The sequence below is a fragment of the Mauremys mutica genome, chromosome 11 (genome assembly GCF_020497125.1).
Source record: "Mauremys mutica isolate MM-2020 ecotype Southern chromosome 11, ASM2049712v1, whole genome shotgun sequence".
Classification (NCBI taxonomy): domain Eukaryota; kingdom Metazoa; phylum Chordata; order Testudines; family Geoemydidae; genus Mauremys; species Mauremys mutica.
In genome coordinates, this window is record NC_059082.1 from 65,470,416 (window position 1) to 65,614,594 (window position 144,179).

General features: G+C 42.3%; 1 protein-coding gene across 2 annotated transcripts; it reads left to right on the top strand.

Moving 5' to 3' along the window:
- Positions 1–17,415: 17,415 nt before the first annotated feature.
- On the top strand, positions 17,416–99,898 carry LOC123343644. Of its 2 annotated transcripts, none has more exons than XM_044978868.1 (4): positions 17,416–17,485; positions 40,637–40,874; positions 41,704–41,913; positions 99,332–99,898. In XM_044978868.1, the coding sequence occupies exons 2-4, from the start codon at positions 40,802–40,804 to the stop codon at positions 99,682–99,684; spliced, it is 636 nt and encodes a 211-aa protein (XP_044834803.1). In that variant the 5' UTR covers positions 17,416–17,485; positions 40,637–40,801; the 3' UTR covers positions 99,685–99,898. The 2 variants fall into 2 exon arrangements, 1 of the variants encoding a protein (XP_044834803.1); XR_006572300.1 differs by lacking the exon at positions 99,332–99,898 and adding an exon at positions 49,536–50,097.
- The last annotated feature ends 44,281 nt before the right edge of the window (positions 99,899–144,179 follow it).

Consider the following 144,179-nt stretch of genomic DNA (forward strand, 5'->3'; position numbering starts at 1 on the left):
TACTCATGTTGAGTAATGCCTTACTCTGCAAGTGGTGCATTTGATTTGAATGGGATCATACTACTCAACAAGAATAAGGGTGGCTGACTCACCCTTGAAGAGAGTGCTCCGATAGCCAGTACAGAATGCATGAAATCACTCAGGGATATTCCTCTTTTTGTGAAAATGTAGCTATATGGCCCTCATAAGTACCTGGATAGAGAGAAAAAAGGGAAGAAGCAGGCATGCCCGGAGGCAAATCTATGTAAAGATTGATGGTTCTGCTGCAGTGGGCTGTTTGTCATAAGGGGAGCTGTGTGTGAATGTATGTAAAGGGAACCCTCAGCAGTGAGGCAAAGTTTTATAGCTAGCACAGTTTCCTTACAAAGTGTGACTTTCTTTAGAAGCAAGGTGAACTGAGGTAGGAATAAAGTTTTTTTTATTTTAAATTTCACTTCAGGTATAAATGTGAGTTTTTGAAAAGAATTAGACACCAAGGTTTTGAATTTTTATACTAGTCTCTTCTGGTGCCCTCTTTGTGCATTCATATTGTTATAAAAGAGCACTGTTTTCTATTGCTTGCCTTTCAGATTTTTCATTAAAACGCATTGCTAGCAGAGACATCCTGTGGGCATAAATAATGACTTTTTAAAAAAATAATATTCCTATATAAATAGATTTTTAATGCTAACAAGCAGAAATTCAACTGTTTTGTGTATTTGTTTTTAGCCAAACATACATGTTACCCTATCCATTGCATTGATCAGGTTGGGTGCAAAAGATGTTTCGCGCCCTAGGTGAAACTTCCACCTTGCGCCCCCCCCCCCCCCGAGCCCTGTGGCAGCTCCCTGCTCCCCCTCCGCCCTGAGGTGCCCCCACGGCAGCTCCCCCCAGCCCCAGGAGCCATGTGGCAGCTCCCCGCCCCAGCTCACCACTGCTCCGCCTCCTCCCCGAGCATGCCGTCGCCGCTCCACTTCTCCCGTCTCCCAGGCTTGTGGCACCAATCAGTTTGGCACCACAAGCCTGGGAGGGAGAGAAGCAGAGCGGGGCAGCGTGCTCAGGGGAGGAGGCGGAGCAGAGGTGAGCGAGGGCAGGGAGCGGTTCCCCTGTCACACACCCCCTTACTTGCTGCAGGCGGCCATCCCCACGCCCCCCAGCCCCAGGTCCCTCCGCCTAAATGCCAATGACAACTGGGGTGGCCGAAGATCTGGTCACCACCGAAGGGCCCGAAATGCCACCCCACGAATGCTAGCGCCCTAGGCGACTGCCTAGGTCGCCTAATGGGTTGCACGGCCCTGGCATTGATTAGTGCTACCAATAGCTACCAATACATCACATTTGTACAATTCTAAATTCTTATCTTGGAAATTTTCTTTGCTAGAGTGTTCCAAGACAAAATCAGTTATGATGTTTATATGATGATAGCCAAACAACTGGAATGTTTATGATTATGAGCAAACCATTCCTTCCAAAGGAAAAGGCAACATTCTTGGGGCATGAAGATTCAAAACAGCTGTGAAAACTCTTCAAAGGCGAGGTTTGCTATGAGTAGAGCCCCCCTCCTAAACTGCATTGATCTCAGTATTGCTGTTGAGTCTGTCTCTTGATTTTGGTACAGTAAGTTTAAAGTAAATGTGCTTCACTCAATATATTTTTGTCTTTTGTAATTGCAGAACAAATTGCAAGCATGAAAAGCTCTTGTACAGCTGTGTATATATAGTGTGCAAAACAAATACTGGGAAATGTACATTTGTTGTTTTTAACCAAGGTAAAATGGGAACTCAGGAATCAGGATTGTAAAACTGAGCAGGAAATAATATTGTAACTTAACCCCACAATTGCTGTAGGTAGCAAGCTGAGCAGTTCCTTTTTTTTTTAAATATATTTCACATACAATTAAATAGTGTATTCTTTTTCTAAATCTGTTACAGGAACTCTAGCATAATGCTGTGAGTTTTACTTAGGTACTTGGTTTGAATACAATATCTGCGTAATGAATTCATTGGTAATATTGTTCCAATTCATGAATGCTGAAATGAAATACCAGATCTGGACACCCTGCAAGGGGAAGAGGACATGTGTAACAGTGTGCTAGGAGCCTAGAGCTACTCCAGCACTCTGCTCACAAAGGTACTAGCTCTTTGTCCCCCAGTGGATTCAGTTAGTGGGATAGATGCTCATTGCTCTTAACCTCCTGCTGAATTAAGCCAATCAGCCCACCAGGTGGGAACAGTTAGACAGGAGGGAAAGGAGGGATTGGGGAGGGAAGCTGGTCTGGGCCAAGAGATACAGGATGGTGAGATTTTGCCCTCTCCCTCCCCAGAGAGTGGGCTAAGGGGGAAGTTTACTTCCCCTTGTGCATTGCTGCACAAGGCTATATAGGTGGAAGGGACTTAATAAATAACACACTGGTGCTTAGAAACTCCAAAGTGTCATGCCTATGTGTGGTGGTCCAAGGGGTGCAGAAGGTAGTTACAGGTTGAGAGATGTCAGCTTATATGTGAATTTCAAATTCTGGAGTTTCAATCTGCATATGTGAAGCTGAATAACTTTGTAGTTTGGATACAACTCTAATTCAACTTGATTCTAGGGCTTACATTTAACTTGATTTGATAAATTCTTCTGTTGAGGGGGCTAGATGAAACTGGAAAATTAAAAACAATAGCAATTGAATCCTTGATTAAGCTGATTTTTAAAAACATCTCAATAGCTGAGAGGCCAAAATTCTAGGTTAAGAATACCTAGAACCACAGTAGTGTTCAGAAACTGTACTTAGGATGGGATCCCATTGTGAATGGAACTGCACGAACACATATGGGGACATGGATTTTGCCCCAGAAATCTTACAATCTAAGAAATAGCAACATAGATGATTAGACCACAGTACTTTGGAGATGGATACACTGAATATCATTCAGTCTACTGTGTTGGGCACATTCCAGTTAAGACTGTAAGGCCAAGATTTTCAAAACTTACTTGTGATGTTTGGATGTCCATCTTGAGGGGGAAAAAGGGGCATGACTTTCCAAGGGTAGGTGCTCCAGTGTGTCAAGTTGGACACCTAAAATCACTTTTCAAATGGGGAAAAAAGGAGGAAGAATTCTGCTGTGCTCTGGTTGAAGTGAAATGAGGGATGGACATGTAAATATTATTGTAACGTTAAATTTTACATTAAGAATATTTGAGAAATTAAAATAAAATTGATGCATCACTCTGTACTTATTTATATGCCACAGCATTTATATAATGTGTCTGGGAATGCTCATTGACATTATCAAGATGCCACACACCATAAACCAGGGGTAGGCAACCTATGGCACACATGCGAAAGGCAGCACGTGAGCTGATTTTCAGTGGCACTCACACTGCCCAGTTCCGGGCCACTGGTCTGGGGGGGGTCTGCATTTTAATTTAATTTTTAAATGAAGCTTCTTAAACATTTACTTTACATACAACAATAGTTTAGTTATATATTATAGACTTATAAAAGAGACCTTCTAAAAATGTTAAAATGTGTTTACTGGCACATGAAACCTTAAACTAGAATGAATAAATGAAGACTCTGCACACCACTTCTGAAAGGTTGCCAACCCCTGCCATAAACTATCTAACAAGAGGCCTGATACTTGCATAAATTTTATTCTTTTTAAACTGATTCTACTTTAAATGTCCTGTTGTGACAGAAATCTTTACCACATTAACCTAAAGAGAACCTACAGAGGGGTTTAAAAGGAAATATGCATAAGTTTACAAAACTGGAAGTTGCTCTTTTTTTCTTTTCTTACTATGAACTGAAATATATAGGCACTTACAGCCAAAGTATTTGGCTTGGGAAAAAATGAAACAGGAATGCTACTGCCTACTGAATATGTACTTGTAAATTGTGTCACTGTAGATCAGTATTTTCACTGGGATCTGGTCTAGACTGTGGGCCAGATTCTCTGCTGGCCTAATGTCAGTGGAGTTGTGCCAGAGGAGAATTTGGCACAGCAATTCTACCATTTATCGTTACATTATCAGCAGTGGAGATTAGCAAAAGCTCTGCAGCTAACAGCCCCTTGGTTCAATGGGAGGGAAAGCTGGCAGGGTGATTGAGCAGCCGTTGAATATACCACTTGCTTCTGCCAGAGGCTGCCAACCTTCAGGGCCTATCTGTTCTCCCAGACCTTCAAGGAGGGAGGTGGGCTTGGAGAGTAAGGTGGCTAAGACCAGTAGTGTTTAAACATGAACAAGCAATTGTTTTGAACAAGGAAAGAGCGTGATGCAAGGGATGTGGTTTAATTAGGCTACAACTTCATGAACTTAACTCATCTAGGAACTTCCAGCAATAACTAGTACAGTGCCGATCATCATCCCTTCCTGTACCAGACATGAAGAACCCCAGCACCATTCCCTAGCCTTCCAGTTCCTCTTTATAAGAGAGCCAATCCCCCTATGGAACGAGTACCTGCATTGGACACCTGTCACAAGTGGTGACAGCAGGGAGCTTGGCTCCCCTCCCTCTCACTCCCAGTCCTGTTCCCAGATAGCTAACTGTCAGCCAAAAATGTATCCACTCCCCCATCAGAAGGATATACTCCATCGTCCTGAATGATCCAGGTACCAAATAAGATATTTTTGGCGGGTTAATACTGACTCTCCCCTTTCCAAATGCTTCATGTCTTCTGGCCTTGTCAGCCCACAGAAGTCTGGCAGCTCCCTGCCATATCCATCACTGCAGCATTTCAGAACCATTTTACAGTCACTCCTGGTGAAAGGTCTTGGATCTGTCCTAAATCTCTCTTGTGTCCTGATGACTAAGTCAACTCACTAACAAAATCCCAGGGGATTTCATCCAGGTGTACAATAATTTCAGGCGTCTGCTTCCCAGCTGCTAAAGAGTATAAGATGAACATCAGCTGGTCCCTGAACATCTTTTGCCATTCCAACTCAGATTTGCATCACCATGGAGGCCCAGCTGTGAATCACCAGGGGAACTGGCTGCTTACGTGTGGGCCCAATGCATGTAGATCCAAACATCATTCCTTCACTCCTCAATCCATACCAGTTCACAGCTACCCCGCCACTGAGGCCCAGCAGTGAACTTCCAGGGGAACCAGCCACCTGCCTGCTGGACAAATGCACACTATTATGCCTGCACGTCCAGTTACTGGATTCTGTGACCTGTTCATGTGATTCTGAAGAAAGGAATAAGTAGGAAGAGTTTAGCACATAAACCACTGATTCATCAGTGGGGCCAGTGAAAGTGAGTGAGGGTGGGGGAGAGTGAGTGCTGGAGGGAGTGGGGGTGGAGTGAGTGGAAGGTGGTGCCGCAGGGAAGGGGCAGGGCCTCGGGGAAGGCGTGGGGCAAGAGCGTTTGGTTGGCAACCCTACCACCATCCCTTCCCGACTCCTGAGGGGAGTGGGCATTAAAGGAGCCCCTACCTACCTGCTTTGAGATTGCCGGGGTTGTAGTGTGTGAGGAAAGATTTGAATATGTTCTTTGGTATAAATGTACCTATAGAGATTTATAGGCACTTTGTTTAAAAACTTAAATAAATAAAATGAATTATTCATTCATACTGTTCAGCTTAAAGGTTTGGGATCTCCTATATATTTGATCTCGTGCTTCTTCTTTGCTGCTCCTTAGATGCTCCAGGATTTTTAGAAGTCATTAGGGAAGAGGCCCTGCTGTGTGCTCCAGGTAGTGAATTTGCATTATTCTTGAGCAAACTATTCTCTGAGCTCATCTAGTGTCTCCCCACCCCCATCTCCTTTTTCCTCTTCTGTTTTTTTTTTCTGCTATACCTTTGTCTTGGCCCTCAGAAATGAAAGGAGTATACAGGGTTATTAGCATTTACATGCAGTCACAAGGGTGTTTTGCCTGGATAAGGGATTGGATCCAGTGTGTCCTTTCTCAATCAGTGTAATGTAATGCTGTTCAAATGAGCTGATTCACAACTCACTTGACAAAATACTTAGGCCCCAATCCTGCATGCAGCTCTGCCTGGGTGTGTAAATAATATTTACAGAGAGCACTGATGGAATTGGGGCCCTAAAGGCGTCTCGTGGGACACACATCATTTCTGCTGATACAGTGTTCTATTTTGTGCATTTTTAGAGTATTTGTATTTTATTGGAAGGGTCATGCCTATGAAAATAGACATTTTCCTTGCTTAGGGGCTTATTGACTCCTACTTAATGTCACAGTTCTCTGTTTTGTATTCCTGAGTGTTCATTTTTATTGCATGATAAATGATTATTTATTGGACCTAGTTGAGATTGCCAGACTCCTGCCTCCTTATGATCCTTGTTTCAAACCTAAATTTATTTATCAGTTCAAGTTTCCTTATCTCTTTCTCTGTAGTGATGCTGTGGACTCATGCTTCACTAGCCTCAACTTATTGTTATGGCTAAGTATATGATAGTCAAGTTGACTTACGGTATGTAATTAGTGAGGCAGGCTGAGACACATCATTCAAACGATTGTCAGGCAAAGTATTCACACAGAACCCCTGGAGCTATCCCACGTGTTAGGAGCTTGATGCCGTTTCCTGTGGAGCCAGATGGTAAATTGTACGCAATCCATAGTTACGGTCCATGTACAATGAATGAATATGCTTGTGCTGAACAGAACATTCCACAGGCTGCATTACAGCCTACATCCCTTCACTTTTGCTGTATTTTATTCCAAATTTTATTTAAGCTACTACATAGTGATCATCATTACAACCTCCCTCTGATGTCATTAGAGTGCAAATAAGTCAAGACCCATGTTCACATCAAGCATCATATACTTAGTACTTTGTTAAAGCAAGGAAGCAGTTAAAGCTGGGCAACAATTGAACTGTGAATTTGTCAGCTGCTGCAGTTACTCTGAAGATATCAGGCTGTCACTGTTGGGGCGGATATATGGCTACAAGTATATTGCAGGTTGTCTTGACTTATAATAAGTGATGTGCCCCTGGCATGACTGACAGCAGCATGAGTAAGGCTGATGAACCATTTGGGTGGTGACATTCTGACATTCCCCTGAGCAAATGCAACAAGAACAGCTGCAGTGGTGCTTCCCAATGGTAAATAAAATCTACAAAGTGTAAGAGAAATAAAGAGAACCCCAACGAGGCACTGAATAGTTCGAAATCATTTTAAACATTAAAATCCCCACACAATTTCACTTCAAAATTGCTGAAGACCTAGCCCCTGCCATGTGTCAGCTAAGATCCATGTGTAGGATATAATTCTCCCCCTTCTGCCCCCCCTCCCGTTTTTCTTCCTTTGGGCTCAACCTCTCATTTCAATTTAGTTTCCTTTCCTAATTTCTTCCCCTACTCATAGATTTTCTCTCTGACTCCACATGGAGCTATGAAATGACGTTCAGGGCTGGACCAGCTAATGAAAATAGCATCCCACTGCTCTTGCTGCCCCTGAAAGCCAGTGAGCAGATTCTCAAGCTGGGGCAGCCCACATAACAGCCATATCCTTGAGTCACATTCCACATCTTTCTTCAGTGTGGGTTTATTAAGCAAAAGAATATACAAACGGCTCTAAATAATACCAAATGCTTAGGGACAGGGACCTTTCCAGCTTTCCACTGCTGGGGAGAGGGAGGGCATAGCCTACTCTTTTGGTAGCCCTTCCTTGCTACTGTGGAGAGCCCCACCCCTGGGTCCTTCTCTGATTTTTTGGTCTCCCTATATGGATAATCTTTATTTATAGCAGGCACTGCTTGCAGCCTATAGTCACATGATACCTGTTGTGCTCCCCGAATGCAGTCCCTCAATCTTAAAGGGCCAACCCTTGGAACACACTGTAGGAATACATGCATGCACTCCAGAACCTGGGCCCTCTTACATTTCCCAAGTGCTTTTGGACCCATTCTAAATTCCCCTGAAGCCTTGAAAAGACTCGCATTGACGTCAGTGGATTTTGTATTGGCCCTGAGTGCCCAAGCATCTTTTTAATAGATTTTTAAGGCTAGAAGGGCATGTGGTGGTCTAGTCTGACCTCCCGCATACCACAGGTTATGGACTTCCCCCCCCCAGTGATTCCTGCATTGAGTACAACAATTTGTGGTTGCATCCCTTTTTTAGAAAGACATTCATCTGCTATGGTGATCAGCCGCAGACCATGTGGGAAAATAGCTGCACTAGTGAACCCATCCCGACAATACTTCACATCTTCATACCAGTCCAGTGACCTTAAATAGAAGAGACTATCTTTAGAACGGCCAAATAGAAAATGAAAAGGTACAGGGGAGGTAATGATTCAAAGTCCCAATTATATGATCACGTAGCATTTCCTGCAGAACTCCTTATTTATCACAGGAAAAGAGAAAATTCAGAAGTGCTATTGTACTACATGACGCTCTTTCTTTCTTTCACTGAAGATGTCTTTTATGTTATATAAGACCATTTGAATCCTCTGAACAAATCTCTAAAAATCCTAATAAAAAATTGTAATACAGTGTAGCTCAGGCTGGGATCTGACACATTCAGGAGAGGAAAAAGTGATATTAAAATAGATTTAGTACTGAGTGGGAGCTAATCTTGATATCAGATGACATTAATAATATAACAGAATTCGCTGTGCAAGTTGGCTTCAGTGGAGCTCAGCTTTCTAATTGAAACCTTCCAAGAAAATTGCACCAAGTCATCAAGGTGGTTATTTTAAACCACTGGAAACAAATCAAGGCACTGAGCAAATATCAGTGTACAGGCATCCAAAGTGGTATATTAGATTAAGCTGTTTAAATGAATGTTGACTTGTGCTTGTTTAAAAATCCTGAGGTTCTATTTTAGTACGTTTAGGATAGGGCAGGTAAAACTATGAGTTAGAGCAGAGCTGTAACTACACATTTTAGTGCCTGGGTGAGCAGGCATGTTTACGCCCTCTGCAGTTTTTTCATGGCATTTCTCCACCCCATTTTTCCATCCCCATGGCTTTGTGCCCTGGGCAGCTGTTCCACTTGCCCCGCCCTGGTTACAGCCCTGAGCTAGAGTATCATCGCAGCAAGTCCTTCTTTTACTTCCTCAGTGCTGACAGTGGACGGTTCTCCTTGGGGGGAAAGGGAATAATGATTACTTGGTATAGATATTAAAAATATATGCTGCATCCATTTTATTACATTCTAGCATCTTTTAATCAAAGCCTCTAGTCTATATCCTGCTGCCCATTGGCAGGATGGGTAGCAACCATCTACTTTATTTCAGATACAGTGGCCAGAGAACATTTTTAAAATATGTTAAAGGCAGCTAGACAGAGAATGGGGATCAATTATTCTCTGTGTTCACCACAGATAGGACAAGAAGTAATGGGCGTAATCTGCAGGAAGAGAGATTCAGATTAGATATTAGGAAAAACATTTTGACTACAAGGATATTTAAGCACTGGAATAGGCTTTCAAGGGAGGCTGAGGAAACTCCATCTTTGGAGATTTTAAAGAACAAGTTAGACAAAAACTCATCAAGGAAGGTCCATCCTTAGTGCAGGGGGCTGGACTAGATGACCTTTTAAGGTCCTTTCCAGCCCTGTCTTTCTGAGATTCTATGAGATGAGCTGGAGATGTTGTTGTTAAAGTCTGATCATTTGCAGCAGACATTTTGGATCCATTTCTGAAAAAGATGAAACCCCCCAGGATTCTTTGTAAACTGTTTTCAGTTGAAACGTTGTATTTTGCTTCTGCTCAATGGATGTTAATTCAATGGAAAAGCAGCCCATGGAGTGGCTCAGTCAGTGTAGTGAAGCAAAGATGAAAGGCAGGATTTCACAAGACTGTCTAAAACCTGAACTTTGCCTGGTAGAAGTTTGAAGTGATGGTACTGCTAACACTTACCTATGTAAAAATCTTTAAGACTGCTAATACCTCCTACCCCCCCCCCCAAAAAAAGTGGTATTGCAGAAAGACTAGTGCACCTTCACTTGGTGATGACTGTTTTGTCCATCATCATTACTCATCTAACTTTCACCTTCTCATTCAGAAACACGCAGAGCCGTCACAGTGAAGCACTCTGGGATAGCTCCCTGAGGCCAATACCATCGATTTGTGTCTGCACTATCCCAAATTCAACCAGCAAAGTCAATTTTAGCGCTTCTCCCCTTGTCGGGGAGGAGTACAGAAGTCTATTTTAAGAGCTCTTTAGGTCGACGGAATGGGGTTGGTTGTGTGGACGCATTCATTTTTAAATTGACCTAATGCGGCTAAATTCAACCTAACCCCGTAGTGTAGACCAGGTCATGGTCTAAATATACTTAATCCTACCTCAGTGCAGTGAGATGGACTAGATGCCCTCTTGAGGTCCCTTTCAGCCTACATCTGTATGATTCTATGGTTATAGTGCGGAAAATTACCAGTGTAAAGTTACCCTTGTTTTCTTATGGTTATTTTGTCCAAATATTTATAGGGCTTGTATATTAGAATTTTCTCTATTCTTAAATTTTAAACAGAAAACATTAGAAAGAATAGTATATTTATCTTCAGGCATTAATTGTCTTTCCCAAAGTTATGCCCTGAGGTCTAGATGAAGAAAAGAGATTTAATTCCAACTAAACAACTGAAACCACAAATAGAATATTCTTCCTTTATCCTCTAAGTGGATGCCACAAATATTTACCCACCTCAGGGTTGGCGCAAGTATAGAACCTTGTGATAGCCCATTGTTTATGATACAGAATGAGCTGATCTTACTACCCAGGTACCCCCAGAGGCATCTGTTACTCAGCATGGTCCACAGCAGGCAAAGTGTTTGGTAGCAAGGTATAATTTTAGTAAATTTCAGCATCATGCCCTTAATCCATACAATATCGTATGCAGATGACAGGTCAACAAATATTGTGCCAGTGTTTTAGGGTTTTTTTTAGCCAGCTTCAATGTGAGTTGTGAGTGCCAACACTTGGTCACAACAACTATGTTTTGGCCAGAAGCCTGCCTGTTCGACAGGGATAATTGGCTCAGTAAAAGGGCATATTCTTTTGAGAATGATACATTCAAGAAGTTTATAGGTCGTACATAGTAGAGAAATTGGCCTATAGCATTCCAGGGGGCTTTCCAGGCTTTGGAATGGCAATTATCATTGCTTCACGCCATATTTTGGGGATCTGTACTGTCCTTAAGGTAGCGGAGTACAATGTTGCTAGCCATTGGAGTTCTACGGGGATGAGCTGGTGGAGGAATTCTGGTGGAATACCTTCAAGGCTTGTAGCCTTCCCTTTTATCATCTCAGCAAGTCCTTCTTTTACTTCCTCAGTGCTGACAGTGGAAGGTTCTCCTTGGGGAAACTGATCCAAGTGTTCGGTAGAGTTGTTGATACACTTCTCTTCTTATGTGTTTATCAAGTGACCCTTTTGTGTTCTCCACCAGTTTGGATGGATTTTTGGTGGCCATTACTCTGTGGGATTAGTGGCCCCAAGATGTTGTAGTAGTGTCCAGGCTCGTCAACTTCAATGTGTAAAATCAAGGTTTTGCACACAATCAAACCAGCACTGGTGTCTTGCTGTGTCCAGGGAGTGTAGCAAGGCTTTTGCAGTATGAGAGTTTCTGGTCTGATTGTATTGCTGCAGCAACTCCTGCATCTCTCTCATCCAGCAGGGAGAGTGCTTTTTCTGGAAACCTCGGGGAATGTTTTTCTTTCCTGCTACTTTCAGGCACCCTGCGAACCGTTAATAGCATTCCAGTCTCGCTGGAATCCTTGCAACAGTTATCTCAGCTGTCTGTTTGTAGGTATCCCAATCAGCTTTAGCAAAATTCCATTGTGGTACCTGTTTCAGAAAGAACACAGGAATTTTGATGCCCACGTAGATCATTATAGGCCTGTGTTGGCTGTTTTGGAAATGCTGATAGTAATTCATGTGTTACGATGAGTGTGTTACCACTTTGGTCTTCAGACGTGAATGTTAGGTCTGGGTTGTATCCACGTTGCCAGTGGCTTGAATGGAATGTTGATTGTTTTAGTTCGTAAATTAGTTGTAAGTCTCGTGCTGATATCCAGTCCATGAGATCTTTGCCATCGGTTTCATTTGTTTTATAGCCCCACATAGTGTGGTGACTAAAATTACCTGCATAGATGCATGGAATAGGAAGTGGAGCAGAGGTGAGCTGGGGGGGAGTGGTTCCTCTGCCCCCCCGGTTACTTCCTGCGGCTCTCCCTGTGCCCCCCAACCGCTGCAGCTCCGCTCAGGGCTGGCTCCTGGCTTTTTGCGCCCCAAGCGCAAAAAAAAAGGAGCTGGAGTGCCACCCCTTGGAAAGTGCCACCCCAAGCACATGTTTGGAGTGCTGGTGCCTAGAGCCGGTCCTGACCCCAGGTCAATGGATACTTTTGATCTTACCCCAAAGACAATGCAGTAGTGAATTTCTGTAGTAAACTAACTAAAGATTTATTAGCTAAGAAAAAGAAATGTGAGTTATTCAGAGGTTGAAGCAGATAAAATACATTGCAAGTGAATCAGAGTTTTTAAATCCAAATGGTAGCAGAGGTTTAGTAATCTGCTGGTTTTCCATAAGTCTCTCAGGGAAACCCAAACAGCTTTGGGGATCTCTTTTGTGTATCTGGAATGCCCCCTGAAAGTGTCTAAACAGCTGAGATACAGGCTTGCTCCCAGGGTTCATTCTTATAGCGGTCTTCCCTGGAAAGCAGTCTGGCATATGTTCCCATCACCATATAGGTCCATAGATTTCCCATTGTTGATCGCAGTGGTCCGTACTTTGACATTAGCATGCTTCTCATTTACAGTTCTAAGGCTTCAATCCTGGTTAATGGGCAATGCAATTACAGAGACATACGTAATGCATTTAGTTTCAGTCAGGCAGACAATCTTTCATTAGTTTTCCTGGACAATGTGATAGCCAGAAACAATCCTTCATTAGTTTTCATGCAGTTTTACACATTAAATAAATTCTCACCTAAATGCTAATACATCCTTTGATCTAGGATTAATTATCAGGATACACATCATGTAAATCAACAAGTTACGGATGAGTGAAGACAATACCATCAACATTTTATTTTGATCTGTATTAACAAGTGAATTGGTTTGAACACATTATGACCTTTTATCATGTGATGAATGTCAAAGAAAATTGATCTGTGGCTTTAGCCTGAGCTGCTCTTGAAATTGCATTAAGCAACCTGACAAAATCTGTCACATGTGGGTCATTCTTTCTATCATCCTTTTCCTATGGGTGGAATTGTGTATATATAGTATAGTGTTTTGGTAATGTTTTTGTCTTGGGTTGGAATATACACTCTCTTTTTAAAATATAGCTTGGGGGTGGGATGTAGGTTTACAGTTAATTCTTCCTCAAGGATAGAACAAATGTGCTTTCCCTCTAATGTTATGGGCCACTTGTTGGGAACTTTGATCAAACTGCTGTTGAAAGGACTGGGAAAGTGATTTCCATACTTTAAAGACAGAAAAACATTTCATTTCTGTTAACGCACTTGATTTGCTGTACGGGAGGCTCCAAGATTCAAAGGTGGTAGAGTCTTGTGTCCTTGCTCTCTGATATGCTTCCTTTTGAGTGCATTGCTTCATTGTCTGTCTTCTGTAATTTCTTGTACTATTCAAGGCCTGACCTTTCCTATGCCCTCTCTAATGTAGAATGGATTGCAATGGAAATAAGAGAGTGAGATGATAATTGGTGCCACGAATCCTTCTGCTAAAGTTTTATGAATACTGCATTTTTGCTTATAATCTCTTCACTAGAGAAGTGTGCTGCTATCTTTGTCTGCTTGTTTGCCTACCAGTAAGAGTTATCACTGTACTTTGTGTATAATTAAGAGAACAAATTTAAAAAAAACAAAACAGACTGGGACCATTCCGTGAAGGACAGCAAACAAATTGATTAGTGCCCTTGGTAAAGGTTAATCTCACTCTTGTAAATTTTGCTTTCTCTCTGTATGTATGTTTGTATAGAGCTTCTTTCAGAGGTGCTGAGCACCTACAACCCCAGCTGATGTCAATGGGAGCTGCAGGTTCTCAGCCGCTCTAGACATCAGATCCATAGTGCATGGTATACCTGGAGTTTTACAGCCAGCAGATATTTACTTCTTGCACAGCTCTAGTGAAATTGATAGTGTTTCAAGGGCCACTGTTAGGACTTAGGGGCAATCAGTAAGGTTATTCTTATAATTCACTGATTTCTATCTTGCCTTTCCCCTACTAATCCTCTTCCCTATATGGCATCTTTCCCTATTCCTGAATTTAGAACATACATATTGATCAGTTCTGTTTATTTTTAAGCCCCACACTTCAAAAAACTAGACGTTACTCAGCAAACTGTCTGTCAATGCTTTCCGAGAGCAATAGACAATAGTCCCATGTTAAGTCTTTCGCAGCCGCACATTATTGGTTTCTCACATCTTTCACAGGATCCAAAAGAGAGCAGAGGGCACTACTATTTTAATTAAATACAAAAGTTTGTATCATTAATGTTAGAATCTTAAGGTCCCCAAAGTCAGGAAATGCAGTGTGAACAGTCTCATCATATTAATCGTAATTTATCCACATTGCACATAGAGGGCTCAAACTTGATCTTGCATACCCAGCCACATCAGTCCCATTGAAACAAACTGGAACTGTGTAAGCAGATCTGAGAACAGAAATAGACATGTACTTAAACAGCGCTAGCCTTCAGTGATATTCCATACTTTATGTACAATGTTTGAGTTAAGGTTGTTTCCAGACTTTTATATTTAAAATTTCAATATTGAGCCAGATCTTACCCAAAAACATGGGGAGGAACTTTCATAGTTTTTTATTCCAAGTTCCTTGTGAGAGGCATCATTTGCCTCTTTGCAGAAGAAGCAGGGCTAAAGCCCTGCAAGCACATAAGTAGAGCTGAGCAAAATTTAAATTTATGTCCCATGAGACATTCCAATATGTCAATGTTTGTTTATGTTCCAAATCAGGATGAAATGTTGAAATGTATCTTTCTTTTGTGGAACAAATTATTTAAAAAAAAATTCAACTCAAAGGTGAAATGTTTTGTTTCCCCAAATCAAAATCAAAATGTTTCATTTTGCTGCTTTTATCTTTGTTTTCTTATTGTGGTGCATTATCTCATTGGAGTTTTAATTCAGGAGCCTGATGCCCCCATTCACCCCTAAGAGCCAGGTTGCCTGGCTAGACTACATCTCCCATGATGCACTTGTAGTCATGTGACTTCCATGAGACACTATACAGGTTTGATCAGAATGGAGTCAATTTGGTCCCTCTTGTATAAGGGAAGATGTAGTCTTCCAGAGAGCTCAGCCCATAGGGGAGAATAGGGGCTGAGGAAGGGGGAGGGGAAAGAGAGATGGAGAAACAGACACAAACTACAACTCCTATAAGGCACTGTGCCATAATAGGGAAATGCAACTTAATATTGAGTTGAATAGAAATGAAATTTGTCAGGTGAGTTCAACAAACTGAAATATTCCAGGTCAGGTCAAACTGACTTGAAATAAAATATTTTGTTTAGATTTTCCCAATAGAAAATTGAAAAACATTAACAAAGGTGAAATTTTCCTGTGGCAGATTTTGATTTCACAGAAACTGAATTTTCTGTCAATAATTTGATAGAAAATTCATAACAAGCTCTACCCATAAGAGCTGTGTGAAATGATAGGACAATCTGTGCTTAAGCCTATAGGTTTCCTGTAAGACCGCCTGCTGCTCCCTCCAGTTCTTTGTTATTTATAACCTGGGCTGGAGACTGGTATTCAGTGAGATTTAGCTTGCACAGTTTAGACATTTGAGTTGTGTCCTAATCTTTTCACATCAGAAAGTGTTTATTTTCCCCATCTTTGCATAACTCAAAAATGGGAGGAATTTATTAAACCCGGACCTGAATTCAGTCCTTAGTCATTAATTAAGTAGTCATTAATTATTTGTTTAATTGAGCAAGTATACCAATTCATCATTCAGAATAATTTGAGTGTTTTATGTGAACATATTACAACTAGTGTATTTGCTTGCAAATGTTTTGCTGTGTGCTTTGATAACCTGCTGGTCAATATTTAAGCTGTTGGGTTTCTTTAGTCACATGATATTATTTCTGTTTCCCTCTATGGATGACTGTAGCCTGTAAAAATGGGAGATGGGCTTGAATAGGTCACACTGTTGAATGTGAGTGTTCACCAGATATTTATGTGAACAAAATGAGTTGTCAAAGAAAAGTAACTGAGAAAGGCAGTAAACATGATCCAAGAAATGTTAACAGAATTTTTCCACCATTTGCCCATAGATGGATCACCAGGAGTTAAATTCTCTTTTCCAGTCTTCTGATTCTTTCAAGCCTGCATGACCTGTGCTGTAGAAAACAGCAGGTCAGGTGAGGTTGGAATAGAACATTATTTGCACTGCCCTTGTTTTACTTAGAAATGTGACTTCCTGGTTAATTCCTAAAGTCTCTAGAAAACAGGTGTGTTTTAGCACAATGCTGAAGGGTTCTACTGTATCTATGGCAACCCTGGTCTCAGACCATTTTTATTTTATCTAAAGAAATAGGCTGGCTTCCTGAAGATAAGTAAATTGTTGTTCTGAGCTGTTAAAGAGCTCTGGTAATAAAAATACTACTGAATACCACTAATGATTTTGCATGAAATAACAAATTATATTTCTGCAAATCATTATTTGCCAGACTAATTATAGATTTTTTTTTATAGAGAAACACAAGAAAGAGCATGAAATTGGACCTCATTACCTATTCCAATCATTATTTCTGGCATTCTTCTTTTGTTAATCGTGTCCACATACTCTATTGTCTGACCACTGAAATAATGAGCGGGCATTAAAATTTGTAAATTAGATCCAGTGTGTTAATGTTCCCAAACAGAATAATACATCTAAATAATATAGCTTCTTTAAAGGAGAAAGTGAATTTTGAAGACAGTTTTTTATTTGAAATAAACACTTTTTTCTTTATCTGCATTTGTATTTATTTCCTTCCCCTTAGTCGTCTTTGATTTCTTCTCTGTATCCATATCCCCAATGCTCCCATGTTTAATGATGGGAAGAAATGGCTCATTTAAGTCTTCTCAAACTTAGAGGCATTCAAAAGGGGCACAACAAGCATCTTGTTATCTGGTGCATACAGCTGGATTGGACTCCTTTCCAAAGCTATTGCCACAAATGCCTTTAAAAGCGGATATTGGAGGTAAGGGTACGTGCAGAGAAGGTGGGTGAAAGAAGAGACAGAGCGGCTTGCTTTCCTTAAATGCCCCACATTTTGAAATATTGTTTGACTGACACTGTTTACCACACAAGTGATGAACAAAGTCTACCTCACCATCCTAGTGATGAAATCTCATTGTTAATTTTTCCTGTTTCCTGGACTTCTAGGTATTGATATGTATCCATATCAGCACTCCCAGAGATAGTAATAAAAAGGACACCTATACATAGCAGACTGATGCAACAATACAATTCAAGATGAATAGAATTCTCATCCCACTTATTAGAATCACACTTACCAAGGCTCGCTACTCAAAGGTTTGTATGCGGTGTTGAGGTAGCCATGTTGATCTCAGGATATTGGAGAGAAAAGGTGAGTGAGGGGACCTGAAGAAGAGCTATGTGTAAGCTTGAAAGCTAGTCTCATCAACAGAAGCTGGTCCAATGAAAGGTATTACCTCACCCACCTTGTCTATTCAAAGGTTTGTTTTTCTCCCTCAGAAAGGAGGAAATGCCAAGCTATAAAGATCAGCCTGTTTAAAATGGGGTCTTTTGGTCTTACATCATCATCCTAAGTAAAGAATATACACTATGGAATAACCAGATAGATTAGCTCATATATCCAGGTAACTTACTGGTATGAAAAGAATATATGAATTGGGCAAATAGACCAAATATTTAAGTTCCTTTTTGTTTCTTTAGTGGAGACTCATCTGTATTACACATGCTCTTCTAAACGTCGCACCTTAACAATGATTCTTCAGAGTTCTAACTCCGAACTGCCTCTCCTTTGTTTTATGCTTTAAAATGCAATGTATGTGGAGCAGCGGGGAGAAGGAAGGAAGGTAAATTCACTTCTTTCAGTGATTGGCTGCCCCTAGTTTGACAAGGTCTCTGAAGGTTTCCCAGTTACTGAGAATTAGTCTGTAAAATGGAGCAGGAAGAAGATGAACAAATTTGCACTCGTTTGATGAGCACTGTAAACTAAATCATCTCATTGCACTTGTCAGCACTTAGCATTTAGGAAAAAACTGTGTGACCGCATGCACATAGAAATTGATAATCCAGTTCAGTCAACTCTTCATGAAGGCTTCCACAAAAACATATGAGACTAAGAACATGATTCATTATTAACATTGTATGCAGTTTTCCAAGTTAGCAGGCAGCACGTTTGCATTGACAATTACTTTTTTTTTGCCTTTATTGAATCCTGAACAACATACTGAACTTTTTTTTTTTTTTCCAAGTATCAAAGGGGTAGCCGTGTTAGTCTGGTTCTGTAGAAGCAACAAAGAATCCTGTGGCACCTTATAGACTAACAGACGTTTTGCAGCATGAGCTTTCGTGGGTGAATACCCACTAGGGTGACCAGATCACCCAGGTCAAATATCGGGACGCGGGGGGGCGGGGCGGGGGCAGAGGGGGAAAAAATGGCGGCAGAGCAAAAAAAAAAAAAAATCCCCCACCCCCGATTCCTCCTCCCTCCGCAAGCGCTGGAGGGAGGCCCGGGAGACTCAGGGGAGCACGGGGCTGGGGTGAGTGTGAGTCCAGCCTGGCCCCGAGCAGGCAGGACTCAGGCGCGGTATCTGGAGGGAGAGTACGGGGTGGCCTGCAGGGCCAGGCAGCGGCTGTTCTCCCCACCTGGGCAGCAGGACTCGGGAGCAGCCGCTGCTGCAGCTCCCACTGCCGCGGGGGGAGGAAGCGGCCGCTGGCCAAGCTCGGCAGCTGCGGCTCTGGCGCCCACGAACCCCCTGAGCCCGGGCCTGCTGCGGGGACCCAGCGCGCATGCTGCGCATACCCAGCCCCTGGCCACTCGCGTCTGGGCTGGCTGCCCAGCTGGCGCAATCCTGCGGGCGGCCTCAGAGTGGGGGCAGCAGGCCCCAGCCCCCCGCATCCCGCTCGGGTCCTGCAGGGGAACGAACGGGACTGGGCTGCCGATGCCTCCGCCACGGGATTGCACCAGCTGGGCAGCCAGCCCAGATGCGACTGGCCAGGGGCTGAGCGCAGTGTGCGCGCTGCCCCGCAGCGGGCCCGGGCACCAAAGCCGCAGCCGCCGAGCGCCACGTGCTTGGCCACTTCCTCCCCCCGCAGCAGTGGGAGCTCCCGAGTCCCCTGCCCAGGTGGGGAGAACAGCCGCCACCTAGCCCCACGGGCCGCCCCCCTACTCTCCCTCCAGGTACCGCGCCCGAGTCCTGCCTGCTCGGGGCCAGGCCAGACTCACACTCACCCCGGCCCCGCACTCCCCTGAGTCTCCTGGGCATGGCATGCTTGGAAAGAGGCGGGGATTTGGGGAGGGAGACAATGGGGCAGTGAGGGGGCGGGGATGGGGGCGAGGATTTGGGGAAGGATCCAATGGGGGAAGGAGGGGGCGGAGTCGGGGCAGGGGAGGGCGCGAGCCCTTCGGGCTCCGGAGCCTTTGCTTGTTTGTCCAGTGTCCCGACCTAACATTGGTCGGGACGCGGGACAAACAAGCAAATATCGGGACAGTCCCGATAAAATCAGGACGTCTGGTCACCCTAATACCCACTTCTTCGGATGCAAGCAGTGGAAATTTCCAGGGGCAGGTGTATATATAAGCAAGCAAGAAGCAAGCTAGAGATAACGAGGTTAGATCAATCAGGGAGGATGAGGCCCTGTTCCAGCAGCTGAGGTGTGAAAACCAAGGGAGGAGAAACTGGTTTTGTAATTGGCAAGCCATTCACAGTCTTTGTTTAGTCCTGAGCTGATGGTGTTAAATTTGCAGATGAACTGGAGCTCAGCAGTTTCTCTTTGAAGTCTGGTCCTAAAGTTTTCTTGCTGTAGGATGGCCACCTTAAAATCTGCTATTGTGTGGCCAGGGAGGCTGAAGTGTTCTCCTACAGGTTTTTGTATATTGCCATTCCTAATGTCTGATTTGTGTCCATTTATCCTTTTCCTTAGAGACTGTCCAGTTTGGCCGATGTACATAGCAGAGGGGCATTGCTGGCATATGATGGCATATATTACATTGGTGGACGTGCAGGTGAATGAACAGGTGATGGTGTGGCTGATCTGGTTAGGTCCTGTGATGGTGTTGCTGGTGTAGATATGTGGGCAGAGTTGGCATCGAGGTTTGTTGCATGGGTTGGTTCCTGAGCTAGAGTTACTATGGTGCGGTGTGCAGTTGCTGGTGAGAATATGCTTCAGGTTGGCAGGTTGTCTGTGGGCGAGGACTGGCCTGCCACCCAAGGCCTGTGAAACTGTGGGATCATTGTCCAGGATGGGTTGTAGATCCCTGATGATGCGTTGGAGGGGTTTGAGCTGGGGACTGTATGTGATGGTCAGTGGAGTCCTGTTGTCCTGTTCTCTACTCAGACCCTATGTTCCCAGCAGTTCTCTAGCAGTTTATGAAGTCTTTCAAATTTATTTGAAGTAGTTAAAAAAAAAACAGTCCTGTCAAAACAAACCTCAGGCTCTTTAGAATGGAGTTGAGATGAAAGGGGTGTCTGAAAGTTTGGTAGATTTAAATCAAGACTTGGCCAAACTCAAGAATGAGGAAAGGTCTCTTTTTTATAGAATCCTTTTGTACTTTCTTGTTTCTCATAAAATAAATAAACTCCTCTGCTTTGTGACTGAAGCTCAGTTAAAACCTACTGAATCAGATGCAAAGAGTGTTAAAGAAAGAGTACAATCAGGCAAACTCTGTCACTTTCATCTTACATTTTTATTATATGATTGTGAATTATGCTCTTTTGCGTTTAAAGTTAAATATAGAACAGCTAGTGGAGTCGTAAAGTTAGGTGTTCATTAAAATATTACCTGTGCTGACAAGTGGGTCAGTTTTAAAAAAAAATATCCTTCTGAGTATATACTACTTTGTTATAACTGTGGTTTCTTTTATTGATGAGCTATATTACTTAATTTGATGAAAAAACATGTTATAATAAATTCAATTGGAAAGAAATATTTACCATATGGGAAAGATGAATCCATTGTGTTTTTTTTAATGATAGTAACTGCACTTAATATTATGTATTGTAAAATTTACTAAATGGTCCAATATACATAGATATGTCCATGCTATATATTTTCAGAAGTTGTACTGTTTATATAGAATGACCAACGTAATAAAGGCAAGATAAACCATATGAGAGACAGCAATGTTTTATTCATGGTACAAAATCATACATTTGTATCTGTGATTATCCTTTCAATCATCATTGATGAAATATGGGACGTGTCCCATATTGACTTTTATGGCACACTGAGCCATAGGAGATGTTTCTTAAAATAAGCAACTTTAAAATAAGGGTCACCTTATATATGCAGATAGCTTGCAATTATTTTTACCATAGCATCCACTTTTCTACTGCCCTATCTTATGACAGACTAATTTTTTAAACATTGTCGTTTAGCTGCTGGCATGCAATTAAAGGCAATCTTAATTTCATTGTTCAAGAAAGTGACATGCTGGAGCAAAAGGTCACCATGAAAGGGCTTTGAGAGGAGATACTGTATGGAAGCATTCAGCATGAAAAAATATCAGTCTTGCTAATGTACATGTTTTTTCCTCTGAAATGTATTTAGTATCTGAGAGCAACTGAAATTTAAGTAGTGATTTTTTGAGGGGGAGAGGATAAAGAATGAGAAAAAATCTTGAACATACAAATGGTCTGGGCTAGTGTTGACTCTGGTGACATGCTAGTTTGCAAATCTGGAGAACATAATGCATCGGAGAAGCATAAAATCAAGGAAATGTTTTAACCTAATTAAATTTTTTCCTTACGAAAAAGCATTCAACTAACTTCTTTAGTTCCTTCTTTCTGCTCATGTATATTGGCGCTCCCAGCAGAAGGAGCAGGTAAGCAGAAACAGATGCCAATTAATTTGGTACAAGGACAGCTCTACAACCTGAATAGAGTGGTCCACTGATATTAATTTACTGCTTTTTGAAGTCTTTAGGAAAATGACTTTAATATAGAGCATTATTTCAGTTATTTAAGTATAGTCATTTAATTAGTAAGCTCTCTTATGGAACACCCCACTTTATGCTGTCGAAACTTAATACCATGTTCCTTACTGTGAATTTAATCTATTGCCTGGTCCACTGGTCAGTTATTACACATCATGCTTTGAAAGGTTTGCTACTAGAAAAGATTAATATTTTGCTCACTTCAGAACATCTGTACATCTGACTGTAATTGAAGCTCTCAAACAGCATTTATCATTTCATTTATATCCTGATGTGTGATCCTTTGGCTACATCAATGAGAAAGAGAAAAGAAAAAAAAAAGCAAGCTATTCTCCTTGACAGGGATTCTTGGTCCTCCTGGGGTTGTTTTGTTTTGTTTGTTTGTTTTTTCAGCCACAGAGTGTATGCAAGTTTGGCTGCTTTAGAGTTGAAAAGTCATGGAAAGACTTTTCATAGTGACTAGGGCCGACGAGTTTTAATAGAGAACGTCTGTTTAATCAAGAAGGCTTGATTCAGGCTGTATGTATTCACATGCACCTTGCAAAATTAATTACTGTATGTCATAGTGGACTTTACAAGATTGGTAGAAGTATTCATATTTTAAGCTGGAATCCACTTCATTCTTGCTGCTTCTTAGGCTCGGAATGGTCTCCCTTATAATACACACATTCCCTGAAGGCTCACCTTGTTAATCCACCATAGAGACAAATGCCACAAGTGCACACAACTGACAACATTCATACAGCTTTTGAGCTTGGGCACCTAGGGTGTTATGGATTGTGACAGGAACTTTATGTAATATGCTGTGCTGAACACAGTGTTTACTTTTCTTTAGGTAGTAATAACCTTTCTAAGTGTGGAGGGATTTTGTTTTATATTTGGTGAATGCGGCTATTAGACATAGAAACACATGCAGTTATGTCATTTTATAGGTACCATAAGGGATTTGGTACTTTTTTGTTGTTTGGTTTTTACTAGCCAATGGACACCCAGCCTTTTCTGCTCATAAATACCTAATGTTTAGTATAGGACTTAAGCCTGACACCCCTTCTTTGCTGCTCCAGAGAGTCCTGATGGTCAATCTGGTGTCACTGTTGGGGAAAGGGGAGAGTTCAGAATGCTTGGAGCTCTACACAAAGGACCTCATTCCCTGAGTGCCACAGAAGTATGTTCTGCAGGACTCTCTGGTGTCCCAGCACATGTGGAGTGGGGGTTAATGGGCGTGACAGGTGTTCCATAATTACACAATTGCCAGTTATTATTTCTTAGTAGTGGTTACAACACCTGCTGGAGCTACTGCTCTGCAGGGTATGTGGGGGGGAATTTCTGCATCATACCCTTGTGGCTTTCACCTGTGCACTGCTCAGTTACTAAGGCTTTGTTGCAGGAAGACAGGTTTAGCCCAGAAAGTGTATGTAAGTATAACCTGAGAGCAAATGCACAATAGGTGAAATCTCTAGTGCTATGGGGTGTATTGAATATTGTGTCCATGGGTAGCATTCCCTTGAGTCAGTCCTCACCCATGTCAATGGGCGTTCTGCACACAAACTGAAGCACAGTCTAGTTCTCAGTGAGTAGTTGGCCATGCAGAAAATAACAAAGTAAGGTATGAATGAGTGAAAGCACAGGAGAAGTACTTGTGTTGCTTAGAGATGTGTGTGGCTCAAACAACTTTGAACTTTGGAGATGCTGGAACCTGAACCCAAATATGGCAGTTTGGAACCATTTCAGATAGTATTAGACATGTTGTATAACCTCAGTTTGCTGAATAAGAGTTAATCACCGTCTTAACATGCAGGACTGTTTCTTGTCTTAATTTGTAGAGTTGTTATAAATTACATAAGAACGGCCATACTGGGTCAGATCAAAGGTCCATCTAGCCCAGTATCCTGTCTACTGACAGCGGCCAATGCCAGGTGCCCCAGAGGAGTGAACCTAACAGGTAATGGTCAAGTGATCTCTCTTTCTCCTGCCATCCATCTCCAGCCTTTGACAAACAGAGTCTAGGGACACCATTCCTTACCCCATCCTGGCTAATAGCCATTAATGGACTTAACCTCCATGAATTTATCCAGTTCTCTTTTAAATGCTGTTATAGTCCTAGCCTTGACAACCTCCTCAGGTAAGGTGTTTCACAAGTTGACTGTGCGCTGTGTGAAGAACAACTTCCTTATATTTGTTTTAAACCTGCTGCCTATTAATTTCATTTGGTGACCTCCAGTTCTTGTATTATGGGAATAAGTAAATAACTTTTTTCTTATCTACTTTCTCTACATCGCTCATGATTTTATATACCTCTATCATATCCCCCCTTAGTCTCCTCTTTTCCAAGCTGAAAAGTCCTAGCCTCTGTAATCTCTCCTCATTTGGGACCCATTCCAAACCCCTAATCATTTTAGTTGCCCTTCTCTGAACCTTTTCTAGTGCTAGTATAAATTGATGCGAGCATCTTGACGGCTTTATTCTTAAACATAGAAAATGGATCTATGGTTAAATTAAACAAAGTAAACTGCTCAATGCTAGAGAGCTGACAGTGAAAAATATAGCAAGCTGCTTTATTGAATCAGTGACTGTAATAGCTGTGGATACTGGTGACTGATTCACTTTAAAATGCAATGAATGCTTCTGAGGAGAATATTCTGAGTTGCTATATCACTGGTGGGCAGAATGTATGGAATGTATAGGCTATGACTACACTTCAAACTCTACAGCAGCACAGCTGCAGCATTTCAGTGTACAAACTTAGGCCTGGTCTACACTGATGAAGTGGGTACATGCATCCGACGAAGTGGGTATTCACCCACGAAAGCTCATACTCCAATACATCTGTTAGTCTATAAGGTGCCACAGGACTCTTTGCTGCTACTACAGAGTTAGGTCGACATAAGACAACTTATGTCAACCTATATATGTAAATGTCTACATTAAATTTTTGCTCCTGCTGACGTAACTGCCCCGCTTCACCAATTTAATAACTCCACCTCCACAAGAGGCATAGAGTCAATGTTGAAGTAGTTAGGTTGACACAGCGTAGACAATGTATTTCTTATGTTGACTGTTACTGGCTTACAAAAGCCATCCTACAATGCCCCACCATGACAGAACAATTGATACAAGCGCTCCTGCTGAGAACATGCACCGCCGACACAAGGAGGAAAGAGTCTAGACATGCACAAGTAATGTAATTACTGTGGTGCCTGTATGCCGACATAAGTTAGGTCGACTTAATTCCCTTACTCATTCCCTTACTACAGCGACAGGGAAGGATTTTCCTGTCACTGTAGTAAATCCATCTCCCAGAGAGGCAGTAGCTAGGCCAACAGAAGAATTCTTTCATCAATCTAGTGTTGTCTACACAGGCACTTAAGTCAGCTTAATTATGTGCTCAGAGATGTGGATATTTCACGCCCCCAGCGACATAGTTGGCTTGATCTAATCTTTTAGTACAGACCAGCTCATAGTGTATATTACAATAAGAATACATTCTTCTCTAATGGAAAAGAAGTTAGAATCTAATTGTAATATGACTGGTCTTTCCACACATGTATATGCCCCAATAAACAGAGCAAACGTCCCACTGCCAGCCACCAAAAAAAGGAATATTTCATGGCTCTGACATCAAAGCCAAGATATGTGTTTTTCTTCACGCTTCAGAAAAATCACATTACAACTTTCTTAGCATGTGAATAACTGTGGTCAATGGGAGCTGAGGGAGCGGTGCTGTCAGAGAGGGGCAGTGCGGAGAGCCACGTGCCCTCCAGCCCCTCCCCAGGAGTCACAGGGGCATGTTGGCTCCTTCCAGGAGTGGTGTGGGGCTGGGACAGGCAGGGAGCTTGCCTTAGCCTCATTGCACAGCCGACTGGGAGCTGCCCAAAGTAAGTGCCTCCCGGTGGGAAGCTGCACCCCAACCCCCAGCCTCGAGCCCCCTCCCAGAGCCAGCACCCCATACCCTCTCCTGCACCCCAACACTCTGCTCTAGCCCAGAGCCCCCTCCTGCACCCCGACTCCCTCCAAGAACCTTCAGCCCAGAACCCCCTCCCACATTGCAAACCCCTTGTCCCCAGAGCCTGCACCCACTCCTGAACCCCAACCCCATGCCCCAGCCCAGTGAAAGGGAGTGAGGGATGGGAGGAGCAAGTGACAGAGAGAGGGGGGATGGAGTGAGTGCGGCGGGGTAGATCCTGGGTTGCCCTTAAATTCAAAAAGTTATCTTGGGTGTAAAAAGGTTGGAGACCACTGGTCTAGATAATGTTTAATCTTGTCATGAATGCAGGGGACTGGACTAGATGACCTCTTGAGATCCCTTTCAGTCTTGCAATTCTATGATTTTATGCTTCTTGCCTTGGTATCTAATAATCTAGTGCTACTATAAAACAAATGATTAGCAATAATATTAAACAATACTATCATTTTATTTGTTCGGCTTCCTCCTGGGCTCACTCTCCAGGGTCTCTGGTACTAGCTTTGACGTACAACAGGGTTCTTGGGCCAATAAATAGTTATAATTGATTCTCTTATCTTATTAGTGTCATTCCTCCTACAGCCCAGACTCTATCACCAAGCAGTCTTCCTATCTTACACTCTACTGGGCTAAAACTGGCTCTCCCTACACTATCTTAACTCCATTCCTATCCCTTTTTAAAAAATCAAAAACACAACAAGCCTCTGAATTCTTTACTATTAGCTATGGTATATTTGCCCCTGAGAGAGTCATCCCCTATATCTCACCTGTGCATCCAGGAACATCTCCGTCCTTTGGGTAATCAGAGGTTTAGATTAATTATGCTAATCAGCCACTCCAGGCTGGCACAATTAACCAGAGCATGCAATACCTTTGGAAATCTGTACAGGATCTTCCTTTCCTGCTGAGTTTAATTTCACAATCCAGTGCAATAATTTAAAAATAAAGCCAAAAAACCAAAACCACACTGTTTGCTTTTTCATTTTGTACAGTAGATTACACTAAGCCTCCAAAAAAGCCCATGGGGGGAGAGGAGGCAGCATAACCCCTGAATCAAAATGCCCTTCTACTTGCTGTTTCATTTTTGCTGTGAGGTGATATACAACGTTATAGAATATATGTTTATATCCCACCATGAAACATTTAGCTGGAGCGCCATGTTCGGTTCTGGCGGCCTCAACACAGGAAAGGCGTCAAGACGATCTACAGAATGGCTAGTAGAGTGGCAGTGTTAACATTCGATATGAGAGACTGTAAAGTTTAGAAGACTGTGAATAAAAAAGGTATAGGGAACTTGATGGAGGTGTTCAACGTTAGAAAGAATTGGTGAAGACTGACCATACCCACCCTCATAATGTGAGAGCAAAAGGATGCTCTGTGAAATTGCCTGCCTTTTACAGCCTTCTCATTGTTTGTTAATATTGGGTCCCTGTACACTCAAAGGAAAAAGGGACATAGATGCACTCTCCATTTTACTTCACATTGGTTTGTTTGTTTTTTAATTTACTCTAATCACCAAATAAATCTTTAGTATATGTGCTATTTTGATCAGTCTAAGATGGCGACACTATGATGAATTGCATTTGCTGGGACATTGTTTACATTCTCACTGTTGAGGCAACATCACAATCACTTCTTAGAGTAAAAAAGCACTAACAAAATAGACAACTTCATTTATTTACTTTTACTAACATTGCAAGGCACTAGATAAAGATTTAGTGTTACAGGAGATTCAGAGCTGGGAACTCCAGGGGTGAAATCCTGGTCCTGTTGAAATCAATGGGAGTTTGGCTACTGACTTCAATGAGATAATGATTTATCTTCTGAATGTTACATCCAAGTTTTGATACTGATTTCCTCTGTGGCTTCAGCCAAGTCCCTTAGATCGGGGGTGCAGGTGGGAATGTGTGTGTGTGGGGATGTGTGTGCAGGAGCTCCCATTTAGTGCTCAGGGTGGGGGTGGGGATGTGTGGGGTGCAAGAGTCAGGGCAGGGGGTGTGGCGGGGGCTGGTTATGTAGGCAGGTGAAGGGTCAGGATGGGGGGCTGGGTGTGTGTGTGGGGGGCTTCAGGGGTCAGGGCAGAGGGCTGGGGTGCTCACAGCAGGGGACTGGAGGGGATATGACCCATCCCCACCTCTTCTCTGCCTCCTCCGCAGAACAGTAAGCACGCTTTGGGTCCACTCCCCCTTCCCCTCCCCCTCCCCCTTCCCCTTCCCCTTGCAAGGGCGATCAGCTGATCGGCAGCAGGGAGAGGGAGTGGGAGGGGAAGGAGCAGGAAAGTACCACGCTGGGGGAAGAAGCGGGGGATGGGGGAGCTTGGCTGCTGGCAAGACCAAGCTTCTGCCTCCTGTCCTGGGGGTGGGCTGAGTGGGCCCGGGACCCTGGCAGGTAGCAGCATGCCATTAAAAATCTGTTCACGTGCCATAGGTTGCCGACCCCTGAGCTAAGGTGTTAAGTGCAGCAAAATGTCATCAGAAGCATACAACCATAAAAAAAAATGTTTATTTTCCATTTATTTAAACCATTCACACCTCTTTTGCAGATGGCTCCAGAATTAAACCTAATAGGAAAGGGGACGGAGGACAATGCTCTCTGTTTCCTTAGACAAAGCGAACTGGTCCCAGTACACACTGTCATACCTGATGTTGTAGGATTAGGCTATAAAATGGTCAATCAATAGACAGATCCCATGCCCATATTAAAGGTATGTAAGATTTGAAATGGAATCTCCCAATCCACTTCATAAAATGCGTTTCCAATGGCCATCAACACAAGGAAAGGAGAAATGAGATTTATATGAAAAATGTGCCTCAACTTAAAGGAACATTGTTAACAAAAAAAGTGTAATAAATAAATTGATTTTACTTCAGGATACATATTCTCCTCAAGAATAGGGCAAAATTCTCTTCATTTCAAACTGTAGCTATCTTATTGGCAATGCCCATTCTTCCCTTGCTCCACATGTGGAGATTCCATTGATACCAGAATGAATTTTTGCATGTGGACTAGATACAGAATATACTGTTGAGCTCTGTATTTAGATAAAACAGCCCCAGTATGAATTGGAAAAGAAGCATTTTACCCATCATTTGAAGAGGAAAGCCCAAGGTCTTAGTTATGATGTTTATATCATTCTTGATGGATACTGCTAATGTAAAGTACATTACATTATGCCCTTTCAGAAAATTTCCGTGTTGCCTTTCACAGCAACTCCTTCCCTTCAATAGATTTCAAACTTATATGGATATTCTTAAAATATCATTTAGTTTTGAATATCACATATTTGTAGTGATATTAGAGGTTCTAGCATTATTCCCGATTTTTAGCATACAGAATATTTCTGAAACCTGTAATATCACTGAGAATGAACATTTTAAATACAACTACTGTATGAAATACACAGATTGCCCCATTTAACATAAATCATTGTTTTGTTTTTTTAATAAAATATATGGGCCAAATTTTCTTGTCAGTTATTTCTGTACAACCCCAATTAAGTCAACAGGGTTGCACAGGTGTAACTGAGAGCATAATTTAGTCTTCTGCTTTTGCTTCCCATCTTTATTTTATGAAGACTATTAATATTCTGCTCATAATTTTCTGTTATTTCTCGTATCTCTGGAGTTGCTGATTTTTCATTTTATATGGTTTTCTATTTAATTTAGTGATATCCTATATTAAAATGGGAAATAGGAAACAAAAGAGGTCAAATTTTGATTTAGAGTGCCAATGAGACATCTTTAAAACTCCTTTAAAGAGTTAACTCAAGCTTTATTAGTACTTCTGCTTTTCCTAGCATAGGTTGACATTTTTAGCATCATCCCTGATTTTCAATGTTACAGAGCAGAGAATTATGAGTCAGATTACTTCGTGTGTCGGGTTATAAACATGAGCCATGAATCCCTGAAATCCTTTGTTGTTTTAGGCAGAATACATTAAACTCTCCCCATTTAGGGTTTAGTCATCCTCTTCATAAGACTTTTGATAAATGAGGTCATTAAAATTAATACAATATTAAAAACTGGTCTCAATAATTATAATGTTTCAACACTATTTCTTCCTAGATTAAACTTTCTATTTGTTTTATCTTTCCATCCAAGAACTTTAACAAACCTTATTTATAGCAGCCCTGAAGCTTTGCAGCTGGTTATAGCCTAAGGCAACCACAATATTCTTGTCTAAACCCTTTATAAAGTAGGTTTAAATTACATAGCATCTTTCTATGGAGAAGTTTCAACATTCTCCATTTTATTCCACACCTTATATTTAAATATGTTGATTGTCTTTTAGTAATCATATTTTTAAAATGTTGTTTCAGTCCTTCCTAATCCTACCAGGTAATTTGTTTGATACTCATTAGCTTTTGCATTAACATATATTCCCACCTACCCATTAACTGAGTCGTTGTATATTGACATGTACTGTGGTGAGGGGTTTTCATGTAAGTAGAGGCAAAAAAAATCTTGCTTATAATAAAACAGATGAAATTTATGGAAAGGGCTTTCTCTAAAAGGTAGTGTAATAAGATGGAAAAGTCTTTTAACCATAATGAGAACGACTGTGAAGCAGCCAAATGAGATCACCATCCCATATGATCCAACCCAGGTTGTGTATTCTGGTACAGGACTTCAAAAGCTTATTCCCACAGACACTAATGCATATGCTTCATTAGTGGACCCATTATGAGAGGTTAAGCATGCACGTAAGTGTTTGCTGGATTGGGATTGTGGTTAGTCCTGTGTAGAAAGCAACTCAGAATAGATGTCTATATGATTGCATTAATACTGAGTCCAAGTGCCATCATTGAAAAGCTCTCTGAAACTTGAGGCACCACAAACTTTTTATTAGCAGAACAAAAATAGAAACAAATTATAACCAAGTCTATACTCTTGCATTGGCACTCTCACTGAAGGACTGTCCAGATATGTGGACTCTCTACTCAGACCCTATGGCACCAGCACTCCCAGCTATCTCCGTGACACCACTGATTTCCTGAGGAAAACTACAGTGCATTGGTGACCTTCCAGAAAACACCATCCTAGCCACCATGGATGTGGAGGCTCTGAACACAAACATCCCACACACAGATGGAATACAAGCTGTCAGGAACAGTATCCCTGATGATGACACAGTACAACTGATTGCTGAGCTCTGTGACTTTATCCTCATGCACAATTATTTCAAATTTGGTGACAATATATACTTCCAGACCAGTGGCACTGTTATGGCCATCTGCATGGCCCCACAATATGCCAACATTTTTATGGCTGACCTGGAACAACGCTTCCTCAGCTCTCCTCCACTCACGTCCCTTCACTACCTACGCTACATTGATGACATCTTCATCATCTGGACCCATGGGAAGGAGACTCTGGAAGAATTCCACCATGATTTCAACAGCTTCCACCCCACCATCAACCTCAGCCTGGAATAATGTATATGGGCGGTCCACTTCCTAAACACCACGGTACAAATAAGTGACAGTCACATTAACACCACCCTATACCAAAAACCCACTGACTGCTATGCCTACCTTCATGCCTCCAGCTTCCATCCCAGACACACCACACGATCCATCGTCTACAGCCAAGCACTGAGGTATAACCGCATTTGCTCCAACCCCTCAGCCAGAGACCAACACCTACAAGATCTTCACCAAACATTCTCAAAATTATGATACCCACACGAGGAAATAAGGAAACAAATCAACAGAGCCAGATGTGTACCCAGAAGCCTCCTGCTGCAAGACAAGCCCAAGAAAGAAACCAACAGAACTCCACTGGCCATCACCTACAGTCCTCAGCTAAAACCTCTCCAACGCACAGGGATGGCTCCAGGCCACAGCACACCAAGCGCGTGCTTGGGACGGCATGCCGTGGGGGGCGCTCTGCCGGGAGGGCAGCAGGCGGCTCTGGTGGACCTCCCGCAGGCGTGCCTGCGGAGGGTCCGCTGGTCCCGCGGCTCTGGTGGACCTCTCGCAGGCGTCCCTGTGGAGGGTCCGCTGGTCCTGCGGCTCTGGTGGAGCATCCGCAGGCACACCTGTGGGAGGTCCACCGGAGCCGCGGGACCAGCGACCGGCAGAGCGCCCCCTGCGGCGTGCCGCCGTGCTTGGGGCGGCGAAATGGCTAGAGCCGTCCCTGCCAACGCATCATCAGTGATCCACAATCCATCCTGGAAAATGATCCCTCACTTTCACAGGCCTTGGGAGGCAGGCCAGTCCTCTCCCACAGACAACCCACCAACCTTAAGCATATTCTCATCAGCAACCACACACTGCACCATAGTAGCTCTAACTCAGGAACCAAACAATGCAACAAACCTCAGTGCCAACTCTGCCCACATATTTACACCAGCGACACCATCACAGGACCTAACCAGATCAGCCACAACATCACCAGTTCATTCACCTGCACGTCCACCAATGTAATATACGCCATCATATGCCAGCAATGCCCCTCTGCTATGTACATCGGCCAAACTGGACAATCCCTACGTAAAAGGATAAATGGACACAAGTCAGATATTAGGAATGGCAATATACAAAAACCTGTAGCAGAACACTTCAATCTCCCTGGACACACAATAGTAGATTTAAAGGTAGCCATCCTACAGCAAAAAAACTTCAGGACCAGACTCCAAAGAGAAACTGCTGAACTTCAGTTCATTTGCAAATTTGACACCATCAGCTCAGGATTAAACAAAGACTGTGAATGGCTAGCCAACTACAAAAGCAGTTTCTCCTCTCTAGGTGTTCATACCTCAACTATTAGAAGAGGGCCTCATCCTCCCTGATTGAACTAACCTCACTATCTCTAGCCTGATTCTTGCCTGCATATTTATACCTGCCTCTGGAAATTTCTACCACATCCGTCTGACAAAGTGGGTATTCACCCACGAAAGCTTATGCTCCAATACTTCTGTTAGTTTATAAGGTGCCACAGGACTCTTTGTCGCTTTTTATAAGTCTAGACTGTTCTTTTAAATCTCTACCACAGGCAGTGGTACAGAGTGAGCTTCTCTACACTAGTTTACCAAATGTTTTAAGACAACATAGATCCACTTTGGGATGAAGAATTAACTTTCTTTTAACTTGCTGCTTCCCTGTTTGTGATAGCTCCTATAATCCTCCTCTCAGCAGAGACCCAATAAACTCCTCTCATGGGCAGCACAAGCTGAAACATGCTGTGAGCTAATTACCTTACATGTGGTATTTCAGAAATTACTGGTACCTAATCTTCGTAAAGCTAATCACTCAGAAAAGACGGCACCCAGCAAATAAACACCACAAGCCTTTATTCTAGAAACAATTAGGAATGACCCTAATCCTATTTAAAAAAATTTGGAGTGCTTTCAAAAACGGAACAGTGTGCGACTGCCTTCACTAATTCTGTAAAGTCCTTGTTTTGTTACTGACGATCCTTTTTGATCCATTTTTGTTTTTCCCTTCTGATCCCCTAAAGCTTGAGTTTTCAAATGCCTTTATAAATCTAAAAAGGTAATGTCAGCTGCATCCAATTTATCAGATACCGCTGGCTTTTAAGTCTGGTCTTTTGAATTTCTTATAAATTTCAAAAAGTTAATTTAAATATTTCAATTCACGCATTCTTTAGTTTTAGAGAGAGTGATAACATTTTCTCTTTCATTTTGAATCTCTCCTCCCTCTCCTTTACTTACGCCCTAAATCTGCTGAAATAGTATTTTAGAAATGATACCACTTCAAACAGTCTAAGTTCTAGTGGATACTGCTTGAGCTGCTTATTATCACAGAAGAAAGCAAAGAGTCTAGATTTTTAGTATAATCACAATACTTTGCAATTATACAGCACCTTTTTTCTTCAAAGCACTTTGCAACATTAATTGAGATCACTTAAATCTGAACTGAATGTGTTGTTTTAGGAATAATTGTGACCTCACTTGACAGTCTATGTAGTTCCAGATGTAAATGTATTTTTAGTAGATATGGGACAAATCACCATAATCTGAATGCCCCCCACTTTAGAAAAGGTTGGCTCCATACACAGACACACAAACTGCAGATCACGCTGACCATTAATTAACATAAATACATCCCAACCCAAAGTTGAATAAAGGAGTGCTCTCTCTTCATTAAAGCAGGTGGCCTATCGCCTGATTCCTGTCCCACACCAGTTTTACACTGACTTTACTGGCGTTACCGTTGATTTACACCAGTATAAGTAAGAGGAGAACTGGCCCTTGAAGTCAGGACTCCAGTTCTATTCTTGACTCTACCATTGACTAGCTCCGTGAACTTGGACAAGTCATATATACTAAAGTTTGTGGAGCCATAAATGCATAGCACCATGTAAATCAGACCACTAATTCAGTTGCCTAATCATAAAAGTGTTAACCTTAAGGCTTAATTACCGCTTGTAAAGTGCTTGAGATCCTACAATGCGTAATGCTACTATAGACCAAAGTAGTTCTTCCATATTTAAGGTTCCAACCAGGTTTCATTTATTTCTGATATTCTTCCCCCTTTCTCCAAAGTAACAAACATTTTAACATATGGTCTTCCAAACTGGTAGGTTAGGTCTGGGGCCATGGTAGAATTTTTCCACCAAAGTTGATGTGAATTGGATGAAGGGTTCATGACCAATGACACCCTAAACTTAGATGGGTTCACCAGAGTTCATGGTCTTCTAACATCCCCCACCCCCTAACACACACACATAATTATTATCCATTACAAAAGGGGTGAAATTAAATGAAGAGGTAAGAAAGAACCTAGTTTACAGGACTCGTCTAACTGAAATCTAGTAGACTGCACCAAAGATTACTGGATCATAATCAAATTGGAAAAGCCAAATTGCATCGCAGGCCTTGACATGCTCAATACAGGGCTGCAAATGATTGCAGGATTCTTAGCTTTCATTGAAACAACAACAAAAAATCGATTTTGAGCAACCAGACACCAGGGCGATTAGAAAAGCACAGCAAGGTGCGCTGCACATCAGAGAGGCTTTGAAAAACAGTTTCATTACTGGCCAGACTTCAGTGTGACAGTTGTGTGTGTAAAAATACCTATTTTAGGATGCATCTCCCGCTGACATTAACGTTGTTCACACTGGCCCATTTGTGGGTGAAACTTATGCTGGTCAGGGGTGTGTTTTTTCACACCCATGAATGACAAAAGTTACTGACAGAAAGGTGCTAGTGTGGACAAAGCCCAACAGATGATAAAGAAAATGAAGCTTCAAACAATGGATAATAACATTAAATTATTGTATAGCACTTTTAATCTGCAGATCTCAAAGCACTTTACAAAAGGCAGTGAGTGTTATCATAATTTTAGATAGGGAAATTAAGGCAGAGATAGATGAAATTTTGTCTTATTTGATACAGTAGGTCAGAGATGAGACTAGAACCCAGCATTTTTTCTACTCTATTGCACTGCAGCTACACTATGATTTGGATAGGTTGTCTGGAAATACAAGGTGTTTAGTCACTTACCCTCCTTGAGTTTTAATTTTTTCTTAATATATGATGACATACAGTATGTTGGGGCCAGAGAAGAAAACTGAGAGTCAGGAAGCCTCTTCTCAGCTCTACTATGTACTCACTGTGTGACAGAAAAACCAGTTGACCTCCTTATTCTTCAGGGCACTTATCTTTAAACTATAGAAAAGAATGCCTGCCTCGTGGAGTATTGTAAAACTTCGGTAATTAATATTTTAAAGGGCAAAGTGGAAAGTAAAAGTGTACCTAATAGCTAACCTAAATCTCCCATGCTGCAGATTAAGCCCGTTACTTCTTATCCTGCAGTGGACACTGAGAACAATTTATCCCCATCCTCTTTATAGCAGCCCTTCACATATTTTAAAACTATTAGGTGCCTGGTGTGTTCTTTTCTCAAGACTAAACATGCCCAGGTTGTTGTTTTTTTTAACATTTCCTTGTAGATCAGGTTTTCTAAATCTTTTATCATTTTTGTTCCTTCTCCTCTGGATTGTCTCCAATTTGTCCACAGCTTTCTTAAAGTATGGTGCCCAAAACTGGACACAATATTCCAGCAAAGGCAAAGGCCTCACCAGTGCTGATTAGAGCAGTACAGTTACCTCTTGTGGCTTTCATACAACAGTGCTGTTAATGCACCCCAGAATGATATTAGCCTTTTTCACAGCTGCATCACATTGTTGACTCGTATTCAGTTTCTGAGCCATTATAACCTTCAGATCCTTTTCAGCAGTACTATCACCTGGCCAGCTATTTCCCATTATGTAGTTGTGCATTTGACTTTTCCTTCCTAAGTGTAATACTTAGCACTTGTATTTATTGAATTTCATCTTGTTGATTTCAGACTAATTCTCCAATTTATGAAGGTCATGTTGAATTCTGATCATGTCCTCCAAAGTGCTTGCAGCTCCTCTTAACTTGGTCCCAGCTTATAAGCAAATTCTCCATTCCATTATCCAAGTCATTAATGAATAGTACTGGACCCAGGACAGACAACTGTGGGATCCCACTAGATACATCCTCCTATTTTGACAGCGAACCATTGATAACTACTCTTTATTATAGTCTTTCAACCAGTTTTGCAACCACCTTCTAGTAGTTTCATCTAGACCACATTTCCACAGTCTGTTCATGAGAATGTCAAAAACCTTACTAAAATCAAGATATCACATCTATATCTTCCCCCGTCTATTGGCCAGTATCCCTGTCAAAGAAGGAAATTAGGCTGGGTTAGCATGATAGAATATGTCTAACTTATCCAAATATTCTTTAACTTGTTCTTTCCCTATCCTGTCTTGTATTCTTTCCCCCTTTTTAATATTAATCATGTTAAGTATCTGGTCACCGTTATTCTTTTCAGTGAAGACTAAAGCAAAATAAGCAATCAGCACCTTTAGGCTTGTTGATGCCATCAGTTATTAGTCTTCCTTTCCTGCTAAGTAGTTGACCTACAGTTTCCTTTGTCTTTTTTTTTTTTGCTTCTAATGTACTTATAAAATCTCTTATTGAATCATAGAATTGTAGAATGGTGTGGGGGGGACCTTGAGAGGGCATCTAGTCCAGCCCCCTGCACTCATGGCAGGACTAAGTATTATCTAGACCATTCCTGACAGGTGTTTGTCTAACCTGCTCTTAAAAATCTCCAATTATGGAGATTCCACAACCTCCCTAGGGAATTTATATCAGTGCTTAACCATCCTGACAGTTAGGAAGTTTTTCCTAATGTCCTACCTAAACCGCCCTTGCTGCAATTTAAGCCCATTGCTTCTTGTCCTATTCTCAGAGGTTAAGCAGAACAATTTTTCTCCCTCCTCTTTATAACAACTTTTTATGTGTTTGAAAACTGTTATCATGTTCCCCCTCAGTCTTTGCCTTTTACATCCCCCTTTGTGTCTTAGCCTTTCTGATTTTGTGCCTATATGCTTGTACTATTCTTTTGTACTCCTCCTTAGCAATTACCCCATGTTTCCACTTTTTTGTAGGATTCCTTTTTGATTTTCAGATCATTAAACAGCTCCTGATGGAGCCATATTGGTCTCTTACTATTCTTCCTATCTTTCCTGTGCATTAGGATAGTTTGCTATTGTGCTTTTAATATTGTCTCTTTGAGAAACTACCAGTTCTCAACTCCCTTTTCCCTTAGATTTTCTTCCCATGAGATCTTACCTACAAGTTCTCAGAGTTTGTTAAAATCTGCTTTTTTGAAGTCCATTGTCTTTATTGTGATGCTCTCACTCCTTCCTTTCTGTAGAATAATGGCATTTATCATTTCATGATCGCTTTCACCCAGATTGCCTTCTACCATGAGACATGAGATTTGCAACCAATTCTTCCCTATTAGTCAGAATCAAGTCTAAAATGGCTGCTACCCTGATTACTTCCTACCAGTGGTGCTGGAAAAATTTATACAGTGAGGGTGCTGATAGCCATTGAACCAAATTGTAAACCCTGTATACGATGGAAGCCACTTCAAGCCAGGGGATGCTGCATCATCCCCAGCACTCCTAGTCCCAGCACCTATGCTTCCTCCATCTTCTGAAACAAGAAGTTGTTTCCAATACCTTCCAAGAGCTTATTGGACTTCTTGTGTTTTGCTGTACTACTTTTCCAATAGATGTATGGGTAGTTAAAGTCCTCTATTAGTACCAGATGTTGTGTTTCAGGTATTTGTATTTGTTCTAGAAATGCCTCATTCACCTTCTCCTGATTTGGTAGACTTCTACCATCACTCCTGATTTTTTCTCATTTTATCTTCACCCAGAGACTTTCAACTCCTTCTGGACTTCAGAACAAGTATATATTTTTGATGTACAATGCAACACCACCTCCCTTTGTATCCTGCCTGTCTTCCTGAACAATCTATAGCCCTCTATATTCCAGTCAGGAGATTTATCCCAACAAATCTCTGTGATGCCAATTAAGTCATAATTTAGCTTATGTACTATTACTTGTTTATTCCCAAAACTCTTGCATTTATGAATAGACATCTAAGATGATGAGGAGATTCCCCCACTGTTTTCCCTCTGTTGCTCCGATGATGCTGTAGTGATTTTTCCATTCTTCCCCTCTCTCCAAAACATCTAGCCCTCTATTAGTCATTTTTTTTTATACCTACCTGTGGGCTTTTGTCACCTGCCCCTTTTAACATCGTTTAAAGGCCTCCTCACTAGATAAGCAAGTTGGAGTGCAAACATACTCTTCCCTTTCTTGGGCAGGTGGACCAGTTTTCTTCCCAGCAGTCCTCCTTCCCAGAGTAGCATCCTATGGTCAAAGAAGCCAAAGCCCTCCCTTTATAACAGGTGACAAGCTAAAACTTGCATTTATGCAACATTTCTAGTTACTCTGGACCTTTTAATATTACTAGAGGTAAAACCTTAATTGGTTTTCCTGTTATCTGTTAACACTAGACATTTCTGAGACACCTCATCATGAAAAGACTATTTAGGTCACTTCATAAACAGCAGAGCAGATTTGTCTTTTGAACAATTTTTTTTTTACTTTTAGAAAGGAAAGACCATTTTAAAATACTGTCATCCAATTGGCTAAAATGAATGACACTTGCTTGTCTAGTCAGAATTAGCACCCTGAAGACAGATATCACAATGCAGTGTTCCCACCAAAACACCCTAATAGTGGTATGAACTGCAGTAATTCTTATCCTACATGCTCTAAATTAAATTTTGCTGTGGATCAACAGACCAAAACTCCGCCCCCCCTTTTAAAAAATCCATTAAAGGAATAAATGAGATTGATAGTATGAGAATGATTTTTAGTCTGATAAGAAAGCACTTTAAAATAAAATGCAATGCAGGGCAACAGTATTTTTGCAGAATTATATCATGGGTCACAGAGATTCTCTTATCTCACAGCAATCTCATTTTAAATAGTCTGGCAGCATCTGACTTTTATTCACTCCTTGAGATACTGCAGAGTTTATACTGCCAGATGGAGCCATGTAAATTATTCTATCCAATACTGGAAACACCTCAGGTAGGTGAAGCAGAGGCTGCTGGGTAAGGGCCAGAAACCTCTCCCCAAGACCACTTGGCCTAGGAGGAAGGGGTGATGGTCTCTTACAGCCTAGAGTTCCTGCAGGAAATAAGAGCAACAGAGCAGGAGTATGGTGCATGGGCCAAAGAGCAACTGGCCCACTCCAGGGAAATGGGAGTTGGGCCCACAAGTGCAGAGCATCCAAATGGAGTTTCTAGCTCCTTGTATGCTGTGGTTGAATCACTGGGGGAGTCTGCAAGAGCACAGACTTTGTTAGCTGGACCAACAGTCAATTCCTACCCAGAACCAAAACTTGTATCCTTTACCTAACATGGCACCCACTCTTGAGTCCACCTAAGGCTCTGGGGGTGGCACTGCCACCTTCCTGTAGATTGCTGGCCTGTCTACCCACCCCATAAAGGATTAAACACTACATCAAGAGTCTCTTTAGACCCTTTCTGCAGGAGGCAGTTTATTATTCAAACACAGAACTGCCATGGTAACATAAACAAAGCTATTCCACGAGGTTGCAGGGACCCAGAAGACTTTCCCCTTGCATCTCTTCTCCTACCCCTGCTCCAAGTCCTGCCACAGGCACCAACTTGCGTCCATAGCATCTCTCTCCCCTCTGACCCTTTCAGCTTTTATAGGAATCACTTGACTCCTTCCCAGCTGGGTCTGATAATTCCCTCTTCCAGGCCCAAATGCCTATTCTTAAAGGGACTCTGCCTCTGAACAGGACTGTCCATTAAAGGTACAGACCACCCTGTTACATTCTCAGTAGCCTTTCCCACTTGTAGAGATGAAACCTTCCCACAGCCCATCACCTCCACAAAGTATGTGTGGCCACACCAGAAGTAGGGGAGAACCTACAGCTGTCTCTGTTTTTCCTCCAAGACATAGTCATTCACAACTGGGTACCTGGGGAGACCTTGCAGTGCACCACTAGGGGGACAGTCAGAAAATCATGATGTTACAAATGAGCTCCCCTCACCTATCAGTAAACCTTATAATTTAAACTTACATCTGTGCAGTCCTCCCTCTGCCGCATACATGTTGATTGTTTTTTGCAGTCCAACACTTTGCAATATCAGTAGAGAATAGTGTTTTGTTCCTTCACACCTTTGCTTGTATCTTCTTGAATTTAACCTACTTTCCTCCCTCACCAGGTATCTTTGTCACATCCCCACAAGCAGCATTTGCAGCATGAGTAGGAATGCAGCCTACTGCTCATACATGAAGATATGGCCTCTGCGTGGCCTGACTTTTCAGTGCTGAAACTACTGATGTGCTCCAGCCTATAGTTCAAAGGCCTCAGTAAAGTACCTAACCTCATGGATATGCCAACAATACCCCCAAAGATGTGTGTTCTACTCCCTCGTGACAGGACCATCTTTCCTCTTTCAGGTGCATTTTTGAAATTCCATGGTCCCATAAATTCACCCTACCTGCCAAATAGCTTTTTATTTAGGTGTCTCTAGCTATGAAAATTTCAGTCTTAAAGTCAAACATAATGTGTACAGAATATTTTATAGATAAATACTTTTGCACTGGCTTATGCAATGCCATCCTTAATTCTCTCTCTCTCTTTCAATACAGATACAATGGTGTGGATAATTTGCCAGAGATTAAATTTAATCCAGCTGTTCTGAAATTTTTCATTTATTTTTGAAGATTAATATATTTTGTACTAGCACCCAATCTCATGAATATGGAGATTGTGAAACCAAATCTTGCCAAAACCTCCCATTCTACTGCAAGAATAGTTCTCAAGTAAATCAGGTTTCCTCTTGAATTTACAGTAACCTGTAATTTACACAAGACATTGACATTTCCCTTAAAGGCTTGGGCTCTCCCATTGTTTTGCATTTTCTGAACTATGTAAAAAAAATAGAGGTTTATTTCTCACTTTGCAAATAAAATAAAATGGTTTGTCAATACGTGAATTCATTTAGGACAAGGAATTGCCAAATAAGTTAGACCTGGTACACTGGTGAAGTGCCATAGTTTTATTTTAGATTTGTACAAATGGCAAGATATGGTGTTTATCCGTATTCTCTATATGCCCTTGGCAGAACTTAAAATACATCACAATTACTATGCTAAATGCGCAGCAATGCAATTCAATATAAACCACCACCAGAAAGCCAGGCAATTTAAAATATCAATTCCTCTTCCTCTTTCACCACTTCCCTATCCTTACTCTTCTAACTTGGCCCTCTCTCCACAATTTCAGGTGTTGGTGAAAAAGTGCTTTGGAGACTGGAGATCATCAGATTCAGGCTGTTTGGAACTGAATGGGATGAAATTCCAAAACTGCAGGTCCCTTCCAGAGAGGGTTGTATCAGCAGACCCTTCATATTTACAACAGTGTTGTCTTGCTGGAGCACCTTTGCTGATCTGCTCTGTGGTAATATGGGACAAAGAGAGAGATGGTCTCTTTTGGGTAGGTAGATAATTGCATCTTATTGTGAGGACTGGTGGCAATATGCAAATATTTTGTTCTCTGGCTTTGCAACAGTTGTTAACTAACAAACACTTCCCAGGAGAAAGAAGAATCCAATTTCATTGGGAATGATCATGTTTGTGTAAGGGGACTGTCCCCTTACTAACATTCAGTGCAGGTGTTTTGGTTGGCTAGCTCCCACTACTAAAAGAAAGGGGAAGGGTCAATGAGAAATCAGGACCCTGAGACTGACAGTCCCCAGGAACAATGGGACGAGGCTAATGCTCCAGGTCAGCCTGATTGACAGAGTGGGAAAGCTAATCAAGGAATCAGGAGGCCAGGGTGGGTCCCATCCTCCCTGTGAGTTGGAATTGCCTAGGTCAGATAAAGTGGGGCCGAGCTAAGGAGAGAGCAGGGGTCCAAGCTGAGCTGGGAGCAGAGCTGCAGCAACCAGAGCCAGAGGGGCCAGAAAAGCAGCCCAGGTAGCTGGAGGCAGAGCAGCAGCAGCCGTTCTGAGGCAGAGTGGAGCTGGAACTGGAGCTGGGTGCAGTGAACAGCTGGGCAGAGCGAGGGGAACCCTGGGCAGTGAGCCCAGCACAGGGGGACGCCTCAGTCAAGAGGCCCTGCAGGCCAGACTTGGAGGGGGATTGTAACCCTGACAGGGCGGGGGCGACACTGGGAAAAAGGGTCCTGCCACTTAGAGCCTGAGAGCATGTGGCCACCGCCAGAGCAAGTGTCCAACCCACAGCATCCCTGAAGCACAGCCAAAGCCTGAGAAGGAGGCCTGGGACCTACAGGGAACAGACTGTGAACTGCCCTGACGTTCCAGAGACACCATTTGTAGTGTTCCCTGCCACAGAGCGGGGTGATGTGTTTTCCTTTAACCTTTCCCATTTTTCCTTATTCCTTTTTAAACTAATTGCTGACTAAATAAATTGTATTTGCTTTAAATCATATGTAATGATCAGTGGGTCAGAGAGGTGCCCAGTGCAGAGAGAGTACCCCGGAATGGGGACACCCTAGCCCCTGTCCTAGGTGACCACAGCAGGGTTGGGGGTCGAGCCCCCCAGGAATCCTGGGCCCAGCCTTGTTGGAGTTACAAGGACTCTGCCAGACAGGAGAGAGCAAGGGGAGTCCTTGAGGACAGGGAGGCCTCTGGGTAAAGGAAGTGGGAACGAGGACTCAGATCCTTCCGCTAGACCATTTCCCCAGGGTAGTGCATAAGCCAGGAAAGTTCCCCACAATAGCGGGACCATTCCCTCGCTTACGTTTGGTAAGTCATCCTATAGTTTTACTACAGCAGAGTCCTGTGGCATCTTATAGACTAACAGACGAATTGGAGCATGAGCTTTCGTGGGTGAATACATCCGACGAAGTGGGTATTCACCCATGAAAGCTCATGCTCCAATATGTCTGTTAGTCTATAAGGTGCCACAGGACTCTTTGCTGCTTTTACAGATCCAGACTAACACATCTACCCCTCTGATACTTATAGTTTTACTGTGTCCATGAACTGGCTGAGCCCACCCTGTATGATCAGAAGAGTCAGTTAAGCTGAAGGCAATTTTACCTAATTTCTGAGAGCGAAGGCTTGATTTAGCCCTTGCTGGCAAAGGGAAGTGTAAATTTCATCTTCCTGTGCCATTGGGATTTTCTCCATCTCAGGAGAGATTTGCACCATCCCTCTCCTTCCCAGGCACTGCTATGGGAAGAGGATACTAAGTTGTAATTGAGACTACTTAGGAGCTGTACCAGAAGGCTACATGCAATGTTCTGACTAGAGCTGAGTGAGTGATTGATTTTTCAGTTGAGTGGCTGAATTGAAAAAAAAAAAAGGTTTTTTTTCCAAACCCAAATGTAATATTTTGGGTTTTCTTGTTAATATGTAAAACCAAACCATTTTTTGTTTGTGTCGAACTAAACATTGTGAATGTGGATTCAAAATGACATTTTCCAAATGTTTGTTTTCGGGTTTTGTTTTTTTTTTGCCAAAACTGTTCACCAAATTCAGCCCAAATTCAGTGCCCTGAAAAATGCATTTTTGTCCAGTAATAAGTTTGCAAAAGAAAATAGGCCCAGCTCTAGTTCTGACTTAACTCATGGCCAGCTATTATGTCCATGCCCCCTCCCCTAGCCAGAACTGCCTGCTTTTGGAGCTGCTTCTTCTAGGCCCACCATTACAGACAGGGAATTCCAGCTGTGCAAAAAAAAGCTACTGTCTTTTCTCTCAACATGCCATTTACCCTGAGTTCAGGGGCAGATACCAAAACACTCCTGGGCCAAATCTGGCCTAGAAACTGCATTTGAACAGAGTTCTCTGATCCTACTAGAAAAAAAAATCAAGAAAACATTTTTCCTATGCCCGAGTCTCTGTGACTCTGGTAGGCAATGGCTGGTACATAATTTCTTCTCTTCCTTTGCAATTTCCCCAGTTCCTGGGAAGTGTCTCTGTTTTATCATTTGGACTCTTGTAATTATATCCCACTTTTAAAGGGAGAAATTAGGAGTTAAATAAAGACACAAAAGTTTAGTTAGTCATCACTGTTAGAGCTTATTCCAAAGCAATAATGCAATAGCAGACTCTTACTTCAAGCTCACTTATTTCCTGTTTTCCCTTCACTCTTGATTTTTACAGTGGAAAATTCTCAAAAGTCCTTAAATGATTTAGAAGCCTAAGTCCCATTTTCAAATGTACCTTAGCTTAACTGATTTGGTGCTTTTGAAAAATGGACTTAGGTGGCTTTGAGAATGTTTTACACCATGTCTAGTTCTTTTTTCCCAAACGTGAGATAACCAGTGATTCTCTTTTCAGGTGTAACACTTTTTTTTGTCATTGGTGCCTTAAACCAGCATATGATAGATTGCCAAGAATATTTATAAATATATTTCGCCAAAACAATGGATTCTCAACTACAGAGAACTCGTTTTAAAATACTGTGTTTTCTGTTTACCATAGTCATTCTCTCATGTCCTACCCTGGATCCCTGTAATTTTACAGTGGAAACAGCAGCATGTCATGTCACTTAATGAAAGGGTTTAAAAAGATCTCAGTAGCATATGTCATATGCACAGCAGTTATCAAGTTCTTCCAACAAACATGAAGCAGATCAGTGGATTAGAATTGACTATTGGGTTATTGCTATAAATTTGCTCTTTTCTAATTTCTGAGTACACTCTAATTGCTACTATTGTACTGTAAATAGATTATAGATGTCAAAATGTAATTTACAGGGCCATTCTTTCATTATTAATGCTTTATACTATATTTCCAATGGCCTAATCTTATAATTTAGCTTATATATGTCATGTTCTTGTTGTTTGTTACTCTAAAATATCCAGAAGTGTTCTAGATGCTTTATGATACAGATGAAAAAACTTGCTGTCTTCTCCAAAGAGCTTTAAGACTCATTTAAGATATAACCCAAAAGAGGTATGAAAGGAAGGAGTAGGGACAGGAGGAATGAGTGAGGTATGGTGAAGGTTGCAGCAATGAGATCACACAATAACTCAAGTGAAAAGCACATTATGGGAGAACAATATTGTTATGTTATTAACAATAAAAATATAATTATCAGCTCACGTACAGGTAGCATGTGAAAAGTGAATTTTTAGAAGGGAAATGAATGAGAAGTGATCAGTCGCATGGTGGAGCAGATCTGGGAGGGCATGTAGGGTGGGATTCGTAAGGGGGACTTAAGTGCCGAACGGCTACTTCAAATGCCTAACTACAACATTTAAGGGCCACTAGCATTCACAAAACCCCTGCTCAGTTGCCACCTAACCCTGTAGGTGCCTACATTCCAGTACTAAAGCCCCCCCTCCCAGGGAATTTCAGTGGCTGGGCATGTGCTCAGCCACCTGAGACCTGAGACTGCCCATCAGGCAGCTGAGCTCCAAGCTCTCCTGCCTGAGCCCCAGCAGAGTTCAGACTAGACATTCTCCTGCTTATCATGCCTTTTTAGTCCCAATGCAGTAGTCCCAATCCTTAGAGCACACCTAAACCCACACAAAATATGATGATGGTGGTGCCAGCGCTGCTCCCTCCTCCCCTGCCCCCAGATTCCTTATCCCAGTGGTTAGAGCACTCACTAAGGATATGGGAGATCCTGGGTTCAAATCCTCCCTCTGCTGATGTGGCATAGGGATCCCCAGTCCTGGGTTTACAGTAGCACCATGGAGCCGGGCCCATGCTCATAAGGGGCCCCGGCCTGCTCCGCTTGCACTGAGCCCCAAGACCCCACTGGCTCCCCCCACCTACCACTTGCTCCTCTCGGCCTGCCCGCCAGGTAGCTGAGGTCATCTCTCTGCCCCCTGGCTGAATCCCAATTCACCTCTCTTCCCCCTGGCTGGAGTCCAATACACCTCTAGCTCCAGGCAGTCTCTGCTTAGTCCAAACCCATCTCCTTGTTTTTTTTCCTACTGGCAAGCTTAGGTGGGTCCCCCCTCATCATGCTGGCTTTTCTGAATCCTGTTTTTAGGCCTCTAACACACCCCATGCATTGTACAGGGAGCTGGGGCACCTAAATCAGGGTTGTGAATTCCACTGGGCAGCAAGACTCCTAAAGTTAAGCTGAGCCTTGCAGCATCAAAGTCCTCCTTATGCATCCCATTCTCAAAGCATGGAGGCCGGTATGGAGAAAGTCAGAGAGAGCAATGTGCGGGTTGGAGTAATACAAAGATTTGTATGTCAGAGACACCAGAGAGGAGGAAATCTGATCAGAGATGATCCAGGGATAAACTGTCGTGTTCACTGTCTGGAGTGAGAAAAAAGATCTGGACTTTTGAAACGTGTCCGAGGAAATGGTGACATTTAGACATTAGTTCAGCAAAGTACTCAAGCATATGTCACGTCCATCCAAAATACTAAAGCACATGCTTAAAATAAACATATGCTTACATGCTTTGTTGAATAGGGATGAGCTTAAGTTTGTGAATTGGCTCTCCAGCCATAGCCTGAATTAATGGGGAGATGAGTAGCAAGGATTCTAAGATCATCCCCAGATTATGAGCCTTGCCGACAGTGGTGGTCTCAGCAATAAGAGAGGATGGGCTTGAAAGGCTAGAGAGGGTTTAGTAGGAAAAACATAGAGCTCAGTTTTTAGCTGTGTGTTTGTTGGTGGTAAGATACCTGATGCAATGGGGTAGATTACCTTTGGGCTGGAGAACATGTGGCCAAGCCAACCCTGATTACAGAACAAGCTCCACGAGGGGAATTAGGCAATTACCTATAAAGAGCCGGAAGTAGCTGCAGGAAGTGGGAAGCTTAGGAGGCTATATTGAGGGGAATGGGAGTTTCATTAAATCTTTGCATCTGCTTAGAATCGATCAATGTCCAGAAGACTGTTCTGAAAAACAATGCACGATTCTGGTAGCCACTCAGTCACAATAATGGGATATCTTCAAGGAAAAGGCACTAATTTCCAATTGACAAATTTCTAATATTAAGCTTTATCCTTAAACTCAAATCTCTCTCTTACTTCACTGGTTCTTGTTGATAAAATCCAGTCAGCCTGGAGGGGATTTATAATTCTGGTAATTGCACCAGATGATTAGTACCTACAGAAGCAATCACTTACAGTACATCACCTGCAGATTGATGAACAATTTATTATCAAGAGCTTAATTGCTTGTAATATATAATACATCCTTGTAGTAGAGAGACACATAGCTAGCTAACTTGTACACATTTATAAATATATGCCATTTAAATTAGGAAAGAGTGAATGTTACGGGTTCAGTGCAGATAAGACTCTGCAGAGCTGGCAGTTAGAGTACTTCTACAAATTCTATCTGATCCCCTTTGGTCTAGAATCAGGCTGTACAGCTCATGAAATTGGGTTTTCTCACAAGACTTTTAGAAGTCCTGGTCTTCAGCCTAAAATACCATTAACATTGTATTCCTCCATTGTCAGTGCTTGTTTAACCCAAGAAGTAGAAATTAAATATGTGAATATATATAAATGTTTAGACCTGGAAGAAGATATGCCAGATTTGTTTCAGCTAGAATTTGGAGTGAAGATTGGTTTAGATTGATTCTTACTTGAACTTAATCAGCTGATGACCTGTTACCCTTAGGGGCCATGTCTCTCCTTCCTAAGCCGGGGTTTGTGGGACCTGGGCTTATGGACTTGAGCATCCACAGTGCATTGTGTAAACCTGGGTTTACAATTGCTGGACCCAGGTCTCACAGCTGTGCTAACGTGTCCATGCTACACTACACAGACCTAACTCTGGTCTGCAGCTTTACCTGTGTCCACACTGCAAAATGAACAGGGCTTGGACCTGAGTCACAGTGGGACTTGGTGTCTGACCCACGCCCCCCAGTGGGGTCTTAGGATCTTGGTCTGAGTGCTTGTTGACTCAAATCAGAATGATGGAAGTGGGGCCTCAGTTCAAACCTAAGTCAGAGCTCAGGCTTAGTGTGCTGTGTAGACATATCCTGATAGGCTCTTACCAGAAAGACAGAAATGGCCACTTCCTCAGGTGAGAGGATAGGTGCCAAAAAGATACCTGCAGTCTATTATGCATGGAGGAAAAAACAAGTGGGCAAGGTCACAGGCAAGATGAAAGGCGCTGTCCTGACAGCTTTGCAAATTGAAACTCTCTCTTTAGTTATAAAAGAAGCACAGTATAGGCGGTGATAGTGCAAGATACCCAACAAATGTAAAGCTCAGTCATGCATCATTGTATTGTTGGCCTTTTTGCCAAGACTGCTGGTGAAGGTGACAATTGTGATGGTTTTGGTGATTTTGGACACCTGTTCATTGGAAATTGAACTAAGGCTGCCAAACTCATTTCTCATGAGCCATTATGAGACAGTAACAATTTGGGGTTGTTGCTAATCTGGTCTGGGTTAGAATTGGAATTTGTTATTTTATCTGGATAGGTTTGCTAGTCTCTATTTAAACTCGTTGCTTTAGTGTCTTTCAAAGCACTGAAGATGGATCCAGCAAAATATCTTTAAAACAGTTGTAATATTTGTGCTTTAAATTTAGGGCCCAGCTGCCAGGTTCACCCAAACCACACTTGGTATAGGGCTCATGGAGGAAAGAGAAAGGTAGCAGTAAAGTACACTGTTTTACAATATCCAAAGGCTGCTTCAAATTTTTCTAGCTAGAACAGAAGGTGTGATGGTAGCATGGATATGCATACTTCAATCTAGTGTTAACCTATTTAGCACAGGTAACAATAGTAATGAAGACCTGGGGGCATGGACTTCAGTGTGGGTAGCAATCCAATTATGTATCCAGTGGGTTCTTACTAATACGGCTAGCTTGTTCTGCCACATCTTCCTGTACTAGCTAGATTAAAATTATTATGGGGATGCCTACCTGCACTACAGTCACACTTTCATTTGCTGTATAGATATATCCTCAAAGACATTCTGCATCCCCTGTGCACCACCAGAATCGTGCAAAGAGGATGGAGACAGGGGCCCAGACAATACCTCTTAAACTATTTGCTGTGGAGTGATCTATTTGTTCAGTGAATTTGCATGCTTTGCTAAGTACTGTTTGGGATATACTTAGAATGGACATGAAAACCAAACTGGGTGCAAACTTTGTTTCTGCATGAAAAGGTAGATAATGAAACAATGGAAAATTTCCCCTTTCCTCTTTTAGAACTGAGTGTACAAGCACCTCCCATTTCCAAATGCAGCATTTCAGTGCTGGCAGTGGAGAGTCTGCACAAGAGGACTTTGTACGCCCTGCACATCTCAGTGAAGCTCCCCACCCCCCACAGTGACTCAGTGCACCATAATAATTGAGGGGAGAGTGAGGGTATTTTGGGTATTTCACAATGGATCAGGTCTTGTGAGGTTCCAAGAGCAGACAGCAACTTACTCAGACAATGATGACTGATTGAGGGAGCACAGCAATTCACAGAGGATTCTCACCAGCCTCAAGGATTGGACCTATAATATTAATCCACTATGGCCAAACTCTGTGTTGGAGGGGGGGAAAAAAGGCCACCAGATCTCTACTACCAGCATGGCAGTGGCTGGCCACAGGCCAGCTATGTAGGTTGAAAACCCTGAAGCAAAAGGGAATTAGGATTCCTTCCCTCTGCCCTGCTGATTTCAGCTTATGCAGGTTTAGCTCCATTTTTGCAGAGTTGTCCCTTTCAAGTTACAGCACAAATTCTCTTATGGAGAAAGCACCACATCATATTACAGCAAGATATGCATAGCTGCCATTTTAGAGTGGGCCTCCAATAAATAATAAACTATTATTCTCAAACGTGTCTGCTGGTATTTCTTCTCTGCAATCGTGAAATTTGCTGCTGTTCGTGATAATACTACTCAGTGGGGAACTCTCCCCCTTTCCCTCTACTATTTGTGCCTGCTCATGCTATAAGGCAAGCCAGAGTAATCGGAGAATCAGCACAGCGTGAATCTTTCTCACACTGTGGAAGTCTCATTTCACTGCATGCACTGTTGAAGGGCCATTGGAAAAGATCATGAATGTCTTTTTGTTTTGGGAGCTTAGTGACTGGGGGAAGGGCTAGTTAGAAACACGGAATAGGATCCATCTCTCTGTCTGCATTGCAGTACAGTATTGTCAGCACTGCAGTACTGTAACAGGGAAGTGGAAAGACATCCAAATGGGAGATAAGCTTCCTTTAAACCTAAAGAAACCTGAGAAGAGAGAATAAATTAAATTATTTGCCACTCAAACTATTGAATTTCCTGGGCCACATCCAGGTAAATGTCCCATTGAAACCAGATTCGCTGTTGAAACCAAATGGATGTTTTGCCTGAGAAAAGTGCAGGGTGAGATCCAGCAAGCTTTGCATTGGCTGTTTAATAGTTAACACTATGTTTTAGTCACGGGTATTTTTAGTAAAAGTCATTGCCAGGTCATGAGCAGTAAACAAAAATTCACGCCTGTGACCTGTCCATGACTTGTACTATATACCCCTGACTAAATTGTGGGGGAGGGGAGGCAGCTTGGGGGTTCCGGGGGTACTGCACATGCCCAGTGGGGGTGGCCCAGGGGGTGCTGGGAGTGCTGCAGGGGCAGCTCAGGGACACTGGAGGGATGGCACAGGGGCACCACATGTGCTGGGGGGGTGGCTCAGGATCATCGCTGGTGCTGGAGGAGGGCTCAGTGGCGCACAGCCAGGGACCCCCACTGGTGCTTGAGGAGGGAGGTTGGTTGGGTGGGCAGGCTCCCTACCTGGCTCCATGCCTCCCTGGAAGTGGCAACATCCCCCTCTCTCAGCTCCTAGGTGGAGGCATGGCCAGGCAGCTCTGTGCTCTGCCTCCACCCCAAGCACTTGCGCCTCATCTCCCATTGCCTGGGAACTGCAGTGAATGGGAGCTGCGGGGGTGGTGCCTGCAGGTGGAGGCAGCACGCCGAGCTGCCTGGCCATGCTTCTGCTTAGGAGCTCAGAGCGGGAGATGTTGCTACTTCCAGGGAGACAGCAAGGTAAGTGCCGCCCAGAGCCCTCACCCCATCCTGTGCCCCAACCCCCTACCCCCTCCTACACCCAAATTCCTGCTGCTTCAGGGGTGTGTGTGCAGTGGCATGCAACTGCTCCAGCAGTGACCACTTAGATAGATTAATGAGTTTGCTTAACAGCCAGTTGGCTTTTAGCTCATGTGGTAGGGACTTATGCACTGAGCTCCAGAGGTCCTAGGTTTGATCCTGCCTGCCAACAACCAGGATCTGTTGGCGTTATATATGCAGTGAAATTAGCCCCTCACTTCAGAGACTCATGTTTTGCTGATGCTGAGGAAGATTTTCTCTGAATGAGAGGAGTAACAGGTAAAGAAAGTGTAAGAATACAACCTCTCTAGCACTTGTTTGAAAAGCTCAGAATGTTCTAGACCATGTAGAATTCCCTTGATGAATGTGCATTTTTATCATGCAGTGAGGTGTGGAATCATCTAAACCTAGAGTGGAGCATTTGCTTACAAGATGGTAATAAGTAAGTAAGTGTTTATAGGAACTAAACAGTTGTTATAAATTAAAGCTAGAGAGGCAGCATGGTTTAGTGGCTAGGGCACTGGACTGTAAATTAGGAGACCTGGCTTCTTTTGCCACCTCTACCACTGGCTTGCCATGTGACCTTTGACAAGTTATTTCACCTCTGTGCTTCAATTTCCCTTCCAAACCTTTGTCTTTCTTGTCAAGTTAAGCTGTAAACTCTTTGGAGCAGGGATTCTCTTATTATATGTTTGTACAATACTTAGCACTGGGGTAGGAGGGTGTTAATCTTTCTTGAGATCTCTAGGTGCAACCTTAACAATAACAATACAGTGAAAACCAAATTCAAAATAAAACCACAAATGCTTTTTTAAAAGCTTTCTCTGTTTACTTGTACCCGTGTTTTGTCTTTTCGTTTTCATTTTTTCTTTATAATGGTGATGAAATTACAGCCAGTGAAGAAGAGCCATATCCTGCAGTCTTTCATCAGGCAAAACTCCTGTTGATGTCCACTGGATGGTTGCCTGAGTAAGCATTCTAGGATTATCCTGTAACAAATAGATCTGACACACACATTGCTGAGAATTTCATTATAGTATGTAGAACAAAGGACGGGTAAGACAGGTTGAAAATAATGAGAGGAAGGTGACTACTGTTCCATCAGAAATGGAGGTGTGTGTGTGGTGGGGGAAGGATAGTGTAGGGAACACCCTGTAGATGGCAAAAATTACAGGCAATGAAAAGACAGACACTCGCAAAGAGCACCTCCTACCTATCTTTGAACCTGACAGGATGAGAGGCAGATAGACAGTCAAAGGAAAGAGTGATATTCTGGAGCTGTAAATCTGGAGCAGACTTTCTTCTCTTTTCTCTTTCTTTGCTCACCACATTTGTGTCAGGTTTTGATCCATCTTTTGTTTGTCTGCCACTTCTTTCTCTATTTTTTATTCTGTGTTGGTCTTTAATCTCTGTTTTTTCGATTCCATTTTTGTTTCCTGTCTGAGACTGTTGCATCTCTGTTTTTATTCTGTAGCATCTTTTGTCTTTGAATCCTTCTGTGACACTTTCTTCTGTCCTCATTGTCCACTCTCTCAATTTGAAATGGTGTACTGAGTGTGAACAATAAGTGAATTGATTCAGAATGAATTGACAACGGCCATAGTGAATGCTGAGCTGTAGACTTGCTTGGAATTGATTTTTTTCACCACCTCCTTGAGCTAGCCCTTTAAGAAAGAGGGACAATGGTGGAAAGACGAAAACATAAGCTTTTTCATTCCACATTGAAAACTCAGACTGGAAGAGATCAGAGAGGAAATGACAGGTTAAGAAGGAACAAGAGTAGGGCCTAAAAATTGTTTATAGAGGTGTGACAGAAAGGCCTATTGGTGGTTCACTACCACCAGCCTGTCAGCAACTCTTGCTAGGCCGGACATACCTACTACACCTAACACACTGTTATCATGATATAAAACCAAAAGGTGGCATGTAATATATCCTTGGAAAACTAATAATTCAGTGACTATTAATATTCCTGCATGATGAATGTATGGTGTGTACAGAGGTATAAATATGTGCTAGAATTATGTTCTCAAAATGTATATGGCAAGCCACGCCTAAGCCACGTCTATTCCAGAGAAAGGAATGTGGTTCCACCTGCTGGAACGTGTTTCCAATATAAGAACTTAAGAACGGCCATACTGGGTCAGGCCATCTAGCCCAGTATCCTGTCCTGTGACAGTGGCCAATTCCAGGTGCTCCAGAAGGAATGAGCAGAACAGGTAATCACCAAGTGATCCATCCCCTGTCACCCATTCCCAGCTTCTGGCAAACATAGGCTAGAGACACCCTCCCTGTCCATCCTGGCTAATAGCCATTGATGGATCTATCCTCCATGAATTTATCTAGTTCTTTTTTGAACCCTGTTACAGACTTGGCTTTCACAACATCCTCTGGCAAGGAGTTCCATGACTGTGCATTGTGTGAAAAAATACTTCCTTTTGTTTGTTTTAAACTTGCTGCCTATTAATTTCATTTGGTGACCCCTAGTTCTTGTGTTATGAGAAGGAGTAAAGAACACTTCTTTATTTACTTTCTCCACACCAGTCATGATTTTATAGACCTCTATCATATTATCCCTTAGTCATCTCTTTTCCAAGCTGAAAAGTCCCAGTCTTATTAATCTCTTTCATATGTTCTTATGTGTTAACCATTTCTATCTTTGCTCCTTACACCTGGTATCCCTTAAACTGGTGACTTTTTGTTTAGTAAACTTGTTCTACTTTTACTATAAACCAATTCAGTGCTATGAGTGCAATAAGAATGTTTGTCAAGCGTAGGGTGACCAGATATCCCGATTTTATTGGGACAGTCCCAATTTTTGGGTCTTTTTCTTATATAGGCTCCTATTGCCCCCCACCCCCATCCTGATTTTTCACACTTACTGTCTGGTCACCCTAGTCAAGCGCCAGTTAAATTAATGAACTGCAGTATATTGTCTCTTTAAAGGAGCAATGAACATTCTGTGAATGTTCCAAGAGAGGGCTGGATGCTGCAGAGAGACATCTCTGTGGAACTCAGGAATTGAAGTTCAGTGTTTGTTAGCTGCAAGGCAAGATATGGACTTGCAGAGTCCAGGAGAGTTTGCTGGCAGGGCAGACAAGCTGGTGTGTCAGAGAGTTGTAACACATCTTAGCTATAGCAAAACTTTCACTTGCTGAATCTGAGAGGGGTAACACAATAAACTCACAATTCTGAGAACATCAGCAGATTGTGACATTAGCAGACGACTTTGGGGAAATTTGGGACTGGGAAGGTGTTGGTGTCACTCTGCAACTGGTAACTGGGCGATGGAAGCCAGGGTGTGACCTGCATGCTTGTTGGTGTCAGGACGGTCAGCCTTAGCAGCATAGCATTTAAGGCACCCAGAGCTGCAGGGCATGTGGTGGCAGTACCCCTTACAGTACCCCTAATGTCATAAAGAGGCATGATGACTGAAAGTCAGTTAAAAATTATAACAAATTGCAAAATAGAGAAAATGCCCTTAGCCATTCATAAAATGCTTTGAAATGTCCTTAAAATGTAACGAAGAAGCCTGCTACTTGGGAGCCGAGTTGCAAAACTAATCCTCTGAGGCAATATTACTTTATTGCTGCATGACATCTACGTATGACTTGAAAGGAAATAAAAAATATCCAGGAACAGAAGGCTTATAATTGAAAAAATTTGACAGAAACTCCTTTGTGTAGTGTTCCATATCTAAAGATTTTTCATAACCATGTCAGAATCTCATTCCTAATAATTTCACATGTTGAGATAAAAGTGTTATCTAAAGGATAGTGTCTGAATTTATATTAATTTTTCAGTTATTATTTCTTGAGTAGATCCAGATTCAAAAATCTGTACAACCAGTGGCAACTGCCAGGTTTCTTGGGCTTTTTTCTTTTCTTTTCTTTTTTTTTCCGACTGAACTACTTTTCTTACAATGTGCCAGAACTTGACATTTCTTTTAAACTTTTTCTAAATTTCAAAGGAGCAAATAAATTTACAACACTGGAAAGTTTTACAGTTTCTATGTTTAACTGCTTTTTGATGTGTTACATCTCAGGACATTAAATAAAAACATGTTCTGCATAATCTTAATTGAGAAGACTCTTATCTTTGCCTGTAATTACTGATGAACAAGATTTCAGCATGGATTGAGCTGTAAGATACATGAATTGCATACACTGAAATCGGAACAGATTTTATTCTTATTTTCTTGTCCTGGTAAAGTATTGTGTGTTAAACCTGGTATACCTGCCACCACATAGGTGACTGTATTCTAGTGATTGCTGGAGTGTTTTCTATTTTATATAGCATGTAACTCCCTTGGAGATGCTTGAAACTGAGAGGTGCTATATAAGCATAAGCTAGTATTATGAGGATTTCAATACTTGCATAGTAAAACATGTCCTTTGAAATATCTAGGAATGAGCGCCTCAGTACCTACTACAGCATGAGAGCTTTTACTGCACCCTAGGCAGTGAAACAGAAACCAAGCCAATTCTACTTAAAGTCATAGAGATGTCAGCCATGGCTAATATGGGACTGCATTTTACCCCACCTTCATTAGAGCTGTACAGAATCATAGCACTCACCTCAAGATTGAAAGGATTGGCTGTCATCTAAAAGATGGGTGCTCTGGGCTGGTGGGGAGGCTCCAGCTTGCTTGGCCCATTTCCCTGGCAGCTGGGCCTGGGAGGGGAGCAGAGGGGGTCCGTTGAGCTGCCGTCCCGACCAGGCTCTCTCTCAGGCAGCCATCACGCTTTGCAGAGTAGCAACCCAGAGTGGCCAGCTTCAGCTGGCATGAGAAGCAGCTCCCTCCTGCTCCTCACCTGGGCTTGGCTGCCAGGGAGAGCGATGGAATGTGCTGGGTGGGAGGCACAGTGGGAGAAGGACGTAGGCATCCCCCTGCAGGTAACTCTGGTGGGACAGGGAGAGTGTGGTGGCACCAGGCTGGGCGCAGGGCAGGGAGTTTACTGGGCAGAGGAGACATGTGAGACGGTTACATGTCCTCCCCTTTAGATTGTGCCGTCCCCCCCCCACACACACTATGGGGAAGCAGCAAAGAATCCTGTGGCACCTTATAGACTAACAGACGTTGATGACAGATGCTGTTGTCATCATGAACAGGTCTGACTACCAAAAGGAGGCCGCCAGACAACTCTCCAACACCAAATTCTACAGGCCACTTCCCTCAGATCCCACTGAGGAATACACTAAGAAACTGCACCATCTACTCAGGACACTCCCTACACCAACACCGGAACAAATCAACATACCCTTAGAGCCCCGACCAGGGCTATTCTATCTACTGCCCAAAATCCACAAACCTGGAAATCCTGGAAGCCCCATCATCTTGGGCATTGGAACTCTCACTGAAGGACTGTCTGGATATGTGGACTCTCTACTCAGACCCTATGCCACCAGCACTCCCAGCTATCTCCGTGACACCACTGATTTCCTGAGGAAACTACAATGCATTGGTGACCTTCCAGAAAACACCATCCTGGCCACCATGGATGTAGAGGCTCTCTACACAAACATCCCACACGCTGATGGAATACAAGCTGTCAGAAACAGTATCCCTGATGATGCCACAGCACAACTGGTTGCTGAGCTCTGTGCCTTTATCCTCACACACAACTATTTCAAATTTGATGACAATATATATCTCCAGATGAGTGGCACCGTTATGGGCACCCGCATGGCCCCACAATATGCCAATATTTTTATGGCTGACCTGGAACAACGCTTCCTCAGCTCCCGTCCATTCACACCCCTTCTCTACCTACGCTACATTGATGACATCTTCATCATCTGGACCCATGGGAAGGAGACTCTGGAAAAATTCCACCACGATTTCAACAGCTTCCACCCCACCATCAACCTCAGCCTGGACCAATCTACACGGGAGGTCCACTTCCTAGATACTACGGTGCAAATAATTGATGATCACATTAACACCACCCTATACCGAAAACCTACCGACCGCTATGCCTACCTTCATGCCTCCAGCTTCCATCCCGGGCACACCACAAGATCCATTGTCTACAGCCAAGCACTGAGGTACAACCGCATCTGCTCTAACCCCACAGACAGAGACCAACACCTACAAAATCTCCACCAAGCATTCTCAAAATTACAATACCCACACGAGGAAATAAGGAAACAGATCAACAGAGCCAGACGTGTACCCAGAAGCCTCCTACTGCAAGACAAACCCAAGAAAGAAACCAACAGGACTCCACTGGCCATCACATACAGTTCCCAGCTAAAACCACTCCAGCGCATCATCAGGGATCTACAACCCATCCTGGACAATGATCCCACACTCTCACAGGCCTTGGGTGGCAGGCCAGTCCTCGCCCACAGACAACCTGCCAACCTGAAGCATATTCTCACCAGTAACTGCACACCGCACCATAGTAACTCTAACTCAGGAACCAAACCATGCAACAAACCTCGATGCCAACTCTGCCCACATATCTACACCAGCGACACCATCACAGGACCTAACCAGATCAGCCACACCATCACCGGTTCATTCACCTGCACGTCCACCAATGTTATATATGCCATCATATGCCAGCAATGCCCCTCTGCTATGTACATCGGCCAAACTGGACAGTCTCTAAGGAAAAGGATAAATGGACACAAATCAGATATTAGGAATGGCAATATACAAAAACCTGTAGGAGAGCACTTCAACCTCCCTGGCCACTCAATAGCAGATCTTAAGGTGGCCATCCTGCAGCAAAAAAATTTCAGGACCAGAGTTCAAAGAGAAACTGCTGAGCTCCAGTTCATCTGCAAATTTGACACCATCAGCTCAGGATTAAACAAAGACTGTGAATGGCTTGCCAGTTACAGAACCAGTTTCTCCTCTCTTGGTTTTCACTCAACTGCTAGAACAGGGCCTCATCCTCCCTGATTGAACTAACCTTGTTATCTCTAGCTTGCTTCTTGCTTGCATATATAAACCTGCCCCTGGAAATTTCCACTACTTGCATCCGAAGAAGTGGGTATTCACCCACGAAAGCTCATGCTGCAAAACGTCTGTTAGTCTATAAGGTGCCACAGGATTCTTTGCTGCTTCTACAGAACCAGACTAACACGGCTACCCCTCTGATACTTGACACTATGGGGAGGCATGAGTTGTCTATGCTGAAGACTCTTGCCTACCAGGCAGGCTGTCTTGGCTTTCTAAATACTTTGTCACCCTTTTGAAGTGTTCAGCTACATTTCTTGTACTTTGTTTTTCCTTTTGGATTAAAGTTGGACGCTGTTATAAAGCAATAATATGTTTTGGCTTCTTCTACAGCTTACTCTCTGGCATTCCTCCAGAGAATGGGTTTCCTCATTGATTTTTTTTTAACTACTTCAAATAAATTTGAAAGACTTCATAAACTGCTAAAAATGGTTCTTAATTTGTTGTGTTTTCTCTGGTTTTGTTTTTTGTGAAGGGTGACCTTTGGGTAATTGATTTTAAGCATGAAAATTACCAAGTAGGAATTATTTGCTGCTTGTGGGGAATTAAAAACAATGGAAAATATGACTCCAGTCTAAACGACCAAGCTTGCTGGCTCAATTTTTGAGGTTTTATTCTTATAACCTTATTAAGTTTGAGAAGCACATGAAAGTGTGTCAGAAATTTTTAGAAACATTTGAAAGATGGTGATCAAATCTACTAATTATTGATCCAGCAATATTTGCAGTTAAAGAATCTCTGTGCATCACAGAACAATGGCCTAAAGACAATGTTGCATTTATAGATTGATAGCAAATCACTTCCTTCATTACAAGAAGTCTTACTCCTCTTAACAGATATATAACAGTTTTTTAACATTACCTATTCTAACCTGTGTTATTAATGATTCTAAGAAACAAAAAATAATAAAGCTAATTGACATTGAATATGGAATTTAGGAGAGTGTGAGAATGACTCCATAGCTCAGTGGTTAAGGCATTCACATGGATTGTGGGAGACTTAAGTTCCTGCTCAACATCAGGCAGAAATAGGATTTGAACATGAGTCACCTATGTGCTGGGTAAGCATGCGAACCACTGGGTCAAAGCATATAAAGGGTCTGCTACCATCTTTGGATATGAATACCAACTGGTGATAGGTGCCTATATCCCTCTTCTGGGCAAGGCTTACGCCCCACTCCTCTCCTCTGCACTTCCTACTGGCTAGTTTAGGTGGTTCCCTGCTCAGTTTGCTGGTTTTTGTGGATTGTGTTTTTAGGTGCCTAACTTTCCCATGCATTGTTGGGGGAGCATGGTCACCTAACTCAGGGCTATGGATTCCACTGGCACTATGTCTATACTGCAGCTGGGTGCAAGCCTCCCAGCCTGGGTGGACAGACTCATGCTAGCAGGCCTTGTGCTAGCAAGCTAAAAATAGCTTTGTGGACATTGTGGCACTGGTGGAGGCTTGGGATAGCCATCTAAGCTCAGACCCAGGGGTTGGGTAGGTCTGAACTCAGGTGGCTAGTCTGAGCCTCTGCCGGTGCAGCAACATCTGCACAGCAATTCTTAGGGTGGTAGTACAAGCCCAGCTAGCACAAGTTGCTGGGAGCGGTGGCCAGTAAGTCCCTCGGCCCACGCTGCTTCCAGCAGCTCCCATTGGCCTGGAGCCGCGATCGGCCGGACCTGCGGATGGGGCAGGTAAACAAACCGGCCCGGCCCACCAGGGGCTTTCCCTACAGAAGCAGCGACCCCTGTTTGAGAAACCCTGGTCTACCTGGACTGGGAGGCTCAGGCCCAGCTGCAGTGTAGACATGCCCTAAGTGGCAGGGCACCTCAACATTAGACATTACAATGCTGAGTTTAAGTCCCCATGGTGGATGTAGCCAAAAGTCTATAATTACTTAGGTTGGAATGTAGGCGGGTCACCATTAGGTAACAAGCTCAATTTTTCAAAAATTCACGAGCTGTATATTAAAACTGTAGTTATTTCTCAGCCCGTTGTATTTGGGATACCCTCTGAGTTTCTTCGTCAATGTATGTCTACTCTGCTAAAAAACCACCAACAGCTAGCCTGTGTATGCCGACTTGGGCCCATGGAGCTCAGGCTGCAGGGCTATTAACTGGAGTGTAGATAGTCAGCCTTAGGCTGGAGCCCAAATGCCTACAATACAATTTTATAGCTCTACAGGCCAGCGGCGCCAGAATAGGAGGAGTGGGGGCATAGCCCTCCCATTTTTTGAAAGTGGGTTTGCTATGGGCCCTTCCTGCCCTTCTCTCCCCCCTGAGGCCCTGCCCCTCCTGGCCACGCTGCCAGTTGGAACCTGGGCAGTTGTGGGGCACTACGCCATGGACCCTCCCCCAGCCCAGGTTGGAGGGCCAAGAGCAGCCCCCGGCCCATGTCCCCGCCCCATGGGCCCCCCCCTCCCAGAGCATGTGGAAAGTCTGCAGCTCTTCAAAGTTGCCTGTGGAGCTCTTACCATGGCTGGGCTGCCACACCCCAGCCAGAGCCAGGTAGGGGTAAGAGCCATGCAGGCAGCTGTAGGGAGCCCCGGACCCTCTTGCCTTGGGTGGGGGGTCCCAGGGCAGGAACATGGGCCAGGGGATGCTCTTGGCTCTCCCACCCTGGGCAGGTGGAGGGTTCATAGCACCATGCACAGCTCTTACCCTGACCTGGCTCCAGCTGGGGGGGCACAGCCCAGCCACATGGGCAGCTGTGGAGTCATGGCCCCTTCTACCCTGGGAAGGGGGCCCTGGGGCAGGGACATGGGCAGAGGCTGCTCTCAACCCCCCCACCGGCAGGTGGAGGGTCTGTAGCTCCCCACAGCTGCCCACGCAGCTCTTACCCCAACCCAACTCTGACTGGGGGCCACAGCCCGGCCATGATAAGAGCTGCACGAGCAGCCGTAGGGAACCATGAACCCACCTGCCCTGGGTAGGAGGTGTCCGTGGGGTGGGGACATGGGCTGGGGCTGATTTTAGCTCCCCCACCCCAGGGATGGAGGGTTTGCCACTCCAGCTTCTGGCTTTGCTGGGGGTGGGGCCACAGAGGGCAGCCCCCCCCTCACTTTAAGGACGGCTCCGCCACTCTGCTCCAGCCTGCGCCAGCTGATGGGCCAGCTGTGGGTGTTTTATTGCAGTGCAGACATACCCTTAGCTGGCTAGACAGTCATTCAGCACAAATGGAGGGAGATTAGTGAATCCGGTTCTGAGACACCTAAGTCAGCATTCTAGGCAAGGAGCTGCCTAAGCTAACCAATGGGAGATGCCAAGGAGAGGGATGTTTCCAGAGCCCCACCCCCTCAAACTGTTCAGCACTTCCCTCTGCTTTGGATTCTCACCTGCAAATCCTTTCTTGGAGTTAAGTGCCTGTGCCATTTTTGCAAGAAGCTGAGGCTTTTCCTCAAGCTTTTAACCCAGCAGTTGGGGTATTCAGTTGGCATGTAGGAGACCTATCCCAGTTCAAGACCTCCCTTACCTCTCACGTGAGTACCCTAATCACTGGGCTATGGGATAGGCTGATATGAGGAGTTCTCGGTCTCTCCTGTTGAAACTGTTTTGTGGTTGATAAATAAGTATAGAGTCATTGGAGCAGGGGGATTGGATCCTGTGGCATGCTCTAACCACTAGGCTGCAAGTCATTTTTATTCTTTCTCTCTATGGCCTAATGATAATGAATCTTCCTCTTCTCCCCCTTCACCCCCATTTTGTGTGAGTTTGCATATGGGGCCCAATCCTGAAGGCAAGCTATGAGCATGCTTACCAAATTGGGCTCCATAGACAAGTCAGGCAGAGCAATGCCTAGCTTTTCCTGGTTTGCTCATTCTCTGACAGTTAAGTGTTTGGCTGTGTAGAGTGAGGCAGCAGTGCACATGCACAAAGGCAGAAACATAGGTGCTAAGGGAGATTTTGATGCCAAAAAGTTAGGTGTTGAGTGAGTTTAGGTGCCTAGAGGGTGTGGCAGCATCTGAGTGGGGATTTTGTGAATCCCATTAGGGCCTGATTCTGGAATTTAGGTGGCTAAGTCCTTCTGTACATCTCACCCAACATGTCTATCAGCACAGTCTCCTAATACTATATGGATGCATAATATTAGTATTGATTCAGAGGGAAGCATGCCACCTTCTCGTGCACCTGGGTGGTCATTGCAGGTCTCTTTTCTAAGTATTGACTCAGCCAGACTCTGGAGATTTCACATGATCACAGCACATGGTGGCAGCAATAAACAAATAGCTCACAGGGTCTGCTGTGGATGCCTGAAGCTGAAGATTTGCTTTTAGAACAATGTTATATTTATACAAAAGTATTCAGAGAGAGTTCTCAGATTGTTCTGAAATATCACAATTTGCCGCATCTTCATTCTGTTTCTTATGGCTTTCTGCTTCTGAGACCTCTTCCTAGCAGACTAAAATCATTCCAGATGTAAGATGATAAATTAATAGAACAAAACAAATTGGAGTCGGTAGGAGTGCACTTAGCACTAACAAGACCCATCTGAGTTTCACAATGTCTCTAGCCTTATTTTTTATAATTGCAGATGTCAGAATTTCTTTTCATTAATTGCTGCTACACAAAGCTTATGGACAGTGGGTTTTTTAAAAGGTTTTATGGGGGAGCGTTCTCTCCAATTTCTGGTAGGTGTTGTACACATTTTTCCCCCTCCACATTACAATCACTAGGGATCTGTCTGAAACTTCCTAAGCTTAATTAGTACTTTTAAGATTATGAAATCCATCAGTTCAGTCCAACAAGTGGCCCCTCATGACTCAGGATAGTCAGGTAAGAATTCAGCAAAATATTGTATTTTCCAGACTACAAAAGAGACATAGTAAAGTGCTGAACTCTTCCTACCTCACCCCACTCCAGGCTTAAACTTAATAGAGGGTTTTGTGACATCCAGCATTATGCTTGAGTGTGAAAAGGAGCCAGGGGTATTTGCTAAGAGGCCTCTGAAGTTGCGTGCTATCCTGAGTTTTCCCCTTTCATTTGGTTCATGAGAATAAGAAGCTGTGTTCATAAGTGTTGTTTTTAAGTAGCATTTTTATTATGCATTTTTTTCAGATTGAGATTTTTTATTTTCACATGGTTAAGTGGGGAAAAGGATTATCCCATTTAAAATGTGGAGCAAGGAGGATTAATTGATCTGACTTCAATAATACATTACACGTTCATAAATCTCCTTTGAGACATTTGAAAAATCATTTAATTTTGAAGTGTATGCAAATGTGGCATATTGAAAAGAAGGTTTCAAAAGATTACAGAATCGATTATATAAATATCACAATTTACAATCCAGTTAGACTAGTAGAGGGCTCCGGAAAGCAGAGGCTTTACACTGCTCAGGGTTTACTAAGCCATCAAATATTAAGATACCTTAAATTTAAGACAGAAAATATAGTGTTGGTAATAGAAGTGCTCCCAGACAGATGGATGTGGCCAACTAGTTCTTTTCCATCTCTTATTTCTGGGATTCAATTACCAGCAAAGTCCATAATGTTATCTGGAAGGATATTATGCACTAGGTTCCTTGATTGTGAACTTGGGAGCTAGAGAGCTTGCCTGGGAAACTATTTTTCAGGTTCCACATGTCCAGACATAACTGACTCTTGTCTGCTCTGATCATGTTGCACCATTGTGCTCAGGGCTGCTTTAGGATTTTTGTGAGGTTCAGTGACCTGACTAATTTTTGTATTAAACAAAAGGGGACATTTGGGCCACCCTGTCTTCTGCTGCAGGAGATGCAAAACCCCTCTGCTTGTGCACTTTTAAAAATGTGGTATAAGGGACAATTCTCCAAATGAATTGCAGGTCTCTGGAGTTGCTAGGCTCCCATCTATTAGAAGGTTTGTGTATGCATTCTGGTGAATGTTATATATCACTTCACAAGCCTTAATTAACTCTTACAACATCCCGTGATATAGATACATTTTATTATGCCTAGTTTACACATAGGAAAACAAGTAACTTGACCTAGAACACACTGGGAGAGCCAGGATTAGAATACAAAAGTTGCTCTTGTCTCATGCTTACAATTATACTGTTGTTCAAACTATGAAGATGTTCTCCTTGTGACTACAGACCATAATGACAGGCTTAGTTGCAGGCAACCAGATGGGAGCATGGTTGGCAGTATCCTCAGCGACACAAGTGCAGCCAGCATGGCACTTCCTCACATAACTTTGAATTGGTCTATGTTCCTTTCTAGATGTTAAAAGGGACCAATTGTGGTGGGTTTCCTGGGCCCCAAAGACTGACCTGTGATCTTTCTGAAAAAATCAGAATGACAATTTCATAACCCATGACCATCTTTCAGTTTCAAGGAAAGTGCCTTCAGTGGAAGAGCAAGAAGTCTACTTTGGTAAAAAAGTGAAAGCAAAAACTCTCTTTTATAGGCCCTTCAAAATTGTGGGCGTTGTGTGCCCTAAATACCCATCTCTGATAATATGGTTGGAAAAGTGTCTCTGTATCGAATCAGCAGAAAAATAAAAGACCAAAGAAAATGAAAAGCTTGTCAAGGTCATGCTTATCTTTCTGAAACACCATTGTTTGGCGTTTGAAATTTTTTGGGGGGGAGGGTTCTAGTAACCACAGTAAAGCTGATTTGAGTTGAATTAATACAGTAGATCCTCTCAGAACTGATGTGTTAAAGAGGTGCCATTTATTAGGAAATGTTTGCAATAGTGCTTTTCTCTTGCACTGTCTTGTGGAAGAGGGAGGTGATGAAGGATCCTCCTGTTAAAGGGAAATTTACATCCAGTAATTTTGTCAAATTATATGTCCTTTTCTGTTCAACAAAATACTTTTACTGTTTCACAGTAATACAAAGGGCAAGTGCATACAGTACTCATGTATTATCATTAAGAATAAGAATAAACTATTTAATCATGAATATATATTTATATGTATATCTGTGGCAATTAAATTTTGGATCTGAGAGTGGCTGTGTTTGTAAAATATGTGTTAATGGCATTTTCATTGCTGAACCAGTGATTACAGAAATCAAGATGAATGCTGATATTAATGTTCAATGAATTAGACTGTCCATGTCTATGCCTTTTACGTGACTGATAGTTTCTTTATTTGTTAAAGACTCTAACTGGATGCAGGTTAATGTTATAAGGATGATGCAGAGGGGATTCTGCTGACTAAAAAAGTAAAAAGATCAGGATTTGGTTATGAAAAAGCAGAAATCTGTTCATCCCATCAGCAGAGCAAGGAAAGAGAGTGCAAAAGGAGGTAGTTTCCATATCTCAATGACTGCAAATTCTGGTGAAATTTTACAATCAAGAGTTTTCATGATTATTTGAATAGAGGAGTAACATCACAGAACCAGATATGTCAGATACCTGCAAAATCAATTTCCTGGGTACACTACATACCACAAATTTAACCTGAGCAAAAAGCAATGTTTGAAACACAAGTATCTCTGCAGGTGAAACACATTGGCATATCAGATCTTCCAAGAGGGCATTCCTCTGGACTGTGTATGTTTGCTAGGATGCAAGTTCTCTAATAAGTTTAAAAATCAGCTTTCTCTCAACTTCCTGAAAATGTTTCAGGAACCCTTCCTAAAACCACTGATGAAGCCCCTATCACAGCTGCTCTGAAAAGAGAAGAAGTTGCAGAATGGAAATATTTTATTTACTAATATCACAAATAAATGTAGATAACAATAACAACAGAGCCTTGCAAAGCTATTGATTGATATTTCCTAGGTTATGGTTGTATATATTTATTGAAGATATTCATCAATTGATATCAGTGTTTTGCACTAATTCAACCTTAGTGATACAGAGCAAACAACATTTATCCTCAGTTATTATCAGTTATTACTGGAGAAGCGCTTTCAATGTCACCTCTGTTAAAAGATGAGAATTGAGAGTCTTCTTGTAGAATATCCATAAAGAGGCTTTCAGTTGGCGTACTTATGGACATACACGCGATTATGGGCATACTTAGGAAAAATGCTACATTGGTCAAAACTTTATTTGTACATTTAAGGGGTTTCTATAATTCATATAAAACTTCATTAATCCTCAAATGAGTTCCACATGTTCCTATTGAGATGGCAAAACCAAAACTGCATTAGTAATTTCTATCAGTAAACAAGTAAATATAACTAGAACTGAGATCAGACAGGATAATTCTCTTCACAGGCCATATCTTGGTCTTTTTAAGTGATATTGAAACCTCCCTTAACACACTAGGTGTGTCTTAAAGAACAAAGGGGGGGTTGGGTTCCAGGGAAACTTTTTTCACCAGCCAAAAAACTAATTATATATCTATATATACACACACACAAGTTTTAAACAATTTAATACTGCACACGGCAATGATGATTGTGAGGCTTGGTTGAGGTGGTGAAGTTAGAGGGTGGGATATTTCCTGGGGAATGCACTACTGCTAAATGATTGAACTAGCATTTGGCTGACCCCTCAAGGGCTAACACATTGTTAATGTAGCCTCACACTGTACAAGGCAGCACAAATGGAGGAAGGGGAGACAGCATGACAGACAGAGAGACACACCCTGTGTGTGGGGGAGAGAGTGAGAGAGATGCACATTGCCCCTTTAAATATGCTGACCCCACTCTAAGTACATTGCCTTTAAAAAAAATCAGGAAGTTGAGACGGCAGCTGCGGCCAGCAAGCTCTCTCTGTCCTGAGCCCTGTCTTGTCCCCACCCTGCTCTATATGGAGAAGGGGTAAGTGGGGGGCAGGAGTAGGGGGGAGGGAGACACCCTGACATTAGCCCCTTTCCTCCCCCCTCCCCAGCACAGCAAGCAGGAGGCTCCCAGGAGCAGCTCCAAGGCAGAGGGCAGGAGCAGGGCCAGTGCAACCCATTAGGCGACCTAGGTGGTTGCTTAGGGCACTAGCATTTGGGGGGTGGCATTTCAGGTCCTTCCTTCGGCGACGACCGTGGTGGCCGGATCTTCAGCCGCCATGGTGGTCATTGGCATTTAGGCGGAGGGACCTGGGGCAGAGGGCTGCGGGGAGGGCTGCCTGCAGCAAGTAAGGGGGGCGTGGCACGCAGAGGAACCGCTCCCCGCCCCAGCTCACCTCTGCTCTGCCTCCTCCCCTGAGCATGCTGCCCCGCTCTGCTTCTCTCCCTCCCAGGCTTGTGGTGCCAAACAGCTGATTGGCGCCACAAGCCTGGGAGGTGAGAGAAGTGGAGCGGCGAGGGTGTGCTCGGGGAGGAGGCGTGGAGCAGAGGTGAGCTGAGGCAGGGAGCTGCCGCTGGGCTCCCCAGGCTGGGGGGAGCTGCCGCGGGGGGCGTGCCTTAGGGCGGAGGGGGAGTGGAGAGCTGTCACAGGGCTGCGGGGGTGGGCCCAAAGTGAAAGTTTCACCTAGGGCACGAAACATCCTTGCACCCACCCTGGGCAGGAGCAGCACATGGCAGTGGGGGGAAGGACACATGAACTGCCGGCAATTGGTAGCCTGCTGGGCGGATGCTGCACAGGGAACTTGGGAGAGGGGGGGCTGCCGGTCCACCCCGGTTTCAAGCTCCCACCAGCTAACTCCAACAGGCTGTTCTTCCTGCAAGCAGGGGACAAAGCAGGCAGCTGCCAAACAATGTTATAAGGGAGCATTGCACAACTTTAAATGAGCATGTTCCCTAATTGATCAGCAACGTAACAACAAAACGTTAACTGGGATGACTTTAAGTGAGGAGTTACTGTAATTGCAATGGTAAAAGACTCCGGAGGGATTAATTTAGCAAACTGGAACTTTAAAGATGGACAGCCTCTTCCAATAAATATAAGATCTTATTACGTTAGCAAAAAATGTTGGCAAATTTACTTGTCAAATATTGAAGCTAATAATTGTAAGGCTCTGAAACTCAATCTGATATATAATATACATAAAATGCTCAGATATATTGCTACAAGTCCATTAAACATTTCTGGCATTGCAGGTATAATATAGTGTATATCTAAGATGTTGTTTTGGATTTGTTGTTATTCGGGGGCAAGATGGACCCTAACATAAAAAAAAATTAAACTCAAAAGTTAGGTACAAGTTAAAGACTTTTCCCCCCCTTAAGTGTGTTAGCAAGTTCTGAATAATTTAAAACCAGTTAAAATCTCTGCCCTAAAGCTTTCCATAGGTCTCTTTATATCAGGCATTTTCTTATAGTAGTAAAAGCATCAGGCTGGTCAAAATTCTTCCATCTTAATTGTTTGATGGAAAATTGGGTTTTCAATTAAACACAATTTTTGGCCCAGAGCAACTATTTTCTCTGAAAAACTTCAGGGTTTTTTTTGTAAAAAAAACTAAAAAAAAATGTGCTACCAAAATTTTTTTCAACAAACAGTCAAATATTTCTGCTGAACTATTTAATGACAATTTTTTTTGTTTTTCAATGTTGTCAATTTTCCATGAGAGGTGGAGGGGAGGAAGATTCCAACCAGTTTCAATAAGGGTTGAATTCCACACAGTCGTAAATATCCCTGGTTTTACTGCCACTAGTGCTTTATGATGCAAGGAACTTCAGGCTCTCAAAACCTTCCCTTGATTGAAAGATTATCTTAAATATCTGAACCACATTTCCTGTACCCACCTTTAAAACATGCTAAAGCCCAATCAAGGCATATCTGAGCTGTCTCTGAATTACCTGTTTCTTAAAAAATATGAAATACAGGGTTTAGAAAACCTGGAAAGAGATTTTAGCTTGACTTAAAAGCTACAACAAATTAGCATATTTTCACACTTTGCTGCCTACTGAGTGACAAACTGTTGATACTTCTTCTAGCAACATAATACTATTCTATGGTGGGGTCTAGCTTATTGTCACTTAGTATACCCCGGTGAAGGAATAAATTATAGGATTTTAGAACCAAAATGGGGGGGGGAACCCTGTTAACTAACTAACTAACTTGTTTTTGAGGTTTATATGTTGGGCTTTTGTTTGAGGTTTATTGATAACAATTTTTGAGTTTTATGTAGATGTGAAAAAATGGGTTTCTGGGGCTTTCTCTTTGGTATGTACTGTAACGAGTAACGTATATTATATATAATATACTATGGTAGTATATGCCATAATGAGTAATATCTTTGTAATGTTTCCAAGTGTGCTTTGGTTCCCTATTGTTTAACACAATACTACATTAATCAACCTTTTTGAACATATAAATGCTTAGTAATAATAACAGCAACTGTACATGTATGTGATGTACCTACCCTCTAGGTATAGCTTTTCTGCTAAAATATGTTTGTAGAGGTTGCAGTGGGAGGAAGTCAAACATGAGATGTCTTAGAAATCTGTCCTACTATAAACTGAGACAAACATCACTTAATCTCCCAGAAGGTGGAAAAAAGAGGGTCTGTGTCAGAATAAAAGGAAATGGGTGACCATGGCATCAAGGGAAATGCCTCACTGTGGCAATCTTGTGACACAGCAAATAATGATGAAAAGAAAATTTTAGCTCAAATTGTTAGAGGCCCATTACAGTAATATAACATGTTGACCACATGGTTACTAGATTTCAGTTCCTACACATGCCACTGGAAAGAGGCACACAATTCCTACTTTATGCTACATATTTATGGGTTTTAAAGAAACGCATACATTTGAACTGCTACTAAGGATGATTAGGTCAGATTTTCTTTTCAGTAGAACACATATGTTCCAATTTGCCCAAATGATCTCATTCGGGGTTTTCACTTTCATTCTTCTTATTTGCAACAATTTGTGTGTGTGTTTCTTTGAAATCTGATGATAAAGATGCAGCAACAGATAATTTAGAAACTGGGGGGATAGCTCAGTGGTTTGAGCATTGGCCTGCTAAATATAGGGTTGTGAGTTCAAGCATTGAGGGGTCACTTAGGGATCTGGGGCAAAATCAGTACTCAGTCCTGCTAATGAGGGCAGTGGGCTAGACTCAATGAATTTCAGGGTCCCTTCCAGCTCTATAAGATAGGTATATCTCCATACATTATTAGTAGTTTGAACTCATATAGGAAATGAAACAAAATAAACACTGTGTGCTAGATATTGCCTTGTCTTTATGTTAACCAAATAATACAACGGACAGTGTATTAGTCACTGTGTGAAGTTAAATATGACTATTTGGCTTTCTAAAATGATAGGTACCCTAATTGCTGTTCAATATGTCCCCAGCTTCAATGGAGAGAAGGCCAGTATTATATAGACATATGATTACATCAATGTCTTGCAAATACAGATACCATTTCATCATGATTATTAGGTAGAAAATGTGAAAATTCTGAAAGTCGAAATGCTCCGGTTTTCCCAATTCAAATGATTGCAAACATTCTGGCATTGACTCTGGCTTAACTCTACATACTCAAGTAGTCATGTTGAGTTGAATTTCAGTGGGGACTATGCATATGCTTATCTTTCCACAAATAAGTGAGTGTTTGCATGTCTGGCACCTACACTCAGGGTCATCCTTAGGCATATGCAGCATACTTGGCTGCATAGGGCACCCAAAAATTTGGGGCACCCCTGGGCCTTAGTGTCTACCCTCCCACCTCTTCCTATCCCTGTTCTGACCCTTCCTGCAGGCTCCCACAGCTAGCTGCTGCAGCCTGGTGATTCTTCCTCTGGAGGGGATCTAGTAACTTAAAAGTGAAAAAGCCTGCCAGACCTATTAGCTCAACACTGAAACTGTTAAACAGCCATTCAAGTGGTAATAAAGCCAATTAAGAGGCATTTCCCAACCCCCAGGTATATACTGTCAGTTTCTGAATTTACTGATTTTTTTTAAAAGTTGTTACTTTAATATTTATTCAGAACATGTTAGTCTACAGAACCTTAGTTTAAAATTTTCATTAAAAATATTTTATTGGTGTGTTGCTGAAGATGATAAAATCACATCTCTAAAAAATCCTTGAATAGATTTTTAGATGCACAATCTGAGTATTCATCTTTAGCCTTAAATGCTTGGATCTTCAGTTCAGACATAGTTTTTTAAATAAATCCTTCAAAGGCCACCCTTATCTAAAATACACATTTTAATTACGATAGTACAAAAAACTTGCTTCCAAAGTCTTCCTGTCCATCTCTTTCTCCCTTCACTCCCCCTGTTGAGGAGAGCCTTTAAAGGGACAACACCCCTTTCCTGCCAGATAGGGAAACTCGTTTGTCCAGCTTTCTTTACTTCTGACTATTTGATGAAGTAGTTTTAAGAGAACCCTCTAACAAAATCAGTACCTTAGTAAGATATAAAATCCTTTGTTATGCCTAAAATCTTTGGACATGTGTTTTTTAAAGTTGGTGAAATTTCATAAGCATGTCTATTGTTATGGAGATCACACAAAGTAAAGTTTTCTAAAAGCAATGAACTTTGTTATGAACACATACAACCTCTGAGACTGATTAATTTAAAATAATGTCTTTGTTCCAGTGAGAGAAATATGTAGTATTCTGGAATGATTATTTTATGAAGGCTTAAGGACACATTTAAAATATTAAATCAGCTTAGAAATACTGTTTAAGAACATGTAAAACAGAGAAGAGCTGCATCATGTATTCCAGGACAGCCAGAGGTGAAAGTAAGCCGGTACGGTACCGTACGGCATACCGGCAAGAGCTGGTACGCCGTGCCAGACTGGACTGGCTTCCCCGGTGGTGATTTAAAGGGCCCAGGGCTCCAGTGGCTGCAGGGAAGCCCCAGGCCCTTTAAATCACCGCCGGGGAATCCAGTCCAGTCTGGCACGGCGTACCAGCTCTTGCCAGAGCTCCGGCACCGAGGCTTGGGCAGCGCTTTAAAGGGTCCGGGGCTCCCCACAACGGCCGGAGGCTCTGGCCCTTTAAATCCCCACTGGAGTCCAGCAGCCGGGCTCGGGCGGGGATTTAAAAGACCCGGGGCTCCTGCCGCTGTGGGGAGTCCCGGGCCCTTTATATCACCGCCAGAGCTCCGCAGTGGCCGGAGCCCTGGGCCCTTTATTTCGCCCCACCGCCCCGGGGCTCCCAGCCGCCTCTGCAGCTGGGAGCTCCAGGGTGATTTAAAGGCCCTGGGGCTCCCAGCCACAGCCAGAGCCCCAGGACTTTTAAATCTTTAAAGGCCTCACCTCTTCTGGTTGAGGCCCTGCCTCTTCCAGTTGAGGTCATGCCCCCACTCAGGACTCCGGCGTACTGGTAAGTCCTTTCAGTTACTTTCACCCCTGAGGACAGCTGACTTGCCCTTTCTACAAAGTTTTTGCAAATAAATCTCTGACAGACTTCAGGGTATATAAAAAACCTGTGACTGACATTTTTTATTCCAAGTTTAGTGCTTTTAATTAGGTACCTTCTGTATGTCCAGTCTTCTGGCATGGAGTGGAAAACATACTCCATTTTCTTAAGAACAAATTTGCAAAAGAGTAGGGTTTTTTTGTTTTGTTTTTTTCCAATGTCATTTGCTTCATTTGGGTTCAGAGATTTGGCTGGAAGTGGGTGATTGGGGAGGAGACAGGGGAGTGGGTGGGGCCTGGGTGGAGTGGGGCAGGGCCTGGGGCAGAGCAGGGGTGTTGTATAGGAGGGGCCACAGGCAGAAGAGGTGGGCTGGGGAGCTAGCTGCCCCAAGCAGCAACTTCACCCACTGCCCATGACAGCAGGTTAGAGCTGGTCGGCTCCTGCACACCCAGTGCATACTGCAGTCTCATTAGGCAGGGGCCATATTCACAGAGCCAAATGCATTGCCCCCATGCATTCTGCATGAGGCAAAAGGTACGGGGGTCTCTGTGGGGAACTGTGACTCTCTGTCACCATGAGGCGGGCTGGGTGACTCGGTATCCTTTGCTGCCTAGTCCCTATTCCCTCCCCCCAACCCCCTGGGCTGCAAACCCAGGCTGCCGTCGGGCATAGGAGCATCAGTTTAATAATACTGTGTAGGACCTCATAAATCCTAAGGACAGCCCTGCCTATGCTGGAAAAGTAGAAAGGACTGAACTTCAGCATTCTGACCTTTTTTGTTGTTTCTAAGGTAACATTTAATACTTTTCGACGAGAGATGGATGTCGGTCAGGGTTTCCATGTATCTGTCATTGTTCTTTAAGTAAATTAATATTTAGTTTTGAAAAATAAAAATACTTAGTTGTGATTCAGAATTTCCCAATATCTCTGGCTTTAATTATTTTTATTAATCCTGTTTTGGTTGGTGGAGTAATTCTTCTGAATAGCTTAGGGTTTTTAAGAGACTTTTCATTTAATAAATTCAGTTCAAGATGTACAGCTACTACCATACTTTTAGTACAGATTGTCAATGTTTCTTTACAAAAACACTGGCATCATAACATATTTGGATATCCACATTGTATTCTTCATCTGGAAACAATGCAACAATCATGTTCTTAAAATCAGTCTGGGAAAATCTTTTTTTCTCTATAGACTTTTTTTTTAAATATACTGAATAGAAATACAATAGAGGAATGTACTATAAAACAACCCAGCATAAAGAAATTATGTAAGGCGTCATGATATGGTTGCCTAACTAATGGTACTAATATTGTTTTCTTCTCTCTAAAATGAGTGCATGCTTAAAATAGACAGATCGCTGCGTGCTTTTAGGAAGAGATTGGGTTAGCATGATAATCTGGTGCCATTTTCCAGATCCACAGCTACTATTTAATTTAACTAAGATGGCTTTCCTATCCAACTGGAAATGTCATATTCATGATATTTAATTGGGGTTTTAAGACCATGTGTCTAACTGACTTTTTTTCCCCCTAGTCCAGTGGTTTTGCTTAAGATAAGAAGTTATGACAAAAAATAAGGTTATATGGCATATTTATTTAGGATGCATTTCCAAGGCATAAGGATTGTTTATGTGGTTCTTTCTATTTTGTGACTTCCCCATACTCTAAACTCTTTTTTTTGCTTTTGATATATAATGTTGTCTCTGTGCCTGTCTGTGGGTACGTCTACACTACGGGACTATTCCGAATTTGCATAAACTGGTTTTGTAAAACAGATTTTATCAAATCGAGTGTGCGCGGCCACACTAAACACATTAAATCGGTGGTGTGCGTCCATGGTCCAAGGCTAGCGTCGATTTCTGGAGCGTTGCACTGTGGGTAGCTATCCCGTAGCTATCCCATAGTTCCCGCAGCCTCCCCCGCCCCTTGGCATTTCCGGGTTGAGATCCCAGTGCCTGATGGGGCAAAAATCATTGTCGCGGGTGGTTCTGGGTACAGCCTCACCCCTCCCTCCCTGAGCAGCAGACAACCGTTTCGCGCCTTTTTTGCTTGGTGAACTGTGCAGACGCCATAGCACAGCAAGCATGGACCCTGCTCAGCTCAATACCGCAATCGTGAATGTTTTAAACACCTCGCGCACTCTCGTGCAGTCTATGGTGAACCAGGACCTTCAATCCGAGGCGAGGAGGAGGCGGATACGGCAGCGCGGCGATGACAGTGATGAGGACGTAGACACAGAATTCTCTCAAACCGCGGGCCCCTGCGCTTTGGAGATCCTGATGGTAATGGGGCAGATTCTATCCATTGAATGCCGATTTTGGGCCCGGGAAACAAGCACTGACTGGTGGGACCACATTGTGTTGCAGGTGTGGGACGATTCCCAGTGGCTGCGAAACTTTCGCATGCGTAAGGGCACTTTCATGGAACTTTGTGACTTGCTTGCCCCTGCCCTGAAATGCCATAATACCAAGATGAGAGCAGCCCTCACAGTAGAGAAGCGAGTGGCGATAGCCCTGTGGAAGCTTGCAATGCCAGACAGCTACCGGTCAGTCGGGAATCAATTTGGAGTTGGAAAATCTACTGTGGGGGCTGCTGTGATGCAAGTAGCCAAAGCAATCACTAAGCTGCTGCTACGAAAGGTTGTGACTCTGGGAAACATGCAGGCCATAGTGGATGGCTTTGCTGCACTGGGATTCCCTAACTGTGGGGGGGCGATAGATGGAACCCATATCCCTATCTTGGCACCGCAGCGCCAGGGCACCCAGTACGTAAACCGCAAGGGGTACTTTTCAATGGTGCTGCAAGCACTGGTAGATCACAAGGGACGTTTCACAAACATCCACGTGGGATGGCCAGGGAGGGTTTATGACGCTCGCATCTTCAGAAGCACTACTCTGTTTAAATGGCTGCAGCAAGGGAATTACTTCCCAGACCAGAAAATAACAGTTGGGGATGTTGAAATGCCTGTCGTTATCCTGGGGGACCCAGCCTACCCCTTGATGCCATGGCTCATGAAGCCATACACAGGCAGCCTGGACAGTGGTCAGGATCTGTTCAATTACAGGCTGAGCAAGTGCAGAATGGTGGTGGAATGTGCATTTGGCCGTTTAAAGGCGCGCTGGCGGACATTACTGACTTGCTCAGACCTCAGCCAAACCAATGTCCCATATGTTATTACTGCTTGCTGTATTCTCCACAATCTCTGTGAGAGTAAGGGGGAGACCTTTATGGCGGGGTGGGAGGCTGAGGCAAATCACCTGGCCGCTGATTACGCGCAGCCAGACACCAGGGAGATTAGAAGAGCACACCAGGAAGCGGTGCGCATCAGAGAAGCTTTGAAAACGAGCTTCATCAATGGCCAGGGTACAGTGTGACTGCTGTGTTTGTTGATGAACACCCAACCCCCTTGATTGACTCAGTCCCTGTAAGCAACTCCCCCTCCCGCTTCGAGTACAGCTTACTTATGCAAATAAAGTCACTCTCATTTAAAAAGCATGAATTCTTTATTGATTCATTATAAAAAGAGGGAGAGAAGTAAGGGTGTGGTTTGGGAGGAGGATAGGAGGGATGGAGAAGGCCATTAAAAAAAATTCACAGTAACGACATCCTTCTGGTTGGGCTGTCCATGGGGGTGGAGTGGGCGGGTGCACGGAGCCTCCCCCCACGCGTTCTTACTCGTCTGGGTGAGGAGGATGTGGAACATGGTGAGGGTTGAGGGTGGTTATACAGGGGCTGCAGCGGCACTCTGTGATCCTGCTGCCGTTCCTGAAGCTCCACCAGTCGCCGGAGCATGTCAGTTTGATCACGCAGCAGCCCCAGAGTTGCATCCCGCCACCGCTGATCTTCCTGCCGCCACCGCTGATTTTCCTGCCGGTCTTCCTGCCGCCACCTCTCATCTCGGTTGTCCCTCCTGTCCTCACGTTCATCCCTCCTGTCCTCACGTTCACTGGCCTCTTTCCTGTAATTTGATACCACGTCCTTCCACTCATTCAGATGAGCTCTTTCATTGCGTGTAACTTCCATAATATCCGAGAACATCTCATCTCGCATCTTCTTTTTCCTCCGCCTTATCTGTGCTAGCCTTTGGGATGGAGGAGGGATGGTTGAAAAATTTGCAGCTGCATGAGGGAGATAAATATTTAGAAAGATACATTTTACAGAACAATGGTTATACTCTTTCACAGTGAACAGCACTATTCATCTAGCACATGTGATTTCCCTACAAGGTCGCATTTTTCATCTTAATAGTGAGTGCTTGCAGCTCTGGAGTTACAGATCTCACAGACACAGGTCCAGGCATCAGAATTCAGCTTGCATGCGGCCATGGTAAGCCACTGTCTTTCGGCTTCTGTAGTGATTTACCCCTCCCCCCCAACGCATGGCTAATACCACGCTAGCTCCCTGCTAATCAACAACCTTCCCACCCCGCCACCCACTGCGTGGCTGGTAGCTTGGGGAAGATCGCCGGTGACCAAACACAGAAAAGATCATCGGCATTTCACTCCTCCCCTCCCCCCGCTTCGCTACGTGCAGGAAAGGTTTTTTTTTAAGCTGCTGCACTCCACGAACCCAGTAGAAAAATGGCCACCCCCCTTACTTAAATTCCTGATTTTTAACCAGGTTATCCTGAACGATGTCACTTTGCTGAGGATAACAGAACAAGATAAAGAGCGGATGCTTCTTGAATGCCAGCAGTCACCGGGACCATACGCTGCTATGCTTTGCCACGCAATGATACCTGATTACTTGCTACATGCATGGCGTGGTAAAGTGTCCTACCATGGTGGGCGGAACAAGGCTGCCTTGCCCAGAAACCTTCTGCAAAGGCTTCTGGAGTACCTACAGGAGCGCTTCATCGAGATGTCCCTGGAGGATTTCCTCTCAATCCCCGGACATGTTAACAAACTTTTCTAAGTAACTATACTGTCTGCGAATGCATCCCAAGTCCTCAGGGCAAATCAATCATTAAAAAAGGCTTGCTTAAAAAACAATGTTTGCTATTTGCAAAGGTACACTCACCAGAGCTCCCTCCCATGGCGTCATTGTCTGGGATAGTGGCTTGTGAGGGCTGGGAGGACGGTAATTCCGTCAGGGTGAGAAAAAGCTCCTGGCTGCTGGGGCTCACGGAGTGCTGTGTGCTCTCTGCTAGGTCTTCCTCCTCTTCTTCATCTTCATCTTCCCCATCTGCATAATCCTCAGCCATGGCAGAGATTACAACCCCCACCTCGGAATCCACGATCAGGGGTGGGGTACTTGTGGTGCAGCCCCCTAAAATTGCATGCAGCTCAGCATAGAAGTGGCATGTTTTTCGACCTGCCCCTGACCTTCCATTTGCTTCTTTGGTTTTCTGGTAGCCTTGTCTGAGCTCCTTAACTTTCACTCTGCACTGCACTGAGTCCCTGCTGTGGCCTTTATCCGTCATAGCCTTAGAAATTCTTTCAAATACTTTTTCATTTCGTCTTTTGGAACGCAGTTCTGTTAGCACTGAATCCTCTCCCCAGATAGCGATCAGATCCAGTACCTCCCATGCAGTCCATGCTGGGGCTCTTTTACGATTCTCAGGAGACTGCATTGTTAACTGTGCTGATGAGCTGTGCGTGGTCACCTGTGCTGATGAGATCTCCATGTTGGGGAAGCAGAAAAATGAATTTCAAAGGTTCGCGGGGCTTTTCCTGTCTACCTGGCCAGTGCATCCGAGTTCAGAATGCTGTCCAGAGCGGTCACTGGTGCACTGTGGGATACCGCCCGGAGGCCAATACCGTCGATCAGCGGCCACACTAACCCTAATCCGATATGGTAATACCGATACTAGCGTTACTCCTCTCGTTAGGGAGGAGTACAGAAACCGGTTTAAAGAGCCATTAAAATCGATATAAGGTGCCTCCTAGTGTGGACGGTTGTGGCGTTAAATCGGTTTTACGCTCCTAAAACCGATTTAAACGCCTAGTGTAGACCAGGCTACATCTGTCTTCCACTCACCATGTATTTCTGTAGCAGTTGCTGCCATTGAACAGGTCATTTAACTTCCTCATGCCTCTGTATCCTCATCTGTATAATGGGATTAATAATACCTCACAGGAGTGTTGTGAGGCTTGCTAGTTAATGTTTATACAGTGCTCTGAAAATATGAGGTGCCAAATGAGGTACTAAGGTGTTTATATACTTGTGTGTGTGTGTGTATATATATTTCAATTTCCAATAGACTGTGTAAGGGAGTGTAGTGTGTATATATGCTTATTGTATAGAGAGACTAAACAATGAATGAATTTCTGTGTGCTAGCTAGCTTTTCCCTGTAACCCTGGTGTTTGGTTTTTTTTATCTGATCTCATCAGTAGTGGCACAATGATGTGTTGGACACTAAATGAAGCCATTATGTCACATTCATGAATCCAGCCAACAGGGCACCTTTTCTATATGGACTTTTGTTTAAAATAAATAAAAAGCATATTTCTTTACAAGTGTGTTACTGGCTCTATTATTGCTAAGCAATTGCTCAAGCAATTGTATCTGAATTTTCTTGCAGAGGGTTGAAAGTAATGGAAGAGAACATATGTACATTAAAGAAATAGTGTGCCTGATTAAAGTCTGAAATTGTGCTTAGTAGAAAAGACATCTTACATTGTAGTTTTTTGTAATAATGCTGTTTTATTTATATAGCTGTTTTCTCCCTGTCCACTGCCCAGGCATTAAGGGCACCAGCATACACCAATACAACAAAAGGATTATGATGCTGTAGTGAGGTGGAATGGTCTCCAACAGACCCAGAGGCAGAGGGGCCACTCTCAGAGCCCTAGTGGGCAGAACCAGGCTGTGCTAATCCCACCCACCAGAAGTCAGTGGGCGGGACAGGAAGTACAAAACGGGGGCCTGCAAGCTCAGCTGGGCTGCAGCTCTGAAGGAGTCAGGCAGCTGCTGCCCACTCCCAAACTGGGAGACAGCCGTGGACCCCTGTGGCGCTGATGACTGGCTGATGCTGCCGGAGCCTCACACTGACCAAGCCGAGGAGGAGTTGCTGGGACTGCCACTGGCCTTCTACGCAGATGACACAGAGGATCCCTTACAGACCCAGGTACGCCCTGAGGGGAGATAGGAAGTAGCTCTGGGGAACTAGACAATCATCTGGTTGAGAGCTGGCCTGTGACTAGGTCAGCATGTAGTGGGAGGATCCCTGCTGACCCAGTGGCAGACTCCTCTGCCACTGTTTGGGCCCTGGGCTGGGATGTGGTGGAGTTGGGCAGGTCTGTGTCCCCCTGCCACCCCATCCCTGGGGTGGCTGTACTCCCCCTCCATAGGCTGGAGGGCCTACATCCACCTACAGCCCACCGAGGACACTAGGCTCTACCCCTGCCTGAGACCCCACAGGCTGTGCGGTTGGGTGCTCTACTTGACCATAGACTGCATGGTTGGGTGCTCAAACCCTGCCTGAGGCCAGAGGACTTGCTGCCCCACCCCGATTAAGGGCTTGGGCTCTGAACTATTGGTTTGATGCTCGGCCCCGAGTGGAGGCCTGAGACCCAGACTCTATACTGCCTTGCCCCGAATAAGGGCTTGGCTTACTAAGTGTTTGTTTGCCACTCACCCCTGAGTACAGGTCCAAGCCACTGACCCTTCATTGCCCTGATTATGGGCTAAAGACCCTACCTGCCTATCAATCTACCCAGACTGCCGGCCACAGCTACAGGCTGAGAGTGACTCAGCTAATTCCTCAACTGCGAGCAACACCCTGTGACATAGTGAGGCAAATTGGCCTCCACCGGGGGGAGGGGCTACCGCTAACCCACTATATTACTCACTAAGCGTAGTTTATAACATAAATCACCTATATAACAATTCAAATAGAAAACTTTAAATAGAATAAAGGGCGGGGGGGGGGGACAAGTAGAAACTAGAGTAGGAACTGAGCAGTTCAGAAAGCAACAAGCCTTAGGGTGAAGGCTGGAGCTGAACTTTATTGTTAATTTCTTTGCTTATAAACTCAGGCCTCAGAAGAGGCATTGAGTTTGGGCTCTAGGCAGAGTAGGAACTTTGTTTAGAAGCAGGTGAGAAAGTTGCTTGTTCCCTGACTAATTTACCCACTCACTAGTGTGTATACCTTTTGTTTTGTTAATGGCAAACCAAATTATAATGTATTGAAAAAAAGTTTGTGTGTTCCTCAGACTTTGTTTAATGATGTAATGTTTTCTTAAAGGCTAGTCTAAAGGCTGAGTCCTTAGCAGTATGTGCTATCTTGTGATGAAAGTAGACTAGCTTTGGGTCTATCCTTAAGATTCTCTCTCCGTTATAGCTGGAGATGTGAAAACCATGGGTTAATATTTAGCATTTGGGTCACTGGGTTGACTTTACAGTGGGTACTGGAATTAAATAGTTTTGTTAGCTGATTCTGGAGCCTCATTGAGTCTCAATGGTGGTTGCTTGCTCATCCTGCTGGAAATAATGCTCAGCAGTCATGCTTGCTGTGAGGGCAAAATGAGATATTATACTGGGGGAAAATGCATCAGAACAAAGGAATGAGTTGAGGGTAAGACGAAACTGAAATAGCTTCCCCTTAGAGGGCTGCTTGTTTCTGACACCTATTCAAGTAAAAGCCATGTGCTGCACTGTTGATAAATTTGAGAGCCAGAGGATTTAGTTTAGGAAGAGCTGTCTAGGTTCAGAGTGTGGATTAGCTGCTTCACCTCAGTTTCCAATAGTTAAAAATGACTCTTGTTTATATGAATTTTAGTAAAAAACAGTGTAAGGGGAGGGATAGCTCAGTGGTTTGAGCATTAGCCTGCTAAACCCAGGGTTGTGAGTTCAATTTTTAAGGAGGCCACTTAGGGATCTGGGGCAAAAATTGGTCCTGCTAGTGAAGGCAGGGGGCTGGACTTGATGACCTTTCAAGGTCCCTTCCAGTTCTAGGAGATTGGTATCTCTCTCTAATTATTACCTTTTATTACCTAAGAATAAAATCAAAGGAACTCATCAGTAAAACTAAAACTACTACACATTTCATTACATCAGTTAAGAAGTTCACAATGTAGTTCTCAAACTAAGGTCAAAGTAATGTCAGTCAAACAAGTTAGCAGTAATATTGGTGTTAATCATTAATTTAGTCAAATCCATTAAATTAACAGAAGTAATTACTTAATCCCAATGTTCAAGGAGGGAGCTTCATAAGTTAGTTATAGATAGAGAACTCTTACTCACAACAATGAAACAATCTCTAGCTGGGTATTTTTGTATAGAAGCCAAATTGATGCTTTCCTCCTTGGGGCTTCATTGTAACTGCAGTGGCTAATTGCTTTGTTTTTTCTTCTCTCTCGCCCCTCCATAACAGGATGGCTTGAGCTTGGGCTGGAGAGCCTGGGGACCAAGCCAACCCTGAAATGAATCCAACCTGAGAGGTATCAGTCAATTCCATATAACGAGCAGAAGGTGGCTGTACTAAGAGGAAAGCTCAAGAGGCTATAATGAGACCATAGAGAGCAATAGGCTTTTGCAGGGAAGAGCCCGAGATCAGGGAAATTGCTTCAGCTAGGAAGGGCTGGGAGTATTCTGCTAAGGCAGGAAGGACTCTGACCAGACCAGAGGGGGGTTGGCTGTACCTGGCTGGAGGGAAGACTGTTGTTTAGTTTTGAATTTTGTTAATAAATCAGACCTCAGGGAGGGCTGTTGTGACTAGAATGGAAAATCCCTGTGTGGAGTTTATTGAGGGATCCAAGAAGTGAAATTGAGGTGAGGGTGATGCAGAGTTGCCCTGAGACTACCAGGAGGAGCAGCAACGTGGCCCTTTGTGTATACCCACCTCTATTTCCCCCACCAATCTAAACAAAGTATAAGCATTACCAGCCAGTTTTTAACAGCTTTTCAGTAAACAATAGCAGCTTTGGTTCTATGAAGAACTCGCACATAAACAGATACAGTATAATAGTTTCTAAGGCTCTCTTTAGGGTTATGTTAGGAATACTCTTGGGTGCTTTCCCTGATGGTATTAACAGGATCTTGGACACACAAGTCTTCACCTGCACACAGGTAAATTGCATTTGGGATGTTTCTCATAAGGTCAAAGAGAAAAAGGAAAGTACAGTAAAAAGGTTTGAAATGCTTCAGCTCCTTGCCATTTTCTTATCACATGATCTAAGGAGCTGTAATGCAGTCACAGACAGATGATGTCTTCTGGCACTTAGTGCTTCTTGCCAGTGGTCATCTTCATGTACAAAAAGGACTGGTAGTAGGTGCTGGTGTTGTCTGTTTCTTTCTCTCTGAACCTATCAGCTGCAGAGTCTCGAAAAGTCAGTCTTCCTGCAGTGGCTGGAGACCCTTAAAAGGCACCCAGTGCTAACTGTGTACTTGGATTTTATGTGGGATGATTCTCCCTTGCATCTTGCAACACCTCCTTTTGGAGCTGTGGGTAAATCATGGGCTGCAATACATCCTTGACATGATGATGAGGTCCCATCATAACCCAGTGACCAAGTTCTGGCAGATGGCTGCAGCTTTATCTGCAGATGATGATGAAAGAGCAGCACGAGACATCATCTTGGGGGAAATTACCCCTTGTCTGCACTGATCAAAATTATGTTAAATTGTATCATACAATGTAAACATCCTAAGTGGACTTAAAGAAATTCCCTAAAAATAGTTGTTTGCCCACCTAAACATTCACTCAATCACTCTACACATTAACCTATTCTAGTCCTTAAAATAAATCTGAATGTGTCTTATGACAGCTGTCAAACCAGTTTCTGTTTGATGAAATTGAGGAACTGGTTGGTTAACTGGGTGAGAGTTTGCAAGCCTTAAATAAACCAACTGTTTCCGTAAAAGTTCATCAAGCCTTACTGGGTGAAAGTTCACAATCTAATTGTGACTGGGGGAAGGCTTTGGTTATATAAGTCAGGGCCTGTACTCCATCTCAAAGCAGAAAGCTGTTCAATACTTTGCCTTATTAATTAATATTAATTCCATTTAATATAAGTTTAGTCTCATAGGCTATTTTGCTTGCATAGAACAAAATCAGATTATAGTCCCCATGAACAATTGTTTAAGGGGGGGATTCCCTTTCGTGCAGCACTGTAGAGCATGCCTTTTAAAATATTAATTCTCTCTGATGTATATTTTAAAGGTTCTCAATCTATTGAAGAGGGTTTTGATGATCTCTCTGATGCTCTTTTGTTATAATTAATCTGTGAAACATTGTGCTGTATGTTAAATGGATCCTTTCTTATCAAATCCCATGTCTTGCTTTCCTCCTATTATCTCTTTCAAGTGTGATTTCAGCATGCTTCTTATAAATTAGGTAACTTAAACTATCTATTAACCTTCAATCATTGAACCTGCAAGGATAGGGAGAAACCAGATTTCTCTACCAATAAAACAATGAACAGAGCCATTCATACCCTGTCAAGTATGGTTTTGGTCAGGGCACAGTCACTGTATGACAGCATTGGACAGCTTGAGGAGGTATGGTGAGATGATAGTGGGGAATCATTTTTTGCCTTTTATTTTTATTTTTTTTATTATCCACATTCTCCTAAACACACCACTAGGATACATTGATCTCCTGAAAGTAATATATCAGTTCCTGGAGATTACAGTCCCTGCCTTACAAAAGTTCAGCATCAGAATAAGTCTTAAATGGCACAAAAATGTTGGGAAGAACAGCTAATTTTACTAAAAGCCCAAATGATTAAAAGGCATCATATATGGAACACAGAAAATCGCCCTTCAGGCATAAACCATCTTTCAACACATCCTTTACAAATACTTATCTTAATAATAGTCTCTAATTTACTGCTGAGATGGCAATGCATCATCAGCTTACTACTTTTCCATTGTCAGTGTGTGATAAGTGGTAATATATTTATATAAATGGAACATTATGGATAAAATAGTTCCTTCTCTGAATTTGTGGTAAGCATGCATTTACCTCACTTGCATTTGTATAAATGTTGTTTATCATTTCTAAAACTGCACATTTTTCTTTCTAAAACAAGTTTAAAAAGGATGAAATTTACTCATGTTCCAAGGGTCAACATACAGAACATAAGTGGCACTTGTCCTCTGCACATGGGAGAATTTCACCCAGTGTAATTGTATTGTCAAGTACAACAGTGGCCCACATCCCCCTCAAAATCCTATATTTTTTTTTAAATAAAAGGAACTAATGTCATGCACACTTCATGAAAACTAGCAGCATCCTATCTTACTCTGTGTAAACATGCGACCTTCCCTCTCACCTTTCTCCTAGTATTATGCTGTTTGAGAGGAGAAAAATGAGGCCATACTCTGCAGGTGGTCAGTAACAACCTGTGGTGATTGTTATGAAAGGCCACTGATGGAACTAAAAGCATCAGCAAGGACACAATTTTTTTTGCCCATTGGTGTCTTCTGCCAATGAGGCTAACCCAGTCTCTGTTATCATTTCATTTTAAAACCTAATTAAAAGAAGCCATGCAAGGCAGAAGACTTAATATTTCAGTTGCCAGGTGACCATCTTCCCCAAAAAGGGAGGCTAGAGACTGGCTGATAGTTGGCAAGACTGTCAGCATGAAAAGATAGCTTCTTATCACAGGCCTAAAAGTCACTTGATGGACCTTGCTGACACAAAGGGTGATCTAAAGCCCAATGAAGTAATGGGCCTCTTTCTCATGGCCTGAATGGGCTCAGTCTCAGGCTCTTAAAGTGGCATTGACATGGAGAGCTAGGTGAAAATTTTCAAATGTTAATAAAGTGTTGTCAATCATGGTAGTGAAAAAACAACAATCTCCAACAACAAAGGGCATCACTAGATTTTTATTAGCCAAGAAAAATATGGATCTAATAAATAGGTTGCAGTTCTCTCTACACAGCCAGAAACTCAATAAACGAGTCCTGTTGAAATACACTCAAAAGAGACATTCCATTTGCCACGCCTGACATACATTGTCTAACTCAGAAGTAGCCAATCTGGTTCAAAACCAATTGAGCATATTACTAAATAAGCAAACAGCTCCTCACAGCAAGAAATATTCCAGACTGCTTCCAGTTGGGAACATTCTCGTTTTGATAAGCTATCCATGATCCAGAACAGTTCTAGTAGAGTTGTAAAATGCTTTGTTTTAAAAAGTACTATATACACTTGCAAAATGTAGTCAGGCTAGAAGAGGTTACCCAATATTCCCCTATTTGTTTGTCATAAGTAGGCATGATGTCATAGATGTGACATTACACTCTATATTTTCCATAGAAATATTGTTACAATATGAATATGGCATAAGTAAGATATGTTTTATGCAAGATGAGTCTTGTAAGGTATCATTGGAAGGGTTATGATTTACTGAATGTGATTATCCAACTTGTATGCATGTATAATTTCTGTTATCTAAAGTTAGGAATATTGACTATGTAACAGTTTCAATGGTGTGTGCGTTTGGGAGACACCCACCAGACAACAGGTCATCAGCTTTGATGGGCCATTAGGAAGAAACAATAAGACTTTAAAGATACTAATCTTTCTCTTCCTGAGAGGAGTCCTGGGACATAGCTTTGACACTACTAGGTCAGGTGGTTCTGTCACCAGCTACTAAACACAATCTTCAACTTCTAGTAATTTTCCACTAATAGAAGGAGGTCAGGGCTGGGAAACAAAAGATTCCCACCTTATATAAATCTTATTTAAGTCTGAGGCATAAGGCAAACATGATTCTCTCCTCCATTGCCTACCTACGAAGAGAGACTGCTGAAAATACCTGAAAAGACAAAGGAACTAAACTGAGGGGAAAGAAAGGCGTGAGTCCAGACTGAGACAGGGGTCCAGTCTGTAAGAAGAGATAACTGGAACTCTAAGCTACAGAAACTCTGCAACTTGCCTAAAATAACATTTAGGGTGAGGAATTACTTGTTGAAACCAGTCTCTTTAAGACCCTAAGCTTAGTATGCATGTTTTGTTTTATTTCCGTAGTAATCTGCTTTGTTCTGTTCCTTATAATCAATTAAAACTTGTCTTTTTTGTAGTTAATAAACTTATTTCTTATTTATAATATAACCCAGTCTGTACAGTTCATATCAGTAGGGGGCAAGAAGCTGTGCATCTCTCTTCACATTGAGGCAGAGGGTGAATTTTTATGAGCTTGTGCTGTGTAGAAAGATCTGCACAAGACAATATTATCTAGGGTTTACCTCTCTGCAGTGGGTGTGCACGTGAGTGCTGGGTGAATCCTCTCACACAGATCTAACTGCAGTCTGTCTCTGCAGCTGGGTGTGTGCTGGAAAGGGGCTTGAGAGCCTGGCACACCAACCCAGTGTAAGGGAAATCCAGGCTGGCAGGGCCGGAGGGCTGAGTGAAAGCCCAGCACATCAGGTGGCATTGCAGACAAGGGGGCCTGACCCATCACAAGATGTTAAGACTGTTCAGTTCACATGTATCTCTAAAAATATAGAAGAATCTTAGTCTGTGCTGCTTTTCCATAGAAGAATTTGCCCATATGTCAAACTCTTGCTCCATCCTTTTCCTTACTTAATACTTTTGTATGCTTATTAATCTTCTGGGAATGCATAGCAATAACAAATTAGAATTGTTATGTATGGGTTGTAATTTCTGTGCTGAGGAAGTCATGTCTTAATGCTGCTATCTCACAGGACTTTTGAATACAAGATTATGACATGAAAGTTTTCCTACTCGTCTAATAAGTGAAAATGGAATACCTCTGTATTTTAAAATTGTATTTTAAACAGTTTAATTGCATCCAGAGGATTTTATCCAGGAGAGCTAGCTATATAAATTATAATGCCTTTGCTGTTTTGTGCCCTTGTAGTGGGGTGGTCACCCTGCTCTGGCCCTGAAAGGGTTAAAAACCAGCGCTTGGAGAGGGCTGGGGCTGAGAGCCAATCAGGGCCAGGCTGGGCCCTATAAAAGCGCTGGAGGGCCAGAAGGCAGTGAGTCAGTCTCTCTCTCTCTCTCTCACGCTTTGGGGAGAGATGGATCTTGCTGCCTGAAGGAGCAAGGGTACCTAAAGCTGAGCAGTGCTGGGGAAGGGCAAAGGGAGCTGGGGAGATCCAGCCTGGCAACTCCCCAGGCTTAGGCCTTGGTAAAGGCCTAAGGAGGTACTGGGGATGCAGAGGTGCAGCATAGGCAGAGGCAGCTGGTCCAACCCCCTTGCCAGTGATGAGTGGCCATTACCGACTGCAATCTGTCCCAGAGAAAGAGAGCTAGATGACAAATGACAGTAGCCACTGAGGCAAGGTGGGTATAGAGGGAGGGGGTTCCCTTGGGAAGGAAGACCCAGAGTGTGAGGGTACTGTGGTGGGTAGAAACCCAAGGGAAAGGGGCACCGGGGTCTGGGAGGGACACAGGGGCTTGCGGCAGGCAAGACACCGGTGCTGGAATCGAGCTAATTCCTGGACTACCAGCAGGAAGTGGGTTTTAGCCCATGAAAGCTTATGCCTAAATAAATTTGTTAGTCTCTAAGGTGCCACACATACTCCTCCTTCTTTTTTCATGGGAAGAGTGTTCTGTTTGGCTATGACACAGCACTTTTTTTTTTTTTAAACTGGCTAAAAGCTCTCTTTTATTAGCTAAATCTCATGGAGTTTCCTGAGCCCTCCAACTCCTTCCCATGGCAAAACCTGTAGGTAAATATGGTCTTTTCTAAAACATTACTTTTAAAATCACCTTAAAATGATGATGCTGCTCATCATACTGTGAAATATATGATACTGCATATTGACATCCTCATACGCTGGCCAGCATTAAAAAATCATCATATAACCACGATTACTACACTGTGGTATCTGGGATACTACTTTATTTTCCTGTCCTTAGCGTAGTAAATGATATTAGTGGCCCAGAAATAGCTATGTAGTAACCAAAGATACAGGCTAACCTTTAATGATGTTGTATAAAATGTATGGAGTCAGGGCACAGGGAAATCCTCATTGCCCCTCTCTCCATCACAGGCTTGATCCAACTCCCATTGAAATAAATGGAGGCTTTTCCATTGATTTCGATGAGAATTGAATAAGGGTCCAAATTTTTTTTAGTGTTCTGACTCAGCCCAGATTATCATATCCTCTCTCCCTGCCCCTCAGAGGATTGCAAATGGAGGATATAGGAGCTACTTTTCACCCCATCTTTCCCCCACATCATGCTGCCTTCTTCCTCAAGATTGGTCAGGTTGCCACAAAGCTCCTCTCTGTTGAGCAAGGAGTCTGTGCAGGCCATAGAATTTGGTCAAGTTGTATGAACAATAGAAGCAAAAATGGATTAAAAATAGAAATAAAATAGTAGCTTCTTTTTGGTATAGATAGGGTTGTTAGAAAAAGCTTGTTTAATCTACAAAATTGTCTTACTCCTTCACATAATCCACAAACTAGGGGTCACCAAATGAAATTAATATGCAGTAGGTTTAAAACAAACAAAGAAATATTTTTTTCACACAATGCACAGTCAACCTGTGGAACTCCTTGCCAGAAGATGATGTTGTGAAGGCCAAGACTATAACAGGGTTCAAGAAAGAACTACATAAGTTTCATTGAGGATAGGTCCATCAATGGCTATTAGCCTGGATGGGCAGGGATGGTGTACTTAGCCTCTGTTTGGGAATGGACAACAAGGGATGCATCACTTGATGATTACCTGTTCTGTTTGTTCCCTCTGGGGCACCTGACATTGGGCACCGTCAGAAGGCAGGATGCTGGGCTACATGGACCTTTGGTCTGATCCAGTATGGCCATTCTTGTATCTTCCTGCTGCAACTGAGAAGATGATGTTTCAAAGACTGGTTACTGCCTGTGTGAGCTTCCCATGATCCTACTTCTCATTAACCTGTAGAAGTGTTGATTCACACTAAGAACTTTGTGAAATGGTTTATGATCTTTGTGTGCTCTCCAAGGTAATCTTATACGCCTTACATGTACAATGGTGGTGTTAGAGCAGTCTATTTAGAGCTAAACTATTTAATATGTAGCATTCCTTTGTTTTGTTTGCTGAAACTGTTTTTTTCCAGCCACTTCTCATCCATTTTTAAAAAAAAAAAAAGTTAAACTATCAGAATCATAGTCTTTGTTCCCACTTCCCCACTATTCAGTTTATTACACAGTGGAGAATTGGTACAAAAGATCCATCTGAGCAGATCTTGTGTTTTTAAGATATGGGAATAGTTTTAAGATAAGGAATAATTTGGTAAACATAAAAGAAGCTATGGCCAAAGATATTGTTTACTCCCACGGATACTATATTTTTCACTAGGTTTATTTTGAATTTTACAATTGACAGAGAAATTACTTTGTACTGGTTCTTACAGCAAGCAAATGGTCTAAATTCTGGCTTCTTAAGCAGACAGGTTTTGTTTATCAAGGTTTAGTGTTACATAATTCTTATCAATTTAGCAATTCAGAGACAGCCAACAGACTTTTCCAGCCAGAAAGAGTCTGATAACATTCTATTTTCTCTTGCATTTTCCTAGCTACAGGTTCTAATTTTGTGTGCTAGTTATATAGGTTGTCTAAAATTATAGGCAGCACTAATTGTGTTCGCTACACACAACTCCATAGTTATTGCCCAAGGTAACTATTGTACTAAATGCTATTTAGCTGGGGGTAGTAAATATGGAACATATAATAACTAACTTTTTAAAATCATATTTGCCTAGGTATCATTCAGTGATAATTACTATACAGAGTATTTACAATTTAGGATAAATAATACTTAAGTGTTTTTTCTTAATTATGCAGCCATTAGCCTGTCGAGCTCCATGCTATGATACAAGTCCAGCGTTTCAAATATAATCAAAGCAAGTATCATTAAGTATATTTTTGTAGTCTACCAAATAAGACTGGCTCATATACAAATGAATCATACTTTAGCAACGATACAGTGACAGACTAACAATATTCTGTAATATCCTGAACAAACTTGATGAATTTAAGATAAACTTTATTGAATTATGGTTGATACCTTTGGGGTACATTGTATTAAAATGCAAATGTTTATGTGCTGTTGTGAGAGTATATGGAATGTCTTTAGCAGGAGGACAAGATTAATGCAATCTATGGGCAGTATTAGCAACTTCAAAGGTCTTTTTGGAACAATATATGTGAAGTGGATTTTGTAGGATGTGCCCGGGGGTGATGGGAATGCAAATTCTTTCCTCCAAAGCCAACCTTCTGAAGTTATACCCTGGGGAGAGAAATCCATTGTATACTAATTACCTGCTTCTGGAAACTCCAGATCAAAGACCAGTGAACTAAACATGTTTTGAAAGTGGTTGTTCTGAGCTGAAACTGTGATGAACAGGTAACCACATGGAGTCTTCTAGGGTGAGGGTGGAGGGGGTGAAAGACTTCTCCTGCCAGAATCTATGTTGGGGTTGGGGTTAATTCTGGTAAGCTTATTAGCATGCATGAAGCTTCTTTTAATGTTTTCTCTGTAATGCTTTTTACCTTAAGAATAAAATAGGCTTGCTTAGGAAGAACTGTGTGGTACTTGTAATTATAGCAATTACAACTGTTAACCATTTCTAAAGAGAAAGTCAGCACAGACTTCTCTGTGCTGGGAAATACACAGTGAAGGCAGAGAACTGTGCAGCCTGGCAATACCCTGATCAGAAGGGAGAGGAACACAGGTCACCACCCAAGAGAGGCGACAGCTGGGGAGTTGGAAGGCTGAGGGTTGGGTGCCCTGGCTTGACCACTGAGGGGAAATACAGGTTGTGGTTGTCCAGAACTGAGACGGATACCTTCTTATGATTCAGAATTCAATCAGTTCTCCCCTGCTTCAGAATAAAGAGTTGTAAACTCTTTGCATATTGATTTTGATGAGGGTGCTTCTCTGTAATAAACAAAGTTACCCCAAATTTGTCACAACTGGCGCCTCTCACACGCATTTTTGTGAGGTGACCATGAGCCGTTCTCTATGGGACCCCTGCTGCCTACTGTCATGTGTCAGATAACAAATCCTTTAAACTTTAATTTCTCTCCCAGATATTGAAGCTGACATTTCTGCTCTCTCATCTGCAGCCTCAGACTTCCTCTCAGACTATAGTACAGTCTTCCTAGACATCATATTTCAGCTAGAATGGAGATCATAACTATCAGTCAGACAAGTCTATTATAGGAAACAGTTAGGATGGCCCTTTTCTTGGTGATACACAAAAAGGGAAGGTTTATAACTGCTTTCCGAGAATTACAAAGCTGTGCTCTTCATTAAAGAGGATTGCAAGAGCTCGGACAAAGTCCCTGCTACTAACTGGGAATGCCTCCTCCTTTACCAGATGTACCCTATCAAGACTGCTTGCGTAAATGTCAGTCCTATGCTGATTATGTCAGAACCTCCTGAAGTACTTTGTTTGAATCTTCTCCCTGCGTGCTGCAGAAGCCTTTTGGGACAATAGAGTAGGCAGTTGCTTGGCCTTACTTACATACTTATGATTTAGGGGCTGGGTTTTTCAGTTGACTAAAGCTTTTCTATATGCCACCTCTGGCTACTGCCTCATTGGAGTTTGCTCATACATTGAATGAGGTGCAAACTAGAGATGTCTACTCTGACCACTTCCTCTCTTTCTGAAAATGGAGCCACTTATTCATAAAGAAAGACCCAGTCAGGAACCGACTTCATCCTGAAACTCCGCAATATTAACAACCTCCCTCAGAACACCATCTTTGTCACCATCCATGTCATCTCTCTAAACATCACCATCCTTCACAATGATGGCATTGCTGTCCGCCTCAAATATCTTCAGGACAATGGACAACACTCAGATATCCACAATAAAGACATCTCCAAACTCATCCATTTCATCCTCACCCATAACAACTTTACATTCAACAACAAATGCTCTTTTCCAAAACATGGGAACAGCCATAAGTACTAAGATGGCTCCCCCAATATGCCGGCCTCTTCATGGGCTACCCCAAATAAAAATTTCTGGGCAAATGCACCACAAAACCAGTGATATAGCTGAGATACATCAATGATATTTTCATCCTCTGGACAGATAACCCGGATAGATTCCCACTACAACTTCAACAATCACCATCTGTCCATCAGACTCTCTCTGGAACACTCCCATACCAGCATCAAATTCTTGGACACCACGATCAGCTTCAACAATGGAACCCTACAGACAACTATTGACAAGAAACTCATGGATTACCCCACTGACCTTCCAACATCCAGTAACCACCTCTAAAGACACAACACAATCTGTTCTCTACAGCCAGGCACTCAGATACCACAGAATATGTTCCAAGGAGAAAGTCCAGGATATACACCTTAACTCAAAATCACCTTCACCAAACAATGAGAGTCTATCAGAGAAGTAGATCATATCATGGAATGGGCCACTGAAATAGCCTGAGAGAATCTTCTTCAGCAGGTGGGGAGGGGGGGAGAAACCCTCTGACTTCACACCTCTAGTTGTCACTTACCCAGAATGGGTTTCAGTGTGAGGTGGCATCATTAAACAATTACAACCCATGCTTGATGGGGACCACCTGAAAGAAATCTTTTCTGAATCCCCTTTCTAGCCATCAAAGAATCTTCCTAACCTTGCCAAACTCCTCATCAGAAGCAAGCTGGCCAGAGATTAGGACCCATCATAACAATAGATGCAAAACCTGCATACATATCGCTACTGCTATGATGATCAATACTCCCCACAACACACCTTTCAGGATCCATGAGTCCTACACATGCCTATTACAACATGTGGTTTACCTCATCCAATGCACTAAATGTTCCAGTATCAACTATTTGGGTGAAATGAGACAATCACAGCTCTTGAATAAACTATAGAGAAAAATGATAAAAGACACAAACACCATATCACGTGTGTGTGAACTTTTTTTCATAAAATGATCACTCTATATCTGACCTCTCAGTCCTCATCATCAAAGGAAACCTGCACAACACTTTCAAATGACCAAGCCTGGGAGTTTAAATTCATAACTCTTTGTTAGACACTAAAAATAATGGACTCAGTAAAGACATTGGATTTATGGCTCATTACAACAATCTAAAACCCACTAACCCTCTTTTGTCCTATGACTGTAGAGGTGTTGTCACTTCTCCTTGAATGGTCTCTTAAAACATGTTAACTCCTTTATACTAAACAATCTGTTCCACCTTGTATTTAGTTTTTGACACTCTGGTTATGTCTACACAAGGAGTTTAAAAAAAAAAAAAACAACCTGTGGCTGGCCCTGGTCTGCTGACTCAGGCTTGTGGGACTTGGGCTCAAGAGCTGAAAAATTGCTATATTAAATTATAGATACTTGGGCAAGGGCGGTCCCAGAGCTCAGGCTCCAGCCTGCATCCAAATGTCTACACAGATTTTTATCCCTACGGCTGGAGCCCCATGAACCTGAGTCAACTGACCCAGCCCAGTCCCACCCACGCCGTGGGTCTTTTATCCTTGTATATATGTACCCTCTGAGTACCTTTCCCAGAAGGTGAGCTCTATGTAAGCTCAAAAGCTTGTCTCTTTCAGCAACAGAAGTTGGTCCAATAAAAGATATGACTTCACCTACCTTGACGGTCAGGAATTACTCCATTGTGACAGATACTCACTGCAAATTTGTCCCTTTTTCCTATTCACCAGGTTGATCCTGTTATTTGTAGGTATTTGGCAAATAGTTTGGACAAGCCATTTCCAGATTATGGGTTGTCTAAATTTTTCACATTGCCATTGGAGGAGTGTGATTGGCTCTCTACTTTTGCATTGTGTCTGCTGGACTGGATCCCTGAAGCTGTTCAGAATTTTTAAATAGTGAATAATGAATGGTGAATAATGAATTCACTGAGTTTTTTGGCATGTGTTAAAATTTGGGCTGTGAAACTTGGGAGTAATAAACTGTTTCATAAATATCCCCAGCAATTATCCAAATATACCAAAGTAACCATAATCTCAACCCACAACCAGCAGCGAAACAAGGCTGGTCCTTTTAGAAAAGGTGCATGTGCACTAACGAGTAGAACATGTCCTGTTGAAGCCATGGGGTCCCTAGATTTAGGGAAGCCTGTTCAGTGCTTTTCTGAACACAAGGCACATATCTTGCCCTGCTGCTGCATTAGATAGAGGCGCTCAGTTCCCTCTTTCCTGTCTTCTGATCCACAGGTATTGTCCCAAGGAGCCGAATGCAGACTCTGGGTACTACAATAATATATGCGCTAAGGGGTTGGAGCCATTATTTAGTGCTCTAGCAGTAGATGACACTGGTACTCTGCCTCTGAATCACACTCACTGTGCTGTGGATTTGTCTCCAGTTATGTACTGCTTTCATTTGTCCCCTTTCATCCTTGATTTTTTTGTGATGCATTTCAGCTACAGATTCTCCAACTGTGCTTAAGTACTACTTTGAGTTGTTGTTGTGGTATTTAATGCAGTGGGATTAATACTTCACCACTACTCTATCAGATTAATATATAAATTCATTTAATGTATTGCTTGCATTACCTGGGGGTGATTGGAAAATTCAGTCCAGTGCAGAAGGCTCACACAAGGCTCACTGCATACGCATATTAAAGGACGAGGCAGAACTAGGGAGTAGTTGCTTTATGCAGTATGTTTCCAGAGCAACCCACTCCAGCTCCCAGGCAAGACTGAAAGCTTCTCTGTGCTGACCCCCACAGGGGAAAGTAGGGTAGGAATGGCATTTGAGTGGATTTGGACTCATGAAAAGTAGGTTCAACTCCTGATTTAGCCACAGGCTTTGTCATGTAATCTATGCTCTGCCTCTGTTCCCCATCTGTAATGGGAGGAATAATGCTTCCTGGTCTCACAGGAATGTTATGAGGCTATAATCCATTGATGGTTGTGATGTGCTCTGACACCACAGCGATATGGGCCAGAGAAGAATTTACATAGATGGTAGCATGCAGCCGTATTCAGGCAGTCAATGACAGTGTAGATCTAGGTCCTACTTATTTATTTAAACACCTGCAAGTTGTGCGATGAGTGTCTCCACAGATCACCCAGTGCCCTGTGTACTGCTGCATTGCAATGTTTGTACAGAATGCAAGCCCTTGCAAGAAGGGACTGAGTCTTTCTCTAAATGCTGTAGAGCAGCAAGACACATGGGGGGCGCTTAACAAATAAATAATAGCACCTCTCTAGGTGGGTTTAAAGATTTACATTGGACCACCTGAGAAATTTGTATATACTATTTTAGTAAAGAACAGCACAGAATTTATTTCCTCGACAACTGAAAGCAGTATTTAAAATGTGAGCACAAGAGTTAGGAATAGAACTCAGGTCTCCTGTCTCTGAATCTTGTACCTTATCTACTGGATCACCCTACAACAAGTTTTTGCAGATATGAGCTTAAATAGGGATCTAAAGGAGGAAATGGAAGTTATTCTGGTGCACAAAATGTGGGAGGTTGCTCCTAGCATAGGACTAGGCACAAAAGAAATTAAGTCCTACATGATGCCATCCTATAATCCTAATTATTTATTTCATTATCACTAAGTGTTCTAAATGCTGTACAGTACAAACGGGCCATTCTTTCATCTGTACTTATAGAGGAGAGGCTGACACTTAAGGTCAGATTTTTAAAGCTATTTAGGCACATAAAGATGCAGATTGAAAATCCCACTAGTTGTCTAACATGCCCATTGACTTCATTGGGGGTTGTGCATGTAGACACTTCTGAAAATCCCACTTAGGTACCTAAATACCTGTCAAAATCTGGCCCTAGGCAATTAATCCGTTTAGGTGAACAAACAAGGCCCATTTCTCATAGTCCCAGGTATAACAATTGATGTAACTGAGTATGAAAACCCTGGCAATGTTGCCATGCTTTTGTCGCTCTCTTCAATTTCAGGACAAGGTACAGTTTATTCCACCTGTGAGTGAGACCTCATGGAATCTGTGGGGCTTTTAACTAAAGTGATCTCTACTACTCTAGGCATTCACAATAGCCAACCAGCATTTAGAAATCTTTGTGATAACCAAGGAGATAGGAGTGGGGCATGGAGGGACAGAAGGGGTGAACGGTCTGAAGAGGTCAGTATATTGCCATTTGTCAATATTTATGACTGTCTTTTGGTTGGGGAGCTCTCTAATATTGCGTCATAGGAAAAGAAATGTTATAACTAGTACTAAAGCAGCCACGACAGGGGGTTTAGAAGCCACTCTAGTCTTTCTAAAAGATGTTGGCATTAAAAACATCCACCCACTAGTCATTATAATTTCTGTGTTTTTGTGATATGAGGCTCACCCAGACCAGTAATGGGTTGTGTCGCCACCTGCCCTTTAACCCCCTACTTCAGTGCTGTGCAGCTTTGGCTCAGAGCCCTGCCACCAGCAAAATGCTCAGAGAACAGTGGGCTCACCCTGACTTCCAGTAACCCGGTTTTTCTTTGCAGGGTGACACCAACAGGCCTTCAAATCCCAAGTTTCCCCAATATAGTCTCCCCTGCAGTGTCCAGTCCTCCTTACTGGACCCTTGCAGAAATTAAGTTCACTGTCTCCAAAGAGACCAAGTAAACACCAGCCTACTAGATTAGCTGAGGATTTCACCCTTTAGTTTAATATACAGCACTGAGGTGGTTTTGTAAAGTTAAATCTAGGTTCTATTGTTGCAAAATTTGTTTTAAGTGATACAAAGTAGGAGGGAAAAGGATAGACATGACTACAAACAAAAGTAAAAATACATTTTAGTCTTCAAAGCATAACTTAACAAGTTAGTCTTTTGTTCAAAGTTGTTTTCTAACCACAGTACTTCTTCCATTATAGCTGGTCAGTCCTTAGCCAGGATCCAACACAGAGCCCAAAGCTCTTGGCTACTTTGTTTCCTCAGGTGAAGAATAAACCAAAATCCATTTCCAGTTTCATAATTTCCCCCTGAAGTTGATTATCCTGATGTCAAGGGCCAGGAAAGTCTCCTGGGGGATTCAGTCTCCTGTCTCCCCCAGAGGGGAGACACCATGTTAATTGAAGTGTCCCCTCTGGGTGAGTTCCCCAGTGATGTTTCCTGCTGCAGTTTTACAATGCAAATAACATGTCTCCCCCTCCATTTCCTGATTGCTTTGTTTACTGCTGATCTATCCCATTGTCCATGGCTCACAAGGTGGAAAGGGCATTCACAGCCCTTTGTCTAAGAAAACCTATTTATCAATTTTTCCTGTTATGCCTGGTTGAAACACGTTTTAATCACCTATTTCCAGCATATCCATAGAGTTCTTTGCACATTAATCATAGAACTGGAAGGGACCTTAAGAGGTCATCTAGTCCAGTCCCCTGCACTCATGGCAGGACTAATTAAATAGACCATTCCTGACCGGTGTTTGCGTAACCTGCTCTTAAAAACTCCAATAATGGAGATTCCAGAATCTCCCTAGCCAATGTATTGCAGTGCTTAATCACCCTGAGAGTTAGGAAGTTTTTTCCTAATGTCCGACCTAAACCTTCCTTGCTGCAATTTAAGCCCATTGCTTCTTGTCCTATCCTCAGAGGTTAAGAAGAACAATTTTTCTTCCTCCTCCTTGTAACAATCTTCTACATACTTGAAAACTGTTATCATGTCCCCCCTGTCATCACTTTTCCAGACTGCCAATTTGAAAGGGCATGTCTACCTGCTACTAAGTTACAAGTACAGATTTAACAGAAAGCCATTAAAGGCTGAGTCCTAAATCACTAGCTATCTCATACTGTAGAGTGTAGTTGTCTAACAAAATATTTGTCTAGGAACTACATGTATGCTTGTTGATAATACTGATGGAATGAGGAGTACTTGTGGCACCTTAGAGATTAACAAATTTATTTGAGCATAAGCTTTTGTGGGCTAAAACCCATGTCATCGGATGCATGCTGTGGAAAATACACTAGGAAGATATATATACACAGAGGACATGAAAAAATGGGTGTTGCCATACTAACTATAACCAGAGTAATCAGTTAAGATGGGCTATAATCAGCAGGAGGAAAGAAACTTTTGTAGTGATAATCAGGATGGCCCATTTCCAACAGCTGAAATGTTCTAATAGCTTCTCACATGTTTACTCTGTATTTTCTTGTAGTGGTTACCTTTACTCTACCCTGGATCCTGGTGTGAATTGGTACAGCTCCACCAACTGAGGATCTGACCCTAGGGCTGTTACATAGTGGTTTAATGATCAGTGTTATACAGAAGAATAGGGAATGACATTATCTGATTCCCCTCAATAAACTGGTGTCCTTGGTACCCACAGAGGTGCTGGTAATAACCCCAGTTGAGAACATGAAAAAGGATTCTAAACACTAATGTTAGGTAAAAAGCAAGTCCTTACTCACCTCTCCAGCACCCGAGTTCGTGCGGAGTTGGTATGGGACTCACAATCTGTCAGAGACCAGACACCACTTCGTTGATCAACGGGCTCACACTATCCTTAGCTTAAAAGGCTTCGGAGTAAGTGTGGCAAGTTTATTAGGGGTGAGCATCAATATTTATACACAGAAGTAAACAAAGTGATTAACAGATCATAATGGTCATGCATAATCAATTAAGATTCTACAGGATAAAACAGGTTAAATGTAAATTTAAAAAGACAAAGGGGGAGATGGCTACTTAAGGGGAGGGGGGTGTCATGAGTAGTTCGCAGGTCAGAGCTTTGATTAAAAGTTTCAGATAGAGACATCAAGTCTGGGTTAAGTTTAAGCTCATCAAAAGTTCAGACTCAACACTAACATTGGGGAAATAGTTTTGAAAACCATGGCTACACATGTGCTCCTTTTCCCATCTCATTTGTAGATGCAAACTTGCTATTTTATTATTAATAATACTATTTCTAACAAGTTACAATAGCACCCAACGTGTGTTAGGCACTATACAGAGAGAGATTTTTGAAATATTTACTAACTAAAATTCCCTCTTTTTTCCATTAATTTCTTCACTTCCAGATTCCAGCCCAACTATACGCAGGAAGGACTGTTCCTATGAGAGATTGTGGCTACGCTCGTTTTGGTTCTGCTTAGCTAAGGCCAAAAAATATATATCCCCACCTCCAACATGTAATAAACTTAATTTTTGTGGTTCCAAAAAAGCAAATCTTCCTATTATAAATATTAATAGTTTATCATTACATAGCTCCTTTCACCCCAGCTGTACAGAATTCTACAGACATCAGTTAATTAAGCCTGACTATACCGTTACTATTATAACCATGTTAGAGATGGGTAAGCTGATGATGCACAGCAGAGCAAAATCGCTTGTCCATACTCATAGGATGAAATTCACCTCTATGCAGCTGTAAGTCTCACTTAAGCCTTATTATGGGGGATTAAGTGGTGCATAGGTCTTGTGCTAGTCCTCTGCTCAGGGGTGAATTACACACAACAGAAGAACCATCCAGTTCCTTGCTCTAATTGTTATACATACACACTCCTTCCTAGATGATATTTTTCCTGATTAATATAGAACCATAAATTAAAATGATAAAAACCCAGCACATTTTAAAGGACTCCATTCTGCTGTTGCATATAAGTGGGCATGGGCTCAGAGAGCCTCCATATGGAGCTCATTGAAGAATCTGGGCCTGTGCTTGTAGACCACCATGAATTGTGCTATATAAATGAATTTTAATAATATGTCCTGCATATTGGCTGTAAGAATAATTCTAACCCCTTTGAATGATGAGGAATTATGTAATGTTAATGGTCATTGAGTAGAAAAAGGCTTGTTAGTAAGGTGGGGAGTGCAGGAAAAGGAGTAGCTTTTTTTCCTCCTCCTCTGTTTTTAGTGCATTCTTCTTAAGTGAGATCTATCAGTATGGAAAGCACAAACATTTTTGCCAGTCAGTAGAGTGCCAGAGAAACACACTTAGCTGTATTCTAAGAACATGTGCAGCAGTACAACAGTGCTTTACTCATTGTGCCCATAGGACTAGAATCCGTTATCCTGATCTCTTTTGATATGTTAATGAAATGCAAAAACACTACACTGTTACTTGAGGTGTAAATAAGATGCTTTGTCAGTTTCACTGAAAATTAAAATAAACCAAGAGACTCATACTCAGATATTTAGTTGAGTGAATTAAGGTATGTGTGAGCAATACCATTCTCATCTCTGTATTGAATTTTCTAGGGTGTCAGAGGTGGGAGGACACACTTCCCCTTACCACTTTTTTTTTTAATACTTTTACTCAACAAGGTCTATGCATCCTTCTGCTATTTGATCAGAACAATTATCAAAAATATTTGAGTCATAAGTATTTATCTCCATTGGTATTGCAAGGTATTATAATCTTTGCTTGGCATGGGTTAGAGGCTGTATTCAGAGGTTCTTCTTTCTAGATATTCTTTCTAGAGGTAATCAGAAAGAAATGCATATCTAGTCCAAGAGACATACCAAATACTAACAATGGAAGACACGGGCAACCTGCAGAGGCAGGAATGGATTTGGGGGTGAATTTTTGTGGGATATCAACAAAAGCAGGGAGCTGTTGGGAACAGAACACACTTGGGAATAGCAAAGGGAGTATTTGCATGAACCTGCCAATAGATTTGGGTTTCGATCCCATTCCTATTTTATGAACTGATTAATTAATCAATCCTTATTGAAAACCATGCTGAAGGTTTGAATTAAAATGAAAACAAAAGTACACAATGCAGGTACACCTATGGTAGATACACTTACAAGGTTAATTTTGGTCTTGGAGATGTGCCATCCCAGAGATAGTCCCAACACTTAAAATGGAGAATACCACTAGAACTTTAAGGAATTTGTGTAAGTATGCTTACTGAGAGATCTCAGAACAGAAAGTGATCTTGCTCCATATATAATTTTACCCTATGGTTGTTGGGGCTGATGTTGCTCTTATTCACATGAACAGTCCTATTGACCTCAATAACTTCATTCATGTGAGTAAGGTGAGCAGGATTGGTTGGGAATGTTACAGGTTTTACTTTTATTTTCAAATGGCAACAGGCCTTCTGAGGCAAAATCCTACTCATGCAAGTAATTCCACTGAAGTTAATGAACTAAGGGAAACAGGGAATTATGGGAGCAAGAAAGTGGGACTTAGTTGCTATTAAAGGTCTTGGAAAATCCATAATGGAACTTGATGAACTACACTGATAATTAACAACATAATAATGGATGACTTTCTAGCTTTAAAAAAAAAAAGCCAATGCATATGATTTATTGAGACTTGTATATAAAGTTCTAACTTCCTACAGATTAAAACTTCACAAATTTGAAAGTTTACCTTTGGTTTGGATAAACATCCATAAATTCAAATGTCTATAGCATCTGAAGTGTAGCAAATCTATCCAGGTTTGTAAATTCTGTAAATCTATGCTGTAAATCTCCTGGTACAGATTTTTAGAATTCTGATGCTTCCAGTTCCAATTCCAGAAATAAACTGGATGTGAAAAACACTAATTTGGACATTTCAGGACCTCAGAAAGGCTCTGGTTCATGTTCAGTCCTATAAATGAGCAGATTTAAGGTTCCTTACCAAGAGGAAAGAATGACGGTCTTTTAACTTCATTTAGATTCTGTGCTCCTTGGAATGATTTTTACACCACCTGTGAGTTTGAGGTATCTAGGACAATGGGACACTGATTCAGTCTGCTAGGGACAGCCACAATGTAAATAACTTATGTGGTGATTTCTTGGTGATGGTTATTGTGGTGTTCAAGCATTTAAGTAATTATTAATGGTATTAACAATCTGTAAAAATAATTAGCTTGCACAACAGCAATTTTATCTGGCACACCGACCTCACCCTCTCCCACCTCCTGCCACTGCCCCCCCCCCCAGTAATACTCTCTTGCATGAATCTTCCCTGATTAAGTTAGGGTGTATATTTACTGTGATGAATTCAAATGCATAGTGGGCAAACAAGCTTCTGTACTTTAATAAGCAGAAGTCACAGATGTAAAAAACCTGTTTTTCAGCTTCCCAATTACATGCCTTTAATTTATTTTTAACTCTTGTGAGCATCCTAGCTGCATCAGTGACAAAATAGGCAAACATCAGGCAGCTAACACTCTTCTGATATAGATGGCATATCTATTAAAGTCACATCTGGTGGATTTGATTGACATTCAGGAGAACTGATTAACCACAGAATGACTTGCCAGAATCTTAACAGAAAAAGCAGCAAAGAATCCTGTGGCACCTTATAGACTAACAGACGTTTTGCAGCATGAGCTTTCGTGGGTGAATACCCACTTCTTCGGATGCAAGAAGTGGGTATTCACCCACGAAAGCTCATGCTGCAAAACGTCTGTTAGTCTATAAGGTGCCACAGGATTCTTTGCTGCTTTTACAGATCCAGACTAACACGGCTACCCCTCTGATACTTAACAGAAAAAGTCACTTTTGCTTAATACCAATCAATCTCCCACTCTCTGCCAGTACAAATGTACATTCAGAGTAGAATGAGTTTGACCTCCACTGTTATCAGAATAATAGCGAGCAACCATTGCCAGACTTTAGGCTGGGGGGGAGGGAAGTACAGTCCAAATGCCAGGAAGAGAAGTCACAGATGGAGATACATATTGCTAAATGGCACTACAGCATGTGAACACAAGAATAGGGCAATTCTCTGTAGTGTAATGGATGCATTCAGTATGCCAGTCTTAGAGAATATCAGGAATTTACTATATTATTTTTACATATGTGGTATTTCAACAGTTGAGCATTTTAAAGATTAGTTTTCCTGTATGTGCTACAGACAAAATAATCTAATGCTTACATCAGAGAACAAAGGACTTAGATGGAAAGAGTACGGTTAGCTTATATCTATCTAATCTATCTAAAAATGAAAATAAGATAGACCTACTCTTTCTGAGTCCTTTGTTCTCTTACCTATGCATTAGGTTATATAATTTCTCTTTAGTCCTTATTCAGCAAAGAAATTAAGCACAGGTTTAAGGCTCTCTCTGTTCAGCAAATCTTTTAAGCACTTATTTAAGTCCTACTGAGTTTAAGTTTGTGCTTTAGTGCTTTGCTGAATTGGTGCTTTATGCTCAAAGTCAAAAACTCTTCTCAATCTACCTGCCTGTTTGTTGTTCATAAAGGTCAGATCTCACCCAGCTGTCCAGGGCTGCTCAGAAGCTTCCCACTATTGCACTTCCATGTGGCATTCAGCCAGAGTTGCAGTCTCTATATTCTGGCAAGCACAGAGATTACTCCTTCCCGGTGCCTTTTGGAGCACACGTTCTTCGGGGCAGGAGTGAGTGAAATCTGGCTATGGAATAGTAATTGAGCACACATAGGGGAATATTACAGCTTTTCCTGTAGAGGTGTAGCAGTGAGCATATACCCTCATGACTCCACACCACCACCGATGCATGCCAGTGCCTATAAGGCAGGACTGAATACAAAGTTTGATGAAAATTTGTACAAACTTTGTCAGGAAGAAGCTACATAGGAAATCTTTCTCTTAAGCAGTTTCCTAGTGCCCCAAGGTTGTTGCTTGTACTTCTGGAGCTCTTTGAATCCCTGATGGGCTTGAATGTATTCTTTAGCGTTCATGCACTAGATAGAGGATTTCCTAGCTAGCTGTAGAGAGAGCCATGTGCCCCAGTTATGTTTTAAAAGATACTTTTACAATGATCTTTTCTTACAAACTTTTTTGTTACCATTTTTGCTAGCAACAGCTAGTACCCTGCAGCCCCCCTGTGAACTCACCCAGACTGGTGTAAATAAGGAGTAACTCCACTGGGGTCAATAGCAGGGGTGGCTCTAGGTATTTTGCCGCCCCAAGCACGGCAGGCAGGCTGCCTTCGGCAGCTTGCCTGCGGGAGGTCCCCGGTCCCGCGGATTCGGCGGCATGCCTGCGGGAGGTGTGCTGGTGCCTGGAGCCGTCCCTGGTCAATAGTTACCCTAGTGCACTCTAATGTAACTGAGAAAAGAATCAGGCTTGTAGGTTCTGAATAAAATGAACCTATCTACAAAGATATACCCATTGCATTCATCATTTCCTTGAAACACAGCTTTCTTTGGGTTCCAAGTCTAAAGCTTCATCACATTTCACAAGAAATGGTTGTGCTACACTCTCTGTGGGGGAAAAAAATAGCTTTTTGAAAGTAAGCCATATGCTGAATGCACCCTAAAAAAAGACAAAACTGACTGAGTATAACTGTGGAGATAATCTCACTCCATTTTTAAAAGCTCTAAGCACTATGTGATTGGCACAATTACATTAATAATTTATAGCCTTGGAGAATTGTTGGTCTGTGCCTTTTTTTGGAGCATATCTGAATCACCATGATTGCTTGCTTTGACAATATTGAGAAAAATTGGAGATACGAAGCTGAAGGGAGCAAATGTGCTGCAGGAATGTGCAGTAATCATGCTGGTCAGCCTGGCTGCTGGAGCTGGCCATCACATGAAAAAAAAATATATATATATATATATATATATATAATATATATATATTTCAGTTAGAGAGAATCCTTGTACAAAGGGAAATATCATCCCTGGGGGAAAAGAATCCCCACTAGTTGTTGTTGTTTGGGAGTGCTGAAAATTCCCTACTTTGTTTATATCATAGATGAAATGTGAAATGAATTCCAAAATGTGCAACCTGGCTTTGTTTGGTTTGTCACCATGTCAAGAAGCTTTAGAGCTTAAGCTACCCCTCCTGTTTCTAACAGAGCAAAATAAAAAATGATGCATGAAAGGAACCCTTCTGCACTGCACTTTACTGGTTTTGGCATGCCAGTGTGTGTGTTCTGTGTACTGAACTTGTTACTTCTGGAATAAAATGCATGGGTGGTTAGGAGAATGATTTATTTTCTGAGGCGCACCTTTGCAATTTGATTTTAAAAGGGTGTGTATTTTTGAAGAATTTAAATTTTATCCACTTTCTTTTATGCTAAAATGCAAATTATGTACTGGAAGGTGTATGTATATGTATATATGTGTGGGCATATATAAATATGAGAGATATTTGGAGCCAGAGAGAATGGTCCATTGGCTTCCCAGCTGTACAGCCAAATTCATCCTATGTTCATCAACCTTCGCAAGCACGTGGAATCTTCAATGCAAGAATCAGTTTAAATTGGTCTGATGTTTTGCACAGCTCTATTTGTTTGCCAGTGCTGTATTATTTTTTATTACTTTCTGCTCTCTTCTGACCTGAATTCTGACACTGTCCGCCAAGAAACAATCATATTGAATCCAATGGTAAAGTTCTGTATAATACATTTGGGTTCACATTTGTAAGAAAAATAAAACATTTTCTTCTTGATTCAGCTATGTTAAACATGCTTGCAGGTGAGCTGCAGTAAACATTACTCTTGCTGGAGTTCAGGCAGATGAGTCCCTCACAGTCTGCAAACTATTTGATCAGTCTGAGGGGAGCCTGCGTGTTGTCATTAGAGCCTGGTTTACACTGAAGGGAAAAGTCGATCTAAGCTACGCAATTTGAGTTACATGAATAGCATAATTCAGATCGATGTAGCTTAGATCTACTTACCGCAGTGTCCACACTACGCAACGTTGATGGGAGACACTTTCCCATTGACTCCCTTTACTCTTCTTGATCAGGTGGAGTTGAAGGGAGAGTGATCAGCGTTTGATTTAGCGGGTCTAGTGAAGACCCGTTAAATCGACTGCCGATGCATTGATCGCTGCAGCGTCGATCCTCCGGTAAGTGTAGACAAGCTTATGTACATTGTACCATCTCCCAGTGTTGTGAAATCCTAATCTGACTCTTCAGCTCATGGTAAAGGTTTTTAAGGCTAAAGGATGGGATTTTCAATGGGACCTAAGGAGACTGGGCACCTAACTCCCTTAGGTCCACTTAAAAATCCCGTCTGAAAGTTATATAGCCTTGAAATATAATGTATTTATTTTTCTGAAAAGGGAAAGGGGTTGTTTACTGGAAATTAATTTCAAAAGGCCCTAACATTTTTAGCTTTGTCTTCCTTTAAAAGCTACATATTTTACAGGTCTTTATGGTTTTTTATTATGAATTAATACTGATTTAAGACACGTGTGATACATGGAGTGATTAGAGGCTATTATAGTGACTCAGGTTGTAGGAGTTACTGTAATTTGATTTTCTATAATGTAATATTTAGGATTATATATAAAATAACATGATGTGATGTAATAATGAGTAGTTGGCGCTTCCTAATAACTGTATCATGAACTACCTCTGAGGCTTTTGATATGATTATTACTGAAAAAACTAGGAGGACCCTAAGGGTTCTCATCTGAATATCGCAGTGGGTTGTTTATAAAGGTTCGAGATTCTTAGAGTACAAAGTCCTTCGCCACAGTGGAGTTAGGCTCTTAGCATCATTCAGGGTTTGCAACATCAAAATTTACACATTATCAAAAACTTCATATAACATGGCAAAGCAAAAGACAAACATCAAATATGAATAGGTAAGCAAAATTAATGCTCAGAATTAGCATTCTCATACTATGGTTACAGAGTAATGTTCTGTAGTAAGCTGTATACACACTGGATCTTTTATATTTAAACTCAGCTGGACAGTTATGTATTTTTTATCTGCTACATCGGGGATTTAGCTATTTCTGCCCTTGACCTGTTTTTTGAAGAATCTCCTTCCTTTGATCTGCTAGCTAGACTTGCTTAATTACATATTTTTTTTATTTTTACATTGTTCGTTTATTTTTAAAACTAGAAATGAAGAATCAAGAAAAAAATCAAAAGTAAATGATGACCTTATGCATGCTGAGTATTGCCTTATTACATGGCTAGTTCTGCTGGAGTCACTTGATCTACTGTTGGAGGAGGAGGTAAAGTACTACTCAGTGTGATAATGGGAATTGAAAGCTGCCCCATACTTATTATGAGATCAAGTTGTAGTCATTTTGAGAGGACTTCCTCAAATAAGGTAGAATAAATTACAGTGACTAATGTTCTCTATATAGGGCAGCTTCTGCCTGGAAAATTCTCATATGAAGAGTTTTTAAAACTCAAAAGCAAGTATAAAAGGAAACAAAATATCAAGCCATTCCCTCCCCAGTGTGTCATAGTGGAAATTCTATTTGACTCCCTTAGAAAACTTCGTCTCTGTTTTTTTCCTCCTGATATCTGCTGGTTTCAGACAGACGACGAGTAGCACCCAAAACCAGTACATCTTTGGATTTATTGCTCTCTTCCAAAGCCTACTTGGTGAATTCTAGCGAGCTGAAAAATTTCAGCTGGAATTTCCACTAGGATGTAATATATAAATTAGTCAAAGATGAATAGCAAATTGACTTGTGTCCTTTAAGATAAGGATCATTCCATAAGCATTTTTGTTTTTATTCTGTTTGTATTTGTTTTCTTGCTCATGCATACGTTTATCTCCCCTGAAGAAAAAAGGGAGTTTATATTACACTTACAAACCTTGTTATTTTCCTTTTAAAAATTTGATTTCCGTGGTGTATCTCTGATTTCATTTTCCCCAACATACTCAGCTAATACAACCTTGTTCACGTTGTTTCCATGCCAGAATGTCCCTCAGTTAACATAACACCTATATATTTAACTTTTTATGCACCCTTATTCATGATTCTGCCACCCTTACTCATGAAGAATATACTTCTCTAGTAGAGCTACTGAAAAAAGGTGGCTTCTTGCAGCATAAAATATTACTCAGAGTGAGTACAGCAGCAGGAACTTGCCCATAATGTATAAGAACATACCTTTTGAAAGATATGTTGTTATTTTAATTTACGTTAGTTTGATCCCAGTTTCTCTGCCTAGGGCTTATATTTGACTTCAATAAATTATTTACTGTGGTTAGTGAAGTACTTTGTATTATCCAAAAATAAAAACACAAAATATAGGGACAATGAAAACAGTGAAAGATCTCTATGATTTATTGATAGGCAGACAATTTAATGAGTCATAATTCTCCCTACATGTTGATTTGCCAAGTGAGATGGGAACAATTAATTATACTCCTGTGCTTTTGAAACCAAAATATGTGAGCAATGTAAGCAAGTGTCAAATTCTTGAAGCTTAGATCTGAATAAATCCCTCTGCTTCCAGCTGAAAGAGGGATCATATATCCCACACTGAGCTAACAAGGTTTTACTGCAGGTGTTTAATTATTACTGTTATACATTAACAAGAAATTATATAGAGGGTAAAAACTTCATTTATGCTTCAGCACATTTAATTTGGTAATGGATCATTGTAGTGAGGCAGAGTGGCCTCCCTCCTGACATGAGAGCGAGGGAGCACTATACTCCTGTTGGTGGGCGGAGCCGAGCCTGCCCCATCCCCCCTTGCTGGAAGTACCACAGTGGAGCAGGAAGTATAAAAGGAAGGCTCTGCAGCTCAGTTGGGCCAGAGACAGTGGAGGAGACAGATGCCTCTGCCTTGCTGTGGCACCCAGGAGCAGAACCTGCGCTCTGCCACAGCCTGCCCCCAGAGGAGATGAATGTAGACAAGGAGTTGCCAGGACTACTGTTGGCTGTATACCCCGAGGAGCATGAGGACCAGCGGAGGCCAGAGATACCAAACCCCGGGGAGGTAGGAAGTAGCCCAGGGGCAGCCGATGACTGGCTGGCTACAGGGCTGACCGCATCACAGTTGGCGAGTTGTGGCTGGATCCCTTGCCGACCCAGCTGCAGACCATTCTGCCAATGTTAGGACCCTGGGCTGGGATGTGTTGGAGTAGGGTGGGTCTGTGTCCCCCTGCCACCCGAACCTCAGGGAGGACGACTCCCCACTTTAGGCCAGGAGGCCTATACTCCGTGAACCCCCCTGCTAACACCCCAGACTGCCTGCCAGGTGCACAAACCCCTTTTGGAGCCCTAGACTGTGTGGCTGCTTGCCCTTACCTGAACCCAAGACTGTGTGTTTTTGCTGGCTGCCTGAGCTCCCAGCTGAGGCTAAACTCTGACCCCTGGTCTGCCACACCCAAAAGGCTAAAGCTTATAGACTGTGTTTGCTGGCTGCCTGAGCTGTAGGCTTAGGCCAAAGCCTGCTCCCTGCTCTACCCCGCCCTAAAGGGTGAGGGCTAATTGACTGTGATTGTTTGCTGTCTGCCTGAGCCCACAAGCAAAGGTTAAGATTTTATTGACTCGGCATATCTGCTGTGCTGGGAGGTGTAGGATACAGTCCCTACCAGCCAGCCCTGCCTGAGGGCTAGGCCCCTACACTGTTACTTACTGTCAGACCTATTGTGGGACTGCGAGCTAGACACTATGCAGGCCACTGCCCCGCCCAGGGGTGGGGACAAGGGGCCCAGACTGTTGTTGTGTGTTTGCCTCTGCCAGGCGGTCCCAGAGCTCTAGACTGCTTATGGCTCAGTCCCAGCAGTGCGACCCGAGGCCGAGGACTAAACCCCAAGACAATGAGGCAGAGTGGCCTCCCTCCCCAGTGAGGGAGCACTACACTTCGTGGAGAATGCGGGCATCGTCCCCTCCTCTGAGATAAGGGGACGAGCCAATGACAACCTGAGACAGACCCCCCTCCACCCTTATCCAGTGAGAAGAGGGTGGAAGTTGACAAATTGGTTAAAAGGCTCATCAAGAGTCAGCAGCAGCAGTAACAACAGCTGCTGCAACAGCTTGGCAATCAGCAACAACTGATGCGAGAACTGAGGGCCCAAAACCGGGAGTAGCAACAACAGTGCATGCAGCAGCTTGCGTCACTTCTGCTGACCCTAGGGGGCTCCCACCCCAGGGGTGCAGCGGGACCCGCTGAACCCGTAGTGCCGGTGCACTTGACAAAGATGGGTCCTGAGGATGACCCCGAAACCTTCCTTATTACATTTGAGAGGGTCACCTCCACAGCTAAGTGGCCTCTGGAGCAATGGGCCACTCTATTGGCTCAGTCTTTGATGGGCCAGGCTGCCTATAGGACGCTCCCAGTAGGGGAAGCCAAGGCCAATGGGCAGTTGAAGGCTGCGATCCTCAATACCCTTGAGATCACACCGAAGGTGTTTTGGCGGTGACTCCAGGAGAAGAGCTACTCTCCCAGGGCCTGACTGAGGGCAGTAGCCCAGCAGCTGAAGGAGGCATGCTGGCATTGGCTACAGCCTGAACGGTGTACAGTTTCATTGACTGTTACCTGCTTCTGTGCTATAGGATAGGTTAAATAGAAGTGCCTGATTTACCTTCTCTGGAAGATTAATTTGTTTGCCTATGTCTATCATATTATCTTCTGTTTGCCATTTTAAAGGAAACTATCTCCAACCCTACCTTTCAATCTGTTTTCATGTGGAAGTCTTCCCTTTTATGTAATCATCCCATTACATATTTCTTAGCCTCTTCTATTTCTGCTCTACCTTTTTTGAGTTAGGGTGAACATAAGAACCTATTCCATCTAGCCCAGTCCATCCAACAGTGGCCAATGCCTGGTGCCCCAGAGAGAATGAACAGAACGGGCAATCATCAAGCAGTCCATCCCGTCACCCATTCCCAGCTTCTGGCAAACAGAGGCTAGAGACACAATTCCTGTCCATCCTGGCTAATAGCCATTGATGGACCTATCCTCCTTGAACTTACCTAGTTTGGTTTTTTTTAACTCTGTTATAGACTTGGCCTTCACAACATCTTCTGGCAAGGAGTTCCACAGGTTGACTGTACGTTGTGTGAAAAAATACTTCCTTTTGTTTGTTTTTAAACCTGCTGCTTATTAATTTCATTTGGTGGCCCCTAGTTCTTGTGTTATGAGGAGTAAATAACCCTTCCTTGTTTACTTTCTCCACACCAGTCATGATTTTATAGATCTCTATCATATCCCCCCTTCAGGGGTGAAAGTAACTTAAAGGACTTACCGGTATGCCAGAATCCTGAGCGGGGCGGGGACTCAACTGGAAGAGGCGTGGCCTCAACTGAAAGAGGAATGGCCTTTCAAGATTTAAAGCCCCCGGTGCTCTGGCTGTGGTTAGGCCTTTAAATCACCCTGGAGCTACCAGTTGCAGAGGAGGCTGGGCGCTCAGGGGTGAATTAAAGGGCAGAGCTCCGGGCCCTTTAAATCACTGTGGGAGCCCTGCTGCCGCTACCCCGGGGTGGCAGGGCTCAGGCTAGGGATGGGGTAGCGGTGGCAGGGCTCCGGAGAAGATTTAAAGGCCCCGGGGCTCCAGCCACTGCAGGGACAGCCGGGCTCGGGCGGGGATTTAAAGGGCCTGGTGCTCCTGCCACTCTGGGGAGCCCCGGGCCTTTAAATCCCTTCTGGAGCCTGGCTGCCAGGGCCCTGGGGCTCCAGCAGCCAGGCTTGCAGGGCCAGCTTCAGCTTTTCTGCCACCCCAAGCAGCCAAAAAAAAAAAATGAGTGCCGGTATTTCGGCGGCAGCTAAATCGTGCCACTTCTTCAGCGGCAGTTCGGCGGCGGGTCCTCCCTCTCTTCCTCTTCGGTGGCAATTTGGCGGCAGCTCAAAGAGAGAGAGAGAGAATGAGGGACCTGCCGCCGAAGACCCGGATGTGCTGCCCCAATACTGGACTGAGTGCCGCCCCTTTGAATTGGCTTCCCCAAGCACCTGCTTCCTACGCTGGTGCCTGGAGCCGGCCCTGCTCCGGCACTTTAAAGGGCCTGGGGCTCCCTGCAGGGGCCATAACTCCAGGACCTTTAAATCCCTGCCCAAGCCCAGCTGCCAGAGCTCTGGTGGTGATTTAAAGGGCCCGGGGCTTCCCACAGCGACTGGAGCCCCAGGCCCTTTAAATCACTGCCGGAGAAGCTGGTCCAGTCCAGCACGGCGTACCGGCAAGAGCCGGTATGCCGTACCAAACCGTACCAGCTTACTTTCACCTCTGTCACCCTTAGTCATCTTTTTTTCCAAGCTGAAAAGTCCCGGGGTGACCAGAACTGAACACAGTATTCCAGGTGGCAGCATATATAATGGTTTTATACATTTTCATTATTATTTATATATATTGTTCTTTAAAAGTCATAACACTTTTTTTTTGACTGCTACATAGTTGAGCAGAAGTTTGCATTAAGTTATACTCAAGGAGGCTCATGTCTTTTTTTCCTGAGTGGTTATAGTTGATTTGGAATCTAGCAGTTTGTATGAGTAGATCAAATGCCTTCCAGTGTTCATTACCATGCATTTGTCAACATGAATTTCTTTTACTGTGCACCCCAGTGCTTGAATTAAAAAAAAGAAAAAAGAAAAAAGGGGGGGGGCAAACCAGAACACATTTCTAGTGTTTCATAAGTGATAGTACTGGAAGTACCAGAAGTCTTAGAACACACATTCCAGATCCCAAAATGAGGGCTGGAACGGCATTCTGGAGCCTTCTGACAGAACTCGAGCCCTGGTGTAGCCCATTTACCTATATTTGTTAGGTCCCTTTGATTTTTACCACAATCTTCTCTCATCTAAACAATTTTGAATCAACAGCAGATTTTGCTACCATAGTTTAGCCTCTTGTCTTGATCAATAATAAATATGAAAAAGCGCCAGTACTAGTATGGAGTCTTGTGGCACCTTTCTGTTTTCTGCATCCTAGTATGTTTCTAATCCATAACAGGACTTTACTCCCTCAGTCCATGACTACTTAATTTCCATAATAGCCTTTTGTGAAGGACTTTGTCTAAGTGTTTGTGAAAATCCAAATAACTTATGTCAACCATCTTTTCTTTATCTGCTATCTAATCTGGAATAAGACTTTAGCACATATCCATGACTTGGTTGAATCCAGAAAATCAGAAGGACTAATTATTATTGTTTGTTTGCTTAGCCCTTGCAGAATAATAATCAAACTGAGCGTGTCCTTGACATGAGAATAAGTAATCAGAATAAAAGCTGTTTGGGTCAGCAGTTTATTTTGTGTGGGTGAAGCTGAGTTTAAGAAATCAGAGGGTAACTGTATCTGTATAAATTATAAGAAATATATACATGACTTGGAGAAAACTTTTAGGATATAGCTATGCATCCATAAGGATATTGTTGCCAGAGGTGAAGCAAAGTGCTCTTTATATGCAGAAATTCTGTTAAGGAAATAGACGTTACCTTCCATTAAGTCTTTGTGATCAACCCAAAAGGAGAATATTAGATGTCATGCTTCAGAGCATAAACTGCTCAGTAGCTAGAGTCATGAAGAAATTTCCCCATGGCATAATATTCCACAATTATCCATATGTAGTCTAACTTTCTAAAAGTCCTTTTCTTCATTTTTGTAATAGATGAATTATGTAAAAATGCTAACAGAATTAGGTGACACAAATATGTGTTTTCAAACAAAGACATAGAGGGCCAAATTTTTATTGGTTGGAGATCTACAAGCACAAATACCAACCTATACTGGAGAAAATTACAGTTACTGCATTTATAAGTACAGGCACAAAGATGTGCACATATTTTGCACATGGATCGCTAGGTCTTTTTTTTTTTAAAGAGCTGCAACAACATCTATAAGGTAATAAGTCAGTTGTTATATGTTTGCCTTAAAGCCTAGTTATTCCTATGCCAGTGAAACATTGGGCAGTCCAGTTCCTTCACTGATTATGGTTGCTTGCTAGTTGTGGTACTCCTTTCCAGGGGTTCCAGTGCATTTAACATCCTCTGTCACAGTCTTCCCAGGCCTTCCTCACTTTCTTTTTCCTCCCTCGGGTACCCAGTTCAATGCCCACTTAGCATGTCTCCCATCTTCCATATGTTGTATGTGTCTCAAACACCTGAGCCTTCTTTCTTTGATTATATTTTTTAATATGTTCTGCTCTGTCATCTCTCTTACTACACATTTTATAGGACAAAATAATAAATGTCAGAGTATCTTCCTTTGCCTTCTGCGGTGGGAAGCTTCCAATCTCTTTTTGTTAGCTACTGTCATCAGCCAAGTCTGTGCTCTGTACAGTAGCATGCGCGGTAGAATCACATGGTTTGGTTTGGAGACCCCTGTTTGACCAGATGTTGTTCATTCTTCCACAAATGGTTGTTGCTTTTTCTAATTTCATATGAATATCCTTATCGCAGCCACCTTCAAATGTCATTACGCTCCCCAGATAGCAGAACTCTTCTACCTGTTCAGTTTCTTTTCCATCCACATTATTGCATCTATTGTTCAGTTTCCTACCTTCATAATCTGCTTTTCTCTGCATTTTCTTTCACTATTTTTGCTGCTTCCTATTCTACTCCTGATGAAAGGGCAGTCATTCTGTTCTACAACATATTCAGTTAAGCAATGTTGTCAGCAAAGTCAAGGTCTTGTAACTCGTCCGTGTGTGTGTGTGTGTGTGTATATAATATATGCTTAAATTGTTACATATTTACATGACTGAAACTTAGTATGGCCTAAGGAGCATATGAAATTAATTTACATCAATTCCAGGCATAAGTTTTATCTATTCAAATTGTGCCTGCATAAGGAATGCTGCCTGGCTGAAAACTTGGTGCCAAATTTGGTGTACAGATGCCATTAATTTAAATTAGGGCTGTCAAACAAATAAAAAAATTATTCGCGATTAATCGCACAGTTAAACAATCATAAAATACCATTTATTTAAATATTTTGGAGGGTTTGCTACATTTTCAAATATATTGATTTCAAATACAACATAATACAAAGTGTACAGTGCTCACTTTATATTTACTTTTTATTGCAAATATTTGCACTGTAAAAAACAAAACAAATAGTATTTTTCAGTTCACTCATAGAAGTACTGTAGTGCAATCTCTTTATCATGAAAGTTTTACAAAAAATAACTGCATTCAAAAACAAAACAATGTAAAACATTAGAACCTACAAGTCCACTCTGTCCTACTTTTTGTTCAGCCAGTTGCTAAGACAAACTTGTTAGTCTTAGTGATTGGCTGAACAAGAAGTAGGGCTACGTGGACTTGTAGGCTCTGTTTTACATTGTTTTGTTTTTGAGTGCATTTGAGTGCATTGTTTTTGAGTGTAGATGTAACAAATCTACATTTGTAAGTTGCATTTTCATGATAAAGAGATATGGTACTTGTATGAGGGGAATTGAAAAAATACTGTTTCTTTTGTTTATGTTTTTATTGCAGATATTTGCACTGTAAAAATGATAAAGGTGAGCACTATATACTTTATATTCTGTTTTGTAAATGAAATCAATATTTGAAAATGTTGAAAAACATCCAAAAATATTTAATACATTTCAATTGGTATTCTATAGCTCAACAGTGCCATTAAAACTATGATTAATCAGGATTAATTTTTTGAGTTAATTGCGTGAGTTAATGTAACTACTAGAACATTAGGTTCTAGACTAATTTTTAAAGCAGGGAAGAGGTCTAGATTGAACATCAATATTGAAAAATATCTTAAGAAGCTGTCAAAGAGGCAATGCAATGAACAAGTCGGAGGCAGTTTTGGAATTGCCTACTTGAAGCATTGAAGCTATCTACAATGGAATGTCAGTCCATCATCCAGTGCTTCCTCTCTCCTGAGAGGAAAAAATGGAAGATGGTTTTGAATTCAACTCAGAGAAGGCTCTTGTAGAGCCTTCATAACTGAAGTGAGGCATACCTTACCCAAATTAACATACAGGAGAAATATGAGGTAGGCACTATGTTATTACTCAAATTGTTCTTTTTGCTAGGCATTGGGATTTACATTATTACTTGCTAACAGGGGCTTGTACACAGGTACAGGAGTCTGTGGAATGATTCACTTTCCAGAATCAGGGTTTTGGATGGAAGGATAGTGAAATACTAATTACTGCAGGAGGTAGTATTGGTGAATCAGCAGCTGGTACGCTTTCCTGTGATACAGCACTGATCCAAAGTCCCATTATCATGTTGGAGGGCACACAGCTGCTACAGATGATAAGAACTGAGGTTCTGCCCTGCAGAACTAGAATTTCACATGAGTACTCCCATCCCTGTGGATGGACCCCATTGCATACCCTGAGCTCAAGCAAAGCCCCACTGACTGGGGCTCTGTAACAGTGCAATGGTCTGCCCATGTAGCCCACTTTGGTAGCCTGGGACCCAAGTACTGGCGGCTGCTGTCTCTGCAGCCGAAGGTTGTAACCCTACAAGCTATTATAAAATTGTAATCAGTTTTTTTGTTTTTTTTAGTGTGTTATGTCCTTATGCAGCTTTTTGAAGCTCTTCTTATTTACTAAATAGAATGAAACAGTACCTGGGGACCCATTCCAGTCTATCAGGTAAATCTGTAATTAGTATCCAGTCGATCTGTAGCATGGTGCTGTCATTATGTTGATATAGACATGCATATTAGAAAAGATTACTACACAGGCACAGTAGGTGATTCACAGATACTAATAACTCAGCTGTTTTAATTTAAAAAAAAACTCTACTGGTCTTGACTTCAGGATTTAAAAATGTTAACAGTTAAAACACTTCCACTTTAGGGAGGCAGAAAAAACTGGGATTTCTCTTTTTAATTGCATCTCTATAATTTAAAAATAGTTAATCAGATTTTTATAAAAACTATTAAAAATATACCATGCTGTGAGCTGGAACTCCATTAGGATTAAAAAGATAAATTGGAGATGTGCAAAACTTAGCCCTGGTCTACACTACACACTCATGTTTGTATAACTATGGCACTGAAGAGTGTAGATTTTCCACACCCCTGAGTGACCTATACTGACCTAACCACTGCTGTAGATAACACTACGTCAACTGGATAGCATCTCCCGTTGACATAGCTACCACTTCTCGGGGAGATGGAATACCTATGCCAATGGGAGACACTATCTCCCATTGGCTTAGGTAGTGTCTTCTCTAAGGGTACGTCCATACTACCCGCCTGGGTCGGCGGGTAGCGATCGACTTCTCGGAGTTCGATATATCGCGTCTCATCTAGACGTGATATATCGAACTCCGAACGCGCTCCCGTCGACTCCGGAACTCCACCACCGCGAACGGCGGTGGCGGAGTCGACGGGGGAGCTGTGGACTTCGATCCCGCGCTGTGAGGACGGGTAAGTACTTCAAACTAAGGTACTTCGAGTTCAGCTACGCTATTTGCGTTGCATACCTTAGTTCGAACACCCCCACCCCCAGTGTAGACCAGGCCTAAGCGTTGTAAATGTAGACAAGCCCTAAATATGTGTATGGAGGGCCTGGGGGAGGAAGGGGCAAGTCAGGAGTTGCTTTTTGCAAACCATTTTGGATTTGGTTTAATGGTTTGGATTCAGTTTCCAGTTTGTTCTCAGACTCAAAGTTTAGCCGTTGGTCTGCATGAGTTGTTTGGTCCTTCACTAATATATAGTAGAAACACGTTTCTCAAATGAATTTAGTGCAATGTGACGGGGTGCACTTACACCACCCTGGCTCTGCATGGGTTAACTGTGCATTGCACGTTGTGGAAGCCACATCTCCTGGGCATGCTCAGCCTGGAGGCAAGATATAAAAGGAAGCAGCCAAGCTCAGTCTGGGCAAGCTGCTGAAGGGAGAGGATGCAGACTGTAGGCTCTCTCAAGGGACCCGACCCCAGAAACAAGGCCTGATGAGCCCCAGATGGATTCCAGGTGGCCGGACCAACCCAGAGGGGAGGCTGCGCCATCAGGAGCTATGCTGCCTGAGGAGCCCGGAGACCTGTGGGAACAGTGGCCCATCACTGGCGAGGCAGGGTCGGAAGCAGCCCCGGGGACTTAGACTTTCCTCTGGTGGGTGAACCAGAGAACTAGACAGTGTGTTTTGGGAGGATCCCTGCTGGCTCGGTGGCGAGTAAACCCGCCATTGCCAGGGCCTGGGGCTGGGCCTCAGAGGAGCAGGGAAGGCCCAAGTCCCCCTACCTAGGGCACTGCCCTCCCCACCAAGTGATGCCCCATTTCCCCAATGGGCCAATAGGCCATGCAACCCCACATTGGGGTGCAACTTTATTGACTCTGGACATTAGGCCACCCTGTCCTGATGGTGGGGGCTGCTTTATCAACTCTGGCCATTGGGCCATGCTACCCTGACTGTAAGGGACTTGTGTATTGATTCTGGCTATTAGGTCATGCTGCCTTGAGCGGAAGGGCCACTGTCTGCTGACTCCGGCCATTAGGCCATATTACCAGGTCTCATAGTAAAAGCCTTCTGCATAGGACCTAACTGGCTGCGGTACAGCCTTTTCAGTCTTGTGACCAGGCTTCCCGTGACAGGGTGCACCTACCCCGCATCATGCAATTATACCAGAGATTAATTCAGCCCTTTAGTGTTCATTATGAACAATGACAGCGTAGCTCTCATGCAGGTAAGAGGCATGATTCAGTTAGCAATGGAAATTGTCCCATCATATTGCACATTGTACTGCACTTGCAATTTATTCAGCCTTCTTCTAAGTAGTCAATTAAATCTTTAGTTAATAAAGAAGATTTTCTATATTTCATTCCCAGATCATCTAGAGAGGCGGGACATCACAAATAAAGCACAGATCAGTGTGTGATGTTTACAGGAGTAGGTACTGTCTGTATGCTGTAAAGATAGGAAAATAGGTCTCTCTTGTCAAATATTCCACGGCCCCAATATGCCAGAGCCGGTGTGGTGATAAGACAGATTCCTTAATGGGCATACATCAATAATAAACTATCCTTATTCATATGTCATGCTTGAAAGGAGCAATGTGAACAAAGACTGAATGCTACATGGAGCACTGTCAGAAACATTTTCAAACAGAGCTACAAAAGCTATGAGCTATTATGTACATACAGAGTTCCTGGTTTTGGATTTAAAATGACATTTAATGGTAAAAGTGTGTCAAATAAATACAATCAGGTGCACAGAGAAATACAAGCTCAAAGTAAACAGAGAGGAAGGCTGTTCTTGTGACTGAGGCGGTGGACTGGAACTAGGGACATCTGTGTTCAGTTGTCAGTTCTATCAAAGTCTCCTTGTGTGACCTTGAGCAAGTCACATAACCTCCTTGTGGCTCATCTCTTCATCTATAAAATGGCAATAATAATTCATAGACTCCAAGGCCAGAAGGGACCATTGTGATCCTCTAGTCTTACTTCCTGTATAACACAGGCCATAGAACTTCCCCAAGATAATTCCTACAGTATTTTTTAGAAGAACATCCAGTCTTGATTTAAAAACTGTCAGTCATGAAGAATCCACTATGACCATTGGTGGTAATTACCCATTGGAATAACTTCTCACTGTTAAAAATGTACACCTTATTTCCAGCCTGAATTTGTCTAGCTTTAACTCCTAGCCTTTGGATTGTTTTGTACCTTTCTCTGCTAGATTGCAGGGCCTATTATTAAACATTTGTTCTCCATGTAGGTATTATAGCCTGTAATCAAGTCACACCTTAACCTTTTCTTTAAGATAAATAGATTTAGCTCCTTGATAATTGCCTTTTTCTCATCCTTTGTCATATCCATTAGGAGGCAGAGAATGTTTCTTACTGTGTTCATGTACAACAGCTAGCACAGTTGGACCTTGATCTCAGATGGGGCTTCTAAGCTTGGGTAACTTTTTATCTCACCTCTTAGTCTTGGCCTTAAGACAGGATCAGTGGCAATAAAACTTGTTCACAACCCTTTCTGAGAATTAGAAATTCTGATTCTAAAATTTTGATTTGTCATGTTGGCAACTGTGTTGGATTCTTTCCTCAAACATTCATGTGAGCAAAGTTCTGTTAACTTAGAATCCATAGCTCATTTTTTCCCCATCACTGGTACTAGTTTCAACAGTCATAGAATCAGAAGACTGGAAGGGACCTCAAGTCCAGTCCCCTGCACTCGTGGCAGGACTAAGTATCTAGACCATTCCTGACAGGTGTTTGTCTAACCTGCTCATAAAAATCTCAAATTATGAAGATTCTACAACCTCCCTAGGCAACTTATCGCAGTGCTTAACCACTCTGACAGGAAGTTTTTCCTAATGTCCAACCTAAACCTCCCTTGCTGCAATTTAAGCCCATTGCTTCTTGTCCTCTCCTCAGAGGTTAAGAAAAACAATTTTTCTCCCTCTTCCCTGTAACAATCTTTTACATACTTGAAAACTCTGTCTTCTCTTTTCAAGACTAAACAAACCCAATTTTTTAAATTTTCCCTCATAGGGAAAATGATACAGTTCTGCGGCGATCTGGAATGATACAGTTCTGCGGCGATCTGGAAGCCTACTTTCGCCGTCTCCGACTCAAAGAATACTTCCAGAACAACACTGAACAGTGCACTGATACACAGTTACCCTCCCACCAACAGCACAAGAAGAAGAACTCCACATGGACTCCTCCTGAGGGTCGAAATGACAGTCTGGACCTATACATTGAATGCTTCCGCCGACGTGCACAGGCAGAAATTGTGGAAAAACAACATCGCTTGCCTCACAACTTAAGTCGTGCAGAACGCAATGCCATCCACAGTCTCAGAAACCATCCTGACATTATAATCAAAGAGGCTGATAAAGGAGGTGCTGTTGTCATCATGAACAGGTCTGACTACCAAAAGGAGGCCGCCAGACAACTCTCCAATACCAAATTTTACAGGCTACTTCCCTCAGATCCCACTGAGGAATACACTAAGAAACTGCACCATCTACTCAGGACACTCCCTACATTAACACCGGAACAAATCAACGTACCCTTAGAACCCCGACCAGGGTTATTCTATCTACTACCCAAGATCCACAAACCCGGAAATCCTGGACGCCCCATCATCTCTGGCATTGGAACTCTCACTGAAGGACTGTCTGGATATGTGGACTCTCTACTCAGACCCTATGTTACCAGCACTCCCAGCTATCTCCGTGACACCACTGATTTCCTGAGGAAACTACAATGCATTGGTGACCTTCCAGAAAACACCATCCTAGCCACCATGGATGTAGAGGCTCTCTACACAAACATCCCACACACTGATGGAATACAAGCTATCAGGAACAGTATCCCTGATGATGCCACAGCACAACTGGTTGCTGAGCTCTGTGCCTTTATCCTCACACACAACTATTTCAAATTTAATGACAATATATATCTCCAGATCAGTGGCACCGCTATGGGCACCCACATGGCCCCACAATATGCCAATATTTTTATGGCCGACCTGGAACAACGCTTCCTCAGCTCCCGTCCACTCACGCCCCTTCTCTACCTACGCTACATTGATGACATCTTCATCATCTGGACCCATGGGAAGGAGACTCTGGAAAAATTCCACCATGATTTCAACAGCTTCCACCCCTCCCTCAACCTCAGCCTGGACCTATCTACACAGGAGGTCCACTTCCTAGACACCACAGTGCAAATAAGTGGTGGTCACATTAACACCACCCTATACCGAAAACCTACCGACCGCTATGCCTACCTTCATGCCTCCAGCTTCCATCCCGGGCACACCACAAGATCCATTGTCTACAGCCAAGCACTGAGGTACAACCGTATCTGCTCTAACCCCGCAGACAGAGACCAACACCTAGAAAATCTCCACCAAGCATTCTCAAGACTACAGTACCCACACGAGGAAATAAGGAAACAGATCAACAGAGCCAGATGTGTACGCAGAAACCTCCTTCTGCAAGACAAACCCAAGAAAGAAACCAACAGGGCTCCACTGGCCATCACATACAGTCCCCAGCTCAAACCCCTCCAACGCATCATCAGGGATCTACAACCCATCCTGGACAATGATCCCACACTTTCACAGGCCTTGGGTGGCAGGCCAGTCCTCGCCCACAGACAACCTGCCAACCTGAAGCATATTCTCACCAACAACTGCACACCGCACCATAGTAACTCTAGCTCAGGAACCAACCCATGCAACAAACCTCGATGCCAACTCTGCCCACATATCTACACCAGCAACACCATCACAGGACCTAACCAGATCAGCCACACCATCACCGGTTCATTCACCTGCACGTCCACCAATGTAATATATGCCATCATATGCCAGCAGTGCCCCTCTGCTATGTACATCGGCCAAACTGGACAGTCTCTAAGGAAAAGGATAAATGGACACAAATCAGACATTAGGAATGGCAATATACAAAAACCTGTAGGAGAACACTTCAACCTCCCTGGCCACACAATAGCAGATTTTAAGGTGGCCATCCTACAACAAAAAAACTTCAGGACCAGACTTCAAAGAGAAACTGCTGAGCTCCAGTTCATCTGCAAATTTAACACCATCAGCTTAGGACTAAACAAAGACTGTGAATGGCTTGCCAATTACAGAACCAGTTTCTCCTCCCTTGGTTTTCACACCTCAGCTGCTGGAACAGGGCCCCATCCTCCCTGATTGATCTAACCTCGTTATCTCTAGCTTGCTTCTTGCTTGCTTATATATACACACCTGTCCCTGGAAATTTCCACTGCTTGCATCCGAAGAAGTGGGTATTCACCCACGAAAGCTCATGCTGCAAAACTTCTGTTAGTCTATAAGGTGCCACAGGATTCTTTGCTGCTTCTACAGAACCAGACTAACACGTTTACCCCTCTGATACTTGACCTCATAGGTCATGTTTTCTAGACCTTTAATCATTTTTGTCGCTCTTCTCTGGACTCTCTCCAATTTGTCCACATCCTTCCTGAAATGTGGCACCCAGAACTGAACACTTCAGTTGACGCCTAACCAGCATGGAGTAGAGCGGAAGAATTACTTCTCATGTCTTGCTTAAAACACTCCTGCTAATACATCACAGAATGATGTTCGCTTTTTCTGCAACAGCGTTACATTATTGACTCATATTTAGTTTGGTCCACTGTGACCCCCAGATTCCTTTCCGCAGTACTCCTTCATAGGCAGTCATTTCCCATTATGTACGTTGCAACTGATTGTTCCTTCCTAACTGGGGTACTTTGTATTTGTCATTATTGAATTGCATCCTGTTTACTTCAGACCATTTCTCCAGTTTGTCCAGATCCTTTTGAATTTTAATCCTATCCTCCAAAGCGCTTGGTATCATCCATAAACTTTATAAGTGTACTCTGTATGCCATTATCTAAAACATTGATGAAGATATTGAACAGAACCGGACCCAGAACTGATCCCTGCGGGACCCCACTCATTATGCCCTTCTAGCCTAACTCTGAACCACTGATAACTACTATCTGGGAATGGTTTTTCAACCAGTTTTGCACCCACCTTATAGTAGTTCCATCTAGGTTGCATTTCCCTGGTTTATTTATGAGAAGGTCATACAAGACTATATCAAAAGCCTTACTGAAGTCAAGATATACAACATCTAGCGCTTCCCCGCATCCACAAGGCTTGTTACCCTGTCAAAGAAAGCTATCAGGTTTGTATGACACAATTTGTTCTTGACAAATCCATGCTGACTGTTACCTATCACCTTATTATCTTCTAGATATTTTCAAATTGATTGCTTGATTATTTGTTCCATTATCTTTTCAGGTACAGAAGTTAAGCTGACTGGTCTGTAATTCCCTGGGTTGTCTTTATTTCCCTTTTTATGGATTGGCACTCTATTTGCCCTTTTCCAGTCTCCTGGAATCTCTCCCGTCTTCCATGACTTTTCAAAGATAATCACTAATGGCTCAGATATCTCCTCAGTCAACTACTCGAGTATTCTAGGATGCATTTCATCAGGCCCTGGTGACTTGAAGACATCTAATTTGTCTAAGTAATTTGTTCTTTCCTTATTTTAGCCTCTTCTGATCCTACCTCACTTTCACTGGCATTCACTGTGTTAGATGTCCAATCACCTCCAATTTTCTTTGTGAAAACCGAAACAAAGAAGTCATTAAGCACCTCTGCCGTTTACACATTTTCTGTCAATGTTCTCCCCCCGCCCCCGCCAATTGAGTAACGGGCCTACCCTGTCCTTGGTCTTTCTCTTGCTTCTAATGTATTTATGTTTTCTTGTTACCCTTTGTCTCTAGCTAGTTTGATCTTGTTTTGTGCCTTGGCCTTTCTAATTTTTTCCCTACCTACTTGCGTTATTTGTTTATATTCATCCTTTGTAATTTGACCGAATTTCCACTTTTTGTTGGACTCTTTTTTTATTTTTAGATAATTGAAGATTTCCTGGGTAAGCCAGGGTGGTCTCTTGCCATACTTCCTATCTTTCCTACGCAGTGGGATAGTTTGCTCTTGTGCCCTTAGTAATGTCTCTTTGAAAAAACTGCCAACTGTCTTCAATTATTTTTCCCCCTACACTTGCTTCCCATGGGATCTTACCTACCAACTGCCTGAATTTGCTAAAGTTGGCCTTCTTGAAATCCATTGTCTTTGTTTTGCTGTTCTCCCTCCTACCATTCCTTAGAATCATGAACTCTATCATTTCATGATCTCTTTGACCTGAGCTGCCTTCCACTTTCAAATTCTCAAGTTCCTCCCTATTTGTCAAAATCAAATCTAGAACAGCCTCTCCCCTAGTAGCTTTCTCCACCTTCTGAAATAAAAAATTGTCTCCAATACATTCCACAAAATTATTGGGTAATCTGTGCCCTGCTATGTTGTTTTCCCAACAGATGTCTGGATAGTTGAAGACTCCCATCACTACCAAGTCCTGTGCTTTGGATGATTTTTGTTAGTTTAAAAAAAGCCTCATCCACCTCTTCTTCCTTATGTATAAAACTGGCTATCTTCATTGCCGAATATTGGAAAACCAAAAATGGTACAGTTCCAAGTCTAATGAGAAATATAAATGGTATTAACAATTTTTCAAAACAATCAATTAATCAAAAGCAATCCTGAACTGTTGTGTCCTTTAGGGACTACAATCAGGTTGCTGAACTAAGGCATATAAATTCAATCACTCTGTGGAAAAATAAAATGTCAGTGTCTTAGAGCATTATATGAGATGAAAAAATATTTTTTAGAAAAACCACAGGAGAGATTTTTAGGGTCAGAGTAAGACGCACTTAACTCCTTGAATAGTCCTATTGCTATCAATGGAACTGTATTGCTCTAATGCATACAAAAACTGCCATCTGATAATGGCTAGTCAAGTGCCAAGTTGTAATTACTGCTCCTGATTGGTCAAGATTTGCACACATTCTGTTATTTTTGTTACCTCATCTCCCACTTCTCCCTCACCAAAACCTGTTTGTTTTTCTCATCAACCTAGGACTTTTCTTTCAGATCGTAAACACTTTAGAGGAGATACTGCCATTTACTATATGTTCATACAAAGCCTAGCTCAATAGGCCTCTGACCTAGTTAGCTTCTATGTGCTATCACAATAGAAGTGTTAAATAACTGAGGAGATACAGTACTATTCCACCTGACTACATATATTCGAATCCAGCCTGTGTTAGAATGCTTGTACCCTCCTCCTTCTGAAAATCTTCATCAGTCCTGGCATAACTTCCATTTGCTGTAGTGCTTTTCCACCTTTTAAAATAACTAGGTATCCACAAAATGACTGTATTCGTCTTGCCTCTTGCCTCTTATGTAAGCTGCGGAGTGATAAATATAATTAATGTGTAACTGGACTTCAGATGTTCATGTAGTGATGTGTTTTCAGGGCATTTAGGAGTATGGTATTGACTAGGTTGTTTGACTTATGGATTTTAAGTGACAAAAAAAAACCCAGTACATATGAGACTGGAGTGTATTATATCCAGCAACAACATCAAAATCCAATAATTCTAACAGCTGCTTGTCACAGGGTGAAAGGGAAGGCACCTGTGACCAATTGGCTGCTGCTGACTGAAAGGGAAGATACCTGGGTTTTATAAAGCAGAGAAGAATAGACAGGAAGAGAGTGGAAAGTTCCATGTAGGAGACAGTCAGGAATGGCAGGGGAGTGTCTCTGTAGACAGAGGGGCAGCTGGGGAGCTGTTTGAGCTGGGGCCAAGCTCATGACAGGATTTCTGTGGGAAACCTGCTAAAGATTTAGTTTATCGTACTGGTTCGGTTCTTCAAATGGATCACTCCCAGGCCCCCAAAGAGCTTTCATTGCAGTATATAAGTGACATTAGCAATGAAATGCAGTTAAGAGGAAGAAGGTAGGTTGAGTAATTTTAATAGTCAAGTAACCTGTTGGTATAATTTGTGTACATCTATGCTCAGTCACCAAAGCCTCCTGAATTGGGTAATCTCATTTCTACTTTAGCGGTTTAATTTATTGACTGCTGTGGGAGGATAGACATGTTTCCAGCAATAGAAACTACTTGAAAGTCCCAGTGAGGTACATTTTTATGTTCCATTGATAAAATTGAAACATAGGCTTCCTCACAAACATAGGCCTGATTAAAGAATCCTAAGCTTCCTCACAAACATTCAGGTAACCCTCTCTCCAGAGATGAGGGTCAACCACCTTGATAACATGTGGATAGCAATTCTTTTTGTGTAGTTTTTCTGTCAACAAATGTGATGACCTATCTCTGACTCTCTAACATAATTCAGGTAAGTGCTGTCAAGGAATCTGGTATAGGTGTAAAAGAAAGAATTAAACAATTTGCTATTCGAATATTGGATGGGCTTCTGGCTATTTCTTAACAGTTTAAGATGTTTTCACAGGAATAGTAATAGGAATTAATATTGAACTGTTAGGCAAAACCTTACACTTTGACTCCCCTCAGGTTGACCGAGTCTCCAGAAGAGTATAGAAGGGACAAGAAAGTAAAAGAGGTGAACAAAATAGCCAAAATGAAGTATAGATTTAATATTGCAAGACCAAATCAAGGAAGTTTTAGCTGTCAAGAACATTTCTTAATATTTTTTACATATATTTGCCTTCCTCAAAGAATCCTTCCATTTTTTTCTGGTCTGACTGCCTTGTCCTCTTCCTGTCCTTCTATTCTATATATCTTTAGAATGAATAAGTTGTTTTACTTTTATTTTCATATCATGAAATAGAGATTTTTTAATGAAACTCACTTTCACACACCAGCAATAAAGTGACCATACAACCACATCATTTTCAATCAAAGTGGAAAGCAATTTTGCAGAATTGCTTTCCATCTGCTATTTTTGCCTCTCTGCCTAGCAGGTCAGCTTCCCGTTAGAGAAGAAATCAGTGAGATGGAGTCTTGTTATTAGTATAATCTGTTTTATTTGCACTACATACACCAATCCTTGACCAGAAATGATCATAAATGACATATAGGCAAACTCATTTTTTCAGAAATCTCAGCCCAGATACCATATTCAGTTTCCAGGAAGCAATTCTGCCCTAAGAATTTACTCTAGTTAAAGAGATTAAGACAGGCAGTAAATTTTCTGTTTTTTTAACAGCTTCTCCTGCAAAGTGTCATAATTTGATCTCTGACATATTTGGGGCTTTAGAATTTTACTGAAATATTGAATATTTAAAACAAAATATCACAGAAAAAAGCAACTACTTCAGTCTGTCTTATTTTACAGGGTATATATATTAAACTTAATTAAATTAACCATTCACTAGCTCTTAATTCTTCATAAATCTTTGAATTATTCAATGGCAAAAAGCTACATTAAGGTAGAGTTCAGATTGCTTGGTGATATAGCTTGCTTTGCAGACCACTGAGTTAAGCAAAACCCAAACTTCTAAAAATCAGGAAATGCAGAGTTAAAATTGTTCTCTTTAAGCAGTGCCCCACAGTGTCCTGTTAACACACAGCTTTACTCTGCAAACCCCCAGTTGCTGAAATGTACAAGCTCTTCTCCTTTTACAACAGATTCACTTTCCCCCATAGCATTCGATCTAGCACTATTAAAGAACAAAAAGGTGCGTGGAGGTAAGGTAGTTGCCCATACCACCTTCCTTCTGCCTTCATTGAGCAGTGCCTCAGTATGCATGTAGCCTGTATGCATATAGCCCACGCTCACGCTGGCCCTTGGCAATATAAGATTCAGGAGTTCTAGATCCTGGCGCACGCGTGTGTGTACACACACACACACACACACACTCTTAGCCAACTACCCAGAAAGAATACCACATGGGTACAATTTAAGAACCATTTTGTGGCCCTTTACAACTCCCTTGCCCTAAGGGTACATTTACATTTGAGCTGGGAGCTATGATTCCCAGCTCATGTAGATGTACCCATACTAGCTCTGCTTGATCTATAAACCTTCCCTGAACCCTTGGCTACATACTTGGGTGGTTAGTGCAAGCTGCCGCCCTTACTACACTGGCTACAGTGATACTTTCAGTATGCTAGTGTGTGCATGTCTATGTGACCTGGGAATCAGACCTCCAACTTGTTTTAATATATCCTACAAGTTAACTATTACCGGTATTAGCATAAGTGTAAGCTCTAGCGCTTAGAGGGATGCAACTCTCTGCTCCCTCTATGCGGGGGTGGGAAAAGCCAGCCCTTGTCTTATTCTTCATTTATATGAATTATAATATAGTTTACCCATAATTCCTTATATTGTAAATTATTGATTTAGTTGAAGTATGTACATGTTCTGATTGTATAAATGGTTGTTACTGTGATTGTACTCGTGAAAGGGCATGGAATAGAAACTGTGCAAGAGATGCCTTGGAGTAAGTGGGTCACCTTGATTTTACAAGTTGATCTCTGGTTAAGCAATTGGATACAGTTTCAACCAAGAGAGGGTAGAGAGCAATGTCTTAGATGCCAGGACCTGTGTCCCAGGGACTTTGTCCAAGGGTTCTGTTTTGCTCTGGATTCTCCACCTGGAGAGTCTAAACTGTGTGTGAAGTGATTCTCTGGGACCGGACTAGATTGGTGGCAGTGGTGCAGAGGTGAAATCACAGAAATTGACCAGGTAGCTGCTTATTGGAGTGGGACCTGGTGGTGCAGACTTCTCTAGATTGGAGTAGATGTGAAAAAGAGCCTGATCTCTTGATGCCCCTGACTACAACTAAATCTAGCCTGTGAGTGGAGATTGTTTTGTGACTAAGTTCTCTGGACGTCAGCAAAACTGATTATTAATAGTTGGGAGTGTGAGGATGACCATATACTGACTGGCTTTTGCTCATTTTGTCGTATGTAAATATTTATTGGTTATCATTTGTCTTGATTATTTTCTCCCTAAATAAAAGGTACTTGTGGTTCCACATTACCAAGGACTTATCCGGAGCACTTGAAAGTGGAGAAGAACCACCTGCAAAGGTGACAGGAGATTATACTTTAATTCCTCAGAGCTAGCAAAAGGAAAAGAAGCTCTGGGAGTGGGCTTGAACCATATTTTTGTTACTTTAGAAAAGGACTCCTAGACAGTTTGAACCTGGCTCTTGTTGCTGCTACTGGCTCTTGGCATACTGGTTACACAACAATTCTTAAGTAAATGCTTCCAATGTAGTAAAGTGTTATTGAAATATGTATTGAGGTTCACCTCCTATGGATCTAATTGAAGATCTTTGGTTCCAATGGCGTTACACCAGAGTTATGTTTGTCCTAATATGATCAACTTTTTCATCTCCTGTAATTCTTCTTACACTTTTATATGTATAGTGTTTTTAATTGTGGTTCCCAAAGGAAAAGCTCTTTCAGGGAATAAATTGCCGAATAGACTGGTAAAGTAATTACCAATCTTTATTTCCAATTGATCATACTAGAAATCATTACAAGTTTCATTTGGCCTTTCTCTCTCATCTCTTTAGAATCAATCTCCACCCATTGACCACTTTATAAAGTGAATAAGAACGAAAGATGAGCTTTTTAGAGTAAATGCAATAATATTTTGTGAGACCTTCACATGTACTTTCAAATGTGCTACTTAAATGCTGTGCTGAAAACCTGTTTTTTTAAATAGATTAGATACCATGATGATAGGTGCCTTAAAAATACCCTAGAAAGATAGATGGAGAGATTAGATAATCATACCTAATCTTAACCAAAAAAAATCTGTTCTCTTTAACAGGCTGTATGATTATGGTTTACTTTGTTACAATATCATATATCAGACATTGTGTAACTCTGGACTGAGCCAATTTTTAGAAGCTGGAGTGTCTGCAAAATACATGAGGTACCTGTCCACACTAGGAATAAAAGGGGATCATTTGCTTTGCTAGAGTTGTGGAAAACTCATTACAAACTCTAAAAACCTGTAAAACTCACTTGGTGTGAGATTCTTTCACAAAATGCAAACCAGCCAGGGGAATCTGTTAGAATTCTTTGGGTCCTCAAACCTTGAGATGAAACTTGAAATATGTAGCTTCCACCACATATGTATGAATCATTAGTGGCTGAGTGAAGCTGGCTGGCTGGCCTGGAATTTGATGTGGGTTTGTCACAGAAGTTCACATAGCATAAGTCACGTGGTGCAACGTCAGAGTCTCTGATTAACTGAGCCAGCCACATGCGATCTGGAGTGCCAGCCATTATATGATCAGGTATCCACAGAAAACAGTTCTGGAATTCTATTATTAATGGCACAACCAGAACTGTGTAGACAGTTTACTCAAGACAGTTAAGTCCAAAGCAGACTGTGAAGAGTTAGAGGGGATCTCACAAAAGTGGGTGACTCGGCAACAAAATGGCAGATGAAATTCAATGGTGATAAATGCAAAGTAATGCACATTGGAAAACACAATCCAAATATACATACAAAATGATGGGATCTAAATTAGCTGTTACCATTTGAGAAAGATCTTGGAGTCATTGTGGATAGTTCTCTGAAAACATCCACTTTATGTGCAGTAGCAGTCAAAAAAGCGAACAGAACGTTAGAAACTATTAGGAAAGGGATCGATAATAAGACATAAATATCATAATGCCACTATATGAATCTATGGCACTCCCACACCTTGAATACTGTGCAGTTATGGTCGTTCCATCTCAAAAAAGATATATTAGAATTGGAAAAGTTACAGAGAAGGGCAACAAAAATTAAGGGTATGGAACAGTTTCTACATGAAGAGAGATTTAAAAAAAACTGTGGACTCCTGAACTTGGAAAAGAGACTACTAAGTGGGGATATGATAAAGGTATATAAAATCATGAATGGTATGGAGAAAGTGAGTAAGGAAGTGTTATTTACTCCTTTACATAACACAAGAATCAGGTTAGAGTAACTCAAAAAAAATTATATACAAAATTAACTCAAAAAATGTATTGCAATTTAAAAAATTAATCGTGATTAATCACAGTTTTAATCACACTGTTAAACAATAGAATACCAATTGAAATTTACTAAATATTTTGGATGTTTTTCTACTTTTTCAAATATATTGATTTCAATTACAACACAGAATACAGTGTACAGTACTCATATTATTTTTATTACAAATATTTACACTGTAAAAAATTATAAACAAAAGAAATATTTTTCAGTTCACCTCACAAGTACCGTAGTGCTATCTCTTTATTGTGAAAGCACAACTTACAAATGTAGATTTTTTTTTTATTACAAACTGCACTCAAAAACAAAACAATGTAAAACTTTAGAGCCTACAAGTCCACTCAGTCCTACTTCTTGTTCAGCCAATTGCGAAGAGAAACAAGTTTGTTTACATTTATGGGAGATACTGCTGCCTGCTTCTTATTTACAATGTCACCTAAAAGTGAGAACAGACGTTTGCATGGCACTTTTGTAGCTGGCACTGCAAAGTATTTACATGCCAGATATGCTAACATTCGTATGCCCCTTCATGCTTTGGCCACCATTCCAGAGGACATGTTTCCATGCTGATGACACTCGTTAAAAAAATGTTAGTTAAATTTGTGACTGAACTCATTGGGGGGAAAACTGTATGTATCCTGCTCTGTGTTTTACCCATTCTGTGTTTTAACCATTCTGCCATATATTTCATGTTATAGCAGTCTCAGGGTATGTCTACACTACGAAATTAGGTCGGTTTAATAGAAGTTGATTTTTTAGAAATCAATTTGATATAGTCGATTGTGTGTATCTCCACTAAGCGCATTAAGTCGGTGGTGTGTGTCCACAGTACTGAGGCTAGCATTGGCTTTTGGAGCATTGCACTGTGGTAACTATCCCACAGTTTCCACAGTCTCCGCTGCTCATTGGAATTCTGGGTTGAGCTCCCAATGCCTAAAAACATTGTCACGGGTGGTTCTGGGTACATGTCATCAGCCCCCCCCCCCTCCCCTCCATGAAAGCAACAGCAAAAAATCGTTTCTTGCCTTTTTTCCTGGGTTACCCATGCAGATGACATACCATGGCAAGCATGGAGCCCACTCAGCTCACTGTCGCCGTATGTCTCCTGGGTGCTACATAGCAGCATCCCTTTGCCTTGCCTTGTGGATGGCAGGTGGTGCAATATGACTGCTAGTCGTCGTCGTCCCGTGGGTGCTCCTGGCCGACATCAGTTAGGTTGGTCTGGGGGCGACTGGGCAGACATGGGTGCCCCTGGCCGGCCTCGGTGAGGTTCGTTTAGGGCACCTGGACAAAAATGGGAATGACTCCAGGTCATTCTCTTCAAGTTTCGTCTAATGGAGATTCAGTCCTTCCTGGAATATCATGCCAGCTGGCGGCTTCCACCTCAGGCGGCTTCCACCTCAGGCTGCTCTCCCAGTCCGCAGCACTGTGCGGTTGCACATATCCCAGCCTACCCTTGGCTCATGAAGCCTGGCAGTAGTAAGGAGCAGTTCAACTATAGGCTGAGCAAGTGCATAATAGTGGTAGAATGTGCCTTTGGACGTTTAAAAGCTCGCTGGTGCAGTTTACTGACTTGGTTAGACCTCAGCAAAACCAATATTGCCATCATTATTACTGTTTGCTGTGTGCTCCACAATATCTGTGAGAGGAAGGGAGAGACGTTTATGGCAGGGGGGAGGTTGAGGCAAATTGCCACTGATTATGCACAGGCAGACACCAGGGCAGTTAGAAGAGCACAACAGGGCGCGCTGTGCATCAGAGAAGCTTTGAAAACCAGTTTCATGACTGGCCAGGCTACGGGGTGAAAGTTCTGTTTGTTTCTCCTTGATGAAAACCTGCTCCCTTGGTTCACTGTACTTCCCTATAAGCCAACCGCCCTCCCCTCCCCCTTTGATCTCCACTTGAAGAGGCAATAAAGTCATTGTTGCTTCACATTCATGCATTCTTTATTAATTCATCACACAAATGGGGGGATAACTGCCAAGGGACCCTGGGAGGGGTGGAGGAGGAGGGAAGCAGAGGGGTGGGGTAGTTGTAGGGGCACTCCCTAGAATGGCATGCAGCTCATCATAGAAGTGGCATGTGTGGGGCTCTGACCCGGAGCATCAGTTTGCCTCTCTGGTTCTTTGGTAGGCTTGCCTGAGCTCCTTAAGTTTCGCGCAGCGCTTCTGCGGGTCCCTGTCCTTCATGACCTTGGAGATTTTTTCAAATATTCTGGAATTTCGTCTTTTGGAATGGAGTTCGGATAGCATGGATTCGTCTCCCCATACAGCGATCAGATGCAGAACCATTTGGTCCATGCTGGAGCTCACTCAAAAGTTCACGGGGCTTTTCTTGTCTACCTGGCCAGTGCACCAGAGCGCTGGAGAGCGCTGTCCAGAGCGGTCACAATGGAGCACTCTGGGATAGCTCCCGGAGGCCAATACCGTCGAAATGCGTCCACACTACCCCAAATTCGACCCAGCAGGGTCAATTTCAGCACTAATCCCCTCGTCGGGGAGGAGTACAGAAACAGATTTTAAAAGCCCTTTAAGTCGACAAAAATGGCTTCATCATGTGGATGGGTGCAGGGTTAAATCGATCTAACGCTGCTAAATTCGACCTAAACTCATAGTGTAGACCAGGGCTCAGATGATGACTGAAGCTGCAAATGAGCAACAGGGAATGGATCACTTGATGATTACCTGTTCTGTTCATTCCCTCTGGGGCACCTGGCAATTGGCCACTGTCGGAAGACAGGATACTGGGCTAGATGGACCTTTGGTTTGACCCAGTATGGCCGTTCTTATGTTCTTATGACCCATCATTCTGTTCGTTTTTAAGAACACTTTCACTGCAGATTTGACAAAATGCAAAGAAGGTACCAATGTGAGATTTCTAAAGATAGTTACAGCACTCATCCCACAGTTTAAGAATCTGAAGTGCCTTCCAAAATCTGAGAGGGATGGGTTGTGGAGCATGCTTTCAGAAGTCTTAAAAAAGCAACACTCCAGTGCAGAAATTACAGAACCCGAACCATCAAAAAAGAGAATCAACCTTCTGCTGGTGGCATCTGACTTAGATGATGAAAATGAATGGGCATTGGTCTGCATTCCTTTGGATCATTATCAAGCTGAACCCATCATCAACATGGACGCATGTCCTTTGGAGTGGTGGTTGAAGCATGAAGAGACTTAATGAATCTTTAGTGCATCTGGCATATAAATATCTTGCAATGCCAGCTACAACAGTGCCATGCGAATGCCTATTCTTACTTTCAGGTGACATTGTAAACAAGAAGCAGACAGCATTATCTCCTGCAAATGTAAACAAACTTGTTTGTCTGAGCAATTGGCTGAACAAGAAGTAGGACAGAGTGTACTTGTAAAACTTTAGTGCCTGCATTCAAAAATAAAGTAGTTACTTTTTGTATATAATTCTACATTTGTAAGTTAAACTTTCATGATAGAGATTGCACTACAGTCCTCATATTAGGTTATTTGAAAAATACTATTTCTTTTATTTTTACAGTGCATGTTTATGACAAAATCCTAGAACTGGAAGGGACCTCGAGAGGTCAGATAGTCCAGTCCTCTGCACTCCTGGAAGGACTAATTATCTAGACCATTCCTAACAGGTGTTTGTCTAATCTGCTCTTAAAAATCTCCAATGATGAAGATTCCACAACCTCCCTAGGCAATTTATTCCAGTGCTTAACCAAATATTTATAATAAAAAAAAATTAAGTGAGCACTGTAAAATTTGTATTCTGTGTTGTAATTGAAATCAACATTCAAAAATATTTATATAAATAATATTTTATTATTGTTGAACAGCACAATTAATTGAGATTAATCTTTTTAATTGCTTAACAGTCCTAGTTGCTACCACTGATGGGCAATTTTAGGAGAAAAAGGCCATTGCAAACAATGCCAAAGGGTGCAAGGTTTCCATGGAGCTAGAGCAGCCAAAGAGCCTACCTTCTATGGGGGAAGGAAGGAGGCAATACCCGTGGCCATTACACACGGGCTTCTTTAAGGGATGCACAGCACCTGCATGTCCTGGGAAAGCTGATCAAGAAAAATTAAAAAAAAAATTTATAAAAACATTTTTAAATTCCCCCTTCCTTTAAAAAAAACCATGGAATTTAATTGAAATACAAGTAATTGTGACCAGTTCTGTTGTGGTCTTATTGACCAGAGCATTGTGTCTCCCTCTGTTTTTTCATTTTGTAGGAGTTGGCTCTTTGTTTTTGATCCCAGGCATACACTGGTATGTTGGGACCAGAACACTGAAATGGTGTCGTCATGCTTGTTCATTTTATTATACTACGAGAGTTAGCTCTTGTCAAACAGTGACTGAGGGCATGTCTACACTACTCGCCGGATTGGCGGGCAGCGATCGATCCAGCGGGGATTTATCTAATCTAGATGCAATAAATCGACCCCTGAGCGCTCTCCTGTCAACTCCTTTACTCCAGCTTGGCGAGAGGCGCAGGCGGAGTCGATGGGGGAGCGGCAGAAGTCGACTCACCGCGGTGAAGACACCATGGTAAGTCTATCTAAGTACGTCGACTTCAACTATGTTGTTCACGTAGCTGAAGTTGCGTAACTTAGATCGATTTTTTCCCCCCCAGTGTAGACCAGGCCTGAAACTTAAAGATAATCCTGCATTTAGAAACATCTCTCATGTAACTGGAAATAATGCAGGGCACCAGTATATGTTGTTGAATCTTTTTCACCCATGTGATTCCAGCTTGTTTAGGTTTTATGCCTGGAAACTAATCTAAAGCAACTGACAAATTTAAATCATCCTTGTAATTTGATGTCATAAACTATGACCATTCAATGGGTATTTTAAGAGCATAACCTGAACAGTTAAATTTTGTTTCCTTTCCAGTAACATATTTGCCATAACCATGGACTCACTTCTATCTGCTGCTTTTGTTATAATGTCCAATAAGGGAATGAGTTATCACAGAATGGTAATGACGATCTACCCCATAAATTGTAGTAGATGACTCTGGAATTTGAAAAGAAAAACTGTTTTCTTCTGATTCACTCTCTGTCTTGCTTCTTCCATTCAGTCGCTAGAACACTATGTATATACTGAGAAATACATTTTAAAAATACTTTTGGAGATTTGTACTCAGACTTTTGATCAAATTCCTTCAGTCTATGAAATTGTAAGGTTACTCTGTCTCATGTCATAAGTTTGATTCAAATATAGTGGGGAAAACATCCTGTTTATTTTTATATTTCTGGTTAGTATATATTAGGAGCTCGTATATACAGAGTAGGGCTTCCAATTACAATCTTATTGCACAATGCATGCAAAATGGCCAACCAAGCCAAATGCACAGTACTAAAATGCTCTTAGAGATTTGTGCTACTGTGCTTGTATTACTGCTAATGTACTTTATTTATGATGGAAATTAGCTTTGTTATAACTTCCATTTTTAACTCTAACATTTTTACACCAAATGATGTAACAAGAAAAAAGTGAGAGAAAATTGTCTGCAATCTTTATCATCTCTGTTCAGCAATACATAGAAGGGAAGCACAGTAACTTTTCAAGTAATACTATAAGCTAATATGTAGTGAGGGGAAAAAATCACGTAAAAAACAAAAATAATAAATTTTAGCATCCACCCTAAAATCCCTTCAAATACTAGTCAGATGTCATAAGTTATGTATAATCTTTCCCCTCCTATGCTGCCTGTGGTTCTCTATTTCATATATTAACTACTCTTTGTATGCAAATTAGTTTAATTTCTAATCTATCTATGTCTTTAGAATAGTAAAGAGAGGGCGAGATCAGAGGTGGTATGAAGGGCGATATAAGTAACGTCAGTTATTGCACCTTGTCACTGTTTTATTTTACACCTTCTTTGGAGCCGCTTCTCCTATGCTCTCCCCCGTTCCCTACTTTTCAGGCCCCTTAGCATGTAAGATACGTCATCTTAAACTACAAGGCCAGAATCACCAAAGATGCTGCAGAGAAGTGTAACTTATACTTTTCTGTGCCAACCTCCCTGACTGCATTGTAAGGAGAGGGATTTACCACAAGGTGTACAGGGGTGCCACTACTTCCTTAGCATTTTCTACCAGCAGCTCGGAGAACTTACATTTCTGGTGCCCTGCCAGAGAAGGCTGCCAAGAAGATGCACTAACCATGAGTATCTCTCAGCAGCCCTACCTAGAGGCTTCTTGACTCCCTGCTGGTAGTGACCCCCTGGTGGAGGGGAGTTTACAGCATATCCCTAAACTGAATCTGGCTCACTTAAATCCTTTTATGTTAGCCGATGCCAAACTATTGATAGGCAATTTTCACAACCACTTATCTCATCTCTGAGCTTGGCCCTGCATGGTAGGGTGTTAAGGAAGAAGGGGGGAAAGCTTTGCAAATAAATAGTAATAGCAAAATGCAGAGGAACTCTTAAGCTTCTTAAGATTGCCACTGCCTCCTGAGCACCTTAAGGCCTGAGAGGGTGGATTTCTCCTTATTTTATCCTCTGTCTCCAGGGATTGACACAAAATGTCCATGGGAATTTTTCTCTTCTCTCAGCTAAGTTCTCCAAAGGATGGAAGTGGGGAAAAAATGACAGTCAGACACTTGAATACATGCAAGTAACGGCAGAAGCACTTGTTAAGTCAGATACTTCTCTGAAACATCAAAAAACAAATTAAATTTTCATAGGAAACATGCAGTACTGTGTATTAAAGCACAGTCAACATGCTTCAGCATTTGCAGTTGGAGCTCTGCAAGCGGCCTGCCCCAGTCATCTTGATTTTTCCTTTTAAGACCATTGTGCCAACCCATGAAAGATATTGCTACATCCAACTGACTACACTAAAATCACATTAAGCAGCTCAGCTAAACCCATTGATTTTAGATATTGTAGGGATCTCAAAACAGTGGGTCATCTTATGTAACATCTATGCTATGAGGCATAACTGATGAAGCAGTAGCCTTAGTTCGTAAATGGGACTGGGGAGACTCTTTTAAGTAAATAAATAACTTTTCCTCTGTACAGGAATATTGGCCCACACATAGACTGTATTCCTTAACAAAGCAGTCAGGCCAGCAGCTGTTAGTGATATAATTCACATATCACTGAAGTGACTGGCATGTCAAACAGCATTTGTTTCTGTGACACACTGCATTACTGAGGCTGTGAAATAACACTGCTATTGTAGCTTGTGGCACAGCAGTGTAGACCTCTAGAGGGGAAAAAACTTGCCTCAATGTTTGTCAAACTGAAAAATGGTTGTTGTTTTTTCCTGCCCCTTATGAGCATGCATTACAATAACCTTTAATTACACGATCACATACTGTTTTTCAAACAGTACAATATAATAGCAAACAAATGTTCTAAAACCTTGGATATGAATTTGCAGCACTGTGTACTACAGTGTATACCAGATAGTGTTTATGAAAATAAACAATAAAATTTGCTTCAGCGACGTAGTTTACACTTCAGAATACTGAGATTAGGATTTTGTGTGTGTATTTAAAAGAGCAACTGTAGAATTATGACAGGTAAATGTTTTAAGTATGAATCTAAAGGGTAATAATAAGGAAGTTAGTGATGTAGTTAACCTTCCAATTGTATGAAAGAGTGGTAATGAGAGGTAACAAAATATAGAACAACACAGGGCAAAATTCTGATACATGTACTCACAGCAAGTAGTTCCTAATTCCATTGAAATTGATCGGATGACTGAAGTAAGATACTACTCAACATGAGTAAAGGTTTAAAAATTAGGCCCAGTGTAATTGCACTCTAAATGCAATATGCTTATAGTCACATATTATGTAGTGTAACCACAGCATTCCAAAGTTGAAGTGTATTCAAGTAACAAATGGGTCAAATCCAGAAATCTTTAATCCTCATTTACCTTGGGACAGATTCTGATCCTGTTACTCCCATTGGGCAGCACCTTACTCCACAAGTAGTCCTTGGCAGCTGTTTGTGGAGCCAGGGACCATTCAACATGAGTAAATGGATCAGAATCTGGTCCCCAGACAAATGCCCATAAATGATAATAGATGTATTCCTAAATTTAAAAAATCAGAAATTGGCCTTATGTTATAGCAAAAATAAGGGTTTACAGTTAAACAACATTCTCTGTCATTAACTATGATGCTGTCAGTGATGCTTATATCATTCTCTAAATATGCTGTTACTTTTTACCACAAAACAAGACTTGATTAGATTAAATAGGTCTAGATTTTTCAATTTATGAAAAAATCAGTTTTTAATGTACTTGTATTTGAAATTAGAAATGTATTGTTCATTATCAAAATAGTCGTGGGGAAGCATAACTTTTACATGACAAATTATAATATGAAAGCAAACAATTCTTACAATATTTTAAAGGAAGTATATTCAATACTTAATGTTAGTAATATTTAAGCTTTAAGAGTTGGATTGCATTCTTTTTATATAGGAAAGGCTAGATTGTAATGGACAGGGGAAGTAGGCCCTGCCCCACATCCTCAAAGTTATTTAGGAAGCTAACTGCCTTAGGCTTCTAAATACCATTGAGGATCTGGACATCTCTCCCTGGCACAGTTAACTTCTCTGTGTGCACCAGATCAGCTGTGTTGGGGCCAAGGATCCTCACCCACCTGTTGAGGGTTGGCAGTGTGCTGGCCATCTAGTGGCATTTCCTCTGCTTTCTATGCTATGGATAACAAGTACAGGGGAACAAGTGGGTTCTTTATGCCCAGGTATGACAAATGCAAAAAGGGTCCTGATCTGTCCTTAAGAGTTCAGTGATAGGGTCTTATTTCCCAGTCTTGCCACAAACACCATATGCCTGCTGGCATCTAATATTTGGTGCAGTGTTTGGAATTCATGTTACACATTTCCAAAACATCAATAAAGGATAATGCTGCACTTGCACCTTTATCATCTCATCAGCCATTCTGCTTCTGTCTGTTTGGCACTGGAGACAAGCCACAGCCATCTCCATGTGGTCACTATAGATCCACTCCTGCCCGCCCCCTTACCCCCCAGCAATCGTTAGGTGTGCAAAGCCCCAGACTTGCCCTGTTTGGTTTTTTTCACTGTCACACAAATGCAGAACATCTGAATGTAATTCCTATGCATAGCTGTTCTATTAAACACAATGCATTATTTTCTATTTTGTGGTGATATAGGCCCACAATATGCACTGTACATATCTAGAGCCATTTAAGTGACTTTTTTTTTGCTTTACTAACCCTACAGTATTAAAAGGAATAAACTAAATATGTGAGAATTTTGAATAGCTTCCATATGAGGAAATGCTCTTCAGAAAAAGAAAAGAAAAGAAAACCTTCAGTCTTAGAAAGCATAGTTAAAGTGAACAATAAAATGAATCCTTGAGTCTATGCAGACAAGGCTGTCCCCCTCTCGGTGCACTATGGTATGTTTAAATTAAACAAACACCATCAGAATAATTTACTAGTAAAATTACAGTTATAATTAGGGATTATCATGGAGGTTGCGCAAGTTACGGATTCCATGACTTTCAATGACTTCTGCAGCAGCCAGTGCAGCTGGCCTTGGAGACCACCTGAGCAGTGGTCCCAGGGGTGGTGGGAGCAGCTGTAGCTTGGCTGCTCCCGGGGGTGGTCAGAGCAGCGGCGGGGAGAGGGGCGGTCCTGGGAGTAGTTGGCACAGCCACTGCTCAGTGGCCCCCGGCAGCTGGTGCTGCTGGCCCTGGTGCCCCTCTCCACCCAGAGCAGCAGCTCCCCCGGCGGGGTCCCCCAGAGCAGCAGCTCCCCCAATGGCATGTCCACCACCTAAGATTTGGTCAGGGGCATTTATAGTACAAGTCATGAACAGGTCACATGCCCCTGACCAATCCATGATTAAATCGTAGCCTTAATTAAAATATGGAATGTAATAGGGTTGACACATGGCATGGGGAATGGTATATGAAATTAGATATGTGTAAGACATGAAAAATGAAGTTGAGCAGATAGTTGTAAGTGGGGCACCCTGACAACTGAAAGTTTTATGGCAAAGCAGCACTGCATCTCACTGCTGTTTGTTACATATTTACATGCATTTTGCATACAATGCTGTTTGTTGCACCTTTGCATTCACGCATATGAAGCATTTACAATTTTAGCCCAGCTGCACAAGAATTTTGCATGGTAAATGGGGTTTGCCTGTGTTAAATCATTTATGCACACAAATGGATGGCAAACTTAGAGACACAAGATGGGTGAGGTAATAATATCTTTTATTGGACTAACTTCTGCTGGTCAGAGATACAAGCTTTCGAGCTATCCAGAACTCTTCCTCAAGTCTGGGAAAGGCAGTCAGTGTCACACCTAAATATTGTACAAGACTGAACAGATAGTTTAGCATAAGTAGTTAGCACATATTCTAAGGGACCATTCAAGGTGACATAGCCCATTAACACCCTTGTAGTCCTAGGGCAAAAAGGGAGGTAGTGGGTTACAGATTATTGTAATAAGCCATAAATCCAGTATCTTTATTAAGACCATGATTTTTAGTGTCTAGCAAAGTTCTGAATGTAAGCTCCCAGGCTGATCTTTTGAAAGTGTTGTGCAGGTTTCTTTTGAAGATGAGGACTGGCAGGTCAGATATAGAATGATGGCTTTTTGAAAAGTGTTCACCCACAAGTAATAGGTTGTTTTGTCTTTTATCATTTTCCTATGTGAGTTCATTCAAGAGTGTAGTGATTGTCGGGTTTCACCCACATAGTTGTCAAAGCATTTAGTGCACAGGATGAGGTACACCACATGTTGTGAAAGGTGTACCACATGTAGGACCTATGAATCTTGAAAGGTGTGTTGTGGTGGTGTTGATCATTGTAGCAGTGGTGATATGTCTCCAGGTTTTGCATCTGTTGTTCTGGCAGGGTCTGATGCTGATTGGAGTTGGTGTCCTGGTCTGATGAGCTTGGAGAGGTTGGGGGGTTGTTTGAAGGCCAGAGAAGGAGGTTCAGGACAGATTTCTTTCAGGATGGGGTCACCATCGAGTATAGGTTGTAGTTGTTTGATGAAACCCCATATGGGTTCCAATATGGGGTGGTAGCGAACAATTAGGGGTGTGCAGTCAGAGGGGATTTTATTTCTGTATTGAAGGAGGTTCTCTCAGGATATTTGGGTGGCCTGTTCCATTAGGCAATTCCATTTGGAGTGAAGGCAGTTTTGAATGTGTTAAGGTGTATATCTTTGGACTTTCTCCTCAGAGCATATTCTGTGGTATCTGAGTGCCTGGCTGTAGATAACAGATTTCTTGGTGTGTTTGGGGTGGTTACTGGATCTATGAAGGTAGATGTGGTGATTCAAGGATTTATTGTATATAGTTGTCTGTAGGGTTCCATTGCTGAAGCTGATTGTGCTGTCCAGGAAGTTGATGGTAGTGTGGCAGCATTCCAGAGAGAGTCGTCTGGATGGGTGGTGGTTGTTGAAGTTGCAGTGGAAATCTGTGAGGGAGTTTGATATTTTCACCCTCTGGTTGGACAACAATGCATCTCAAGTATGTCATTGGTTTTGTGGGGCATTTGCCCAGAAATTCTTCTTCATAGTGGTCCATGAAGAGATTGGCATATTGAGGAGCCATCCTAGTACCCATGGCTTTTCCCTTGGTTTAGACAAGGTGTTTGTTGTTGAATGTAAAATTGTTATTGGTGAGGATGAAATGGATGAGTTTGGTGATGTGTTTGGGGTAGGTATCTGAGTGTTGTCCATTGTCTTGTAGATATTTGAGACAGGCAGCTGTGCCATCATTGTAAGGAATGTTGGTGTATAGGGAAGTGACATCCATGGTGTTCTGAGGGAGGTTGTTAATGTTGTGGAGTTTGTGGAGGAGGTTGGTTGTGTCCTGGAGAAAGCTAGCCCTTTGTGTGGTGAGTGGTTTGAGTATGGTTTCTTTGAGTCCTGATAATCCTTCAGTAAGAGTGCTGTGGCCTGATATTATGGGTCTGCCTGGGTTCCCTTGTTTGTGTATCTTGGGAAGTATGCAGAAGCTCCCTGGGGTGGGTAAATAGGGGATGAGTTTGTAGAGTTTCTCTGTGAGCTATTTAGGGAAGGATTTGATGATATCCTTAAATTCATGGGTAAATTATGGTGGGAGGGTTCGTCTTTTAGTTTTTATAGTAGGTGATGTTGGAGAGGTGTTGATTGACCTTGTTCATGTAATAGTTGAGGACTATGATGGTGCTCCCTTTGTCTGGTGGTTTAATCACTATCTAGTGGTTGGACTTCACAGATTGTATAGCTTTCCTCTCAGCAGTGGAGAGATTGTGGTGGATGTGATTGTGATGCTCTGTACCTCAGGGGAACACCCTACACCCCCATGTTCATCTTTATAAATTGATTGTGTGGTATCCAATGCAAAGTTTGTCATGTTGGGTGTCTTCAGAAGCCTCATCATGCCCTGAGCATGTTTGTTATAGTGATGTTATAGTAATTGTTACAGTAATGTTATAATAAGATTATAGGTTATAATTTCATGTATATAGTTATGAGGCTGAAAGTGTATCCTCATAGCTTAAAGCAAGCCCATGCAAAAACTCTTCAAGAACAGAGAGGCAGTTTACACCTCGTCAGGTGTGACAAACACAGCTCAGCCTCACAGGAACAATGGACACTGACTTAGGCAGCAACAAAAGAATCTGTTAGACCCTCGAGGGAGTCACCCCCCTTTCCTTTGGTCAGTTTGGGACTGCGATGAGGTAATTCTCACCTGACTCTTAAGGGGGCCGGGGCGGGGGGAAAGCCAAGAGGAAAGGAAGGACATGATAAAAGGGAGAGACATTTTGCCATGCTCTCTCTCTTCCACATACATCTACAGACACCACCACCACCACCACCAAGCGACTGAAATGCTGATCAATGGGGAGAGCCTGCCTGAAAAGTAACCAACCAGCCTATGGTGAGAAGCATCTAAGTTTTTAAGGACATTTAAAGTATTAAGATCAGTTTAGAATGTGTTTTGCTTTTATTTCAGTTGGCCAAATCTGACTTATGCTTTGACTTATAATCACTTAAAATCTACCTTT

Coding starts and splice junctions, on each gene's coding strand:
- LOC123343644 (XM_044978868.1), top strand. CDS start 40,802: ATGGATATGCCAACAATACCCCCAAAGATGTGTGTTCTACTCCCTCGT. Junction 40,875..41,703: donor GACCATCTTTCCTCTTTCAG/GTGCATTTTTGA, acceptor CCACAATTTCAG/GTGTTGGTGAAAAAGTGCTT. Junction 41,914..99,331: donor AGAGAGATGGTCTCTTTTGG/GTAGGTAGATAA, acceptor CTTCACTTCCAG/ATTCCAGCCCAACTATACGC.